The 120,950-nt window shown below is 41.5% G+C and overlaps 4 protein-coding genes across 4 annotated transcripts; 2 read left to right on the plus strand and 2 right to left on the minus strand.

Annotated features, from left to right (window-relative positions):
• Positions 1–28,807: 28,807 nt before the first annotated feature.
• Positions 28,808–36,276, minus strand: CRIPT (CXXC repeat containing interactor of PDZ3 domain). The gene is made up of 5 exons (XM_065891546.1): positions 36,189–36,276; positions 33,900–33,965; positions 33,088–33,142; positions 29,825–29,928; positions 28,808–29,505 (listed from the first exon to the last, which is right to left on the minus strand). Exons 1-5 carry the CDS (start codon positions 36,202–36,204, stop codon positions 29,441–29,443), a joined length of 306 nt encoding a protein of 101 aa, XP_065747618.1. The 5' UTR covers positions 36,205–36,276; the 3' UTR covers positions 28,808–29,440.
• Positions 36,277–38,399: 2,123 nt separating this feature from the next.
• On the plus strand, positions 38,400–60,452 carry PIGF (phosphatidylinositol glycan anchor biosynthesis class F). The gene is made up of 5 exons (XM_065891692.1): positions 38,400–38,642; positions 39,818–39,909; positions 41,151–41,267; positions 44,043–44,151; positions 60,142–60,452. Exons 1-5 carry the CDS (start codon positions 38,415–38,417, stop codon positions 60,253–60,255), a joined length of 660 nt encoding a protein of 219 aa, XP_065747764.1. The 5' UTR covers positions 38,400–38,414; the 3' UTR covers positions 60,256–60,452.
• Positions 57,519–96,764, minus strand: RHOQ (ras homolog family member Q). The gene is made up of 5 exons (XM_065891693.1): positions 96,285–96,764; positions 95,676–95,734; positions 64,425–64,589; positions 64,023–64,118; positions 57,519–60,817 (listed from the first exon to the last, which is right to left on the minus strand). The coding sequence occupies exons 1-5, from the start codon at positions 96,424–96,426 to the stop codon at positions 60,662–60,664; spliced, it is 618 nt and encodes a 205-aa protein (XP_065747765.1). The 5' UTR covers positions 96,427–96,764; the 3' UTR covers positions 57,519–60,661.
• Positions 96,765–105,031: 8,267 nt separating this feature from the next.
• On the plus strand, positions 105,032–117,534 carry ATP6V1E2 (ATPase H+ transporting V1 subunit E2). The gene is given in 5 exon segments (XM_065890825.1): positions 105,032–105,092; positions 106,111–106,180; positions 108,531–108,833; positions 116,749–117,202; positions 117,205–117,534. Coding segments are annotated over 5 exon segments (1,218 nt in total).
• Positions 117,535–120,950: the final 3,416 nt, after the last annotated feature.

Consider the following 120,950-nt stretch of genomic DNA (forward strand, 5'->3'; position numbering starts at 1 on the left):
TGAGAGGATAGGACAAAAACTGGTTAGAACGCATTAGATCCAAGATGGCAGAAGATTCGACTTCCAGTAGACCTTGAAGCTCATTATACGCTCATTGTAATGCATTAGCACATGCTAAATGACACACCCATAGGCGCCATGACAGTTCTGAGGCCGATCATAAAAGGCCAAAAAAGTGGGCAGTGCTCCAATTCCTGGAAATCCCCACCCCTTCTCCAAGATAGTTAAAATATTCCTCCCACTTGTTAGCCTATGAAATTACCCGGCCCATAAAAACTAACTACCCCACATCTCGGGGCTGCTCGCAATTTCCCAGATGACCTCATGCCCTGGGGCTGTTTTCCGCCTTCTGAGACAGTCCACACTCTGTCTATGGATCTCCCTGAATAAATCTGTTTTCACTTTACTATGGCTCACTATTGAAGTCTTTCCTGCGCAAAGCCAAGGACCCTCACTTGGCAGCCCATCCCAGGGACTCACCCGAGACCTGGGACATAACCATCCTCTCATGCTCCTTTTTTCTGCAACACTTGGAGCTGAAATGCAGACCTGAATGCACAATGTGGGTGGACCACCCTTCAAGCCCAACTGAAGCTCGATTTCAGTCTCTTCTTGGAAGCTTTCCTAGAGGGACCCTACAGGCACATGATAACTTTAGCTGTGTCTCCCCAGGCAACATCAATCCGTAGGCAACAACTCAATTGCCTTCCACTACCTGGGTTCCCAGGTGCTCCTTTCCTCCCACAAAAATCATTGTGGGAGAATATCCTCATTGCTGTGCCCCACTCTGCCATGTGGTGGCTCCACTCTGCAGCTTCCTACCCACAATCCAAGATCGCAGAAACCAAGGTTGAAATGCCAGGCACCAAGGTTGCAGCAGCCAACGTCCAAATCTTCCACACAGACCAGGTGTCCTGAGGGACTGACTCTGGGCAGGGAGTAGCACTCACACAAGGGGGAGAAATGGAATCTGCCAATCCTGGGTGCCAATGATTTGAAGAGGGCAACATCCAGGGGAGAAATGTAAATGTAAATCCGGTCCCATCCAATCCAGTCATCTATCCAAAAGGGCTTAGGAGAGATGGAGAATCCATTTGGAGGCAAAGCAGTGCAGCCAGGAAGAATTCCCTGAGCCCAAGACCATAGCTCCAGCCACTTTTTAAGAGGCAGGAGAAGAAAGGGACCACAGCTTGACTGGACAAGCTATGTCCATTCAATGCTTACTGCCCTGGTCACTCAACCCAGAGGAGGATTCTTGTTCTCTCTGTGCTGCTAATTACAGCTCTTACTAGGTTTCTGAAATGAAGTTTAACGCCTGCTCTGATGAAGAACTTGGGCGAGTTCCTAGGACTCTGCCAGGAGTCTAGAGCTATTTGTGAGTAATGCTGCCACGTCTCTTATCAAAGGTATTCCTCTTACCTCACCCATCCCTGCTAAATCCCCTCTGCCTTCAAGTTCCCCCTGCTTGGGGCAGATGGGCATGTGTCTTCCCTGGAATCAGGGGAGCAAATCAAAAGTAGAACAGGTGAAGAGGAGAGGGCTGAGTTCTGTGAGCCAAAGATGGGAGTCTAAATGGATGAAGCCAGGGAGATAATGCCAAGACAACAGTGGCTTCACACTGGCAAGCAGGTCATGGTAGAAATCTGGAATGTGGGCTGGAGCCCTGCCCCTGCCCAGGCTTTCCACAGCCAGAGGCCAGAAAAAGCTGCGTGTACAGGCCTCCCTGGCTAGCCCAGCCCAGGCCCAGGTGTGGACTTCTCCAGATACCTCAGCTCTCCTACCTGGGGATTTCAAGAACTTCTTCCCAGAACTGAGGACTTGTTTATTGTCCCTCTTTCAGGAAAGTAAAGCCTGGAGCTTTGGGACCAATTGTCAATCCTTACAGTCCTCTTTGCCATTTCTCCCCAAAAGAAATGGGAGAATTGTGTCTCATGCAAATAAGACCTTTAGGCCTGCCCTCCTTTTCCTAAGCTCAGGGTATTTTATGTATCCTGCCTCACCCCAGACTTTTACTACTTTACTCATTTAGGCATTTTCTTTAACTGCCAGTTATGTTTTCGATAATTATAGCATATAATATGTGTTTTGTCACACCAATTAAGTAGTACATACTTTGTGTTTAAGTATGGCGAGCCTCCTATGTCCTAGACCCTTTGCTAAGTGCTTTACATAGATTTTCTCACCTAATCTGCAAAACAACCCAGTGAAGTAGGTATCATAATTTATTATCCCACTTTTCTGGGGGAACTAGGGGAACAGAGATGTCAACAAACCAGCCCAAGGTTCTGGCTCTGTATGAGTTGAGCAAGTTAAATAACTTCTCTGTGCCTCACCTCAGTCTCATCTGTAAAATGGGAAGAATAACAGTACCTACCTGATAAGACTGCTATGAGAATTAAGAGAATTAAGTGAGCTGATATGTGTAAGGTGCTCGCACAGTGCCTGGCCCATAAGTGTTTGTGAAATAACAAATGAACATCTAAATGGCAGAGCTGGATGTGACACAGGTGGTTTGATTCCAGAGCACACACTCCTAACCACTATCCATTTCCTTGTTGATCATGGCCTGTTCTGTTTCTTATGAAAGTTTTGGCAGGGCTTTTGATTTCCACTGTACAAAGATGGGCAAACTGAGCTATAGAAGTGATCAGTACAGGGTGACGTGTGAGTTGCTCTTCCTGAGAATGCCATGGTGACCGTTTATGTATTCTTATGGGCCAGGCACTGCTCTGCTGGCTTGGTTAGTTATGGTCCATCATTGTGTTTTAGAAAAGTAAACTGGAGAGATCTCCTCCATCAGGAAGCAAAGTCTCCCAGGATTTCCCTAGCGTTCCAGCAGGTAAGACTCTGTGCTCCCAGTGCAGGGGGCCAGGGTTCAATCCCTGGTCGGGGAACTAGATCCTGCATGCATGCTGCAACTAAAGAGTTTGCATGCTGCAACTAAGAAGCCTGCATGCTGTAACTAAGAGCTAGCACAGCCTAAGTAAATAAATAAATATTAAAAATAAAAAAAGTAAAGAAAGTCTCCCCAATAATGTTCTTTACCCTCTTGTGATTTAAAACCAGGAGCAAAACTTCAGTGGATCAGAAAATGGCTGCAGGTTTGTTTGGTGTATAGGGTGACCAACCCATTCTGGTTTGCCCAAGACTAAGAGGTTTCCTATAACACAGGACTTGCAGCTTTAAAACTGGGATATTTTTGGCAAACCATGTTGATTGGTCATCTTAGAAATGGGCCAGACTGGGAGGGTCTGAAGGTTAGGCCATGAAAGTTATACCCATGAAAGTCAGGCTGGGGCAGTTATCAAAACCTGAGGTCCAAAGAAAGGCTTAGTCATAGACCAAGGCAGAAAAGGTGGGACAAAGGGTGATTCAGATCCCTCAGTAAGATGTCCTTCACACATGACCCACCAAGCTATTATTTTGTTTTCCCTTCGTGTTTTCATTCTTCCTAAGAGACACTTCCCCTAATGATTTCCTTTTAGTGGAAGGCAAGCAGCAGAATAAAGAGATCTGGGCTTGGCATTAGGAAGACAGCATGAGTAGAAGAAAGGACATGGACGTTGGAGGCAGAAAGATCAGCATGTGAATCCTGTCTCTGACATGTCAATTTATATCTTTGTGCGAATGACAGCTTCTCTGAATATTGTCTGTAAAAGAATAATATGAGAAGATTAGTGATGATGTATGTAAACTGATTTGCATAGGGTGGGCTGATAGATGCTAAATGACTGATGAAAGAGGCCATAGCTCAAGGTTGGAGCTCCCAATGGACTGGCAGGATGCTGAGCCTAAATGGGAGTTGAGGTCTCCAGAGGGATGCTGGTGGGTGTCTGATACCTGCCTGATGTTGTTTCTTGGCCAACTTCTTCTCTTCAGTGTCACTTCTCTAGGGAAGCCTTATTACAAACTCACAGGATCCTGTACTTCATACTGCTTTTCACAATTTGAATTCAAAATTTACTTGGAATCTAAAAAATACAACATACTAGTGAATATAACAAAAAAGAAGTAGACTCACAGATATGAAGAACAAACTAGTGGTTACCAGCATGGAGAGGGAAGGAGGGAGGGGATTAAGAGGTACAAACTGTCATGTATAAAATAAGCTATAAGGATGTATTACACAACACAGGGAATATAGCCATTATTTTATAATAACTCTAAATGGAGTATAACCTTTAAAAATTATGAATCACTATAGTGTACACTTATGACATATAATATTGTACATCAACTATACTTCAATTAAAAATAATAAAAATTTAAAAAACAAAAGTAAAAACAAAAATTTACTTGACAGATTATTTAATTTCTGTCTTTTCCATCTGACCATGAACTCCCTTAAGGCAGGGACCATGTCTATCTTGTTCACTGTTTTGTAGACTTAGCAGACAAATCAATGCTCGGCACACAGTAAGCATTCAATATATGCTGTTGCATGAATGAATCAAACGACCATCAAATGTACTAGGGGAAGGGGGCTTCCCTGGTGGCTCAGTGGTTAAGAATCTGCCTGCCAATGCAGGGGACACGGGTTCGAGCCCTGGGCTGGGAAGATCCCACATGTCGCGGAGCAACTGAGCCCGTGCGCCACAACTACTGATCCTGCGCTCTAGAGCCCATGAGCCACAACTACTGAAGCCCGTGTGCCTAGAGCCCGTGCTCAGCTACAAGAGAAGCCACTGCAATGAGAAGCCCGCGCACCGCAACACTGCAACTAGAGAAAGCCAGCGAGCAGCCCTAAATATAAATAAATAAATAAATAAATAAATAAATAAATAAATAAATAAATGTACTAGGGAAAGAGTTTTGTGAGGAAGCTTAGGCAGCAGTAAGCCACTAGATGGAGCTAATACCCTGCATGAAAACTATCCAGCACACCTTGCAGGTGACATAATGAGGCTCTGAACCCAGGACTGTTGGCCTCCAACAGCATGTGTAGCATTCTGAGGAAGGAGTAAATGATATTCAGTGTATCAATCAGTCATCAGTAGTTCTTCACTGAGCATCTGTGTTGCACACAGAGGGCTGAGCAAACACAGATGAGTTTATAATCTAGTAGGGGATACAAGACATGCATATACAGGACATAATACACTGAAGTACCTAAGTGCCTCGTGGATGATTTATATAATAAGAGCACTAGGAATTCAGAGGCCAGAAAGAGTCCTATGACTGGGGCGGACATAGATCTGAAAGTCAGGGTTGACCTCCACAGAAAACACATTTAAAGAGATGGGCAGCAAGTAAACTTGTCCCTTTCTTCTAAAGATGTAAACCAAGGACCAGTTGCTTTGATACCACCGAGACCTTGTTAGAAGTGCAAAACTGTGGGTCTCATCTCAGGCCTGCTGAACCAGAATCTGTATTATTTTTTTTTTTTTTCAAAATCTGTATTTTAACAAGATCTCCAGATGATTAAAGACTTTGGGGAACTAAGTATTTGTATTTACATGTCCCTTTAAAATGAAATAATACTCTAACTAAAACACTCCTTAATTTCACTGTTTAGTTTAACTTTGGAGTTTGATTTGCTTTTAAAAGAAAGGTATGAGGTACTCCAAACTTCTGCCATTTCTCTCAACAAGAACCTATGAAGATTCCTAATAGCCAAATTTTCTGTGGCCTGGTGATTCATTAACTGGAAGGAAAGCTCTTATCCAAAGCACCTTTGCATGTATTTATGCAATGGAAATTGTCGTTCAAGAAACTAGGCCTTGAAAATTCCTAAAGGATGTTTTCTGAATCACTAAAAGAAGTTTACCTACTATTCAATATAATTTTGGTACATTCTAATTCTTTGCTAACCTATGTATGATAGAACCATAATACTGAATCAAGTCTCTTCGGGTCACTACCTACATCCCCACACTGCTACGTCTTCTCCTAGTACCTTTGGTGGTCCAGCATATGCCATGAAAGTACAGCCAACAACTGGGGGAAACGTTCTCTCCTAATGGTAAGGTTTCCAAATTCTCTGACCCAATAATCAAGTCAAATGATCTAACAAGTGTGAAAACTACATTTCAACAATGAAAAAAATGATTTTGCTTAAACACAAGCATGATATTAACTCTACTTTTAGTATCAGCTGGCTAAATGAAAATTGTTGGAATATGGAATCTGTCATAACTCTGGAGAAAGTTATATACTTAGATACCAGCATATCCATAATACTTGATTTGACATCTCAGTAAGAAGTGATGGTGGCCCTATGTCTAACTGTGGTCCCATTTCTCTTATCCACTCACGGAAGTTGGGTGAGTCCATTCAGAAAGGCAGCATGGTGAAAGGAAAAGAGCACTAGAAAACTAAGTGAGGAAACATGGGCTCAGGTCTGAGACATGTTAGCTGTGTAGCGTCACTTCTCTGAGTATCAGTTCCCCGTCTATAAATCTGGGATGTGAACTAGATACTTGCAAAGGTCCCGTCCTGGTTTAGCATTATATGAGCCTAGTACTAGGAGTCAGAGCATGGTAGCTATTCATTAAACCCAGATTATATACTCCCAAATAGAAATGGCCCATATTGTCTTCACTTACAGATACAAAAGTTGAGAAGGCTGGTTGCCATAGCAATTTACCTTCATGGAGTCAGTTATAAATTTCATTCTGTGAAGTGACAGTATTATGTACTGGCACCTGCACAACTCCCTAATGTTTCCTTTGCTTCCATTCTTGCCCCAGGCAACGGTGCCAAGAGTTGTCCTTATCTGGAGAAGCAATCAGAGTTCTCAAGCTGCCTTTCGGTCTGCTAGAACAGAAGGTGCTGACAGGGGTGGGAGTGAAGGCAGGCTTCCTTTCAGTTTACTAATTCTGTAGCCGCCCTTCCCAAACTCCAGCAAATATTTTGCGATGTTGCAAGGTGTTACGAGAAGTGAAAAGCAAGCTGTGATTCAGCTGGTATGAAGACTTTGCAAACAAAAAAGAGTGATCAGGACTTCCCTGGTGGCGCAGTGGTTAAGAATCCGCCTGCCAATGCAGGGGACACGGGTTCAAGCCCTGGTCCGGGAAGATCCCACATGCTGCGGAGCAACTAAGCCTGTGGGCTACGACCACTGAGCCTGCGCTCTAGAGCCCACGAGCCACAACTACTGAGCCCGCATGCCACAACTACTGAAGCCCATGTGCCTAGAGCCTGTGCTCCGCAACAAGAGAAGCCACTGCAATGAGAAGCCAGTGCACCGCAACAAAGAGTAGCCCCCGCTCGCCACAGCTACAGAAAGCCCCCTTGCAGCAACGAAGACTCAACGCAGCCAAAAAAAAGAGTGATCTGTTTTGCAAAAATCTATTATTTCTGCCAGAGTCCACAGACTGTAATACTAAAAGAGGTATTTCTGTAAGGCATCACCATCATACATTTTGGATTTTCCAAATAAGACTGATTTCAAATTAATTGACCCAGCAGGTCCCAACTTGTGGACCTCAGACCTCTGGGAGTGGTAGAGTTACCTCACAGGATCTGCAAACCCACGTACATGTTCTGTCTGTAGACTGAATGAAAAATGTGCTCATCCATATGGAATACTTCTCAAATATGCATAAATGTTTTTATGATGAATAAAAGAAATTATCTTACAATGTTGCTGAATATAGCTTAGCCTTTTGTTATGTATTTTCTTAATCAGCTGAAACTAAAAGTAGTTTTAGTTAATATTAAGCCTGTTTTAGTTAATATTAAGCCTGAGTTTAAGCAAAATCAGTTTTTTCAATGTTGAAATGCAGTCTTTACACTTGTCAGATCATTTGACTTTATTGATTGGGTCAGAGAATTTGGACACTTTACCATTAGAAGAGAAACTTTCCCCCTGTTGTTGGCTCTACTTTCATGGAATATGTTGGATAGTACACTCACCATTTGGTTTCTAGAACCTTGAAACCTGTTAAGAAGACATTTTAGTGGCTAGTTGAGCACTGCTCCTCTGTGGGAAATGTCATCCCTAAATATAAGATACGAGCAGTGGATACATGTCTTTATCCACAAATTTATATAAGAAATATAACCCAATTTTTATTTCAATCTTCCATTTCTTTGCACTGTCAGTAACATAATCTCAGTGAATCTGTAGATGTCAACCTCCCCTTTCCCCTGGATTGTGTCTAGTTCCTGGGAGGGGTTTATGAGGTGTCAAGGTATGCAGTGGGGAAGGGGGAGTGGAGGGAGTGAGGAGTCTGGTCCTCAAGGTCATTCTACTAAATACACTGGTAGTTATTGAGACATCCTTTATCCTGGTTGCATGACCCCTTCAGGTTCAGAGGCACCCTCCATTTCTCTGGCATCGTCTTGGGCACAAGGAGACATGCTTTATGTCTCACTGGGGCATGGAAAAATCTGCTGCCTAAAGCCCATTCAGCAGCAACCCACCATGCACCCACTTCTTCTCTGAGGTCTTGCAACCTTCCTGGGGCTCTACTGAGTTTGTAAGGAACACATCTTCTCTATTCCCAGGCCCCATACAAACATCTGGGATTGTGCCACCTTTCCATGGTGAGCCTGTAGAGTAGCACACAGGACCTAGCAATGTCTCTTGCCCTTGGTATTTTCCCATGAATTCATCCCCCTAGGACTCAGGAGCTCTTTTCTACTCTTATTATCTTTTCCTTCAAGTATTTTGTCTATGGTGTAATTTTTCTTCTTTCTCCTAAGGGCAGCTTTTGAGACCAAAAGCCAGGAAGACACTCATTTCTCTGCTTCTAGCTATCACATCCCTCCTCTGGGTAAGAAGCACAAACTAGGCTAGCTTCCTGAGTGAGGGGAAGAAAGAAGGAGGTTAAACACAGGGAAAGGGATTGGCTGATACTATTCTGCCACATATACAAATTAATACAGATTTCATGGGTCCAGGGCCTGCAAGAGAAGAAACCAGCCCCAAATGAAATCAGACACTAAGCAAAGAGTGAAATTTTATAGAATAATTAAAATAAGACCCCCAGCAGTGGTGCAGTTTTTCTAAGGCTCTTCATGTTTTCTGCAGTGCTTGCATCCGGAGCTAAATGACTTTTAGACACAATGCTGAATAATAAAGGGATCTTTTCTAGGGATGGGGTGAAGGATGAAAGCTCTCTCTGTGGTACATGAAGGCTCTCCAGCCTTCAGACTGGGTGTTGGGAGAGGAAGGGTGGTGATGGGAAGAAAGGGAAGGCGCTATGCACTGCCAGGCGGGGTACGGCTCTCTCTGGAACTTCCCTGCCCCTGGGGCTGTTGGAAAGGTACCTCTAATTCTGATGTTCCTGCCCTAGGTAGATCTGAAGTTTGTTCGGTTCGTTCGTTCATTCATAATCATTGAATTCCTATGCTGGGCTATGCACTGGGGAACAAGCAACCCGGTTTTGGTCTTGGTGAATTTATCTGAGTCTTGCTGAACAGAAAAGACATGGTCGCTGGATTTCAAGATCTCATAATTTAGTTGGGGATGGGGGTGGAGCCCATGGAAAGACAGGAGAAGGAGCAATGCCAATATTATGATGGGGAAAATGCAGGTTGTAGTGAAACACTGAGGCAGGACACCTAGCCAAGCCTTGAGGTGTCAGAGAAGGCTTTCTGGGTAGAAGAAGAAAGAACAGGTAGAACTTGAGAGAAGTAGCACCAGGGCTCTGGGGGCAGGGCAGACACTGAGAGGCCAGCCACAGGCTGTGGGAGAGGGCTCAGGGAGCATCTGATCTGGCTCTGAAACAGCCCGAATTTCTGGTAGCCATACATTTCAAATTTGGTGATTATGAACACAAATTTTTCTCCTTCAAAAGAGCTAAGTGCTGCAAGCCTAGGCAAGAATGTTCCATTTCCCTGTTTCTCAATTTGTGCTGAATCAGGAGCCTAGGGAAGGAACGCGTGGGGGTGGGGTGGGTCCTTCACAATGCGACAGCCGCAAACTCGCTCCCCCTCACCTCTTGGAGAGGGATAGCAGTTGACTTGAAAGATCCTGTATCTCAGGCGAAGAAGAATTTGTTGGCAAAACTATGCAGGAGACACCAGAGACCGAAATTAGAACTTTTGCCGGACCGGGGCACGAAACTGTGTCCCCTGCATCAGCAGGTGGACTCTCAACCACGGTGCCACCAGGGAAGCCCAAGCAATGTATTTTTATCATTAAACTCTTGGCCAAAGCTCATTTGTTCCAAATGGGCCACCTTAGCTGAGTATGCTCACCTGAGTATGGGGTGAGTTCCTTGAAAATACAGGTGTGTTGCCAACGATCCACAAAGAAACCAAATTAACATTTATCTTATAAATGAAGGCTAGTGAGAGAAGGTAGAAGGATCTTTGGCCCACTAAATCATGAAATAGGATTATGTTTCTCCAGCTGTGTGAAAATTAATATCCTGTTTGGGGAAACTCAACCACATCAACTAAAGGCCAGCTCCATGTTGTGGAAACAAATCAAAGGACTGCATTTGGCAAGAGGCCCCGACATTCCAGATCACACAGGAAATAATTACATACTATTATTCTTGAGTGAATGTAGCAAGAAAATAAAATCTGAGGGTAAATAATCAGAACAGACTAAAGACATTTGCTTTAGTCATCTAGATCAAATTAATTAATAGTTTAATCTATGAATGTAGAATAATGAGTTTAGGCCAATAAGACAATCTTGAGAGATGTCTGAGTGACTTCTGGCCCTAAATGTGGTCCATAAAGTGATTAAGGAGCTAAGAAACAATAAAAGCAGCAGTGTGGGAAAACATTGTACCACTACTGTGCAGCCGCTAGTCTTTTATATCTACCCAAGATTTTTCCCAAAATGCTGATCATTTCTAGAACTATCTAGAACAGGGGTCAGCAAACTTTTTCTTAAAGGGCCAGGTAGTAAATATTTTAGGTTTGCAACTCTGCCACTGTACACAAAAGAAACCATAGACAATCTATTACTGAATGGCCATAGCTGTGTTCCAATAAAACTTTATATACAAAAATAGGCAACTAGCCTGTGAATCATAGTTTGCTGACCCTTGATCTTGAACAACTGCACAGATGTAGAAAAATTATAAGCTCATTTGAAAAAGTTATGAGTTTCTTGGAGCACCACAGCAGACCAATTTCTGTGGGGCCATGATGACGGTGTATTGGTCTACTGGTCAGCAAACTGTGCCCTTTTTCTACAAACATTACATAAGGAAGCCTGGGTGAGGATTGTCTGGTGTTGTCAAAGAGGCCAGTTGGCTCGCAGGCAGCAGACCTGGTGCTGGATTCACAGAGTTTTCAGTCTGAAGTGCAAACTACTTACATAGAAGGAATAAGCACACTAGGCCAATCCTATAACCTTTTCTCACTTCCACCACTCACGGTGGCTTTGTAAGGTAACTTGGGATTCTGTAGCTGACACCAACTCTAAAAGGTAAGGTTATACACCAAAAAGTTTCCGTTTCCTTTCTAATTCAGATTCATTAAAACAATTCTTTTGCCTGGGTGGGTCAATGTGCCTGCTGTGTTTGTGGTTGTGTTGACTGGACATCACTGTGTAACCACCCCTTCCCCAACCTATCCTCTGTCACTGCTGGCTGCTCAGGTATGTGAAACTTGTGCCCTGAAATGAAAGGTGGAGCTGGGTCCAAATTCTCTTTCAGTAATTTAACTGAAAGACTAGAGGGAAGAAGCAGTTGGTGGTAGAGATGTAGCCAGAAAGGTCACATGGCCTCAGGGATTAGAATAGCCATCTGTGGGCCTTGTACAAGATGTGTTCATGGAAAAAGCCAAAGTAAAACAGAGAAAGTGTTTCTGTTTCATTCCAGTCCCAGAAGGCTGGTTGTTCTTCAGGAATGTTTATATTCCAATGAGACCCCTCTGTGAATTCTCAACAGCCTCCCTTTCCTTTTTCTTGAGCTGTCTTAATTGGGCCTTTTCTCAATGACTGAATCATGTAGTGCTCTACCAGGCACATTTCCTGCCACACCAACATTTTATTTAATGTGTTTAGATTTACCACCCATGAATATGAGATTCTGTACATTCAACTGTGATCTATTTAACTTCTATACCTGTTGGAGGTAACAAATACAATCAAACTTTCCTTGTCAATGACTTTTAAATCTATCCTTTCCATTCCCATCCCTCCCATTATGGCCTAGTTTATCAATTCTATCTGGATATCAGCCACGGTCTCCTGGAAAGCTCCTCTGCCTCTACTCATTCCCTATTCTTGTCCATCTGTTATCTGAGCTCTTAAGATTAATATTTATAAAACCTACTTTCATCAAATCACTTCTCAGATGAAAAGTCCATAATGCTTTTCTACTGCCTCCTGGATCCAATATGATATATTCAAACCAGTATTGTAGGCTTCATAATCTGGTCCCACCTTATCTATTTATTGTATTCATATCTCCCATAACCCTTCAACATGAACTTCAGTTTCAACCAGTTAATCTCTCATATCCTCTGTTAACATCTTTCTCTTCATTCCCACCTCCCAATTATAATATTATCTATAAGAAATAGAAAGAGGGGAAGGAAATAAAGGCTGTATCTGTTCCCTTCCACTTGACGGCCCACATTCCAAAGGGTAAATGTCTGGTGACAATTAGAAACATGACAACTATCAAAAGTATATGGAATTGAAGCTTCTGGATAAAGACAGTGGAATGAAACATATCTAATTTTTATCCTGCTCAATCTCCTCACATAAAAATACAGTAAAGGCGCTTAAGGGGGTGGCATAAATCCTAAGGATAAAGAGAGTGAAAGAGGATACCAAAGGAACCAAATTTTGGAGGGTAGAAAGCAAATAGTAATGGACTTGGCAAACTTGAAAGACCAAATTGTAGCAAACTTGAAAGACCAAATTGTAAACTGACATTAAGTAAAGATAAAAATAAATTCCATATGCACTCCAGAATCCTCAAAAGACTCAAGGATTGATGGTGCCTCTGGAAGTGGGGTGAAACAGGGTGTTGAAATAAGGAAGACTGGTTGAATGAAGGCTGTTTGAGGATCACGTAGCTTCCTGGATTTCTCCCCTCCCCATACTCCACATCACTGGTGATTGCCCGTCCCACACTCTGGCCAAAGTCTAGAGATTTAGGCTCCAGAGATGGGTAAACAGATGGTTTCTGGATGGAGGAAAACCAGGCACAGTTGAGGGTCGGTATGAAGTACTTAAAACAGGAAAAATAAGTGAATGCCTGTATATCGAATACTAAGGCTTCCTGCTTTCTTCCACTTTATCCTTAGGCAAGAGAAATTGGAGGACTATTCTGTGGAGAATATGACCACCTCAAAAAGAAGTATCTAAATATACTGACTTCAACAGTCCCTTTGCAAACAGCTTAGATAGAATCACCCTAAATCAGTGATTCTCAACTTAAGACGCATATGGCAATGTCTGGAGACATTTTTTATTTTCACAAAACTTGGTAGGGTTGGGGGTTCTGGCATCTAGTGGGTAGAGGCTAGGGATACTGCTAAATATCCTACAATGCACAAGAAAAGCGTCCCACAACAAAGGATTATCCGATCCAAAACATCAGTAGTGTTACTGTTGATAACCTCTGCCTTACATGAAACTCATGGTCAACTTGTCTACCAACACAAGCAGAGTTTCCAATAGTCTCCCCACACTATTAAGAGTAAGCAGAAAGAAAAAAAGGCCAGACGTTTGAAGAAAACTAACAAGGAAGACAGAGACCTAAACAAACATAAAAGCAACGTGGAGGAAACAGACTGTGTGGGAAGAGGAAAACTCTACAAAACTACACTTGACTTCCACTTATGACCATGATGGACTGCCAGGAACCAAACTTACCTTACTGCTCTAAACAGTTAAGAAACCAGACAAAATCTAGAAAACTGTTTTCTGATATTGGACAGCAGGACTACCTTTCACGTCTAAGTTCTGGATTTGACTTTTGTGTACAGGGATCCAGTTAGAATTTACTGAAGAATTTCCCCACTGATTTACAATGCCACTTGTGGCATATACCACCTTCCCATATATGTATTCATCGACGCCTGGTCTCTCTGTCTTTGTGTTGGCACAAGAGTCCTATTACTTCAGTTTTATGAAAAACTTTGATGCTTGGTATATCAAGACCCTCCAATTTATTATTCTTTAAAAGTGTCTTTTGGCCCTTTGCTCTTCCATATAAATTTTATGATCAGCTTGTTGAGTTCTATCTTGTTCAATAAATTTTATAATTTTCTCCAAAGCACTTGGACACCTTCTGTTATATTTATTCTTATATTTTTGGTTTCTATTATATAGGGTATATTTTAAAATTACATTTTGTTTTTGCTGGTATGCTTAAATGCATTCTACTTTTGTGTACTGATCTCCTTTGTGGTAAATTGGATAAACTGTTTATTCAGCCTAATAGTTTGCTGTGGATTCTTTTGGGATCCACAAAATACTGGAATACTGCAAACAATTAGTTTTGCTTTTTCCTTCTGATCTCTATACCTTTTTTCTTCTTTGTCTTGTTTTACTGCAATTGCTAGAATCTCTGGTACAATGTTGAATAGAAGTGGTAAGAGTAGGCATTCTTGTCTTGTTACTAATTTTAAAGTCAATGTATTTAATAATTGATAGGATATTTGCTGTGGGCTTTTGATGTTACCTTTCACTAGGTTAAGGAATTTCTATTCTAGTTTTCATTGTTTGTTGGATTTTATAAAAAATAATCACATAGTTTTTTCATTAATTTGTTAATGTGGGTAATGAATTAATAGATTTTAAAAAGTGTTGGCCAGTCTTGCATTCCTGGGATAAACTCGTATTGGTCACAAAATAATATGATCAACTGTTATGCATTGCTGAATTAGTTTTCTAATATTTTCCATCTATGCTCATGACTGATAATGTTCTGTAATTTTCTTTTCTTTACAGTACTTGCCTGATTTGGGTAACAAGGTTATACTAGCCTTATAAGTGAGTTGAGGAGTATTCCCACTTTTTCTCTTGTTTGAAAAAGTCTGTGTAAGTTTGGAATCACTTGTTATTTGAATTTTTGTATAATTCACCTGTAAAACCATCTCATTCTAATGTTTGACTTGTGATAAAATTTCTTTAGTGATTATAGGACCTTTCAGGTTTTTTAGTTTATTCTTGAGTCAATCATTATTATTTTTATAAGATAATATCCATTTCATCTAATATTCTTCAACTCATACTGGCAAAAAAGCATCCATAATATTCTTTTTTTTTGCTTTGCTTTATCTATAATTATGTTCCATTGTTTATTCTTAAAATTGACTATTCCTGATTTTTTTCTTTATCAGTCTTGCTATAGGTTTTAGAATTTTACTAGTTTTTACAAAGAATGAACTTTTTGCTTTTTGAGCTCCATTTTTTCTACTGTATCTTTGTTTTACATGTGATTCATTTATGATCTTATTTTTATTAATTCCTTCTCCCTACCTTCTTTGGATTTGTCTTCTAACTTCAGTCCAATTCTTAGCTCATTGTCAGACTTTCTTTTCCCATATAAGCATTTAAAGCCTCTGAATTCCACTTTAGCTGTATCCCACAAGTTTTGATAAAATATTTTCATTATTATTTGATCTTAAGTATATTCTAATTCCACTATGATTTTTCAAGCTCATTAATTATTTAGAAGTATGTCTTACATTTCTGAATACAGTCATCCTTTGATATCTGCAGGGAACTGTTTCCAGGACACCCCTCCCCTCCCCACACACCACAATTCACAGATGTTCAAGTCCCTTACATAAAATGGTGTAGTATTCCCATATAACCTATGTACATCTTCTCTCCTGTAAACTTTAAATCATCTCTAGATTATTTATAATGCCTATAATGTAATGCTACATAAATAGTTGTAAAATACAATGTAAATGCTATCGAAATAGTTGCCAGCACATGGCAAACGCAAGGTTTGCTTTTTAGACATTTCTGGAAAATTTGGGGGGGAATATTTTCAACCTGTGGTTGGTTGAATTCATGGATGTAGCACCCAAGGATACAGAGGGCCGACTGTATAGTTTTAAAAAATTATCTTTCTGCTGTTGATTTCTAACCTAATTGTGTTGTGATTAAAGGTTGGTTTTTCTGATATCAAATTTCTGAAAATTGTTGAGACCTGTCTTATGGCTTAGTACATGATTAATTTTTTTTTATAAATGTTCCTGGCATGCTTAAGAATGCAAATTATTCAGTTATTGGGATGATCTTTTGTGTGTCCATTAGATCAAGCTAGTTAATTGTACTGTTCAAATCTTACTGAAGTTTTATATATTGGCTGCTTGTTTTTTCAAAAAATTTTTTAAATTTTATTTTTTTTATACAGCAGGTTCTTATTAGTCATCAATTTTATACACATCAGTGTATACATGTCAATCCCAATTGCCCAATTCATCACACCACCACCCCCACACTCCCACGGCTTTCCCCCCTTGGTGTCCATACGTTTGTTCTCTACATCTGTGTCTCAATTTTTGCCCTGCAAACCGGTTCATCTGTACCATTTTTCTAGGTTCCACATATATGCGTTAATATATGATATTTGTTTTTCTCTTTCTGACTTACTTCACTCTGTATGACAGTCTCCAGATCCATCCACGTCTCAACAAATGACCCAATTTTGTTCCTTTTTATGGCTGAGTAATTTTCCATTGTATACATGTACCACATCTTCTTTATCCATTCTTCTGACGATGGGCATTTAGGTTGCTTCCAAGACCTGGCTATTGTAAATAGTGCTGCAATGAACATTGGGGTGCATGTGTCTTTTTGAATTATGGTTTTCTCTGGGTATATACCTAATAGTGGGATTGCTGGATCATATGGTAATTCTATTTTTAGTTTTTTAAGGGACCTCCATACTGTTCTCCATAGTGGCTGTATCAGTTTACATTCCTACCAACAGTGCAAGAGGGTTCCCTTTTCTCCACACCCTCTCCAGCATTTGTTTGTAGATTCTCTGATGAAGCCCATTCTAACTGGTGTGAGGTGATACCTCATTGTAGTTTTGATTTGCATTTCTCTAATAATTAGTGATGCTGAGCAGCTTTTCATGTGCTTCTTGGCCATCTGTATGTCTTCTTTGGAGAAATGTCTATTTAGGTCTTCTGCCCATTTTTGGATAGGGTTGTTTGTTTTTTTAATATCGAGCTGCATGAGCTGTTTATATATTTTGCAGATTAATCCTTTGACCGTTGATTCGTTTGCAAATATTTTCTCCCATTCTGAGAGTTGTCTTTTTGTCTTGTTTATGGTCTCCTTTGCTGTGCAAAACCTTTTAAGTTTCATTAGGTCCCATTTGTTTATTTTTGTTTTTATTTCCATTACTCTAGGAGGTGGATCAAAAAAGATCTTGCTGTGATTTATGTCAAAGAGTGTTCTTCCTACGTTTTCCTCTAAGAGTTTTATAGTGTCCAGTCTTACATTTAGGTCGCGAATCCATTTTGAGTTTATTTTTGTGTATGGTGTTAGGGAGTGCTCTAATTTCATTCTTTTACATGTAGCTGTCGAGTTTTCCCAGCATCACTTATTGAAGAGACTGTCTTTTCTCCATTGTATATCCTTGCCTCCTTTTTCATAGATAAGTTGACCATAGGTGTATGGGTTTACCTCTGGGCTATCTTGTTCCATTGATCTATGTTTCTGCTTTTGTGCCAGTACCATATTGGCTTGATTACTGTAGCTTTGTAGTATAGTCTGAAGTCAGGGAGTCTGATTCCTCCAGCTCCGTTTTTTCCCCTTGAGACTGCTTTGGCTATTCGTGGTCTTTTGTGTCTCCATAGAAATTTTAAGATTTTTTGTTCTAGTTTTGTAAAAAATGCCATTGGTAATTTGATAGGGATTGCATTGAATCTGTAGATTGCTTTGGGTAGTATAGTCATTTTCACAATATTGATTCCTCCAATCCAAGAACATGGTATATCTCTCCATCTGTTGGTATCATCTTTAATTTCTTTCATCAGTGTCTTACAGTTTTCTGCATACAGGTCTTTTGTCTCCCTAGGTAGGTTTATTCCTAGGTATTTTATTCTTTTTGTTGCAGTGGTAAATGGGAGTGTTTCCTTAATTTCTCTTTCAGATTTTTCATCGTTAGTGTATAGGAATGCAAGAGATTTCTGTGCAATAATTTTGTATCCTGTAACTTTACCAAATTCATTGATTACCTCTAGGAGTTTTCTGATGGCATCTTTAGGATTCTCTATGTATAGTATTATGTCATCTGCAAACAGTGACAGTTTTACTTCTTCTTTTCCAATTTGTATTCCTTTTATTTCTTTTCCTTCTCTGATTGCTGAGGCTAGGACTTCCAAAACTATGTTGAATAATAGCGGTGAGAGTGGGCATCCTTGTCTTGTTCCTGATCCTAGTGGAAATGGTTTCAGTTTTTCACCATTGAGAACGATGTTGGCTGTGGGTTTGTCATATGGTCTTTATTATGTTGAGTTAGGTTCCCTCTATGCCCACTTTCTGGAGAGTTTTTATCATAAATGGGTGTTGGATTTTGTCAAAAGCTTTTTCTGCATCTATTGAGATGATCATATTGTTTTTCTCCTTCAATTTGTTAATATGGTGTATCACATTGACTGATTTGCGTACACTGAAGAATCCTTGCATTCTTGGATAAATCCCACTTGATCATGGTGTGTAATCCTTTAATGTATTGTTGGATTCTGCTTGCTAGTATTTTGTTGAGGATTTTTGCATCTATATACATCAGTGATATTGGTCTGTAATTTTCTTTTCTTTAGTATCTTTGTCTGGTTTTGGTATCAGGGTGATGGTGGCCTCATAGACTGAGTTTGGGAGTGTTCCTTCTTCCACAATTTTTTGGAAGAGTTTGAGAAGGATGGGTGTTAGCTCTTCTCTAAATGTTTGATAGAATTCACCTGTGAAGCCACCTGGTCCTGGACTTTTGTTTGTTGGAAGCTTTATTTTTTTTGGGGGGGGGGGTACGCGGGCCTCTCACTGCTGTGGCCTCTACCGTTGCGGAACACAGGCTCCGGACGTGCAGGCTCAGCGGCCATGGCTCACAGGCCTAGCCTCTCTGCAGCATGTGGCATCTGCCCAGCCCAGGGCACAAACCCGTGTCCCCTGCATTGGCAGGCAGACTCTCAACCACTGTACCACCAGGGAAGCCCTGTTGGAAGATTTTTAATCACAGTTTCAATTTCATGACTTGTGATTGGTCTGTTCATATTTTCTATTTCTTCCTGCTTCAGTCTTGGAAGGTTATACCTTTCTAAGAATTTGTCCATTTCTTCCAAGTTGTCCACTTTATTGGCATAGAGTTGCTTGTAGTAGTCTCTTAGGATGCTTTGTATTTCTGTGGTGTCTGTTGTAATTTCTCCTTTTTCATTTCGAATTTTGATTTGAGTCCTCTCCCTCTTTTTCTTGATGTGTCTAGCTAATGGTTTATCAATCTTGTTTACCTTCTCAAAGAACCAGCTTTTAGTTTTATTGATCTTTGCTATTGTTTCCTTTGTTTCTATTTCATGTATTTCTGCTCTGATCTTTATGATTTCTTTCCTTCTGCTAACTTTGGGCTTTGTTTGTTCTTCTTTCTCTAGTTCCATTAGGTGTAAGGTTAGATTATTTGAGATATTTGTTTCTTGAGGTAGGCTTGTATAGCTATAAACTTCCCTCTTAGAACTGCTTTTGCTGCATCCCATAGGTTTTGGATTGTGGTGTTTTCATTTTCAGTTGTCTCTAGGTATTTTTTGATTTCCTCTTTAATTTCTTCAGTGATCTCTTGGTTATTTAGTAATGTAGTGTTTAGCCTCCATGTGTTTGTGTTTTTTATGTTTTTTTCCCCTGTAATTCATTTCTAATCTCACAGCATTGTGATCAGAAAAGATGCTTGATATGATTTACATTTTCTTAAATTTTCTGAGGCTTGATTTGTGACCCAAGATGTGATCTATCCTGGAGAATGTTCCGTGCGCACTTGAGAAGAAAGTGTAATCTGCTGTTTTTGGATGGAATGTCCTATAAATATCAATTAAATCTGGTCTATTGTCATTTAAAGCTTCTGTTTCCTTACTTATTTTCCTTTTGCATGATCTGTTCATTGGTGTAAGTGAGGTGTTAAAGCCCCCCACTATTATTGTGTTACTGTCGATTCCTATTTTACAGCTGTTAGCAGTTGCCTTATGTAGTGAGGTGCTCCTATGTTGGGTGCATATATATTTATAATTGTTATATCTTCTTCTTGGATTGATCCCTTGATCATTATGTAGTGTCCTTCCTTGTCTCTTGTAACATTCTTTAAAGTCTAGTCTATCTGATATGAGTATTGCTACTCCAGCTTTCGTTTGATTTCCATTTGCATGGAATATCTTTTTCCACCCCCTCACTTTCAGTCTGTATGTGTCTCTAGGTCTGAAGTGGGTCTCTTGTACACAGCATATATATGGGTCTTGTTTTTGTATTCATTCAGCAAGCCTGGGTCTTTTGGTTGAAGCATTTAATCCATTCACGTTTAAGGTAATTATCAATATGTATACTCCTATGACCACTTCCTTAATTGTTTTGGGTTTGTTTTTGTAGGTCCTTTTCTTCTCATGTTTCCCACTTAGAGAAGTTCCTTTAGCATTTGTTGTATAGCTGGTTTGGTGGTGCTGAATTTGCTTAGCTTTTGCTTGTCTGTAAAGCTTTTGATTTCTCCATTGAATCTGAATGAGATCCTTGCCGGCTAGAGTAATCTTGGTTGTAGGTTCTTCCCTTTCATCACTTTAAGTATATCATGCCACTTCCTTCTGGCTTGTAGGGTTTCTGCTGAGAAATCAGCTGTTAACCTTATGGGAGTTCCTTTGTATGTTATTTGTCATGGTTCCCTTGCTGCTTTCAATAATTTTTCTTTGTCTTTAATTTTTGCCAATTTGTTTACTATGTGTCTTGGCGTGTTTCTCCTTGGTTTATCCTGTATGGGACTCTCTGCACTTCCTGGACTTGGGTGGCTATTTCCTTTCCCATGTTAGGGAAGTTTTTGACTATAATCTCTTCAAATATCTTCTCAGGTCCTTTCTCTCTCTCTTCTTCTTCTGGGACCCCTATAATGCGAATGCTGTTGCATTTAATGTTGTCCCAGAGGTCTCTTAGGCTGTCTTCATTTCTTTTTTTTTTCTTTATTCTGTTCTGCAGCAGTGAATTTCACCATTCTGTCTTCCAGGTCACTTACCTGTTCTTCTGCCTCAGTTATTCTGCTATTGATTCCTTCTAGTGTAGTTTTCATTTCAGTTATTGTATTGTTCATCTCTGTTTGTTCTTTAATTCTTCTAGGTTTTGTTAAACATTTCTTGCATCTTCTCGATCTTTGCCTCCATTCTTTTTCCAAGGTCCTGGATCATCTTCACTATCGTTATTCTCAATTCTTTTTCTGGAAGGTTTCCTATCTCCACTTCATTTAGTTGTTCTTCTGGGCTTTTATCTTGTTCCTTCATCTGGTACATAGCCCTCTGCCTTTACATCTTTGTCTTTCTGTGAATGTGGTTTTTGTTCCACACGCTGCAGGATTGTAGTTCTTCCTGCTTCTGCTGTCTGCCCTCTGGTGGATGAGGCTATCTAAGAGGCTTGTCTGCTTGTTTCATGAATTAGTGCAAAAAGTGCGTAAAATCTTTCACTAGAACACTTCTGTCAATTTTTGTTTTATATATTTTGAAGCTATATCGTTAGCAGTATATAACTTAGAATTGCTTTATCTTCTTGGAAACTTGAACTTTTTATCAGTATGTAATGGTCTTTCTTCCCTCTAGTAATGCTTTTTGCCTTAAGACTTACTTTTTCTACATTAATATAGCCACACCAGTTTTATTTTAGTTAGTGTCTGCCTGATATACTTTCCCATCCTTTTACTATAAACACACTTTAGTATTCAGCTGGAACTTTAAAAAAAAAGTGACAATATTTGTTTAACTGGAAAAGTTAGTATATTCACATCAGTTGTGAATAGAGATATTTGAATTTATTGCCTTCATCTTACTTTGTCCCTTCTAAATGCCTCCCCCCCCACCCCCTCCTTTTTTGACTTCTTTTGGATTAATATATTTTCTCTCATTCCATATAATACCTCTGGTTTGCAAAATATGCTCCTTATTTTATTCTTTGTTATTTGAGAAAGTTTAACATGTATTTTTTAACTTGACCAAGTTGAAAGTTTGTCAATATCTTTTTCTTCTTAAGTACTTAACCCGATCAACTATATTTTAATATTTCCTAGTATTTTAGTTCTTATGAACTCCACAAATTAGATATTATCTTGTTATATAATCAATGTTTGTCTACAGTTACCTGCATATTTACCATTTTCTGGGACTGATCATTCTTTCTTACATTTCATTAATTTTTGAGCTCATTTTCTTCTTCCTGAAGTATGCCTTTGGAATGTCCTCTACTGAGGATCTGCTGGTTTAAACTCGTTTGCCTAAAAAAAGTCTCTTTCATTCCTGTTCTTAAAAAACTATTTATTATGAAAAAAGTTTAAACATGTCTCTTTTGGATGTAGGTCAGACCTTTTGCCTCTACCTCTCATGTCTCAATTTCTACTTCATATTTTCTATCTCTGGATCTTTGTGCTAAAGTCTCTGAAGAGATTTAAATTTTCTTCCCCTGGTCCTCCCAGGGCTAAGGCCATAAGAACGTATTCCCACTGCCTTTTTGTGTATAAGTGGGGTTTTAAAGTAAATCCACTGAAATCATTGCCTTGTAGGGCTCCATGCTTAATGCACATGTCTCTTATCTAACCTTCCCACCTTGCTCAAGTCCAAGGCTTTGTCTTCCATGCACATGATGCTTTAAGATGTAGGCTTTAGGCACTGCGAGATTGGAAGATATTCTTGAAGGCAAGTACTGGCTTTGGTGCTAGTTTACACTTTGGACTTGCACTTTCCCTTTGTTTCTGGCCTCTGAGGATCATCATCACTTTTTCGCCAGTTTAATCAACTCTATATTTTAAAATCATACATATGTACAAATTTTATATACTTATATGCATATGTATATATGTAAATATTTTCCAGGATTTTTATTGCATGGTTAAGTTTCTCTGGATATCTTGTTCACGATGTTGTTGGAGATTTACGTCCATCTATTTGATCTTTAAGTTGCTAAAACTGCAAATCTTTTAGCATGATGGAAAATTAAAAACCAAGAAAAAACACCATTGCCCTCTGGTGGAGAACCAATACTATTACAACATCTAAATGAGACCCACTGTGACTCAACTTCTGACTTCCTCATTTAGTCAACAAGGCTGTCAAATCTTATATCAGGTCTTTCAAATCTGTCCCTTCATTTCGATTCTCCTAGTATCATCTTAATCTAGTTCCTATTCTTTTTTTTTATTTCTGCTAGAATTGTTGTTTTTGAACCAGTCTCTCTCTTTATATTCTTTCAATATATTTTCTTTGTGTCTATCATCACCCCTTACTTTTACAATTTTACATTAATTTGATGGGTTGTTTATCAAGTTCTTGCTTATGAGCAAAAAAGTTGGAACCAATAACAGTAGTCTGATTAGGGATGTGAATGTATTATAGATCCAATAAATGTTAGCTGATTCGAAACAAGTATTTACTACCATTTATTCACTTACCAAATTTATCTGGGAGGCAGCACATGCACAAAAGTTCCCAAACTTTTTTTCTGTAGTAACAGACTAATGAATGACATTCACATGTATAATTCTCCTACTTGCTTACTTAGATTTTTTAAAAACTTAAAACTATTTTTAATTACAAAACACATGACTAGTATTAAAAAATTCAGAGTTCTGGGGACCTCCCTAGCAGTCCAGTGGTTAAAGACTCCACGCTTCCACTGCAGGGGGCTCAGGTTTGATCCCTGGTCCAGGAACTAAGAGCCTGCATGCCACTTGGTGCAACCAAAAGTTAAAAAAAAAAAAAAAAATCAGAGTTCTGCAAATAATGATGCTGGAGGCCTGGGTTCTCACTGTGGAAGAAGGTACAAATATGGAATGGGTAAAGACAAGGAAGAACCCTGTGGGGTTGGATTGGAAATGGAGATATCAGAAAAACTGGTGATTTTTAATATATGTTTCCTAGTTCTTTCTGTTGAAGGGGCCTAGAAACAATGACACCCAGCAGGCCCAGATCTTAGTTTCTAAACACCATTCTCTACTAAAAGAAACTAAGGATCGTTGAAGAAATAGCTGATTCCAGGGATAGGGTGGAGGGAAAAAAACAAGATAAACTTGGAACATTTTGTGCTGAAAAGTAAGAAATTTCTCAAAGAATGATAAAAACATGTCAAAAAGACCCAGAAGCCAGCCTAAAAGGTCTCCCACTGGCCAAATATGGGGCAATTTGACATTAAAACAAATGAGAGTAACAGACTGAATAAGATAGGAATTTATGAGTTCATACTAATATAAGTGAGAAAGAGAAGTCTTTTCCTTACAGTAGAATGCCAACTAGTAAATGTAGAAGGAGTGACAGAATTGGAAAACCACAATTTGGCAGCCATCAGAGTAGCAATTAATTCAGCCAAGAAACATCACTGGATGCTAAACTTAGTGTATGAAAATTTGCTGAGAAACAGAATATTTACAGTCTCTAAGTATCTCCCCACAAAATGCTTGTTAATTTAAAAGAAAAAATTAAGAATCTTTACAGCAGAAAGATCTAACAGATACCACCTAAAACAAGTGATCAAAATTAACAGCTTGTGATGAGACAACTGGTATCAGGATATGATGCACTGAAAAGGACACAGCATCACTCCTATGATATTCCTGTCAAAAATGCATAAGCTCAATCTAATCATAAACAAACATCAGAAAACGTCAAATTAAGGGACACTATAAAATAACTGGTATATGTTTTTCATGACCTTGACATTTTTGAAAGACAGGTTGAAGAACTGTTCCAGACAGGAGACTAGAGACTTGACAACTAAATGTAATGTGTTATCCTGGACTGGATCCTGGACTATTTTTTCCCCCCAACAAAGGCCATTACTGGAACAACTAGTGAAATATGGAAAATATTAGATAATGTATTATATTAATGCTAATTTTCTGATTTTGATAATTGTGCTGTGGTTACGGAAGAAAATATCCCTGTTCTTAGAAAATACACACTTAAATATTTGGGGTAAAGAGGAATTATCTGTAACTAACACTCAAATGGTCAGAAAAAAAGCACTTATTCTATACTCATGATAAATAGATAAAGGGAAACCTTTTCCTTAGAGCAGAATGACAATTAATTAATACAGAAAGAATAATGTGTTAGAAAAATCAATTTTGTAAACAGCACAGTAAAAATTTATCCAGACAAGAATTATCAAAAGATGCTAAATCTAGGAGGGGAAAGTTTGATGAGGAACAGAATATCAATCAACCTGGTCTCAAACTTTCTCCTCACAAATTATCTAATCACAAAAGAAAAAAATGGGAACTATACAGTGGAGAAACTGGACAACTTCTTACCCAAGTGATCAAATTAACATCACCAATAATAGGCAATGGGACATTCTGGGAGTCTGGATGTGACCCTGGGAGGACATATCACTCATAGCATTTCAGCCCATATTGCATAACCCGAATCTTAACATAAGGAAGAATCAGAAAAACCCAAAAAGAAGGATCATCTATACTTTAACTGTCCTGTATTCTTCAAATAAATCAATACTATAAAAGATAAAAAAAGGCTGAAGAACTGGTCCAGATTAGAGTCATGATAATCTAACATATGATCCTGGACTACACCCTGTAGCTGAAAACAAAAATTACCAATGGAACAGCAAATTAAATTGGAATAGGGACTATAGATTAGATGAAAGTATTATATCAATGTTAAATTCCTGAATTTGATAACCAAACTTAGTATGTTTGTTCTTATGGAGTATATACGTAGTATTAAAGGGTATGACGTCTGCAGTGTATTCATCATGTGATCAAGACAAAAAACATGTAACAAGAGATAGAGAGAAAATGGTAAACAGGAGAAACATTAAGAAGTTGAAATGCAGAACAATGTATATATTTCTTCTGCTTGAAATTCTCAAAAAATATATATACATATCTATGTATGTAAATATGTATTTCTAAGATACTAAAATTATTAGTACTCTCCTGTTCCCCCCAGGTAAGGGAACTAGAAGCTAAAAAGTATTAGGTAGTTGGCATGAGGCTGTAAAGGGTTGTCTTTCTTTTCTCAACCCTTAGTTCCACCCCAAAGAGAAAAACAGTACTAGTAGCTTTCAGATGTCTTCTACCTGTTTATATAAACTTCTGGACATATATGTAATTCCTGTACCATTTTGATGGCTGCATATTTTAATGAATGAATGAACTTAAGAAGTGTTCTTGTTGGAATTTAAGTTGTTTCTGACATATACACATATTAAATACAATCTGAGATTTTTTAAGAAACATGTTATTTACTCTAATAAAAGCTATGTTTGATCTTAATCCTGTCATCTTAATGTTATCTATTCTGTTTTTGTGTCTTCTTTTTAAAAACTACTTTATGTTCATGTTTTATTTTGGGAATTTCTTCCTCATTTAATAACTTCTTCTATTCAATTTATGGGAGTCATATTGTTATTTCAGCAATATGAAGGTTTATAATACTTAAACTATTCTGAGGTATAATACTGACAAATATCTTCATAGGAGAACCTCAGTCTGGCTGTTGGATCATTTACAGAAGAAGGCTAGTCAAGGCATGAATATGAAATATGAGTTGGGGAAGTCCAGATCCCAGCTGATACATGAGAAATGTAGTTTCCCAAAGTTGACCAACCCAGCTGTTGATGGATCTGGGTCACTCTCTTAACCAGGTCCTATTATGGGTCCCTTGTATTGATTTTAGTTTAAAATCCCCAATTAAAGCATGAGAAGATACTTCCTGCCCTCAGAGCTGTTGTCATTTATTATATTTTGCATTACCCTTATGATTTTTCTGGGTAAGAATAAGAATGTATCCTAGGGAAAAAAACCTTATAGATAAATTAAACAGTTAAAACTTTAAATACTTTCCATAGTATTTTAAAACAAATAAAAATGTGATATCTATACCATATATATCATCATGTTACCTTATTCTTCCATTTTATAGTGTTATGTATTTATATTGCACTTGGCAACAAGGAATACTTCTTTGGTGTTCCACAGTAAGCTGCAGGTTTCAAAAGCAGAAGTCCTGTACCTCTGAAGGCAGCATAAGAAAAATCTTTGTCTGAAACCTCAAAGTGAATACAGAGCCCAGAAATAAACCCACACACCTATGGTCAATTAATCTTCAACAAAGGAGGCAAGAATATACAATGGAAAAAAGATGGTCTCTTCAGCAAGTGGTGTTGGGAAAGTTGGATAGCCACAGGTAAATCAATGAAGTTAGAACACACCCTCTCATCATACACAAAAATAAACTCAAAATGGCTTAAACACTTAAATATAAAATATGATACTATAAAACTCCTAGAAGAGAACATAGGCAAAACATTCCGTTACATAAATCGTACCAATGTTTTCTAAGGTCAGTCTCCCAAAACAATAGAAATAAAAGCAAAAATAAACAAATCGTACCTAATCAAACTTACAAGCTTTTGTACAACAAAGGAAACCATAAACAAAATTAAAAGGACAACCTACAGACTGGGAGAGAATACAAATGACATGACCAACAAGGGCTTAATTTCCAAAACGTACAAACAGCTTATATAACTCCATAACCAAAAAACAAACAACCCAATCAAAAAATGGGCAGAAACCCTAAAAAGACATTTCTCCAAAGAAGACATACAGATAGCCAACAGTCACAAGAAAAGGTGCTCAACATCACTAATTATTAGAGAAATGCAAATCAAAACTATGATGAAGTACCACCTCACACCGGTCAGAATGGCCATCATTAAAAAGTCTACAAATAACAAATGCTGGAGAGAATGTGGAGAAAAGGGAACCCTCCTACACTGTTGGTGGGAATGGAAGTTGGTGCAGCCACTGTGGAAAACAATATAAAGGTTCCTCAAAAAACTAAAAATTGAACTATTATATGATCTAGCAATTCCACTCCTGGGCATATATCCAAACAAAACTACAATTCAAAAAGATACATGCACCCCTATGCTCATAGCAGCACTATTCACAATAGCCAAGACATGGAAACAACTTAAGTGTTCATTGACAGATGAATGGATAAAAAAGATGTGGTACATATATACAATGGAATATTACTCAGCCACAAAAAAGAATGAAATAATGCCATTTGCAGCAACATGGATGGACTTAGAGATTATCATACTAAGAGAAATAAATCAGAAAGAGAAAGACAAATACCATATATCACTCATGTAGAATCTAAAATATGACACAAACGAGCCTATCTAAGAAACAGAAACAATGTGGGTGGGGTGGGGAGGGCAATGGATTGGGATTTTGGGGTTAGCAGATGCAAACCATTATATATAGAATGGATAAACAACAAGGTCCTACTGCATAGCACAGGGAACTGCATTCAATATCTTGTGATAAACCATAAAGGAAAAGAATTTTTAAATAAAGGTATATATATGTATAACTGAATCACTTTGTTGTACAGCAGAAATTAACACAACATTGTATATCAACTTTACTTCAATTAAAAAGAAAAAGAAACCTCAAAGTAGTCTTTCAGCAGTCTATGTTATATATATATATTAAAAAAAAAGAGTCAAAATGTTTGCTTAGTCTATTTATTTTTGGTGGGGGAAGGAGAAGAGGAGGAGGTTAAAAAGAAGTTTGGTTTCTGCTTCAAAGCGCTTTCCCAAGGAATGGTGATTCATTCGTTACACATCATCATGGATGCACACTGTTCTCCTGGCTTTCATAATGGTCTGAATTCAAGGTAATATGTGTAATGTGTGTTTTTCTGAAATCCAGTGTATTCATTTGGATTTGTGTGGAGTGTTCCTTGCATTCCCATTCTCATATGAAAGGTATTGGCACTTTGGCTTCAAGAACAAATAAAAAATAACATAAATACAACTTTTGTTTGATTTGGGCCTGGGCTAATTACTTAAGGAACTATTTAGCAATAATGATCTCAGATATTTAAATGCCTTATGAAGCTGCAATTAATTAAGGGACTGCTGATCCTAAGAACTATGCAACCAAAAGGGAATGAGGGAAAAATTCCAAATCTGGATGCCAAGTTCAAAGCCAAATATCAATAACCTCCTTCTCACACTTTTGCAATATCTATAAAGTAGAGGGAAAGGATAATAAAAATTACATGAGTAATGATAAATAAAAAGTGCATACAGAACTGGGAAAATATTTTTTGTTAAATTTGTCACTTATCCCAGTTCAGATGTTTGTAAGGAAAATAAAAACTTAAGGCAAAAACTAGTTACACTGCTGCTGTTCAGAACTTCTTGAGAGCACAAAAATGAATACCAATCTACTTCCCTGGTTTAAACTTGTCTTAAGACATGTTATTTTGTAACTTTAACATCTATATTATGCCTTGAAAATTCAAGCAAAAAGTAAAATCATACGGAAAGCCAGAAACTTCAATACATCTAGACAGACGTTTGCTTGTAGTTTTTGGTATCCAAAACCTTTTTTCCACACATAGAGCAGATGCCTAAAACAAACAAACAAAAAACTCATGTAAGTAATCAAATCTTAATAACAACTAATAATACTAATCTACTAGCTAACCAATACAAATGATTTGGTTTATTTAAGTCACTCCTGAAGCTTAAAACATAATTTAACAGCATCAGAAAAGAAAAAAAGAAAATATATACTTTTAACTATGACAAGTTCTAAGTTTATTTTGCCTTAGAAAAAAGAGCATTTGACTAATTTATGAAGGACTACTCCTTCACTATGTTATCCAAATCAGTATCAAAAGAAGTAGGTTTGACATGAATTCAAAAATGGTATTAAAGGAAACTTACCCTTTTTGTAGGCACAGCCCTGGCAGTAATGAGAACCTGGCTGGTGCACAGAACTTTTACAAATTCTGCAAGTGGAGAACTTATTCTTTCCATATGGATCAAATCTAGAGATTTTTTTTTAAAGAAAGAAAAATGTACAATACAATAGAAATACTCTTAAATAACCTCACTTAAGTAACAAATGTGATTAATTCATGCTCTCTGTTCCCTCTATCAAGTTCTACAATTGATAGGCATAGCACTCTTCTAACTGGCTACTCTCTTAATATGTCTCCACACTTCTGCCCCTTCCATGTAAGCTGTATGCTTGTAAAGAGTCAGCTGTATGTAATCCCAAACCTGTTTATAACAGTTGTATTTGTCAATCTATTCATGTGATATAATATTAAGGAAACTCATGTAATGAGAGTACACAAAGAGTGACTGATTATATTAAAAACTAAATGAATACTTTAGGATGACCAGGTAAGTGTGAATCATTAAAACTGCTATGGAATTAGGCATGGGTAAGAAAACTTAAAAATTGAGGAAAAATCCTAAGTGGAAGGACTTGGCACCTTACAAGTGTCAGTTCTTGCTCTACCTTAAAGATACTGGAAATATATATTCTGGTTATGATTAATGTAAGGAAAATTATAAAGTAGACTCATATTCAAAAAGCCTTGTCTCAGTGCCAAATGACTGATGAATGCATGTACAGTTATGTGCTTTGACTTAAAATAAGGTATGTGTATCTTTTAATGATTGCCCACTTTAACTGACATTTTCAATTAACTGATGCAATCCCTTTGGATAAAAAAGTTTCTACTAAAAAAAATGTGACCTTACAGTGACTGGAGGGCAAAATAACTTTAGAGGAAATACTTCCCATTAAATTGGCAATAACTTTTTGTAACCGTACTCATATACTGAATACCAACACTGTCCTAGACCTGGTTTCTTCTCTTGGGTATGATACAACAGCTCATTTTTAAAGGTTAATTTTTCCAAATCCAAAAGAATATCACTTTACTTCCCACAAGAGAAGTTAAGAGCGGACACTATTCTTCCTTTTAATTATAAGCTCAATTTGTTTGGACCTACATGTCTAGAGATTGCTTTTTCTTAAAACCATATTTTATTCTAAAATGTACATTTTAATGTCTCAGAAATCTTACGTACATTTTCCAAAGTGAGATACTTAAAATACCCAAAAGTAATAGCTACTAATTAATGACACTGAAGTAAGTTTGGGAGCATAAAGGAACTGGAAGTACCTACAACTATACACTCTGTAAAACATAACAACTTGGTCAATAATAACTGCGTGGTCTTAGAAGACATCAATAAGTCAGTGAACAATACATAATGTGACAATGCATTGAAGTTTAAGTCTATCATGCTATTTTATACCCATTATTTAATAAGCACCTTTATGTGTTGGGCACTTTACGTATTAAAAGCCTTATTATTATTATTAAATACCAAAGATGAACTTGACAAAGCCTCTGCCCTCATCAAGCTGACATTCTAGTGAGAGGAGACAGATAATAAGTAAGAACACAACCACACTTTTAAGATAGTAATACCTGCTGTAGAGAAAATTCAGAGAGGATACTGTGGTGGACATGAGGGGAAGGAAGGAAGACATTAGTTTAGGTGCTGGTTAGGGACCCTCTCTGAGGAGATGACATTTCAGCTAAGACCCAAGTAACAAGAAAGAGCCAGCTATGTTAAGCTCTTAGCGATGCATTCTAGGAAGAGGGAGTAGTAAGCACAAACCTCTTCCAATGGGAGTGGGCTTGGCATATCTGATGCAGGAGTTGGCACAATAGGAAGTCAGAGAGGCAGGAGGGGCCAGATCACAGAGGACCCTGTAAGAACATGGTATGGGACCTAGCTTTTATTCAATGTAAAAAGAAAACCAATGCAAGGTTTTGAGCAAAGGAGTTACATGCCCTTTAAAGGACCACCCTGGTTATTATGAGAACGAACTATAGGGAACCAGAGAGGAAGCAGGGAGACAGAAAGTTATTACAATACCCAAGTAAGAAACTGTGATGGTTTAGAAGAGGGTAATAGCAGTGAGATGAACAGAAGCAGGTGTATTCAGGCTATATTTTGGTAGTAGAGCCAAAGAACTCGCTGGTGGATATGGGAAGTGAGGGAAATTAAGAAATCAGTTAGGGATTCCAGTTTTGCACAGCTAGATTGGACCATAGAGCAATGATGAGAAGACTATGATTTCACTGAAGGAAAAAGAGGTTGCCTGTCAGACATCAAATTGGAAAAGTCAAGGAGGCAACTGGATATATGTTTGGAGCTCAGAAAAGTCAGGACTGAGATATACATGTGGAATTCATTAACATACAGTTTGAATTTAAAGCCATTGGACTAAAGTCACTTGAGGGGAGATCATAAATTTATAAATAGAAAAAAAAAAAAGTCTAGGATTGAAACCAGAAGCACTCAATTGAGAAGGGACAGTTAGTGAGTTAAGAGGAAAGGAGAGTGTGGTATCTCAAAGCCAAGAGAATAAAGTGTTGCAAAAAAGACAGTTTTCGAAAGGTTAAATAAGGTAAGAACAGAGAAGTAGCCATCAGTTTTAAAGGTCACGTGTGATCTTAACAAGAGTAGGTTTAGGAGTATGGTGGAGATGGAGGCCTGATTACAGCGGCTGAAGGAGTAAATAGAACTTAAGGACACTGAGAAAGTACTATCTAGATAAGGGTTTTGAAAACTTTTTCTGTAAAAGGAAGCAAGGAAATGGGACGACAGCTGAAAGGATTCAAGGAATTTTTAAGACTGGATATAATAGAGTATGGTGTCAAAAATTGTTTTTATGGTGGGAGACATTTTTATCCCTATTCCTAGGTAAAAAAGTAGTGTTCAGAAAAGTTTAGAACTGGTTTAACTTGCTTAAGGTTACAGAGTTAGACAGTAACAAAATCTAGATTCAAATTTAGGTTTGACTCCAGTGCTCATGACCTGTCCACATTTCTCTGCGGCCTCTGATTTGCAGGAAAATTAAGAACTAGAAAAAATAAGTCATGCTTTCTGGTGAAATTATAAAAATAATGTATAATATCTTTATATATTGATACAGTGAAAATGAACAGGGTGAAATCAGCAGGTTATAACAGACAGCTTGGTTATGCATGCTTGGAACTATCTAACTATGTTTTATCACAACAGAATGAGGTAAAACAAATTCATTCCAATACACTTAATATTAAAAAGAGTGGAAATTAATATGACTGCTTTATAGATGCTCTTATACCTACCTTGCTTTTTTTGAGGTCAAAGCTTTATTTTCATTCAGCTTTCTTCCACCACTTTCTGCATTGAAATATACATGTATTTCAGTGTGTTATGTCTACACATTTCACACATTAACACACATGAAACATTTAACAATTAGTTAGAGAGTTCATTTTGTGACCTCCTACCAACAGACTAGCCTATATCAAAATTTTAAAAAATTTCATTTAGTAGCCAGGTTTCAAAGACACTACTTAAAAAAAACACACACACAATTATTTACTAGGAAAATAAAAATTTGGATAAAAGGCAATCATTTTATTTCTCAAACTCAAAGTAGGACTTTAGGAATGGGTCTATATTTACATATATCTAATGTAAAATCTAGATGCCGCTACTTTGGTGCCATTGATCTTGAATACAGTAAAAATGTTTCTTTTTCTTCCCTTTGAAAACATCTTCACTGTATTTAATGATTATGAAAGTGAAAACATTTAAATAATTTGTTCAAGAATATAAAAATCAGGTGAGGCTAGGGGGCTTTCAATACTAACTCTAATTAAGCTGAATCAAATCATTTACTGTGATATACTCATTGCTTAAAAATCATTTAAATATTTTGCTATCTCCTGCCTATCAAATTAGGAACCCTGACATGTCACTGAGAGAACTAAATAGAAAAGATATTAAATTGTTGGGGTATCTAGTATTCCTTAATGTTTAACAGATAAAATACATTGTACACATAACATATCATTTTACAAATAATGTAAAAGTGAAAACATTATTCACAGAAGTATCTGATTCAGTTTCCATGTTCTAAAAGGAAAAATACCTGTGGTATTCCTTGCACCATCTTTCCATGTATCTGGAGTGATAACAGTACCAAGTTTCTTTTCACCTGTTATAACAAGACAGTAAAAGTAAGGGAGATTAGTGTTTACTATTTAATAAATACACTACATTGTGCCTAAAGTTCACAATGGCATCACCAGTCATATTATGTACAAGCCTGTTAATGCTGGGGTCGGGGCCAGTGAACTGAGACTTAAGATATTAACTGTGGGCAATGGATAGCTGACTCTTCAGTAAAATTTGTGGATAATAGTATGGCTTATAATAGGCTTCCTCTGTACATGGATCCTTTAAACAAATCTGATAAATCTATTCATTCCATAAATATTTACTAAGCATCTCTGATGTATAAGCCATTGTACAAAGTACAGATAAAAATAAAACAAATGAGATAAAGCTCTAGATTTCAAGGAATTTATAGCACACTGATTTCTCTGATAGTAGTCCTGAACCTGAGTTTCACAGGTAGACCTTAGGAAATATATGAAGAAGATTAAATTGTACACAAACCTTTTGTATATCCATTTTTTAATAAACTATGTTAAGTCTACAGCTTTCATCACATTCTCAAAGGGCTCAGAGAACCAAAAAAAAAAAAGTTAAGAATTATTCAACTAAAATATAAGCTGGAAAGTAAATAGTATGACAATTGAGAGCTCAAGTACTAGGAGAAATTCCATGGAGGAAGAAATAATCTTGGCTAGGGAAATCCAGTGAAGCTTTGTGGGGAAGGCAATAGAGAGGATTAGTGGCAATGAGACTGTGAAGAAAGAGGAGAAGAGAAGATGAAGGTAAACTGAATAAGGGACACATCCTGGGGAAAGGCATTGAAAACTCAGGGTACATACGGGCAAAATATTGTTTGGTTTGGCTGAAGTGAAAAGGGTAAGGCTTAGTGAAAATGCAGTTAAAAAGGTAAGCTGAGGGCTTCCCTGGTGGCGCAGTGGTTGAGAGTCCGCCTGCCGATGCAGGGGACACGGGTTCATGCCCCGGTCTGGGAAGATCCCACATGCCGCGGAGCGGCTGGGCCCGTGAGCCACGGCCGCTGAGCCTGCGCGTCCGGAGCCTGTGCTCCGCAACGGGAGAGGCCACAACAGTGAGAAGGCCCGCGTACCGCAAAAAAAAAAAAAAAAAGGTAAGCTGACGCCTCACTGAGGAGGGTCCTCCTGAATGCTAGGCTCCAAATATAGAAATCCCAAATTATTCTCTGCACCCTGAGAATTTATTAAAGTAACCATCCATGGTCATTCTTTCACTTAATATAAAAACTGTGATTCAAACTCAAGGGCATCTATGTTCAAAGTTTTATATACTATAGGGATATAAACAAAGTGGATCACATTAATTAGACAATTATCAGGATAAGAGGACTTGAAATTGTCACAGAAGAGTCAGACATATCTAGCTGTAGGAAAAAGGGATTTGGGGATATGACAGCTCTTTTAAAACACATAACCAGTTTGTGAGATCAAAATATCATAAGATATTTTCTAAATCTCAAGGGTTGGCACTAGAATCACTGGATGGCAACTATAGGGAGGAAAGACTTTTCTAAAAGCCAGTGAAATCTACACAGACTGCTTTGAAGGTGGTGAGATTCTCCTACCCCTGTGCCTCAATCCTCTATGCATTCATGCAAAGAGCATTTAAGCCATTGGATGGGATATTGACTTAGGTTTGTTAGATAAAATACAGGACACCCAGTTAGATTTAAATTTCATATAAACAATGAATACTTTTTTTTTTTTTTTTAGTAAAGAATGTCCTAAAAGTGCGTGCTTTGGGACAAAGCACTTACTGTAGTAAGGAGCAGCAAACAGAGCCAAGTCTCAAACATTGCATAGGACATACTTACACTAAAAATTATTTGTTGTTTTCCTGAAATTCAAATTTAACCGGGCGTCCGGTACTTTTATTTACTAAATCCATCAACTCCAGATGCTGTGGAAGTGACTTTTAAGATCCATTCCAACCCGGCGGGTCTGTGAAGGGAGGAAGCCCGTCAAGAAGCAGTTCAGGATGATACCCGGGGTTGATGGGAAGCAACGGAAATAAACAGAGGTGCAAAACTGAGACCACTCTGAATGCAAATACAGGACGATACGGTCGTTGGGGAGGGCAGGAATGGTCAAAGGGCAGTATAGGAGGACAGAGGCTAGAATCAAGGACCTGTGGCCGAAAGAAAAACAAAGAAAGAGCAAAGTTCCCGGGGAACTCCAGTTAGGTTCTCCCAGCCTCCTTCTCCCGCAGAAGAGTCTCCTTAACTCACATTTTTCGCACACCATCCTTCCGCGACGACTCCCTCAGCCGCAGGACGAGCTGCAGCTGGAAGAAGTTAACAATACAGCCAGGGAAGCACTCCCCTTCCGGGTTACGAAAATACACTTCCGGCCCTTCCGCCCTCCGCCCCGCCTATCCAACACCTGGAAAGCCGCGGGAGGAATAAACGCGAGTGGGGAGGCGGGGCTGCCTTCTTGGCCCGCCTCTCCACTTCTGCGATTGGCTGTGAGGCCTTAGGCCTCCTCCCCACAGGCCTGCGCCTGCGCGAGGTACAGGGTCTGAGTTACACCTGATGGTGGGAGGTAGAAACCCTCCGTTCTCTTCCGCGGGCGGGAGAGTTAGGTAAGCCCAGCCGGAGGCTCGGGGTGCGCGAGCCTCCCGGCGCTGCAAGCCACTTCCGCCAGCTGCCTAGCTGGCCGGGAATATCTGCCCCCGGCCGGTCCGTGCTTGCCGGCCCGCGCCTGCCGGCCCCTCCAGCGCCGCCCTTCCTGCGTGACCCAGGGGCTGCGCTGATGGACTGGCCTCTTTCGGATCCGACATTCTGCGTCTGTCCCTTCTTTTCTCTCGGTCTCCACGCTTGTGCTCTTTGATTATGCTTCTCAATTCGTCCCTCGTTGCCTACACTCCCGTCGGCTGAGGCTTGGGCAGAGTTCGGAGCGACCCAGTTTGGGATGGAGCTGCAGGTTAAGGTCCCTCGATTCCCGCGAAGGCTCCTCTAGGAGCCGCTCAGAAGAGCCTTCTCTCCCGCTGCAAGGCTTGAGGACTCGGGCCAGGTCAGACCGTGGAGGCCGGGGCCCTGGCCACCCGAGGAAGCACCTGACGAGAATCCTCCTGGGCTCGCCAGGGCCCAACACAGGGCTGGTTTCTCAGGAGGGGCAACACTGGACCAACTTTTCATTCGTTCGTTCATTCATTCAGTCATTCAGCAAGCATCCGACTTTGGGTACCATTCACTGTCTTAGGTCCAGATCTCCTTCAGTCAGTTGCGATTCTGAGGGTGGCCCAGAAAAATATCTGAAGGTGTGTCTATTGAGAGACTATATTCTGGATTCCCTTCCCAGCCCCTCAGCTGAGGCTAGGACCTGTGAGAAACACTTCCTTTCTTTCTTGCCATGCATTCTTTTCTCGACCCCCTAGTGCGTATCTTTGTATCAAAGAGGCTAGGTTTTGAAATGGCTTTAGCACTTGGGAGCTTGGGACCTTGGAGTGTTTCCTAATCTGTTTTAGCCTGTTTCCTTATCAGTAAAGTGTTTGCCTTGTAAAAATACAGTGTGAATTAAACGAGAGTGTTATTATAAGGCGTGGATTCGCCCCTTTGCCCCAGTGGGCGCTCTGTGTGTGTCTATAAAATATACACACATATATATTTTTTTCCTGGAATATTAACCACAGTGTAACATGTGGACTACTACTTTAATAAAGTCCTTACTTAACATTAGTCAATACTATGTATAAGCTATCTGTTAGGTAATTTGTAAATACATACATATATAAAATAACGTATTTTATATAGAGAGAGAGAGAGCGAGAGAGTGAGAGAGTGAGAGAGAACGTAAATATTTTTCCACCTTCCATTCATGCTCTGCTTTTGGTTGGAATCTGGCATGTGTAACTGACATTGTCATTTTGGTATTTTTGCAGTACTGGGACTCCTTAGTTTAGCATAATGTTCTTTGAAGCTTCTTGGTAACACTGGCCACCATTCCAGTGTGTACCTGGTGTTACTTGGCATTTGTTGGAAAATGTGAACTACTGTGATGTTAGACAAAGGTCCATAATGATAAAAATGCCAACAGTTCAGCCATATTGTATTATGGGGTTTCTAGAAAGCATAGCTTATATTTCCAACAGGGCAAATCATTAACACATGCTGTTTGTTTTCACCTCTGATTTTGGCAAAAAGAAAAAAAACAAATTGCTTAATTAGTCCTTGCACATGACAGTTTTACAGAAACTAGACACAAATATTTAAGAAATTAGTAAATTTGTCCTTTTTCAGGCTCTGTGAGCTGTTTATACTATATTAGTCTATTAGTTTTTACATATATGCATCTTCCTATATTCTGACACTGTGACATTATTGCCCATAGAAAATTGACTTTGGCTCATGGCTTGTTTTTAGACGTTGGAGCATTTAGGACAATGGAAAAAGTCATTATTGCCTATGCTCTTTTCTTAATTTGTTTTTCATTAGATAGCCACTCAAGAAAACACCATGAAAGATACTGACATCAAGAGACTACTATATGTCCATCTATTATGCATATTTTCAATTATCCTAAGCATCTTCATTCCATCCTTCTTCTTGGAGAACTTCTCAGTACTGGAAACACACTTGACATGGTTGTGCATCTGTTCTGTTTCTGTAACTGCCGTCAATTTAGTATTGTATTTAGTAGTGAAACCAAATGCATCTTCTAAAAGAAGTTCATTATCATACAAGGTAAGACTTATTTCTTGACAACTGATTTTTAGATGTAGGTAATGTTTTTATTACTGGATGAATAAAGTATTAGTCAAGTACTTATTGGGTTATTTACAGTGAATAAAGAAGCTGATTTTTTTTTTTTTCCAGTCAGTAGCCTATTGCTTGCTGGAAGACTGTCTACAATGTTTGATAGATTCTTGCCATGTATTAATTGGATATCATAGCATTGTGAACCTATATAGTCATGTTTCATGTCATCATTGAAGATAAATATATCTTCAGTGTAGCAATATATATAAATATAGCAATCACACCTTTAAATCTTATTTTATAAGACATTTCAGTTTATTTTCATTCATCTTTTGCATTTCTGAAAGACAATGGGTTTTTCATAAATTACAAAATAAGCTCTTGTTTCAAGCTTGGCCTTCCTTGACTAAATAGCAGTTGAAGTTTTCAGACATTGGAATCTATTTTCTGGAATATTCACTACAGTGTAACACTTGACTATTATTTAAATTAATAAAGTCCTCACTTAACATTATTCAATACTATGTGTATGTTCTTTATTAGGTAATTTAAAACACATTTACTGCCCTATGATTTAAAACACTCATTGTGTGTTTTATTATTAGATCTTCTTGAGCTCAAACTCAAGTAGGTCCCACACACTGATTTGCAGACATGCAGGTCTTTTTTTATGTGGATCATATAGTAACATGAATATGATTTGGGGAATTATTTAATATTGTGCTTTTTTTGGGTCCAGTTTTCCTAGGAATTTTGTTTTAAAATGAAAAAATATTATTATAATCATTATTTTCTATAAATATTTTGTGTATCATCACACAAGAAGGACTGTGTTTGTGTTTTTTTGTATCCTAGCACACTTATTGGTAAATATTTCATAAATACTGATTAACAACATAGTTCAATACTTAGCATAGAAACAAAAACATTTTCTGATTCTGCTGTTGGTTAGGTGAGTGGAACATGGGGATCGATTTTTGTCTTGTGGCTTTTTTACAGTGCTGTGCAAAGAACATGTGATCTGACTTCAGGAGCAGATCCAAAGAATATTCAGCTGTATCACATGTTACAGGGCTAAGTTGTATTTGTAGATAAAATCAAATCATTTGCTGTCCTTTAGTCATTCTCTTGATTCTTTAAGTTATTCATTTCTTTTTTAGGTAACCAGATTTTTGAAATGCTGTATCTACTTTCTTATGTCTTGTTTCTCCTTTCATGTAATTTTTGTTCTATATGGAGCACCACTAATAGAGTAAGTCTGAAATTTTTTACCTTAAGCCAACTATATTTTAAAACAGTCGTTTATTAAACCAAGTGCTAATTCTATTGGTGATTAGAGAAAAAACATGATGTGTTTAATCAGTGGATCACAGAAGGATACTGACATCATTGCCCTTGGTAGTGTTATTTTTTTAAAAGACAATGGAATAACTTAATTCATTAAATGCTCCTATTACGTAGCCTTTTGTCATGCAATTGATTAAAGGGGGAGGTAGATGAGAAACTGTCATATACCAATAGGTGTGTGGCCCTTAGAACCTCTAAGGAAACTGACTATAATGATACATATAAATTAGTTATAAATAGTAAATGTGATTCTGAAGTGCTTGAAAAGAGTTTGTTTTCTTAAGAAAAGTTAATAGATTCTTGTATTTAATTACGTAGAAGCTAATGTTTATAGTTTAAAGGTAAAATTTAACTCAACACCTTTTCAAAACTGAACAGTTTTGAATTAATGAAAGCCAAATTCATTAATATGTCTTATATAATGTTCCATTATAGTTTGGGAAAGTTCAGTTTAGCAGTGATAAATGATCATGTTGAAATGAGTGATGCAATACATACACACGCACACACACACACACACACACACAGCTATATGTATAGTTTTACATATATATACATACCTGGTTATATATACACATACTAGATTAACAGGTAATTATATTCTAGAGTGGGGAGGACAAGACCTTTGTAATGGGAAATGATAATTTCTCTGTAATCCATTTTAGAGTAGAATGAATGTCTGGAGCAGTGGTTCTCCAATTGTGGTTCTAAAACCAACAACATCAGCATTTTATCGAAATGCAAATTCTCAGGCCTTAGTCAGAAACAAATTTACCTAGTTCTCCAAGTGGTTCCGATATAAGCTAAATTTGAACCACGAATTGCAGAGAAAGTTCCAGAGACTATTGAGGAAAAAGTTAATGATCTAGAAATGGGTTTTCTTGCAATGGACAGTCTCATTACCGTATGGCATTTAACACTTCTGAACTCTATCATCAAAGACAAATATTTGCTAGATTGTTTTTTATAGCTTGCATTTTGGTAGTAACATTTTTTATAGTCACGGTTTTGGTAAGACTCATGTTACCTTTCTAAGTGTAAGAAAATAGTTTTATACTAAATCTATTTAAGTAAAAAAGATTATGCGTGTGTGTATATGCACCTTTAACACTTAAGAAAAAATTAATACAGTGTTTTTTTTCCTAGGTTGGCGTTGGAAACATTTTTACTTGCAGTTACTTTGTCCACTTTTACTACTGTACCTTGTTTATGTTTGTTAGGACCAAACTTCAAAGCATGGCTAAGAGTTTTCAGTAGAAATGGGTAAGTTTGAATTTTATATTCTAGTGATGTTTGAAATTTTTAAAAAAATTAATGAGGTACTTTTCTATTCATGGCAGCTTGCTGATTGTTCCTTGCGTGTTTCTCAGCACTGTATGGTTCTCAGTGATGCTGTAAGGGCCCACTGCAGCTGGGGACTGGGGCCAGGGAAGGGTGGCATGCACTTGAGGGAGACCCAAGCAGGCAGAATTATAGGCCTCTCCCTCCACGTTAGCAAGATCAGTTCTGCTTTTTTTTTTTTTGTATGGTAGAATTCCACTTAGCATTTTGCTTGATAAAAGGTTTCTGTTACCAAAAGAAAACTTTGAAAACCCCTCCTTGGGGATAATTTATCACTGTGATAAAATTGCTACAGATCAAATTGCTTCCATACATCTTATAATGTAGAATTGGGGTTCACCATATAAAAATGTTTATTGGAACAGCTATAGCTTCTTGTTCAGCCTCTTTTGTGGTGAGACATCTGAGTGCAGGTTTCACAGGATTTTTTTTTTTCTTTTTCTGCGGTACGCGGGCCTCTCACTGCTGTGGCCTCTCCTGTTGCGGAGCACAGGCTCCGGACACGCAGGCTCAGCGGCCATGGCTCACGGGCCTAGCCGCTCCGCGGCAAGTGGGATCCTCCCGGACCGGGGCACGAACTTGTGTCCCCTGTATTGGCAGGCGGACTCTCAACCACTGCGCCACCAGGGAAGCCCTTTACAGGATTTTATTCCCTTAGCAGCTGTATGTATTTTCAGCATCGTTAAGTTAAAATTTTCGCTTCTTGAAAGGCAGTGAAATCATTTGTATCAGAAATGGTTGAGTTATAACTCAGAAAACTAGAAAGTTATTTGGTGCCCATGGTTTTGTCTTGTTTATCACCCAGCAGCAAAAACTTCTTGAGCCCTTAAATCTGTGCTCTATGTTATGCAAACTCTGTGTGGAGTCTGTGGTATTAGCTGTGCTTCTCTCCATGAGGATCTTGGACATTCAAGGGGCAAGGATGAGATGAACAAAAACATAAGACGAAGTTTGTGTAACTCAAACAATGAAGTTTTAGGAACTCAGTAGGGTAGGAGACCACTGAAGAATGAGCTGGATGGGGGGATGATCTATGAAGGACTTGGATCAGGAGTAAGAGATTTGCTAAGACTAAGTGGGAAGGGGAGATACCCCACACTATGGGATGAATGAAACTATAGAAACTGAAATGAACATGGTATTTTTGTGTGATTTGGAAGAGAACAGCCCAAGTGGAGCAGAGGATGCTTGCTGAGTAGCTAGGCTCCATAAATTACTGACTTTTTCCTTTTGAAATGTTTGTTTGTTCCCCTTCAGAACCATCTTCTAGTGTTCATAAAGTCTCAAGAAAACAAAAGTGTCACATTGAACACTTTTTCCCACATTGTTACCATAGTATCCCAAATGGCATTAATTTCTTTTAGTGTTTTAGTTTGACATTTTTAAACAGTGAAAATCAGTTGAAACCTTATTGGTTTGGATTGGTGATTTATCCAGCTTTGAATTCTGTTTCTGATAATAGCATTAATGGTGTACTTGGGGGAGATACCGTCGTTTGATTCTATAGTCAGTTCTGCTATAAGATGGCATATGCATTCCTAAAAATCCTTGCATTATGCAAAACTGGGCAGTAAGAAACAGAACTTATGGGAAAAATGGGATGGGGCATAACACTCAAAAACTTCATCAGTAACACATTAAAAAATGTAGGAACTTAATAAAAATGGCAGGACAATTTAATACATGTTAAATGGTTAAGAATTGCATAAATATTTTAATAAATATGGCACTTTTCCTTGGACAAAACCTGAAACTTGCTTTTGGAAGTAGATGTGGGAAGGGTTGCCTCTTGTAAGTTATTATGAAGGAGGGTTGTTGGAAAGCTAAGACAGATGTGGAAGGTGTGGCTCATATACGTGAGGGGAACTGAGATAGCTGGGAGATGGGTTTTTAAACGGTATTGAGATATAATTCAAGCACCATGTATGCCACCTATATAAAGTGTGCAATTCAATAGTTTTTATTATATTCACAGATATGTACAACAATCATTACAGTTTTAGAATATTTTCATCACCTCAAAAAGAAACTCCATGTCCTTTACCTGCCACTTCCTTGTTCCCCCTCCCCTAGCCCTAAGCAACCACTAATCTATTTACTGTCTGTAGATTTGCATATTTTGGACATTTCATAAAAATGGAATCATATATGTGATCTTTTGTGATTGCTTCCTTTGGACAATAGAATACTAGTAAAACTGTTAACAAGGGAAAACACACAGCAAAACTGGATTTATAAAGTGGTGCATTTGAGTTTTGTTTTGAAGGATATATACATATATGTGTATATATATGCAGATGTGCATATATCATTCTAAACAAAATTGTGTGTTTATTTGTATATGTATAAAATATTTCTGGAAGGATATGTAATAAGCTGGTGATAGCAGTTGTTTCCGGGAAAAGGAATCAGAGTTGATGATAAGGGTGAGAGGAGGACTTAGCTTTCATTGCAGACACTCTTTTGTATTGTTTGATTTTCACTATGTGCATATATTACCTTTCCAGCTGAAAAACACTTATATCTTCTTACCAATTGATTGTTAATGATTCATGGCAAATATTTGTGTCAATTTGCGATGCTTATTTTAAATGAACAACATATATATATATGTATAGTGTTAATTTATGCTGTTTGTTTGATTCCCCAGCAGCTAAGATATATACCACCAATAATTTATATATTTGTGTTTTATAGGGTTACATCCATTTGGGAGAATAGTCTCCAGATCACTACAGTTTCTAGTTTTCTAGGAACATGGCTTGGAGCCTTTCCTATTCCACTCGATTGGGGAAGACCATGGCAGGTTGGTTTCAACTCTTTAAAGCAACAAAGTAGATGATTGTACAGTGGTGGTAAAACTGATGAAGCTAACGAGTATGTATATTTAAATTGTTTTATCGTTCAGTTAAGTAGGGATGCCAATTCCCTCTGTTACTGTAATCTGGGTGATTTATTAGGGCCTGTCTCAGTGCCACAGGCATGCAGATCAGCCTGTTTCTATCTTCTAACACTATTTTTTTCTACATGTATAGGTGAATAAACAAGCTTGGTTTGAGAATATGTATAGGAGTTTAATAGCCTAGAAGTTTCAGGAATTCCCTATTTTTAACTTTGATATACATTGCCTTTGTAGTCTTAGATTCATATTTTCTTAGCTTGATTGATAGCCAAATTGAACGTTGATTTTGAGATTTTTTTTTCTTAAAGCATATAGCAAAGTAGGTTTTGAAATAGGGGCTTGTGATATTAGAGGAAGCTCATAAACATCAGGTTTTTTGTTTTCTATGACAATAGGATATAGCTAATAAGCTAGGGGAAACACTGTAAGTGTTCTTTTTATCACCATTTTACAGATGAGGAAACTAATACCTAGAGGACATGTAATATTCCAAGGTCACTGAGCTAGTGATGGATACATCTTTGTTGTAAGTTTTAATGGCTTCATAGTAAACCTTTATATAGTTATTCCAAAATTTATTTAAAAAATTCACTATTGATCATTTAGTACTATTTTTACTATTATAAACAGTGCTATGATAAACATCTTTGAATCTATATCTTAATGGATTTTTCCAAATATTAAGATGATTTCTCCCAAATCAATTGTGGTATTAAAAAATAAATATACTTTCTTTTTCCAACATGAAGAGAATTTTTCTCTGATCACAAAGACAGTATATATTTATTTAGAAAATTTAAGCTATACTAATAATTATAAAAAGTAAGTAAAAATTATCAAATAGCCAGCCACCCAGAGACAACTCCCATTTGTGTTTCGGTGGTAATCTTTGCAGCTCTCTCTTCATGTGTGTAACTATTCATAATACACATTTTATTTATTTATTTTTTATTTTTATTTTTTTTTGCGGTACGCGGGCCTCTCCCTGTTGTGGCCTCTCCCGTTGCGGAGCACAGGCTCCGGACGCGCAGGCTCAGAGGCCATGGCTCACGGGCCTAGCCACTCCGCGGCATGTGGGATCTTCCCAGACCGGGGCATGAACCCGTGTCCCCTGCATCGGCAGGCGGACTCTCAACCACTGCGCCACCAGGGAAGCCCACACATATTATTTTTAATCTTTTTTTTCCCTTCAACAGCATATTATGGAGCTCATCCCATGTCAGTGAAAATTTGCATTATAATACTCCATTATTTGGGTAAAATCATATACCAATTTCTTATGAATGGACATTTAGATTATTTATAGTTTTCACTATTACTAATTTATTACGAATTATTGTGATTATCATAAAACATATATCTTTGCAGATTTGTCTAGGTTTTAAAAAAAAATAATTAATTAATTAGGTTGCACCAGGTCTTAGTTGCGGCTCACCAGCTCCTTAGTTGTGGCATGCAAATTCTTAGTTGCGGCATGCATGTGAGACCTAGTTCCCTGACCAGGGATGGAACCCAGGCCCCCTGCATTGGGAGTGCGGAGTCTTATCTGCTGCGCCACCAGGGAAGTCCCTCCAGTTTTCTCTTTAGTGTAAATTCCTAGGTAATAAGTGGCTGGGTTAAATCTCTGCTATGTATGTCACTTTCCAAAGGCCCTTGAGGGATCTGAATTATATGCCTTGCACTTAACTGCCTACTTTTTAAGTCCATTCTTTGTGCTTTCTATTAGATGTTGTGTTTCCTAGACAAATGTGTTGTTCTTTTACATTCAGTAAGTTTGGTAGGTTTGCCCTTCTCTACTATATGTTATGGAAATCCCTGGAGGTTTGGGGTGTGTGGTGTCACTGATACCCTTCCCAAGGTTATAATATTAATAAAGGTTTCCTTTATATTTTCTTGGTCATCTCAGTGACTACTGGGAAATGGGGATTCATTTGTACTCAAGTTACAATCTTATGGAACTTAATTTCATTCAATAGTGTCAGTGATTTCTAAATTGGAGGACAATCAAAATCATTTAAAAGTATACACAGGAAATTGTATTTTAATTCCTTACTTTCAGATGTATGCAATTATATCTAAATACAAAGTATCGATATATAAAGCACCGTCAGCCCTCAGCTTATGAGTTGGTAAGGTACTATGTAATTAACATGTTAGTTTGTGTATAGGTGGAATATTTTGGAGTGTAAAAGTTTGATATGTTACACTTGTATAAATCTTCTCTTTATAAGACTATGCAGAAATAGATGTTGAATTATGGGGAGTAGATGCCCTCTGTACAATCTGGGTTTAGGTTTCCGTAGAAAATATATTTTTTGATTATTTACAATTCAGTTATCTATTTTCGATTGTTTGGGCTTTTACCTACTGACTCTCATTTTTCTACCTCAGTTCTTGTTTACAATAAGAGGTGAGCCGGATCCAAATTAATGGTATCAGACTTTTAAAATTAATATAAAGTTTCTATTTGAATTATTGACTTTAAAAAAGGTTTTCTAACTAGCTAATTTAATATGTAACAAATGTTGGTCTTCATTAAGAATGTTTCATTTGACTGGAATATTACTGGTTGTTTAATCATCTTTACTGTTGAGTTGTTTTTAAAGTATTCCAAGTTAATGACCCACTTATTCACTATCATCTTTTAAAATTCTGATAGATACTGTTGGTGAAATAATAGAATTGATGTATAATTAATCATCTTTTATTCATATAATAATCACCTGCCCCTTTCCCTTTTAGCAATGATTTACTGATAAACTAGAGAAATGCTGAGGCATCTTTTTTGTTCACTTTTTATTTTCAGTGAACAAGTTTTTTGTTCTGTTTTGGTTTTTTTCTTCATAAACCTCACTACAGAATAAGTACTCCGTGTGGCTCATGGTGCTGACAGAATCTGCCAGAGAAACAATAAACCAAATGAAAGATCATGGCGTCACCTCAGAATGGAGATTTTTCTAGAGTAAAATTTCACGTGAAGATATCTACTATATATACTTCATTATCTAAACTGTAATATTATAGTATTAGGAAGAGAGGTTAGTTCTCTATTCCTTATAGCCCAGTAAAGATTTGATATGTTTGTGGTAAAGCAAGCTTTTCTGGATTGGGATCTGGTTTTACTGATGTTTCAGTCAGAGAAACAAGGGTATCTGGTTAAGCAATTACACTTTCTTTAAAAACACATACCATCCACCTCACAAAAACTTTTGCATGTTTAGTTCCATTTTTTCTACTTTGAATTCAAATCTGACTTCGTATAAAATTTCCGGAGGCCAAACATAAGATTATAATGATGTGAGTTCTGTACTGAGCAATTTCAAGAATATTTATATTTTTAAAATTGTTTCATCATTAAATGACTAGAAAGGCCCATTGCAAATATATAACCTCAATGAAAAATGTTTTTCACTTACTAATAGGAATTTTAAATAATTTTAAGTAATGACAAATGACAAAAGATACCAGGCATCTCTATAGCTGGAGGAAGCCTTCCCTTTCTAGGAGGCAGCAAGAGAATTTGGTGAAAGAGAATGTGGTCGGTGGCTGCCCACTATGTTGTTGGTCATCTTTATTGTTTTCTTTAAAAATAATTGAAAGTCATCTTGCTTCTCTTCCTTGCCTTAATTATTACATTATAAACATTTGAATTGCCCATAACCCAGACAGCCTTCTTCAGCCCCAGAGAAAGCTTCTAGCTATAGTTACTGACAAAATGAATATTTTGACCATGGAAGATCTTTGTACATTATAATTTGATGCATTATCTGCTGTAAAAATAGCTAATCAGTAAATATTTGTTGAGTTCTTACTGTGTACAAAATACATATTCTGTGTAAGTTACAACAGATACTTAAATATTACCAGGACTGGAATTTAATTGTTTGGTAATGATAATTTAGATTCATATTGTGATTTAGATTCAGATTTAATATGCTCTAAATATTTTGCAGAATAGATGGTTATGAGCTTTTCATCTGGAAAATGTCTTAATTATCAAAAGTCGGCTAGTATTTCATGTTATTAAAAAAATTAACGGGAGGTTGGGAATTGTTGTTGGTTATTCTGAGCAAAGGAAATTTACTCTGGAAAATGTCTTAATTATCAAAAGTCGGCTAGTATTTCATGTTATTAAAAAAATTAACGGGAGGTTGGGAATTGTTGTTGGTTATTCTGAGCAAAGGAAATTTACCATGAAGTTTTTAAAACCACATGTTTTATTAATAGGTAGACAGATAACAGGATGATTAAGAGCTCTGGCATCAGATTATTGAGTTCAAATCCTGGCTCTGCCACTTGCTAGTGAGGATTAAATAATATAATCCTTCTAAAGTACTTAGTTCAGAACCTGACACATAGTTACTGCTTAATTACTGTTATAGGCATTTATGACCTGTAAAAGGAGTAGGTTAATGACTATTTTTTTTAGCATTACCAAAAAACCCTGCAAATTCCATTATTTGAGTTCTCCAAGTGTTAGAGCATGTTAACTGTCTCAGTTTATTGTATTCATGCTGCCTGATAATCCTTAAATTGGTAGGGTGGATTGTTAAATCATCTTTTTTCCCTGGTATTTAGGGTATTTGGATTTCATGTAACTTTCAACTCTGTCTGACATTTCGGATGGCAATAGAAAGAAAACGTCGTATCTGTCTGTGTATGTACCAGGCATGGGCTTGGCACTGTCACACAGGCAACTTAATCCTGGTAACCCTAGTGCAAGGTAGGGTTCAGTCCCACTTCTACACAAAAGAAAGCAAAGTGTGAGGAGAGGGGTACACATCTTGTTCAACATTTCTTGGCTGATTAGAGGAAGACTCAGGATCCAGTGCCCCAAGACACCATGATTCTCTTTATCCCTGGAGACTCTGAAACATAGCTTTTCTTTTTAAAAAATAGCCATAGCTTAGATTTTTGGGGGAAAGGTTGGGTAGTTATTATATTGTGTTTCTTTCTTCACTTGAGAATTTCATTTAAGTGCCATGACCACTCTGGTAGTGTTTGTATTTTAGACCATAAAATTTAATGTATTTGTAGGAGAGTATTTGAAGCTAAGATGTGAAGCTTTTGTACCTAGAAAACCAACAAATATCTTTAAACTCTGGACTTCCATGCTACTGTCTCCAAAATGGAATTGGCCCAGAGAATCAAATCTCTTCTGAGCATATTTATTTCTTATAAAGTTAAAAAGCAAAATGGATTGAGATTGTCTTTAAAACAATTTTAAGTTTAAAAATATTTGTACTTGTTCCCGTCAGATACCAGATAAATGAGGCATTGTTATATTTAAAAACTTTTTTGTTTTCTCTGGTTTTATCAGGTTAAAAAATTAATATCTGTGAAACATATATATTCATTTTTAAAAGTCACAGATGCCACAGATAATACTTTCATAAATTGAAGCTGGAGGTCATAAGGATAATTAAATGAATCACTGCAAATAATGACAGAGTGAGGGATAAAGCTAAGGTTATGGATTTAATTATTGAAGGGTGCATATTTTTAGGTTAATTGGTGTTTCTGTTGCTAAAGGTGTTATACAGTATTTTAGACAGACCAAAATAAAATATTAATGTATATGAAATATGAGTTACATATTTCGAGCATGGAAAAAAAACTATAATGTGTAACTGATAGAAAATGGTTTTGGATTTAAAAGGTGGGTTCACTGTTGGGCAGTGAGGTTGAAAATGATCTGCTAGCAGAACTTTCATGTGAGGGAGAAGAGTGCTGGCTAAGGTAATTCATTTGCATGGTCCTGCCAAGGACCATTTATCGTCACTTTGACAAGAAGTTCCAGCCTGGAGACTGTGGACCTCTCCACAAATAGCTCTTCCTAAATCTGTGTTCTTAGTCACAGGAGAGTGGTATGGTGTACATGGCACACGGAAGAGTGACAACTAGAGAGATGTATCCAGATGAGTAGATTCATCTGTACATGTATTCCTACATCAGACAATAGCATTTGCTTTAAGGACATCTGGAAAAACACATGACTTAAAACCAAATTCAGAGGAAAATATAAATAATCATTTAAAACCAGTAGAATTTTTGAAAGTAGGTTTTTAAAAATGAATTCTATCAGTCATGCAAATGTAAATTTGTGGTAAGCATGATAAACAAAACATATTAAAAAGTAGTTTGAAATTTAGAACTGCCTGGGTTTTATCTCCCTTTTTTATCTGAAAGAGCCAGTAATCCTAATGGTTGTGAGTTGTCCTAAGTGTTTCTAGGTTTTTTGATCTGCAGATAGGTCAGTTTTCCCATGATATCTATCATAGTACATACCTCTCCAAAAATTATATTGAAACATATCTTTTAAAGTTTGTGTTATTAAAATTTATCTAAAAAATTAAATAATCTTAGTTTGCCCCTTAACTGCTTGGTTTATAGTAGGGGCTCTCAATAAATAGTTATGAATATACAGAGCCATTCAAATGGAGACTCTTAAAAATGATAGAAATGCCTACCAGTGGTTGGTTTAAAATCAGTTTCTGTACTTATACTTCTTAAAAGTTATGAAAAACGACAGCTAGGAGCAAGAATCACCCGTCTATTTCAGTGGTAAGGCTACAAATGGTTAATATAATGCCATATGCTATATAGCTCTTGAGAGTTTTCTCTTGTAAGCTTTATGCTCCCCAGACATTTCATGGGAAGAAAAGCAAGTACTAAAGATGCTTATATTACAAGGGCAAGGGAATAGTTCCTACAGCACAACATAACATTGCTCATAAACTATTAATATTTTATTTGTTCTAAACTGCAGGCTCTAATTATAACCTATTAGAATACCTAAGAAGTACTTCCATTAGTGATCATGTAAGTTTAATTTTTTCAAGTTAAAATATGTAATATACAGAATGATACTGATGCATGGTACTTTACAGCTTTCATGACAGATTTTCAAGTATTACTTCATTTAATACAAGAGCCCCATGTTTTAAGTACAAGAGGTATTATTATCCCTGTTTTGCAGTTGGGAAACTGAGGCTCAGGTGTTAAGTGACCTGGCAAAGGTCATATGGCCAGTAAGTGGCTGACCTGGCCCTGCATCTCAGATCATTCTCACTCCAATGTCGCATGCCATTTCCTAGAAAAGCAAAGTAAAGCTCCCAAGTAAAATATAAAGTATTTTTAAAAGCAGCCTAATGTTTTTATATAATTAGCTTTTTAAACTTTTTGTTGAATATTTTAAACTAATTTCAAAAAGTCACCATTATCCAATCCCAAATACCTGATGAAACCTGCAGCAGCTTGTAAACTGCCATAGTCAGTGATATACCAAACTAGCTGTTTTATGGAGTAAAAATGTAATCTATTTGCACTTGTTATATTGTGCATATTATAATTAAAATGTATTTAAACTGTTTACTCTCAATTCACACAAATGCCATCTATGTCATTGAAATTGATCCTTAAAATTCTGAAACCAAAAAGTGAAAGGTCATTGTATTTCTTTGGCCAACTAGAACAGTTAATAAAAATACTTATTAGGGTGGAGTGATGAAGAGTACAGGGATTCTTTTTTTTATTATTGTAGTATAGTTGATTCACAATGTTGTGTTAGTTTCTGGTGTACAGCAAAGTGATTCAGTTATATATATGTATCATATTCTTTTCCATTATGGTTTATTACAGGATATTGAATATAGTTCCAAGTGTAGGGATTCTTAACCAGGAGTCCATATATGGGCTTCAAGTTTGTGAACCCTTGAAATTATATGGATGTGTGTATATACACATCCAACTACCATCTAATGGAATTCATGCTTCCTTCTCGTCAAACATGATCCATATATATGTAGATGTAATTTAAAAAAAATACTTTTAAAGTACTTAAAATTTGGGCAGGATTTTAAAAATAGCTTTAGAGATGGTATATTTGAGGAATGATGGTATTCTAGATTGTAATGACAGCTTATTTCATATGTGCCTATTAAAAATATGAACTAAAAGATTATTATCAATTATAACTCACATTGTCACTTGTACTATGTGCCAGATACTGTTATAGGTATAGTTGTAAGTATCACACATCACCTTGTCTCATTTGATCGTTACAATAACCCTATGAGGTGAGTTTTACAGTGATCCTTATTTTGTAGATGAGAAACCAAGGCACAGAAAGGTTAGGTGACTTGCCCAGGGTCACATTTTGGTAAACTTTTTTTTTTTTTAACATTTTTATTGGAGTATAATTGCTTTATAATGGTGTGTTAATTTCTGCTGTATAACAAAGTGAATCAGCTATATGTATACATATATCCCCATATCCCCTCCCTCTTGCGTCTCCTTCCCACCTTCCCTATCCCACCCTTCTAGGTGGTCACAAAGCACCGAGCTGATCTCCCTGTGCTATGCGGCTGCTTCCCACTAGCTATTTTACATTTGGTAGTGTATATATGTCAATGTTCTCACTTCATCCCAGCTTTTACCCTTCCCCCTCCGTGTCCTTAAGTCCATTCTCTACGTCTGTATCTTTATTCCTGTCCTGTCCCTAGGTTCATCAGAACCTTTTCTTTTCAGATTCCATATATATGTGTTAGCATACGGTATTTGTTTTTCTCTTTCTGACTTACTTCACTCTGTATGACAGACTCTAGGTCCATCTACCTCACTACAAATAACTCAATTTCGTTTCTTTTTTTATGGCTGAGTAATATTCCATTGTATAAATGTGCCACATCTTCTTTATCCATTCATCTGTCAGTGGACACTTAGGTTGCTTCTATATCCTGGCTATTGTAAATAGTGCTGCAATGAACATTGTGGTACATGACTCTTTTTGGGTTTGTTTTTTTTTTTAAACAATTCTAACCATTTACTGCTTAAACAGGAAAAGTTTTTTTTTTGTTGTTTTTTTTTTTTTTTTTTTTTTTTTGCAGTACGTGGGCCTCTCACTGCTGTGGCCTCTCCCGTTGTGGAGCACAGGCTCCGGACGCACCAGGCTCAGTGGCCATGGCTCACGGGCCTAGCCACTCTGCGGCATTTGGGATCTTCCTGGACCGGGGCACGAACCCCGTGGCCCCTGCATCGGCAAGCGGACTCTCAACCACTGCGCCACCATGGAAGCCCCAGGAAAAGTTTTTTAAAAAGAACACCAAAAATGTATCTGTTAAAAGAGTGTCATTGTCTCATACAGTCCCACCCTCTTGAAATTGCAACACAACCTCTAGATTTCACAAAAAGAGAAATCCAAAATGTGGTATCTTCATAAAGAAATGGCACACAGATCTGTATGTTTAACCCAGTGCCTTCAGTAATTTCTTTGTCTGGGTCAGTATTGGTTTCTGCAGAATTGGAATGCTGTCTGGAATAATGACTGTGGGTCATCTCTCCATTTATAAGTTCAATCATATGATACACTTGCTTTTCGAATAACTAGCAAAGAAGAAATTAACAATGAAATCCAGTATTTGCTGGATCTGAGGGCATGACTCTTTTTGAATTATGGTTTTCTCAGGGTATATGCCCAGTAGTGGGATTGCTGTGTCATATGGTAGTTCTATTTTCAACCCATAGTGGCTGTATCAATTTACATTCCCACCAATACTGCAAGAGGGTTCTCTTTTCTCCACACCCTCTCCAGCATTTATTGTTTGTACATTTTTTGATGATGGCCATTCTGACTGGTGTGAGGTGATACCTCATTGTAGTTTTGATTTGCATTTCTCTAATGATTAGTGATGTTGAGCATCCTTTCATATGTTTGTTTGCAATCTGTGTATCTTCTTGGGAGAAATGTCTGTTTAGGTCTTCTGCCCATTTTTGGATTGGGTAGTTTGTTTTATTGATACTGAGCTGCATGAGCTGCATGTATATTTTGGAGATTAATCCTTTGTCCGTTGCTTCGTTTGTAAATATTTTCTCCCATTCTGAGGGTTGGCTTTTCATCTTGTTTATGGTTTCCTTTGCTGTGCAAAAGCTTTTAAGTTTCATTAGGTCTCATTTATTTTTGTTTTTATTTCCATTTTTCTAGGAGGTGGGTCAAAAAGGATCTTGCCATGATTTATGTCATAGAGCGTTCTGCCTATGTTTCCCTCTAAGAGTTTTATAGTGTCTGGCCTTACATTTAGGTCTTTAATCCATTTTGAGTTTATTCTTGTATACGGTGTTAGGGAGTGTTCTAATTTCATTCTTTTACATGTAGCTGTCCAGTTTTCCCAGCACCACTTATTGCAGAGACTGTCTTTTCTCCACTGTATATTCTTGCCTCCTTTATCAAAGATAAGGTGACCATATGTGTGTGGGTTTATCTGGGCTTTCTTCCTGTTCCATTGATCTAAACTTTTTTTTTTAATTGAAGTAAAGTTGATTTACAATGTTGTGTTAGTTTCAGGTGTTCAGCAAAGTGATTCAGAATATATATATATTCTGAATATATATTTATAATATATATTTATATATATTATATATATATAATATATATATATTCTGAATATATATTTATAATATATATTTATATATATTATATATATATAATATATATATATTCTGAATATATATTTATAATATATATTTATATATATTATATATATATAATATATATATATTCTGAATATATATTTATAATATATATTTATATATATTATATATATATAATATATATATATTCTGAATATATATTTATAATATATATTTATATATATTATATATATATAATATATATATATTCTGAATATATATTTATAATATATATTTATATATATTATATATATAATATATATATATTCTGAATATATATTTATAATATATATTTATATATATTATATATATATAATATATATATATTCTGAATATATATTTATAATATATATTTATATATATTATATATATATAATATATATATATTCTGAATATATATTTATAATATATATTTATATATATTATATATATATAATATATATATATTCTGAAAATATATTTGGTGGTATATATATATACATATATATATATTGTTTTAGATTCTTTTCCATTATAGGTTATTGTAAGATACTAAATATAGTTCCCTGTGCTATACAGTAGATCCCTGTTGTCTGTTTTATATATGGTAGTGTGTATGTGTTAATCCCAAACGCCTAATTTATCCCTTTCCCCCTTTCCCCTTTGGTAACCGTAAGTTTGTTTTCTGTCTGTGAGACCATTTCTGTTTTGTAAATAAGTTCCTTTGCGTCATGTCATATCCTAGGTTCCATCCAGATTAATTTCCCAGGGTCAGATATTTAACAAATGGCAGAGCTGAGACTCAAATCCAGTCTAATACAAAAATGAGAGTCTTTTCTTTTTTTTAAATTTATTTATTTTTGGCTGCATTGGGCCTTCGTTGCCACTCCGGGGCTTTCTCTAGTTGAGGTGAGTGGGGGCTACTCTTCGTTGTGGTGCGCAGGCTTCTCATTGTGGTGGCTTCTCTTGTTGCACAGCACAGGCTCTGGGGCATGCGGGCTTCAGTAGTTGTGGCACATAGGCTCAGCAGTTGTGGCTCATGGGCTCTAGAGCACAGGCTCAGTAGCTGGGGCACATGGGCTTAGTTGCTCTGCGGCATGTGGGATCTTCCCAGACCAGGGCTCGAACCCTTGTCTCCTGCATTGGCAGGCGGATTCTTAACCCCTGAGCCACCAGGGAAGTCCCAAAAATCAGTGTTCTTAATCACTATTCTGTACTACTTACAACATGCTCTGAAATATATCAAACTCTTTATATTGGTACATTTTCCTTTCCTAAAAAGTAAGCAGTTTTATAGTAATGCCTGATCAGAAGAAACCAGTGTGGTCTTCAGGTAGAAATAAGCTTATATAATTTTGAAATGTCTTTCAACCAGCAATAATATTGATTTTTTAACAGAAAAAAAGTTATATCTGTATTATTTAAGATGTTTTTTAAAGCTCATTAGGGTGAAATTGTTTTATTTCTAAGAGAAAAATAACTTATTGGTAGTACGTGTACCAAGACCCTATGTATCAGGCCTTTGTTGATGCTGATTATTTTAAGAGAACACTGACCTTTTTTTAAGTGCTGACACATATAAGGAATCATTCGATTTAGAAAAAGGATAATAGTAGTACTCTAAGCAAGATGCTTTCTTCACATGATGCAGCTACTCATTTTTTTAGTTTTTCTTTTTGACAGTAACGTAATGATTTTACCCAGTTGCATTATCTTTTGTTATGCAAGAGGGATCTTTTCTTTTGTTTAGTGATTTAAAAAAATTTAAATTTATAAAGAACTGGATAAAAAGAAGATGGTCGTTTGGTGGTAATCGCTTGTGACTTCCTTTACATGAATGTCTTTGAGTTTTCTATTTTCCTTACACAAAACAAGATATACATAGAGAGCCATATATATATGGCTCTCTATATAGAGCCATCTCAGATTATCATAATTTGGAGAAATGTTTATAGCAACGCAGTTGAATTGTCTCTTCAATAGATGATACGGTGTGTTTTAATGAGGAATGTTAAATAGAAACATCTCCGTATGTGAGACAGTAGTTTTAAATGGAAAACTTCAAGATCTAATTATGAAAATATGTGATTAAGCTACGATTGTTTGACAAGTCAAAATGAATTGTTGCCATAGGATAGTTTTAATTTTTTTAAAGCAATATTAAGGTTAGCAGGAAATTGCTTGAGGAAAGGTTGTTCGTTGGCAACCTTCCCCAACTCCCTTCAACAGCTCCTTTTGCCATTCCCTATTAAGGAAAGTTGCCCTTATATAAAGAGAAATTCTCTTTTAAAAAATGACTATGTTACAATTAAGGACTACTTATTTCAGAAAAAATCAAGCAGGAAAGCCTGGTCCATCACTAGCAAACAGTCTCCAAAGCCAGTCCAACATTTTAATTTGCTGATGGCATGGATTCCTTGACATGTTGAATAGCAGGTGTTCCAGGCCTTAACCCCTCTTAAGGCAAAACTTTCTAACTAATATTTACTTCATTTTTGGCATTCCACTGGAGGTGAAGTATAGCACTGTTTAAAGAATGTGTGTGTAAATGTGTATATATGTGTTTGGAAACAAAGAGCCACACTGAAATTACAAAGTGATTAAAATAGAATTTAGAAACCCAAATTGGAATTTGGCTGAATTCATGAGGGATTACGATTCTCCCTGCACTTTGACAGTGCACTCTTTACCAAGGTGCAGATGCTCACAGTTGGCCGATGATGCATAGATCCACCACGTGAGAGACAGAGGAAAGAGTATTATCCCAAATGTTTACATAGAGTGTTAAATAAAAACTACTAAGGTAAGAAGGTCAGTGCTTTACGTAGATAGTAAACTATGCATATTATTTTATTTGTAACCCCATGTGTTAAGATGGGACACTATTAAAGCAACAATCACTTAAAAAGCAACAACCGACAAACCAGTATTTAATTTGGTACTTAAAATTAATAATTAAAACCAAATGGAAGCAATGCCTAAAGTAACTAAGATAATTCACAGTAAAAACCATTAGTGCAGGCTCTACTTATTGTAAATGTGATAATTCAACATAGGCTAACCTAAAATGTACCTTTAGAGATTGAATAAGGATATAAGCAAAATATTAAGTAAGATTTCAGGAAGCCCCTAAAATTATTTTTAAGAACTTCAGAACTGATTATGTGCAAAAAAATATTAACTATAAGTTTAAGTTCATTCATACATGACCTTATTTGAAGCAGTGTATTTTCATTCACTAGCAAAATTCATGTCAGTAAGATATTTTTGAAGTATTTTATTTTCCAGAGAATTCACTACTTTGAACTAGTTGTTCCAGTGATTAGCCTGAATTTCAATGGAAACCTAACTCTTAACTGAAAACATGCTTCTGAAAATAAGGCAACTTTTCTACAATCTGTTTATGAACAGAAAAAAAAAAATCTTTGGTTTTAGTTAAACTAGCAGGAAGGATTTTGCAAAAAAGAAATACTAAAGAACCAAAGCAACGAAAAGGCTCTTAATAAGCAATGGGAAACTCCAAACCCCATCAAGGTCAATAGAGTACCTAAGGCACCTCAGGTTCAGATGATACAATCATCTTTGCTTAGAGTTCTAATCATCTATATACAGGATTTTTACCATCTTAAGACCATGAAGCCGAAAAGGTAATGTCCAACAATGATTACTGTAAGAAAGAGGAAAATACTAAGAGTTGATAAATGGGAGAGATTAGAGATCATCTCCTCTACGTCCCAGATGAGGAAAATGAGGCCCAGTCAAGAAACAGAGGTGACACCAGAGTCCTAGTCCATTTCTCTTAGGGCAGGACAAATTCTAGATTTTAACTTTATTGGCTAGGAAACCAAGTGTGAAGAGTTTCAGAGATGTGAATTTGAGGAAGAAAAAAAAAAAAATTCCCATCAAATCCCCAAAGGCAAGTTGGAAATAAATGTATAATACTTTACTGTCTTAATTCCTTTATACCATGTGTTGGACAACTTAGCTGGTATACTAATTGAGTTATACAGTTCTTTTCAATTCTATCTAAAAATAGCAGACCAAAATTAAATGAGAAAGTTACATCAGATTCCATTTGAGCATACATAAGGCCATGGTACTTAATGCGAACCACCACTTCTTGGGAGAAAGAAGACATCCACTGTCCAGTTCAGGAGAGAAACCTCCTGACCAGTTATCCAGTAGACTCTCCGCACGTCAATGGGGAAGATGATGCTTATATTTTTAAAAAAATCTCTACAAAGCTCACACAAAAGACAGTACATCCTAGATTTGTGACTGCTATGAGCATTAAGGCTGTCATTTTCAAGTATCAAAGTTTAGTGTTCCATTACCCAATCTGTGCAATAGACATAGCTATAAGCTCACGTCATGGAAATTAACAGAAGCTCACCAAAGACATAAAGAAATCATAATTTAGGCAACAGCATTTTTAAATGTAGGAAAGGCTGGGAAAAATTTTATGGATTAGGTTATGCTTCTCTGAACTGCATTAGTTTGTTCACACTGACTGAAACTTTGTCTAACACTATTGTCTGTTGCATGGCATCTGGAATAAGGTAGATCAACAGCAGACTAAACGAGAAAGCTTAATTAGGTAACAGAACTAGGCATTAAGATGGTTCACCTCTACCACAGTTATACAGTCTGTTTCCCTAGAGAAAGATTAGAAATGGCTCCAGTATACCAAATAAGCTTCATAGATAAACATGAGAACATTTTTTTAAAGCAGGACCTTTCAAAACCTAGGGACTACCATGCACTGCTCGAGGATGAAATAAGTCAACATTATTTACTTCTGGCTTGACGTAATATTGTGAAATGTAATATGGCTGGAGAAAATGGGTATTTGGAAGCCAGTATGTCATTTAACTTAATACTCTAGGTGTGTATATAAGCTGTGGTTCTGTAACTTCTACTGTGCTTCCAATATCTATATCTGAAAGGTGAAATCAGTTTTATTATGAAAGCAGTTGCTTTGTTATAAATTCCATGTAACATGCTTGAATTCTAGGTCTTTTCAACACAATTTAAAGTTTCTTGTGGTTTGGTCAGCATACACCCTTTTCGTTTCATTTGATATACAAGCCAATGTGGAAATCAGAAAAACAAAACTATCAACTAGTTCAGAGAGCTAAATTGAGTCCAGGATTATGGCAAAGTCTGACCCAAAGTTTTAATTTGTAATTTCAGCATGTAACTCATGCAGTTTGGGGAGCATCAAACTAAATCTACAATCGCCAGAAACCTTTGTTACAGTTGAATGCACATTAACTAAAATGTGTACATTTTTAGTGTTCATGATAAGTGCAGATATGACCTTATTACACTTTTGGCATTCTTTGAGAAAGCACATTAAGCTTTAATATAGAAATATTTAGGTTACACTTGTGCTCAAGTAATAATAAAACATTTTGTTCTTTTCGACCTCATACATTCTCTCCTCAGGAATGGCCCATCTCCTGCACGCTTGGAGCGACCTTTGGCTACGTGGCTGGCCTTGTTACTTCACCACTCTGGATATACTGGAATAGAAAGAAACTTACATACAAGAACAATTAATTGGAGCAAAGGGAGAAGATATTTCTTTGTGCAGATTCCATAAAGACTGTGCAGACATGTATATGGTCTAAGCCAGGCAGTTCCACTTAACAGCACTGTTTTTTATGTAGTTACAACATGATGTGATTGTAGCTTTTTAAACTATGAAACCCCTGAGAGATTGTACCTTCTAGTTGAAATAAAGTATTTATAATAGATTGTGGCTTCAGATGCTGTTTGTTGCTTCTTGGACCTTTAAGAAACATTCTTAATCAACTTTATAGAATTCTGAGGACAGGGTTTTTTTTTTTTTTCCTTTCAAGTTTTAAACTGCTTCATTACTTTTAAGAGGTCTGGGTAATAGCTTTAGCATTTCATACGCTTTCTGAGAGAAATGGACAGTTTACTTGGCCACTGAAGACGTTTCTCACGTAATTAAACAACAGTTTATACATCTTGATCCTATTCTTTTTTTTACTGTGTGTTTCTTTGGAGTTAAAATGGCTATGATAGCCTCATCAAAAACAGTCTTCAATCCCTTCTGGGTTAAAGCTGAACATTCTACATAGCAGCACGCACCTATCTGGGAGGGAGAAAAAAAAATCACAAATATATACAGTCTTTTTTACAACAACTGATACCACACAAATACACCATTATAAGGAAAATCATAAAATGCAAAAAGAATGAAATCATCCATATTTATGATACCCAGAGATAGCTAACTGTTAAAATACTAGTGTATATTCTTCCAGACTTTCTCTATGGAAAATTCTTTGATTCATCAAATATTTACTGGGTACCTACTATATGCCAGGCTCTGTTTTTAGGTGCTGGGGATCATGTCAATGAACTGAGCAAAACAGCAAAGTCTCTGCTGTGTGATGCTTACGTTTGCTTAAGTTCTACTGAGGGAGGAACACACAGAGGAATATAGAGCAGATGGTGGCACATGCTACAGGTTAAAAAAAAAAAGCAGAGTGAGGGAGGGAAAGGGTGCAGAGGACAGTGGTGGTGGTCAGAGAAAGCTGCTCACCAAGGTAAAGTCTGAGCACTGAGGGATACCTAGGGAAAGAGTTTCCAGGCAGACAGAGCCACAGATGTAAAGACCCTGATGCAGGAGCATTCAGAGGGTGGGAAAGAAGCCAGAGTGGCAGGAGAGGGCGAGCAGGGGTAAGGGCCATCCATCCATCCGTTCGTTCGTTCATTGAAAACTTACAGAGCACTCTCATTTGCCTAATGTGAGAATAGAGCAAGGAAAAAATTAAGTCCCTAAGCTATTCTCATGAAGCTTATATTTTAGAGGGAGAAGACCGTGGACTAATAAATATAGAGGTAGAATATGTGGTCTGGAGAAAAATGGGGGAGGAGATAGGAAGTGGGGAGAGGTCAGGCAAGGCCTCACTGACAGAGTGATATCTGAGTGAAAGAATGAACAATGTCTACATCAGGAAGACTATCCCAGGCAGAGGGGGCAGTGAAAGGACAAAGGCTCTGAGGCAGAAGATTGGGGAAACCGCACAGAGGCCGAGTGCCTGGAGCACAGTGAGTGAGGCAGAGAGGTAGCGGGGCCTGTACGCCAGGGTGAGGGCTTGGGCCTTTCTTTATTCGGAAGATAATAAAGCCACTGGAAGATTCTGAACAGAGCAGGGAGCTGATGGAGCTTCTATTTTTAAAGTCTCACTCTGGCTGCTGTGTTGAGAACAGGTTAACAGACACAGACAGAAGCAGAAAGGTGAGTGAGAGGCTGTTCCGGTAATCCAGGCCAGAGAGGGAGGGGGCCTGAACCAGGTTGTCAGAGGAGGGGACACAGAGGAGCGTTTGGATTCTGGGTATATTCTGAACGCAGAAAAATATATTTTGCTGGGGGGTTCACTGAATGGTATGAGAGAAAGAGCAAGGTCAAGTGTGACTTCAAGGTTTTTGACCCGAGTAACTGAGAAGACTACGCCTAGAGGATAAAATTGGGAATTCTGTTTTGGACATGTTAGTTCTGAGACGCTTACCACCCGGATGGACTTGGTGCATGACCAGTTAGATAACCAAGTCTAGAGTTTAGGGAAGAGGTCCAGGCTGCAGATAGAAATTTGGGAATCTCAGTAGCAGACTGTTAAAACCACAAGACGGATAGAAGCTTACCAAGCTTAAAGGCTGAGTGTGGATATAGAAGGAAAGACATCCAAGAAGCTGAGTGTGGATCCCTGGACCCTCAACATTCAGAGACGGGGAGATGGAAGAGAGGCCCACGAGCGGGAGAAAGCCCAAGAGAGGGCGTTCAAGGAAGCCAAGTGAATGTGTTTCAAGAAGGGACCAACTGTGCCAAATGCTGCTGACAGGTCTAGAAATGGTGTTTTGCAACCATTTTTCCCCCCTTAAACTACATAATAAACATGAACATCTCAGTAAGTAAATTAGTATAAATTTTTAACAGATGCAGGGTTTTTTTTTTGCCATTATAAACAATGCAGGAACTTTATGGCTATCTCTTTAAGCACATCCCGTATAATATTCTTAGGATAAACTCCTCCCTATGAAATTGCTTGATCAAAAGTGTACATGACTTTAAGGCTTTTGCATGTTGTCGAGGCTTTTACTCGAAGACCAACAGAACAACAGAGTACCCATTTGCTTACACCTGGAACAGTGGGTATTCTAATTAATGTCTCTTCTTTTGTGTGCCAATTTTACAGATGGAAATTGAACTTACATTTGATTACTAAGGAATATGAACATATTTTTTCTCTTCAATGGCAATCTGCATTTTTTGGAGAATCTCCCATTGATGTTCTGAGTCCCTTTTCCTATTGGGGTATGCATATGTCTTTTTCTGATTTATCCATACGCAAGGGGTTCATGTCCACTAAGGATATTAACCCATTTTTCTGCCATAAATGTCAAGTTTGTTATATGACTTTTAAGTTTGTTTCTGGCATTTGATGTCATATTAAATTTTTACGTAGTTAAATCATCAATGTTTTCATTTATGACTTTTACCTTTATGAAATTTAGAAATTCCTTCTCTCCTAAGATGACAGAATTTAATATGTGAAATTCCTTGCTAGTAACTTGTTAGTGAAGCTATTTATCTTTTGCTTTAGGAAAAACTGTTCTCCAAAAAGTTTTCTTGCTTTCTTCTGCCTCCTGATAGTATTTTTAAAAACACCTTATTATATTCCGTTTCCACGAAAGTCCTTTTAAAGTCATAACATCTAAAAAATAGAATCCAATCATGTTAGGGGCAAATGGAGAAAAAAGTAAGCCTCACTTTGGGGAGAGGAAGAATATAAGTTAAAAGGTATTTTGTGCATCACAGTTATATTTTTTAAATGATAATACATTCCACCTTGCATAAAAATTCTCTTGTGGAAGAGAATTCAACCACACGTTTCTTCTCCACCATGAGTCTTCACTGACGACAGGGCCCGATTCAGCAGCCCCTATTTGTGACGCCTCTTTGTACACATGACTTACTAGGAAAATATTGTTGGCAGTGTAGCACAGGTTTAGTAAAGGCCAGAGTGAGGCCTTTACTGAAGCCCAGCTCTGCCATTTACTACCTGCGGGACCTTACAAGTTACCTGACACGGCTGTGCCTCTGTTTTCTCCTCCATAAAACAGAGGTACTAGTAGACCAACCTCACTGAGTCGAGGCAAGGATTAAATGATCTAATGCATGTAAAACACTCAGCACAGTGCCTGGCATACAGTAAAGCACAATAAATATTAGCTTCTATTATCACCTTAGCTTCATTTACATTTACTTTTAAATTCTGTAAAGGTTGCATTACCTCTTTTGCTAGTTTCTGTCCTTGTTCCACACATATAGGTTTTTCCTTCATATCATTCAGTCTTGCTAAAGTTTTGGGGTCATCTCGCAGATCAATCTAGTTAAGAAAGGTTAATAATGTCCCATAATATTATCAGTCTTTAGAGATAAAGCATGTAATCCCATTTAACCCCACGTATCAAAAAAGGATTACAAAAGAACCTAATCTTTAAAACCAACTAATCAAGTAATTGCTTTCTTTGACACTACTTTTTCCAAAAATGTGACAGAATTTATTATAACAACTGAGATTCAACATATTATTATCTCAGTTGCTATACCTTAGGGCCATTTGTCTGAGAGCAACACCACAAGGCAGGCCACAGAGGTTATTCTTGAATGGGTAAAATCAAAGCAGACATACCTGAGTTCCTATTAATAAAAAGGGTACATTTGGTGCGTATTCCTTAAGTTCTGGTACCCACTCCTCTTTCACATTTTGAAATGAGGCTGGATTTACCACAGAGAAGCATATAAGGAAGACATCAGTCATTGGATAAGATAAAGGCCTCAGACGATCATAGTCTTCCTAAGGGAGAAAGAAAAACCTCATTATTTCCATTTCTAGAGTTTACTAACAAATATGTACATTAGATTAGATGGTCAAAGAAGCAAAGTCAGGACTAGTCCACAAATGGAATGTATGACATACTACAAAAAAACAACATAATTCCATTTGTCTTTGCTATTCTATTCTAATTGGAAGCTCTGAACACCACTGGGGTAAAATATAACAGTATCATTAACGTCTACAATGAAACTCTGAGAAAATACATTGTGATGACGAGAGTTGTCACTGGAAGCATTTTTTTTTTTTTTTTTTTTTTGTGGTACGCGGGCCTCTCCTGTTGCAGAGCACAGGCTCCAGATGCGCAGGCTCAGCGGCCATGGTTCACGGGCCCAGCCGCTCTGCGGCATGTGGGATCTTCCCGGACCGGGGCACGAACCCGTGTCCCCTGCATCGGCAGGCAGACTCTCAACCACTGCGCCACCAGGGAAGCCCTGGAAGCATTTTTAACTGAAAAGTTTGCACACAGAATTGATTGTAGCTAGATGTTTAAGTATAGTCATTTATAATAATATTATCTGAATGTTCACTATGTTATTAAACATATGAGCCATATGCTCTCTCATGTATTACTTATTTCTTTTTTTTTTTTTTAATTTATTTATTCATTTATTTATTTTTGGCTGTGTTGGGTCTTCGTTTCTGTGTGAGGGCTTTCTCTAGTTGTGGCAAGCGGGGGCCACTCTTCATCGCGGTGCGCGGGCCTCTCACTGTCGCGGCCTCTCTTGCTGCGGAGCACAGGCTCCAGACGCGCTGAGCTCAGTATTTGTAGCTCACGGGCCCAGCTGCTCCGTGGCACGTGGGATCTTCCCAGACCAGGGCTTGAACCCGTGTCCCCTGCATTGGCAGGCAGACTCTCAACCACTGCGCCACCAGGGAAGCCCTACTTATTTAATTCTTGTAACAACTATATGACATAAGAACCATTATCTCTGTGTTGCATTTGTCTAAACTAAGGCAACAGAAATTAACTAACTTGTGTAAGGAAGTTTATAGCAAGTAAAGGAGATGGGATTCAAACTCCGGCAGTTTTACTTCAGAACCTATGCCTTAACCACTATACATCTTCACTGAGACCTTAAATCTTTGCTTTCCCTGTTTATATAGTTTTCTTAGTTTTGTGTGTGTGTGTGTGTGTGTGTGTGTGTGTGTGTGTGCACATATGCATGTTTGTGTAAAAATTTAAAGATAGAAACATACTGAGTAAATTCACAAAATCCCCCTTCCTCTCCAATTTCCATTCCTTTCCTGAAATGTAGATTTTTCGTATGTATCTTTCCAGTTATCTTCTGTGCATGTATATGCCTACAACTGTACATATTTAAACATCTGTACACAGATGAAAACCGTGCAACCCATGTTGTTCTGCACCTTTCAGTATGTCTTGGACATGGTTCCAGACCGGAATACGTTAGACTGCTATATTATTTTTTTTTTAATTGAAGTATAGTTGATTTACAATGTTGTGTTAGTTTCAGGTGTACAGCAAAGTGATTCAATTATATATATATGTATGTGTGTACATATATATATGTACACACATATGATATCCTTTTTCAGATTCTTTTCCCTTACAGGTTATTATAAAATATGCCTTCCATATTTAAACTGCTGCTTCACATTTTATAGAAGGGCTGTTTTAGCATCTCTCCATCACAAAAGACAGTGAAGATCCTGTTTCATTTAGATTATTTCCTATGACACAAAATTCTACTTGCTTACATTTTTGTGAGTGAACAGTCAGGATTCCATTTTCGTCAGGGCTAGCCTCTCATCTGGTTTCAAGGAAACTTTATTTTTGGCCTAAGCCACCACCCCTCTTAAATGACCTGCTTCACTACTAGAACTGCATGAATGTGGAATTAAAGGCATATTAAAAACATCTTCCACTCAGAGTTTCAGGTAGTATTTCTCTCATGGGACAATTTTCCTTTCATGTCATTTTCTGACATTTTTCTTACTACAATGTTACACTCAAACTCATATTATCTCAAACTCCTGACTTTGGAGCTAACCCTCCTGTTTTTCTGTGATGCTTTTGAAGGGCACACCCGCAGTTTGGAGCCAAGGGCACTGAAAGATTTCTCAAGTGTTGGCTCAGGACAAGACGGGAAATGCCATCCCCAATCTCTTTAGCATTTATTTTTAAAAGTGGAGGCCTCTAATTGGATTCGAATAAAGCAGTGCTCTGGTGTTAAGAAATGATTAATGAAGAGATCACGCAAAACGGGTATGAAACATGCTGGCACCCCAGTCAGTTACAAAAGGACTATTATCAAAAGTATAACATGTTTTAAAAATCAGTTTGAGTGTTAAACAGTACAATTTGGTGAATTAAGTATACTTCTTGTACTCTACTGCCTATTTCAAACTGCATGTCGAGAAGAAGAATTAAAGGGACAGTATTTGATCTTAGCATTCCACCTGGCAACTACCCAGCAGTTTTTTCCTGAGCAGACTTGCACACGGCACGCTCAGGGAATGGGGGGCTCTTGCTACAAATCTCTCCTCATCCATACTTCGAGATCCAGTTTTCACAGAATTAGAAATGAGGATACTATCTCATAGGATTATGAGGAATAAATGAGATATTGCAACTAAAGCACTCAGCAGAGTGCCAAGCACATAAAAGAACTCTTTCAACTCTTTAACGTCAATTCTTCATCCCACGGGAAACTGGTTCTCCTATTCTCTGCCAATCCACGCAGGGTCCCATCAGTGGCACATCAGCCCTGGCTCTGCATCGTTCTCTCTCCAACCACAGGGAAGAAACTCCTTTAGTGAGAAATAAAATTTTCTACTCTGGCATCAAAACACACAAATCAAACTGAGGTCTCTTGAGGACAGTATAATTTTCAGATTAATAAAAGAGAATGATATATTATTACTGTACTAATTAGTCATCTGGGGGATTCAAGAGCCTTAAGACTATTTAAAATGTAATAAAAAAAAGAATTGCACATTTTTTAAGAAAATCAAATTAGATTTTTTTAATGAAAATTTTACCTCATCAGGGAAATAGAAAGTGCACTCTTTCTCTGGGAGGGTATTACAAGAAATAAAAAGCAAGTGAATGCAAAGTTCTCTAGAAATGCTTAATATTCAAATATTCATCCAAACATTTTATAGAACATAAGTCTATCGTACAGATTCCTTTCATAACCACAGTGCATACTGATTTTCCTCGAGAGACATGTGGGCACAAAGGAATGGAACTAGACTAATCATTTCTAGATTTGTTAAACTGTAGATTTTTGTTGGAATAGTTAAAATGTGAAGAATTGGGGTTAAAAAAAAAAGACAAGTGTGTTTAGAACTCCTTGGCAAGAAATGTTACTTCTTAAATCTGAACCATCTAAAATGAACTCCTTCTGCCTGTAATCTCCAGCTAAATAATTGGCAGTGATTATCAGAATGAGACCTTTCTGCTTCCATCCAGCCTGAGTAATTAGAAGTCTAATAATAGATAGCAAATTAAAAAAATAAATGATTCCCTGTGCATACTGTACCCTGCATCATATACAATTGTTTATATCTACTGTGTAATATCCTGAGTGAACTTAATGTGAAATTTTAGATTTGGGGATAAATAAATTGAGGCATGCATTTCTTTCTTCCCCAGCTATATATTTAAAATTTGACAACACAAAGAAAGTTAAATGCGGAACTGCCCTTTCTTTTAAAAGAATTCCTCAAAGCCAATTCTCTAGTGTCCTCCTAATTAAGAAATCAATTACATTTTAGTCCAAAAAAATTTTTTTAAAGGTAGATATCTAAACATTTCAGCCTGGTAACCGAAATGTTCTCAAGTGTATTAAAGACAACTGTCTTACATCAAAAACAATGGTGAATTTGGTCAACAGGATTGTTGAACGGCTTAGTAAAATCTTTAGCTTCTTATCAATTGGCTAAGTACCAGCGGGATCCATTTTTTTACAATGTATTCTGGTAGCTTAGTGATTAGGCTCTCCATTCTCATCAAGAGTGCCTGATCTGTGAGGATGACAAGCTTCACCCTTCAACAATATCACACACTGACAATCTGACAAAAGTCCACAGACAATAAGAGACCAACGAAATGTGCTCTGAGAGGAAACAAAACACCTTCAGGTGCAACAGAGAACTGTGGCAAATGGCCATCAGTCAGGAGACCCCTTTTTATGCCCAGCTCAGTCAGCAGCCCAGAAGCGTGCCCATTTCTGTACCACCTTTGTTCCCTTGGCGTGGACCTGGGTGCTCCCTCCCACTTTAGTGACCTGTTTAAAATACATGTTTTTGTACCACAATGTTCATTGCAGCTCTATTTACAATAGCCAAGACATGGAAGCAACCTAAGTGTCCATCGACAGATGAATGGGTAAAGAAGATGTGGCACGTATATACAATGGAATATTACTCAGCCGTAAAAAGAAACAAAATTGAGCTATTTGTATTGAGGTGGATGGACCTAGAGTCTGTCATACAGAGTGAAGTAAGTCAGAAAGAGAAAGACAAATACCGTATGCTAACACATATATATGGAATCTAAAAAAAAAAAAAAATGGTCGTGAAGAACCTAAGGGCAAGACGGGAATAAAGACGCAGAGACGCAGACCTACTAGAGAATGGACTTGAGGAAACGGGGAGGGGGAAGGGTAAGCTGGGACAAAGTGAGAGAGTGGTAGTGTATATATGGACATATATACACTACCAAATGTAAAATAGATAGCTAGTGGGAAGCAGTCGCATAGCACAGGGAGATCAGCTCGGTGCTTTGTAACCAGCTAGAAGGGTGGGAATAGGGAGGGTGGGAGGGAGGGAGACGCAAGAGGGAAGAGATATGGGGATTATATGTATATGTATAACTGATTCACTCTGTTGTAAAGCAGAAACTAACACACCATTGTAAAGCAATTATACTCCAATAAAAATTTTTAAAAAACCATGTTTTTAGACTGTGTACACCTATTTAAAATACTTATCCAAAATATGTACTTTAAGCAAAATCACTCAAGTTGGGTGGTATAGGCCTTGCCATGCTTTCTGTGGTATTCTATCACACAACTGGTCACTGATAATCAATTAGCAAAGATGTTTTGAGGTCATACTGCATGGAAAATGTTCTAAGGACACGTACACACAAATAAAAAATATAATCGTCCCCTCGTCCCCTTTGGAGCTTATAGTTTAGTCGGGAATTCAAGACATGTACATAGAAAAAGGCAGTCAGATACAACAATGGGAGAGTGTAAATTGGAGCAGGTGAATATATAAATGCTTAATCAAAGAAACATTAATAAGCGCCTACTGAGACAGGTTGGGACCTGGGAAGCTTTGCTACAGTGCTGCAATGCTTGTGCCTGAATAAACCTCTCCTGGAGCAACAAGATACAAAGAAACTACATGAGACTAAAAATAACTGTGTGCATCGCAGTTGGGGCAAATTCTGGACCCAAAAGAGATCAATACAAAGAGACCAGAAAACCCAACTGCCCCTTCTGAAGAGCCTGGAGCAAAAACAGAGTGTCAGGAGGAAAAGCAGGGTACTGTGTATGCCCCCTGCACACACCACCACCTAAGCCGCCCCTCCAGCCCAACCCCTGGACACACCCCTACCCTCACCCCATGTAAGGAACAAGCTCGCCCCTGCTCAGCAAGTAAGCAAGCAAGGAAACCTGTTGTTTGTTCTCCCTCCCTCCCCCCTGCTGCAGCAGGGGCCCCAAAAAAGCCTTGCCTGAATCTCTTGTCTGGCCTCTAGTCAATTTCTATTGACTGGGGAAGGCCAAGAACCCTGGTTGGTATCACTACTATGTGCCCAGAATGTGCACCCATCAGGGAAATGAAGGAAGGCCAAGGTTTAGATCCTTTCTGACCCGTCAAACAATTTCAACATTTGCAAAGCTCTCATAAGATACCTGTATGTTGAAAATATGGCAACGAACACGAATGAGCAATAATACCCGTGCACCTCACTAGAACTTTGTAGACCTCAAAGTCACAGCCTAGAACAGAAGAAGAAACTGCGGTGCTGACGAGAGAACATGCTTAAAGTTGGCACTGAGGAGGGAGAATTGGTAAGTTGGAAGAGACAAAAACATTTATAACGGTTTCTGCTCATAGGGAGTTCACAGCAAGGGAGACAAATGTATGCAGACATTGTATTACAAGTCAGAATGTGGTGAAAACCAAGGGTAGTAATTAGGGGACTCTAAAAAACGACTTTTACAAGAGGTGCCATTTGGGTTGAGCCTTACAGAACGGAGAGGATTGGAACATATATGACCTACTAGCATGTGGCCTTGGTCAAGTCACTTATTTCTTAGAGCCTTCGTTTATCCGTCTGTAAAATGGGAGATTATCAACGACAAGTGCTTTGAAGACTATATGTGCTATAAGAATATATTACGCCTCCGAATAATCCAGGGCGTTACTTTGATTCAGAAAACAGTCATTATCAAAACTTGTAAGAATTTTTCCTCTGTAACAACCTAGAAAAAGTGGGACCACAACTGAATAATTCTTTAACAGACAAGCCCCAGACTTCTAAAGTCTAAAACAGCTTCTGACTACTTGGAGATATATAAAATGTAAGGCAACTAAGTAAGAATGTCCCTGACAACTGGTGGCTTGCGGTAAATGAAGGAGTAGTAATCTCCATCTGAAACATCTGTTTCTGGTGAGAAGCCTAAAATAGGTATCAGGCATGGCTCTTGAATCACTCTACCCCCTAAAAGGTGCTATACTAAAGCCAAGAGGGCACATGGACTGAAGCTAGCTTCTGAAGATGAAGTGTTTTGTCAGAAATCTTATAAATTATCAACATTTCTTCAATAATTCTTGGTAACAGTAGTCTATGAAACCTCATTTTTTTGTGTCCTTTTGTCACTTTCAAGTTCATTTTGTATTTAACTTTGTGAAATATCACCTTTCACCCCCTTAAAAATAACTTTTTCAAGGAAGCTGTGTTGAGTTCTTTTGTGGAATATTTTGGTAAGTTTGGTTCAAAATGCATCGATGATGAGTTTATTGAATTTACCTACCACTCTCCTGCTACAGGTGGACTAAAGAAAATTTGGGGAGGAGAATTCTCTTTAAGTGCTGGAAATTCCTAAGAGATCATTGTTTTTCAAAAACTTTAAAAATATTTGACTTTTTTTCCGTCCTTTTTTCTTTCCTTCCTTCCTTCCTTTCCTTTTTTAAAATCTCTGTTCAGTTGTGAGATGGTATTTACTTATCATGAGCCTGATTAGCTCTCGGTAAAAGAATTCTTGAAACTGAAGGTTCAGCTTCTAACTTTAAGCAACTGTCATCTTCATATATTTTGATTAGAATAAGTCAGTCTCCCAGTTAATTTATTAATTATTTAGCAGCTAGTGGACCAGATCTTTGGCTTCTTTTCCATTATTATCTTCCTTTTGGCTGCCTGACTTATTATAACTCCTGTTTAGGTTAGCTGGAGAAAAAAAAAGAGAGAGAGAGAAAGGTTGAAATGTGCGGTAGCAGAAAGACGACCAGCTGGAGAACTGGTTCTGCCATTATCTAACCGTGTCTCGTGAACCTGCACTTCCTCATCTCTAAAAGGAGAGGACTGAACTAGATCGCCACGTCACATGGTTAAAAACGCTCAAACTAACACTTTTTACCCTTGTGAGCAGCCCTAGTAACAGATTTAATGTGGGTGGAGGTTTAAACTACTGCATAAAAATTGAGTTTTAGGATACTGTTTTATCTAAGCTGACCCCCCAAGGCAGAGGATCAACACTCAACTAAATATGGCCCTTCGGCAAGCTTCATTTCCCCATCTGTGAGAGGAGAATAAATATAGCATACACATGTTAAGATAAATGAGAGAGCTGGTCAAGTGTTTTGAGCTCTTCAACAGACAAGCCTGACTTTCCAAAAAAAGACAAACCACAGCTTCAGAGACAGTGCAATTTCTTTTGTGCATGGTGAGATGACTTCCTTCATTGTAAAGGATTTAAGAGCTGCAATTCTACATTGTCTGGAGCTATAATTGCAAGTCTCTTTCACTAAAACAGAGGTCAGCTGGCCTAAGGCATGCAGAAGGAAGGTCAATGTCAGGTCACACTTCTGTGCAGTGTACTCCTTTCCTAACTTTTTTTGGTACAAATTTCATGTTGATGGAATAGTCATGCATTCTTTCATTTCAACAAATATAAACCCACTAGGTGCTGAACACTGTGTACTCCAGCGAGAAACAGACGTGGACCCTGCCCTCGTGGAATTCACAGTACAACAGAGGAGAGGCAAGTGCCTCCCCACTAGGGCAGGACTACTCTGGGTCCAGGGGACACTGTGGAAGCGCGGGAGGTATTTTTGATCGTCAACACGAACGGGGGAACTCTACCAGCATTTAGGGGTGTGAGCCAGGGTGCTACCTGACCTGTGTAGTGAAAAACAGTCCTGGGTCCTGCATGATTGATGAGTGTGCCTCTAGGCACTGAATGACTATGAAAAAACTTTTAATAATAACCTGAATCTAGGATCTATCTCTGTTGCATATTAGTAGAAAGGTAGATTTACTTGATGTTGTGCAAACATTACAGGAGTTGCTTACCAATGCAGAAAATCGCACACCACTGGCAATATTGCTCTTAGTACCCTAATTGTCACTAAAACACAAACCCGTTAGTCAACTTTTAGAGCTATTGCATTCATGGTTGTTCACCTGACTACTTCATTATGATTTCTGAGTACTCAGCCCTGGGAACTTAGGAATTTAATACTGAAATAAATTTTTTTTTTTTTTTTTTGCGGTACGCGGGCCTCTCACTGTTGTGGCCTCTCCCATTGCGGAGCACAGGCTCCGGACGCGCAGGCTCAGCGGCCATGGCTCACGGGCCCAGCCGCTCTGCGGCATGTGGGATCTTCCCGGACCGGGGCACGAACCCATGTCCCCTGCTTCGGCAGGCGGACTCTCAACCACTGCGCCACCAGGGAAGCCCTGAAATAAATATGTTGATTATGAATTACTTTCCTTTTATTTTGCCTTCCTATTACTGCCAGGATGTTATACTGATTTAAAATTATATATACAGAAAGGTTGTATTAGCTATAGACTTCATTTGAAGATAAGTATAGGAGAAACATGTTATAAAAATTGTTATCAAAGGGGGGATGGATCTAACATACTAGAGGCACTGAGTCAGGTATTTAACAAATTGGGACAAAAATGATTACAAATGCGAACTGGGATAGGTGCTGTGAAGGAAAACAGCCAGGAGACAGAGAATAACCAGGACGAGCAGTTTCAGTCTTGGTGGTCTGGAAAGACCTCTCGGAGGGAGCGACGTCTACCTGAGATGTGAGGGATGCTTTGAGAAGCCAGATATAGGACACTAGGGGCAAAAGGCCCAAGGCAGAAAAGCCCTGACAGATGCCTCCAGGGAGCCTTCTGGAATAATCCAGGGTTCAGCTTGTGCAGCTGGATGGATAATGTCTTTCACAGGGATGAGGAAGACTGAAGGTGGAGAAACACATTAGGGAGAAAACTCAAGAGGCCAATTTTGGGCATTTTAAGCTCAAGATGTTGACAGTGGGAAACGAGTATCTGGAAGAGCTCTCTGCCTCTGAGTTCCAGACCCAGCTCTAGATGCCTCCTTTTGGCTGAATCAGAATTATCTCAGATTCAACATTTCTAAACTAAAGTCATTTCTTCCCCCTCAAATCTGCAAGTCCTATTGAGTTCACCATCTCACGAAAAGACATCACCACTCCATCAGGATCAAACCATAACTCTGGGAGTCCTCAGTATCAACCCCAAACACAAAGTCAGTCAACCACTTGCCCAGCCAGTCTGTTCTTCCCTCTCCACACTCCTCACCTGGGCAGCTCCTACTCATCTTTCAAGCTCTGGTCTAAAAATCTCTTGGTCCAACAAACCTTCTCCAAACCCCCAATTCAGATCAAGGTCCCTCTCTCTGTAACACCTTCTCCTGTCGTCCCATTTCTTACATTGTAATACAACTACCTCTTTTCTTATCTGTATCCTCCACAGGACTCCGCGAGGGCAGAGGACTACTCTTCAAAGTCTGGTTTATAATAGCTGCTTATTAAATTCTTGCTGAATGAATGAGGGTAGCGTGTGGGAGATGAAGTCAGAAGGACAAACTGCAGCCAGATCACGGTGGCCTGCACCTCCTTTATCGGCTGCAGAGCTGGAGATGATGGATAAAGCCTCTGAATCCTCCAATAACAGGTGAATTTCTCAGGTTGCAGTTACCGCTTTCAGCCAAGATTCCAACTGCCTCCTAAGATCAGGGCCCTTTCTCTGTCCAACCCACCTTCCTGAATAATAAGGTGAGCTCTAAGGCGCAGAGCCTCAGACGGAGCAATTCTTCCAGCATTTTAGTTCCTGCTACTGTTTTTCACCACCACGTTTTTTCCATTGTCTTGACATTTGTTTTATCTAGGATGGAGGATATCATTGACTGTCTACCCAGCATCCTTCTCCTACTTGTTCTTTCTTTGCAAAACTGATTTAGGTCAAGACCCACCACTCCTCTATTCAGACACATGCCCCTGGGAACCCTGACCCCATATCTAGCTTAAAGAATTCCTGGTTGGATTTAAGCCAATCATGGAGTTTCATTCCCTACCCCCCGGCCAGAGTCACTGGCTCCTAGGTGGGCACATGATCCAAGTAGTCCAATCAGAATGAAGTGGTCCCTGGATTATCCAAGGGGCTCATTCTCTGCCCCCGGCCAAAGCACAGGCATACCTCTTTTATTGCGCTTCAGTTCATTGCACTTTGCAGACTGCATGTTTTACAAATTGAAGACATGTCGCAACCCTGCAGCGAGCAAGTCTATCAGTGCCATTTTTCCAACAGCATTTGCTCACCTCATGTCTATGTGTCACACTTTGGTAGTTCTCGCAATATTTCAGGTCTTTAAAAAAAAGCATTATTGTATTTGTTATGGTGATCTATGATCAGTGATCTTTTTTTTTAAAGATTTTCTTTTTTTGATGTGGACCATTTTTAAAGTCTTTACTGAATTTGTTACAATATTGTTTCTGTTTCGGTTTTTTGGCTGTGAGGCATGTGGGATCCTAGCTCCCCCACCAGGGATTGAACCCACACCCGCTGCATTGGAAGGTGAAGTCTTAACCACTGGACTGCCAGGGAAGTCCCTGATCAGTGATCTTTGACGTTACTACTATGAACTCACTGAAGGCTCAGGTGATGGTTAGCATTTTTAAGCAATAGTTTTTAATTAAGGTATGCACTTTTTCTTTAGACATAATGCTTTTGCACACGTAATAGACTACTGTATAAACATAACTTTCACATGCACTAGGAAAGCAAAAAATTCATACGCTCACTTTTTATTGCATGGTCTGAACTTGCAGTACCTCTGAGGTGTGCCTGATATTGGTTCCTGGGTGAGCACAAGATCTAAGCAGTGGAATCAGCATCAAGTAGTCCCTAGATGACTGAAGGCAGCTCTTTCCTCACCGCTTCTTCTCCTTCTGCTGCTCCTCCTCTCTGTCTCCCTCTCTCTCCCTCCACCCCTCACTCAGTATGGAAGGATTTGCTACTCACTGGCCCCACCTCTGCAGCTCATGGAGACTATTCAGGGATCCCCACTACATTGGCTGGTGCTGTGGTCCCTGTATCACAGGGGAGTGGATGCTGCCCAGGGCCAGCTATTTGGAGGCAGGCATATATAAGTACCAGGCCTGACACTTCCAGGGGAACAGCCTTCTTACCCTTTTTTTTTCTTTTTTTCTTTTGCGGTACGCGGGCCTCTCACTGTTGTGGCCTCTCCCGTTGCGGAGCACAGGCTCCGGACGCGCAGGCTCAGCGGCCATGGCTCACGGGCCCAGCTGCTCCGTGGCATGTGGGATCTTCCCAGACCGGGGCACGAACCCGTGTCCCCTGCATCGGCAGGCGGACTCTCAACCACTGTGCCACCAGGGAAGCCCCCTCTTACCCTTTTAATGCTTGAGCTACAGAGGACTGTTGGGCATTGTGGATTCAGGTCACCTGGGCTTCCCATGTGGCGAGGGCACCAGCATAGAACTAGGAGTTACAGATGGGCCAAATGCAGAGGAAACACCATTTTCCTCCACCTACCTTCTTCGCCTCTGAGGCTGAGGAAGAGGCTTACGATGACTGAAGTCTCTCACTGGCAGACACCCTTAAACACAGACTTCTAATACACTAAGGACAGGCAGTCAAGCGGCGAGAGAAGCCGCAGGAACTACCCTCTGATTAAGCCTGAAATGCTGGTCTTCTCCATGCCCACCGGAGACAGCCACACTGCATGAAGGAGTTTACCATGACTAGCAAACCCATTCGGAATCTGAGGTCTTGGACCACACTCCTTGGCCAAAGACATGGGACAGGCAGACGAGGGAGGGAGGCTTCTGGGCAGGTAGGCAAAACCAGGATGACCTAATGTGGTTCACAAATACATTTTCACAGAACAGGCCCTTTAGAAAGTACACACAATTTCTGTTGGGGTGATGAAAATGTTCTGCAACTCGACAGAGGTGGAAGTTATGCAACATTGTGAAGGTATTAAATGCCACTGAATTGTACACTTAAGAATGATTAATTTTATGTTGGGTGAATTTCACCTTAATTTAAGGAAAATACACACAGGTCCACAAGTATGCAAAGTTGGGTCCTCATGGGCCTACACACGTGTGTGCGTACACACACACACAGAGATTTCTTTGAAATTCAGAGAGGTGCCTGCACGTGGCAGAAATACCCTTTCCCTGCAGGGAGTCCCTGGCAGAAATACCCAAGCCATCCACTCCTCAGGACCTGCATTCATCATAGTGACACGCTTCCACTTTGTGGAGCACAGCTTACCCTCCTTCGGGCATGTCTCATAACCCCTACTCTGCCTCTTCTGCATCACCCACTTCATCTTCTCCCCTCCAGCTCTGGCCTTCTCGTGCTACAGGAGGCTCCCAGCAGAGCTCTTTTCCGGGCTTATTAACGAGTCACCGCATTATGTTACTCTAGCCTTATTTTGCTTCACAGCACAGAGCGCCTTGCTCCTGCTTTCACGCTAGCCCTACTATCCCACCAAACCCTCACCATCAGCCTATGAGATAGGGCAGCTCCCACTTTACTGATGAGGAAACTGAGGCTCAGAGAAACTCGTCCAACTTGTCCAAAGTTACAGGACAGTTGGGCAGAAATGAGGCAGGAAGGCAGTTCTCCAATCAACTAGTTTAGGACCCTCCTGGCCCCTTTGTTCTAAGCAAGCAGCAGGTCACAGGTTTTAGACACAGACCTTTTAAATCTTTGAATCATAGTTTTACTGGCTATGTGGCTCCAGGCAAGTTACTTACCGTTTCCTTTCCTTCATCTATAAAATGGACTAAACTGTTGGAAGATTAAATGAGCTAGCATGGAGCCTGTGTGGCGGCTGCGAGTTTATCACCACGGCCAGTAGTGTTCCTTAGCTCTTCAGTTTCGGCAGATTTGGCAGAGAGGAATAAATCGGTGGAAAAGGAGGATTGAGGGTAAAAGTGACTTTGTGAAGAACACACTGAGAAATGTGGCTGCTTACAAAGTGCATATGTTTACATGGCAGGCGAGAACTGAAGTCAGGAATTTTATTAAAACAACTGAAGATAGCTAAACTAATATACCCCACATGTATTTTTTTAAAACAATGGTAAACGAGACCTGAGAACTGAAAAAGAATCACGATGCACGTGGACTCTGATGTGGCCATCCAGCCCTTGCCGCCAGGCCCTCTCTGCCCTGTGCTGCAAACAGCACAACAGCACGGGCAGTTTTCAGCTGCTGCCTGTAAAAGGCTCACTGGACCCACGTTTGTACGAGCATCCTCGTGCTCCCAGAAGCTCAGCCAATCCAGGAGCTGGACTTCCCACCACAGAGAACCTGGCTAGGAAGATGTGACATTGACCAAAACAAACTGAGAGCCCGTGAAACAAAATCAAAAAGAAGCAACACTATGGGCAGACAAGGAAACAACAAAGCTCTGCAAGAAAAACCCCGGTCATTCCAGGGGTTTCAAATGTCCATTCTCTTCTGCGTATCCTCATAAAACCCTTGGAGGCAGTGTTGGGACAGCAGCTGTCATCCCCCCATCTGGGGTGGAGGGCAGCAGTTGAGGCCAGGATGAAGTCGGTGAAGTGCCGGCGAAACTGTGGCTGGAGCAGTTGGGCAGGTCAGGGTGGAGGTGGAGGCAGTTTTCAACCATAGCAGGTGTGGAACGTAGAGCCTGGTCAAGCTGCACGGGAACCTGCAAGGTTCCAGCTCTCAGCCCAGCCTGGTGTAACCCACTAAGCTGAGTCCTTTCCAAGCCCACACATCAACCCCTTTAGGGAGTCTGCTGCTTCCTGGAAAATCAAACAGCACACATCTCCCTTCAGAGAGCCACTAGCTTAGTTAAGCAACCTAGTAAGACCCTGGCAGCAGGGGAAGTCACTAATTGAACGACTTACAGATCAGGAGCCTGCGGGCCTGGCCTGAGTTCCAGTGCTGCTCTCAGGGGCTGCGCGTGTAACTCATACTAGTGACTTTAGTGTGCCTGTTTTCTCATCCATTAAAACAAAGGCAGGGGGAGGGGTGGATAATATCACCTACCTCAGAGGTGGTTGTTAAGATTAAATGGGACAAACAGGTCCAGAGAAGGCCTCTGATGTAGGCACGAGATTAATGACAAGAGACACATACGCTAAGTGCCACAGGAATTCACAGGAGTGAGTATGTCTACCACCTGAGGACTAGAAAAGGCTGCATGGAATACCTGTTCTACCCATGTCCTGTCCCCACCCCAAACCCACACACTCATGCCACCTCCTCACCTAGGAACACAGTCCCGACCCTCCCCCACCCCCATCCCCAGAGCTGGAAGTGCCCCTTCCTGCCTCCCAATGTCAGTTAATAAATATAGGGGAACTATAGTAGGACACCCTAATAATTTGACATATGGCTACATGTTGAGAATTAAATTCATGAAAATGAAACCATAATCGTCATTAGTCATCTGCGATATGGGTCATTACTAAGACATGACCGAGATTCTTGAAAACACCCGAATCTAATCAAGGTGATTAAAATGTAACTAAAGGAAGCTGTAACCTAATAGAGTATGTTTTGGCCTGTCCGAAAAATGTTGACTTAAAAGTTATTGTCTATAGAGACTCTAAATAGAGTCTAGCAAAGGAGAAACTGCCTAATTAGAATATTTGTGTCCATTTAGCTTTGCCCAACGGTAAGACGCTAAACGTGGTGGACAAACATGCTGAACACTAGAAAGCCGAGCTCCCGTGTGGGAGGGGCAGTTGACCATGTGGTTCCAGGAGCCAGATGAAATTCACATCTCCTCTAAGACCTTTTGCTCCAAAGCCTGAATCCCAAGAAAGCTTCTAATGAATTCATTTTCCTGGGAACGTTATGCTAAGGAAAGGTACACTGGATAACAGGCACTGAAAAGGTATCTATCACTATAGCTTTGATCTTCATATTTATGTTTTCTAACTATTAAAACAAATTGGAGAAGAATTCAGTTAAATGCTAGCCAGTTGAACACGTGAATCTATCTTTGATCTTTCCAAAATCCTCTGACATGTACAGTAATTTAAAAAAAAAGGCATAAAGCCACAGGAAAAGCAAACAGGGAAGGAGACAACAGCCACACAATTTTAGAAGCTAGAAAACCAAAGAACAAGTAGGAACTGATTTAGCAGACCCTGGGAGCCAGATCCTGGGCCAGCAATGAGGAGAAGTTAAGAAGCACCCGGTTCCGTACAACAGAACCCCCTAAAGGTGTGGGAGCTGGAGCAGTGCGTTCTGAAAGTGGGTTGAAGGTGGAGCCACAAACAAGAGGGCAGACTGACAGTCTGCTTATGAAGCAGTTAAACCCCAGATCTGTCCTCTATCATGATAAATACTCTCCCCAGCCCTGATGAAAGGAGGAGGATATTTATTCCCCGGAAAGGGAAGAACAGAGGGTTCCCTGGGTGGGAGGACACAGGGCCCAGTTGAACATACTGAACACACAAGGCCAGGGTACACTGAAAATTGAGACCCTTACCCTGCTTCCTCCCCTCACCTCCCAGAACAGTGGCAGCCCAGCAGGAACCACTCAGGCAGTAGAGTACAAGATTCTTTTCTGGGGAATATGAACAGTGCAAGAGGAAGGACCAGGTTCCCCAATGAAAAGACCCAGATGAATCACCCTACAGTAGTGGTTCTCAAATGGGGGTAGAAGGAGCAAAGGCTGACGTTGCCCCAAGGGAACACCTGGCAATGTCTGGGACATTCCTGATCATCATGATTGGGGTAGGGAAGACAGTACGGATGCTGCTAAACATCCTACAGTTCACAGGACAGCATTCACAACAAACTGTCCAGCCCGAAATATCAACAGTGCTGAGGCTGAGAAACCCAGACGTTCAGTAAGGGCCAGAGTCATCCAGCCCCATGTATACGCAGAGTTTCCCATTCTCCAACGCCACTCTCGTAAATGTGAGTAGACACCTGAGGAACTGCCACAAAAGGCAGAGATCAAAACGAGAGACTATGCAGGGAGACAAAAATTTCAAAAAGCTATCATTAATACCCTCAGAGAAATTAGAGAAGATATTCAAACCAAAAGCAAGCCAATCCAAACTTAGAAGATGATAAAGAAAAAAAAAAGGAACATCCAAAGAACAGGAAAAGGTTCTTGAAAATTAAAAATAGAATCACATTAAAAAAAAATAGAAGGGGCAGATGATAAAATTGAGGAACTCTCCCAAAAATAGAGCAAAAAGACACAGAGAAGGCACAATTAGAGGACCACCCCCAAAACCTCTAATATCTAAATACTGGAAGTTCTAGTGAAACAGAAGAGATTAATTGGAAGTGAAGAAATCAAAGAAATAAACCAAGAAAATTTCTCAGAACTGAAGGACACGAGGCCCTAGGATGAAATAGCCCACAACAGCCAGCTACACCCTACCCTGAAGACCATGAGTGTGAGATTCCAGACAGGAAAAACAGGTTCCTAAAAACGAATCCAGAGTAAGATTGGCATCAGACTTTTTAACAGCATAAATTGAAGCTGGAAGATGATGGAACAATGCCTTCAAAGCTCTGAAGAAAAAAATGATTTCCAATCGATTTTCAAAATGTCAAGCAGGTATGAAGGAAATAAAAACATTTTCAAACATACCAGGTATCAAAAAATTTGCCTACAATGCATCTTTTCTCAGGAAACTAATAAAATATATACTCTACCAAAACGAGGAAATAAACTATGAAGACATGAAAAATAAAAATTGGCATCTAATACAAGACATAGAGCCAAAGGGAATCCCAGTAATGATGAAGGAAAATCCTAGGATGACAGCTGTGCAGTAGGCTCGAAGCAACTAGCCCAAACTGAAGCAGGTCAGTAGGCTCATGACGAATGCCTCCAAGAAGAAACTGACAGAATACTTGATATGCTGGAATGTATGGAAAGGTGAGTTTAGAATGAAATAGACAGGTGGTGAAAACTAAGCAAGGGAAGAAGATAATTAGTAACTCCAGGGAAACAAAAAGCCGCACACAGAGGGAAAAGTAATTATAGTACACTACATGGCTCAGCTGTGCTAACACAGTGATAAAAATATAACCACTGATCAATAATCAAATGGAAATTACAATATAGCTACTGGGGATAGGTGGATGGGAAGTGGAAGACATATTCAAAAGATAGCTAAAGCCTCATCATTCATGGTGTGAAGGCAACAGAGGATTTCTTTTACCAACATAAACAGCTAAGAACTGAAAGCGGTTGCCTTGGGGGAGTGGGAAAGGACTTCTCTGTAGCAAAGTGGAGAGGGATCTTTTGTTTCTCCATAACAGGATCTTGTTGACTCTTTAAACCATCTGCATATATAAGTTCAATAAAAATAAAGTGACGTTTTTTTAAATTGGAGAAAAACAGAATAAAGTATAAAGAAGTAAATGTCTACAAGTATTCAACATCACTACCTAGAGCCAACTGCTTCAACATTATGACAATTTTATACCAATTTTTTTCTTACACGTTATACATATGCAGATTTTTCAAAGTTGTGATAATGCCATATAGTTTTGATTCCTGCGTTTTCACACTTAACACACCACTAGCCTTTTCATATATCTTTAAATATTTGCTGAAAACGGTTCTTAATGGCTGTGATCATTCTAATACATATCATGCTATCATTTAACAAATCCTTTTTTACTATGCATTGTGTTTATAATTTATCACTATTATAAATATGGCTGTGAAGAATATCATTTTATGTAAATCTTTGTGTACACTGAATGTTTCCTTGGCATAAATTCATAGAAATGGATCACTGAAAATTTAAGTGTCTTTGCCAAATTAACCTCCAAATGGATTGTGTCAGTTTTTACTGAACGGTACATACAGCATCCACTTCCTTGACTCCTGAATATCAATTTTTCCCATGTTGTTCAATTTGGTAAGTGAAAAAAAAAAAGTTTTTATTTGCATATCTTTGCATATTGTGTGTTCAATTGGCTGTTTGCTTTTCTTCCTTGTGAGCTACTGGTTTATGGCTTGAGCCCATTTTTCCACCAAGACCACATGATAAATAATCCTTCCACAACCTTATTTATATCCAGATCTCTATGAGTTAACACAGATCAGACCGGTGGACCTGATGATATGTGAGTGCCTCAATGAAATCAAGTCTCTGAGTCTTGATGGCCCCACTGAGGCCCTGGCTCTCTGGGAGACTCCAGGCAAGCAGCCTAGCAGTCAGGCACCCTTATGACACTCCTCACACTTTACCTTTTCTTGGTACGTCCCATATTCTGTTTGCATTTTGGTCATCTGTATACATCTTCTCTTCCCAATGGACTCTAAGCTCCTACAGAGAAAGAACCCTATCTGATGGATCTTCGTGTTCCTCACCTCACCTGTATTTAACAGATACTCACATATCTGATGAATAAAGACATAAGGGTGTAGATGGGGGTGGGGAGGATTATGAACAGAGGCAACAGGAGAACTGGAACACTGAAAGCGTAGAGGGACTAGCCCTAGCCCTACCAGAGCTGGGGTGAAGACAGCACCAGAAGTACATGACCAGTGATTTCCAGGGTTCGGGCAGAATGTCCATGTAATGAAGACTGACGAAAAGGAATAAAAAGGACACACGAGGATTATTCAGCCACAAAAAAGAAATGAAGTACTGGTATATTCTACAACATGGATGAACCTTGAAAACATGATGCTAAGTGAAAGAAACCAGACACGAAGGTCACATATTGTATGATTCCATTTATATGAAATGTCCAGAATGGGCAAATCCACAGGGTCAAAAAGTAGATTAGTGGGCTTCCCTGGTGGTGCAGTGGTTGAGAGTCCACCTGCCAATGCATGGGACACGGGTTCGTGCCCCGGTCCGGGAGGATCCCACGTGCCGCGGAGCGGCTGGGCCCGTGAGCCATGGCCGCTGAGCCTGTGCTCCGCAATGGGAGAGGCCACAGCAGTGAGAGGCCCGCGTACCGGGAAAAAAAAAAAAAAAAAGTAGATTAGTGGTTGCTAAGAGCTGGGGGAAGGGGAGAATGGAGAGTCACTGATTATAGGTACAGGGTTTCTTTGGGGGTGATGAGAATGTTCTGGAATTAAATAGTGGTGATGGTCGCACAACTTTGTGAACATATAAAACCCACTGAATATGAGTAATATCTCAATTTTTAAAAAGGAAAGAGGAGTAAACAAGCAGTCTGGCTCACAAGGAATTTCTGAGGAATTGCTTTGTTTATAACACCAGCTTGCCTAGACTTTGATGCTTCCACACTGCCTGGCCCAGCAGCAGGATGTCAGGGCTCCCCCTGCTTGTAACAGAGGGACACATGACACAAAACACACTGAAGGAATCCTACAGATCCAGACTCGCTGGAGAACAGCACACATCCTGGCCAGTATTTTATCCAAAGAGACCTAGCAGCCTTTCTGCTGATGGACTCCCTGAGTTAAGAAATGAGTTCTACTGTGCCTCGGCAGGCAACGCATTACACCGGCCACCTATAACCCGATTTTAAAAACCTTCAATAATGCCAAGACAGAACAGAATTCCCTTTAAAATGAGCTGATGAGAAAACCAATACGGAGGTGATGTAAAGTCATGGGAGATGTTCTTTTCATGATCATCTTTCTAATAGATTCTCCTATATCCAGCACACACCTGGCTGTGAGTTGTGCTAAGCGCTACGTGCCACATGCAGACCCCCTCTGAGGGCTTACAATCTGGGTGCTGAATAAAGATTTACACAAGAATGAAACAGAATGCTAGACTGTAGCCTATAGATGATTTTCTCAGCTGAAATTCAAAGACGGGGTTCAACCCTAAGAGGGCTGGAGTCTCAGGGGAGGAGTTCACGGGGTGCCTCCTCCTCCTCAGAAGGACTTCTCACTTTCTGCAGGCTGGATGAAGACCAGAAGCTCCCTGCTGCTAGACAAGGCCCCTGTCTGAAGAAAGCAGGGATCCTCTCATCTCTATCCCATCCCCCAAACCTGCAGAGCCAGGGAGGCCACAAGGAACACCTTAATTGTGAACCCTGAACCAGCTCGCTTGGCGGGACAGCCCTTTGAAAATTACGCTGGGATAAGTGGAATTTTTAAAATTCTTTTTGGTTGTTTATTATTATTATTTTTTAACATCTTTAATGGAGTATAATTGCTTTACAATGGTATGTTAGTTTCTGCTTTATAACAAAGTGAATCAGCTATACATATACACATGTTCCCATATCTCCTCCCTCTTGAGCCTCCCTCCCACTCTCCCTATTCCACCCCTCTAGGTGGTCACAAAGCACCAGGCTGATCTCCCTGTGCTATGCGGCTGCTTCCCACTAGCTATCTATTTTACATTTGGTAGTGTGTATATGTCCCTGCCACTCTCTCACTTTGTCACAGCTTACCCTGACCCCTCCCCATATCCTCAAGTCCATTCTCTAGAAGGTCTGTGTCTTTATTCCCGTCTTGCCCCCTAGGTACTTCATGACTTTTTTTTTTTTTCTTAGATTCCATATATATGTGTTAGCATACGGTATTTGTCTTTCTCTTTCTGACTTACTTCACTCTGTAAGACACACTCTAGGTCCATCCACCTCACTACAAATAACTCAGCCATAAAAAGAAACGAAATTGGTAAGTGGAATTTTAATTGAGCTGGACAATCAGAATTAAATTCTTTCTCTCAGTGGCAGCTCTTAAAGGGGGGCATACTCTGAGCCAACTCATTTATAATCCCAACCCTTAGGCCATTTGAAAGAAGATGGCTTTTCTACACTGGAACAAGTTTTGAAAAAAGGAAAAAAAAAGAGAGAGCAGTAAAAAAAGAAGAAAGGAAGGAAGGGAGAGGGGAAGGGAGGGAGGGAGGGAGGGAGGGAGGAAGGAAGGAAGGAAGGAAGGAGGAAAGGGGGAATTTATAAGTGGAGGGAAGGCAGGGGAATGGAGGAGGAGGACACTTGCGCAGAAAGCCATGGTCAGCCAGAAAAGTAATTACTGCTGAGAAGGGTGTCAGTAACAGCCCTTCCTCCAACCGTCCCAGTGGGGAGTTTTAATACAAAAGGACATCATTGCCCATCTGTTGCTTTGGAACTAATTTAGCACAAACCAAACCAGCATTGTCCTCAGGGGCAGGCCTGTCACCTCCCAGAATGCTAACCTCAGCTACGGTGAACAGAGCAGGTCTTGCGTCTCAAGTCTGTCTGGATGCTTAATGTATGGGGAAGGACATGGCTTGGCACTTGGGCCTCATCAAGGAATACCCCTGGAACCTACTGTGTGCATGGCCTTGGGCCAGACAGTGCACTAGTGGAGCCAAGGGCAGCTTAAGAAGTTCTGCTTCCGTTTTCTCCTGATCGTGCCTTGGCCCCATCTCCACCAGGCAGGCGAGGAAGGCGGCACCAGTGGCTGAATGATTCAGTTCATTCCAACAAATATGGAGCATCCCAACCACGCATAAAGAACTAGAGATGAGGGTGTGTGGAGGCGTGTTTGGATAGGCAGGGGTTAAAAGATGAATAAGGATTACAAGATGGATAAGGTATGTACCTGCACTCTGGAGACAGTGTATAAGTAGAGCATGGAGGGAGGGAGGGAGGGAGTGAGGGAGGGAGGGGGAGAGAGGGAGAGAGAGAGAGAGAGAGAGAGAGAGAGAGAGAGAGAGAGAGAGAGAGAGAGAGAGAGAGAGAGTGTGTGTGTGTGTGTGTATTGGGGGAGGGGAGATGGGGAGGTGGCTTGCTAAGACAAGGTATATTAAGTTCACATTTACTAACTTGGTGGCTCTGACATTTCGGCCAGTATCAGAATCACCTGGAGGGCTTGTCATACCAGAGTTGTCCCAGATTTTCTGATTCCAGAGGCCTGGGGTGAAGCCTAAGAGTCTGAATTTCTAACACATTCCCAGAAGATGCATGTTGGTTTGAGGACCACATCTGAGAACGAGTGCAGTAATTCAAACCCTCACTGAGCATCTAGTACATGTAAGAATCCAGTCTGAGCACTTTCTCCACCTAAAATCGACCTGGAGAACTCCAGGCTGCTGTGCCCATTCTCATCTCCTGGGAAGGACAGAACCCAGCCTCCTCTGTGCCCCCGATGAACAGGCACCCTCTCCCTTCCCCCCTCTGCTGAACCGTGAGCTCCTGGGGGCAGGGCCTGGGCCCGATCTGTCTCGTAAGCCCCACCCCTTGCAGAGGTGCTGGCCCAGATTTGGTGCTTAAGGAATGTTTGCTGACTGACTGAATGAGTGTTTTCATCTAGTCCTGGCAGTCACGGCGGTGGGACGCAGCCCAGGCTGTGGGACGTGGGATGTGGAAGCCCATGCGGAGGTGGTGTCAACAGGATGCTCAGGAAGGCAGGCAAAATGAGGAGTGGGTGGCAGAGGAAGTCTTTGGGTGCATATTCAGGGCATATCCCGATGGAAGAGGGACAAACAGGTTGAAAATGGCAGTTTTTACCTAAATAAGGAAACTCCTACAGGGAGAAAAGAAAAGCCTGGGGCAGCCCCTATGGGATGGAAAAGACATCTGCCTGGCAGCCCCCGCACAGCAAGTTCATGTCAAGTCAGGGCTGCCAGGCGGAGCAGGGGTGACGATGCAAAGCAGGGCAGAGCTCCTTCCCGGGAACAGGTGACACCTGCACCAGCATGAAGTTTCTTCCACAGCCTCACTGGCAATGCAGCTACCTGCACCACGCAGGGGAAGTCCTCTTTTTCAGCAACAATGGAGGTTAATGAACAAATAGACAAAACACCCTTCATCTCCCAGGGTGGAGGTGGGGTGGAGGTTATCTTTAAGGAGCCATTTCAGCAGCAGCCCCTAGTGTCCCATCTATAGACACCACTCCACCAACTCTCCTGTCCAGAAAAGCAATGTGCCCAGAATGTACTTTTTAATGAAATTGTCAGCAACAGAATATACGTGATGTAAAGGAGACATATAACACCATCAAGCTGATTCTTGTGAGTGGTTTAACATAGAGAACCCAGGTCTTGGAGTTGGGCAGTCTGGCCTGTAATCTTGGTGTTGCCTTTTTACCAGCTGTGTGGTCCGAACAAGTCACTTAACCTCTCTGAACCTGCAAAGGAGGCAACCACGACCTGCTTCCTTTACTCAGGGCAGGTGAGAAGCCTCACGGAGCACCATGTGCAACGTGCTTCACACCCTGTAAAAGTGCCACTCAATGACAAGAGTGTCATTATTAACCCCCGGGGTCTTCCCTGAGTCTGGGAAGGGTTGGCGAGTGTGGGCATCAGGAGAGAGGCGGCTGGGCCTCTACTCCCACCAATCACTTGAAAAGAAACAGCAACAATAACAGAGGCCCCTTTCCCCATGTTCTGTTCTCTCTATTAAAATCAACAAGCAGCACAGCACCAGGTTAATATCTCTCTAATTACTAAGTCGTCAGTTACTGGGTGAAAAACTCCATAATTTAGTTCTCATCCCTATTCCACACGTTGACACTGATAGCAGGGATCCGAGGTACCATAAAAAGACACATTTGGGACGCCCTGTGCCTGTGCTCCCCATGCTGTTCCTCTCCACCCAGAATATCTGTTCTCCGTGCCCCTCTGCCTGCGTGACCTCATTTAGCCCAATGGTTCCCAAGCTTTCACTTCCTGGGACAGAGAAGACAGAGATGCGTTCAGCACACAGTGGGTGGGGTAGAGGGGCCATGGGCTAAGTGACTGAGGCTAGACGGCTCAAGCTGGAAGGGACAACCTGAGCCCAGGGCTGTCCATCCCAGGCCCTACCCAGCCACCTTGAGGCTAAGAAAAATCCCTTACCTGGGAGCTGGGAAGCTCTGATTTGATTTTATAATCCCCATTTTACAGATGAGGAAACTGAGGTTTTGAGAAGTCAAGTCCTTTGCTGGAAAGTAGACCCTGGCAGTCCAATGTGGGGGCCCACAGTGGTAACCAGTCTACTGTACTGCCTCCCATCTCTTCCTGCGAGCCTACAGCTTTGCAGAGCTTATTCCTGCTACCTCTTCTCAACTGGGATGGTGTACCACTCAATTTCACATGAAGAGTGTTCCCCACTGCTTTCTGCCATCTGACTCCCCCTTTCTTCTCCCACAGGAGGTTGGGACAGAGAGGAGGCACTGAACCAACACCAGCTGAACTGAACTGGGGTAGAGCCCCCAAAGCCGGCCGGGACCATCACCCCTGACTGAGCGTGAGGCCATCTGGGACAACTACACATCATCTCTAACTAGCCCTGACGGCAACCCTGCGAGGTGGCCATCATCTCCCCCGTCCACAGGGAGGGAAGAAGTTGGCTGCCTGACGGTCTCACAGCTACAGAGAGGAGGAGTAGGATTCAAAAATGTTCCAGAGAATCCAGAACCCACACTGTCACTGCCGAGCTGCCTCCCCCTCGGGGCATCTGAGAGTGACAGGTCTCAGGAAAGACGTGGAGGCCGGCACCTGAGAGACAGCACTGGGGGACGGGCCCACTGGGGCCCACGGAAAGCCCCCAGGTTTTGGGTCAGGGGATAGCGCCTGGCCTGCTGCTTACCTCCATGCCTGTCACTCCTTTGAAACTTAGAGACTTCTACTAAATGAACAAAGCTTTTTTCCAAGAAAGGGGTTGTGCCAGAAGCTCTTATTTAACAGCAATAACCCTAGTCTTTGGTTAACCTTTTAGCAGAAATGAGTTGACAGCCAAATGCCAATCAACTCAATTTAACAAACAGTCATTGTAGACCTACCACGCACCAGGCACTGGGCTGCGTGCTGGAAACCCGGTGGAGAAAAAGAGACACGGTCACCTGTCCTCATGGAGCTTAGAGAGAATCGAGCCAGTCCAGCAGGCAGTGGATCTGGGAGAACTGTGCTCGGAGAGCTGGGCGGCCAGGAAGGGCGCCGATGACCCGCCATGGCCATCCTGCCGCCCCGCGCAGCCTCCCTGGCTGGGTCTCCCCGCCCTTCCTCATGCAAAGCAGCTGCCTGCCAGAAACTAAAAGAGGAACAGCAAAGTGCTGAGGGCAAGGAAAGCCGCTCCTTGACCCAAACACACCAAATTAGGGCAAAACCAAGCCCTCTGAGTGAAAGGAAATTCAGCTGAGGTGCCCGAATTTTAAAAACATGTGTGGTTTTGGGCTTAGTTTCTTTGTAACAGCCTCTCTTTCCTCCTCCTTGCATATTGCTATTCTGTACCTGAGGCCTCTTGGTAGTACCAGCTGCTGCCAACACGTGTCATTGCTAGAAGCCGATAGCCCCATGGAGAACGGCTTTGTTTTGTTTTGTTTTAATACCACTAGGGCTTATCTCCTGAAACCCCAAACTCCACAACAAAACCACAAACACCCAGTTCTCCATAAGAACTCTAACCCATGAGCTTTAAGGCAATGCTTCCCACCTTTTTCACATCCTGGCACACATAAACATGACCATATACGTTCAGCCCCCTGGAAGCTACACACTGGGCCCGCCCCCCCCCCCCACTTCCGAGCTGAGCGGATGGCATCTGGGCGCACCTATAACACCATTCCTGACACACCTGCTGGTAAGCTTTGGTTCCCAGAGCATAAATGTCACCAAACCTCAAGAGAATCATGAGAGAAGTGAAGCCGGATGGATCAGAGGATCACATCCCAAACTCACATCAGAGTGCCAAGAGGGGGGACACAGGGCATTCGGCCACTGCAAAGGCTTTGAAGCCAAGAAAGGCCATCCACCTTCCCCACGCGGAGGAGGAAACCAGCATTCCCTATGATGCAGTGCAGACTGGAAATATAAATAGCTTCTAAAAAGGTTAGCAAAATGCACAGATGACAAATCTACAGTAGGTTACTAAGGGAAACCAGGATGCTCAGTGCCAGCATCTCACCTGTTGCAGCTGATGTCTGGAAGGAACCCTGCGGCTCCTCCCAAACTCTGCTCCTGGGGCCCCTCAGGGATGCAGTGTCGGGCTGCAGGAACCTGGAGCCTGGGTGATGTGAGTTGGTACTTCCTGAGCCCTAATGATGCTCCATGCAGGCCCCTCCAAAGTAAGGAAAACCTTTTTCCTAATCCCATCTTGGTCTGGTTCTCATAAGCCCACTCACTCTCAATTTCCTCACCTGGGAAGAGTCTACCTCGGAAGGTTCTGTGAGGATGCCTGCCTGAAGGTGGGAGGCGTTCTATGAGTGGCAATACCCTGGGCTTACCCCTCCCCCTTCCTGTTAAACTAGGCTCTTGGGTGCTGCAGGGCATTCCAGAAGGCAGGGCATTCCCAGGCTGCCTCCCTGGAGATCCCCTTCTGGAGGGGAAGTGCTTCTCGGGGCACCCAGAGGGCCTGCAAGGCAGCCACAGCTGCTGGGCTATGTCAAGTAAGAAACAGACCTCACTTGTCCCTGAACCAACCCCAGGGGACACCTGAGTGAAGGTATTTATAGCTCTCTTATATGCATCCTTGAACTTGTGTGTGTTTAAGTTAACAGATATAGCAACAGCACACCCAAAAGCACACATATGGACTTGTACACACTGAGGCAGTGGCTAAATCTGGAACTCTAGGGAACCCAAACTCACCCCCAACACACCCTCCTGAGTGTGGGTATTCCGGGACCTGGGATAAACTGGGCGTCCGTCCTTCCCTCTTCAGGGTATCAAGTTCTGCCTTCCTGCCAAGGATTAAGAGATCAGCCTGGAGCCCGCACCTCGAGAGCAGCTTGCCAGGCAGCTCCCACTGGCTCGTCTGCCAGAGCCAGAGCTCTTCTCACTTCCCCTGAGCTCCACACAGCGCAGAGTCAGGAGGGAAAATCTCACCCCTCCAGCACCTCCCTGAGCAGACACTGGGGCTGCTGCAGAGCCGACCCTGAAGCCCTGAACGCCAGGCAAGAAAAGAGAAGAACTGCAGAGGCCCAGACCGGAAGCCGGACCTCTCCGGCAGGCCACAGGGAGGAGGAAGGAGCGCCTTCAACTTCCACTCTGAAATGCTTGGCACTAAAATGTCGGGCTGCTCCCGGGCCACTAGGGGCTTGGCCAAGAGAGGGGGGCTTCCCTTTGGCCTAATGCTAGTGTGTCGGGGGTGTGGAGGGATGTGCCCAGGCAGAGAACGTGATGGGACTCAGAACGTGATGCCCGACACATTCACATTCACTCTATATTCTCTCTCTCTCTGCCAATAGCAGTGGAGGTTAAGGGGGAAGCAGCCTACTCCGGAAGGCAAGAGGTTATCTACTACAGTCATCTCTTGAAGTTCCATAATATGTTCTTTAATATATAAATTGGGCCATTGGATACTTATGGCTTTGAACTCAACTGGGGTCAAAGGGGGGACCCAAGAGTAAGCACACAGACTAGAAGTTCCAACCCAAGGGAGATGTGCTGTTGTTCAAATACAGTGAGCGCCCAAGTGCATGAGTGAACTTTTTAAAGTGCTGTGAGCTTCTCCCTCATCCCATCTTATCTCCCAAAGTAGAATCGACTGAAACCTACATACCCCACTTGGTTCTCAAATTTTATGCTGAACTCTTCATTTTTCTAAGAGTTTCTCTTACATCACTGGGGATGCAGGTTCTGATCAAGAAAGGAAACCATCTTGACACAACAGGGCATTTAGAGCAGGGAGCACTCGACCGTGTCCATGGGTCCAGTGATGGGGACCGTGGCAATTACAAAGTACAAAGCTAGCATCAGACCTCCGCTAAAAAGCCTCTAGGATCTGGCATCCTAGTAGAATTTCTATCAACTCCAAGTATAATACACGGTCCTCTTCCACGTGTGACCTCTTCCCCTTATAAAACTGCCCACGGTGGAGCACAGTAATTTCTCATATTTTTTACACATCTACTATTATGAACGAAGAACAGTGTCAGCTGCTTTTATATACATTAAACAATTTAAGCCGACCTATAACACTGCAGTACAGATTCTAATTAACCACATTTTTACTAGATCACAGAGAAGGTTAATAATACAGCTAGAATCACAGGACCAGTACAGCAAGGTGGAGATCTGGGCCCAAGCTTATTTGGTTCCAAAGCCCATGGGCTTTCCTCTGCTGCCCATCAGACTTGAAAATTTCTCTCTATATGTATATGCATGTGAATGTGTTTCTTTATCATTATTATTATTGTAAGATTAATCGGTTACCAATTCATAGAGGCACGAGGTCTTAATGACCAAGTACAACACAGGAATCTCCTACATATCACACGTTGCATCTAATTCAGACGTTTCCACCTGTGCTGTCCTCAGACATGGCAGATCCCCATCTTAAATTTATTCTTTTGTACCCCTCTGGTGCTTGTACCTAACACAGTGTTAGGTACAAAGTGGGCACTCATTTAATCTCATTGATGATTACGTTGCTAAGATTGCTTATTAGTAATAAACCCTTGGATGCTGCAAGGTGAATTATTGCTAACTCAGGAAAAGTCTTAGACGCTGGGAGAAACACCAAGGGGGCCTAACATACCTCTTGGCCAATAGAGTAAGTGATCCACCATTGGATAAAAACAGTAATATCTGACTCTCACTAATAGGTTGATCCCACTTAGAAGATAGCTTACAATCTCCACGGAAAACAGCACTTGACTCTTTGGACCTGGGTTTTTTCCTCTGCAGGGGTGGCATACAACCCCCACTCAGAGAATGACTGTGAAGATTCCAGGGACCATGTCTACAGAGACACAAGCAACCCAATCAACCCAGGTGGCACCTCAGCACCTCCCATGACTTCCTCTGTACATAACCGCCTCAAACTATGGCAGATTCAGACCCATGTCCTAATCCTAGCAACATCCCTCCGTAGCTGTGACTTTAGAACAGCAACCTAGCTTCTCTGAGCCCTAGTTTCCTCGTCTTCAAAGATGGAGGATCACCTATCTCATGGGGTTGTTTAGTGCAGAAAACAAAATAATATTTGCATGTGGCTGCCCCAGGCCTGATATGTAGAAGGAAGTCAGTAGATATTAGCCAGATTTGAATGTGCACAGAACAGCTCTGACATACACACGTCCTGTTGAATAGGGCTCGTGGTCAAAAGATGGCCATGGTGACAAGTAACAAAGAAAAGGGAAGAGGCAGTACTGAGAGAAGTTAAAATTAGAGACGATTCTTAACCTCTCTCCTTTCAAACAACAATTTCAACCTGCTGTTTACCAGCTGTACTTCTTAAAAGTCGGTCTTATTTGATTGAATGGGTTCTGCCTCTTGCCCTCTATACCGTCTGGTAATGATAGAAGGAGTAACTACAAAGCAGGTAATGAAAAGGGCCCCTGGAAAGCTAAGAACTCGTTGTACTAACCTGGTTCAGTTTGGTGAAAGTGGGCGGCCTCAGGCACCTGGTACCTAGTGCTCTGCCAGTGGTTTCTCTATTCTCAGGGGCTCCTCTAACTTCACAGTATAGAAACCAGAGGCCACATCGAGATGCCCCCCAACAAGACATTCTTTGGAATCTAACCCGGTACTACAATTCTGAAATCCAAATCTACAAGGGCTACAAAGAAAAGTTCCTCTTTATTGACCTAATGTGTGCCTAGTGTGTGCCAGACCCAGTGCTAAGCATCCAGCATATAATATATGCCCAGGGGAATGGTCTGAATTTTTTGAACCCCATCTTACAGATAAGGAAACTGTACTACTGGACATCCCCTAAAGACACTCTCCAAGGCCCTCAGCCGCTCACATGTTCTCAAGGACTCAAGTCTGGATGACACGTGGAAACTTCCGCCCAAATTTTCAGGTCTAAATCACAGGGATGGATTTTGCAAAACTTCATCAAACAAATCATCTTAGGCCCACAGCAAAAGTGGGTTTGGGAAGAGGGTGGAGCTGGGACAGAGACAGAGAGGAGAACTTAATGCTTCAGAAGCCACCTCTAATATGCAAATAATGGTCGGAGGGTGCATTTTCTTTCTGCACAATAATCTCTACCAAAGAAAACCCAGACAAAGTCACCTGGCCTTCCTAGGGAACAACAAAAAAAAGCTCTTCCTCCAAGATTCACACTGAACTCCTAACCCCTCCTTCCCCTCCCTGCCCCTGGGAGTGGCTGGATGGTTGTTGTTTCTTTTCTTTTTTCCCTGTGGTCCTCTGGTAATACCACAAATTACGTTTTCAGGGACTGGAGTCCCAGAGTGCAATGATGTTGTAATAAACATAACCAGGACCAAATGCCTTCCCATCATATTAGATGATGCCATTTCCCACCAATCAGGCTCCTCGGGCAGGCAGACCACTCACCAATGAGGGACCAGACAAAGGCTGTGAGGGGAGACCTGGTCATCGGCAACTAAAAATAATAGTGCCTCAGGATTGGCCGCTGCCACTTTGCAACAGGAGTTGGGACCCACACACCAGGCACCAGACAGAAGGCACACACAGGCAGAAACTTTCAGCCCAGGGGTTCACATGGGGTAGGCTGGTCTGGGTTTGTTGCTGAGATTTTTTTTTTTCCTTTCCCTAATGTGGTGACTTGAAGAAAGAAATACTTGATCCAGAAGGACCCTTGCAGACACACCCTCCATCCTAGACACGTCAGTTTCCAAAGGCCCTTCATAAACACCCTGAATTGGGGAAAGGGCGGGGGGTGCGGCCAGGGGCCAAGACACTCACCTGTCCGGCTGTGTCATAGAGTCCCAGGAGGTACTGCTTGCCCCCTACGGTGACGCTGACTGCAAGGGCAGAGAAGTGGGGGCGGGGAGAGAAGCTCACAATCATCTAGGCTCTGGGGCAGTTTCGTTCCCCATCAGGACCCTTCCCTCCTAACCCAGCTGGAGGCAAGTGGGAGCTCCCAGGGAGATGCCACCCGTTTTCCCTTGTGCCCGGCTCACTGTGAAGTGGCGTGAGGCTGGGGCGATGTGGCGCCCAGCTGCCCACTCCTTTCTCCCAAGTCCCGTAGCCACGTTTCCCCCTCGGGGATTGGGGCAATAGGGAAGGCGGCTGTAGGAAGGTCAAGGAGGTCGGCCCCGGGCGCCGAGGGGGATGGGAAATGCGGGGCGCCAGGACGGGGCACCGGAGTCGGGGGTGGGAAGAGGGCTGGGTCCGGCAGGCTAGGGGCTGCCAGAGGGAAAGCCTGGGGGTGGGGCCGGGCGCCCGGCGGAGGGCGCGACGGGGGAGGGGTGGGGAGCGCGCGCAGGGGAGGCGGTGAGGGGGCTCAGCCAAAGTTGCTCCAAAGTTCCCAGCCCGGGGAGCGGCCCCTTAGTCAGCACTTCCGAGGCTTACCTGCGTAGTGGTCGAAGACGGTGGGCACGTACTCCTCCGGGAAGGCGTCGTTGGCATAGCTCATGAGTAGGCACGTCTTGCCCACCGCCCCGTCGCCGACCACCACGCACTTGAGCATCAGCGCGCCGGGCCCGTGAGCCATGCTGCGGCCGGCCGGCCTCCGGGCATGGTCCCCCCGGAGCCCCCGCCCCGGCCCCGGGATCAGCCCCAGCCCGCCTGGGGGGTCCGCCGCCGCCGCCGCTCAGCGCAGCACGGCCGACCCCCCGGCCCCATGCAGCGACTCCCCCCACCCGAGGGGAGGGGCGGCGGGCCCGGGGCGCTGCCGCCGCCTCGGTCGCTGCCCGGATCCCCGCCCGGGCCCCGGTCGCCGCGCCCGCCCGCTGCCCCCGCCGCTCGGCGCCCGCGCCCTCTCCCCGGCCAGGCCTCCCCAGGAGGATCCGCTGGATCATAAGACTGGCCGGCCCCGGGGGAGACGGCAACTTTGGGGAGGGCGGCGGAGGGGAGGGGCCAGGCGGCTCTCCCCGCCCAGCGCCGGCCCGGGCCCCCTCCCCGCTCGGCCCCGGAGGAGGGCGGGCCCAGGCGCCTCCCCGGATTGCGGGCTGCCGGCTCCGCGCCCCCGCCCGCCCGCCCGCCTGCCGGCTCCCGCGCCTCGCGCCCCGCGCCCCGCCCGCGGACGCAGCTCGGCCCTGCCGGCTCACCCTAGCTTGACTCCCCGCGAGGGCTGTGGGGAGGGGGCGAGGAGGAGGAGCCGAGGAGGAGCGACGGGGAGGAAGGTGAGACTGGGGGAGGGGGCCGAGCGACCAGCGCTCGCGAGGAGGCGAGGGCTCCTCGCGAAAGTGTGCGCAACGCCCAGAAGCGTCCACAGGCTCCGATGCTGGGAGAAGACGTGGAGGCCTCTTGGGGAACCGCGACGACTCTTATGATGACGCAATAGTCATGAAAAATTATTCACGTATATTTAAACTCCACCCGGAAGGCAGGATCCATTCTGTCGGCCTCTAAGTGCACAACAGAACTAGAAATCGGGAAGGAAGAAAGGGCAAGAGAGTTAAAAAAATTTTTTTTAATTAAAAAAAAATTTTCACTCTCACGCACGGGGTGATGGGGGAGGGGTGGCGGTGGCCCCTGAGCTGGAAAGTAGGGACTCCTGGCTTACTGCTCCGTCCCGCCTCCCACCATCCCCACCACCCCATGCTGTTCACGGCAGAGCTTGAGTCATTTACTACGAAACTGGTGTCTAAGGGAGTTACAGCATCTTGAACCACTGACGCAACCCCGCACCAGCCAGAAAAGGGAGACTCTGCGACTCTGGATGCCGCGGGTGTACCTTTGCTCCCCCTATAGGCGACATTCTCTGAGGCCCCTTTACAGTCCCAGTTTCCCTCGAAGGTGTTAGGTTGTGATCCCTGAGGAGTGATACACTCTAGAGGTCTAAGACGCGGCCTGTGATCCAGGCAACGACCCCTGTCCTCCTGCCTGGGCGATGCTTGCTTGGAAGCACCCGTCAGGCCAGGTCGCGTTCTCTTGCCAACAGTGCTGCTTCTAACTTTAGGCCCTGGGGCCGGGGGGTGGGGGTGGGGGAGAATACTCTGCACGTAGACACCACACCCTCCCTCCCCTTGTTGACAGGAGATAAATCGCTTCCTTTCATCAATTCACAGGATCAGAAAATGCTGTGTTGAGAGGCACCGCAGAGGTCAACTGGACCACCTCCCTTAGATCTCCCTGAGGTTGCAGGTAAGCAAATTGAGACGCAGAGAGGTGAAGTGGTTATGTCAAAGGCTTCCAGCTAATTCCAGCATTCAAGGACTTGGAACACACTTTGGGAAATGCTTAGTTATGTCCTCACGCCACACTTCCCAGGCCTCAACTCTCAAACCCCAAATCTGATTTCCATTGTCCTGCAAGACTTCCTGGTTTCTTGGAAGTTCCTTGTGGAGTCCCACTGGACGTCTCACCAGACCCCTCCATTTGTGTCTGAGTGTGGGTATTTACATTGCCAGCTGCTTTAGGTTATGCAGTGAATCTGGAAGATATTTTTTATGTGCTGAATGACAGGTTAAGGAAGGCAGTTCAGTGCCTTGAAGTCAGATCTTGGTTCAAGACTAGTCTCTGCCACTTCCTTCTAGAGGGGAGGAAAGGAGCACTTGCCCCCTTTGCCTACAGGCCTGCTTCTTCAGACAGCATTTGCTGGGACTGGGATTGTGAAAGGAGGGTCTATCAGGAGAGGTTAAGGAGCTTCCGCGTGCACTCAGCCTAGAGAGGGCATTTGGGTCTGGCTCTGACAGTACTTAGCAGTGTGACCTTGAGCATATGCCACTTCTGTTCTTGGGGCCTCTGCTTTCTCATCCATAAATGTGAGCTCATCCATAAGGGTGAGATCAGGGCTCACCTTTGAGAATGCTAGGGCTCTTCACAATGTGTCCTGAGAGATCCTGGCAAAAGCTTTGGGCCAGGGGAGAAGCAGTTGCTAGAGACATGGGGACGGCCTTTTTGAGGGATAATGAGGTCTGTCCCAGGACTGGAGGATGGAGGCTTCCCCCACTGAGGACTCCAGCTTCTCAGTTCTCATGCTGCTTTTCAGTGTGGCAGATATTTACCGGGGATCCAGAGAGCTGGAGGATTAGCTCTAGAACCTTGAAAAATGGAAGGGACTCCAGGTTCTGGATGCTTTGAGAGAAGCTCTGGGAATATCACAACACTCCAAGTGGGGAACTGCTGTCAGATGAATCATGCAGTGATGACTTCATTGATGACGGTGACCTCATCCCTTTGGCCCATAGAAAAGCCAAGACTGACTGCCAGGAGTACTTTGAGCTCTGGACTGATTCCACCAGTTGAATGTAGAGTAGGAGGGAGACGGGAGAATTATCCTGGATGCCCAGGTCAGCCCAATGATGGGTTAGCTGGAAGGACCAAACAGATCTCAACAAATAATCACTATGTAATGTGATCAGTGCTGTGATCGAGGATAAAGAACAGTCTTCGGCAAGTGCAGGGACGCTGTTAGTACCTAGCTCTAGATGTGCTGAGGAAGGATTTGCAGAAGGGTGTCATTGGCCTGGGGGTTAAGAGGCCAATAGGAGTAAGATAAGAATGCCTAGGAAAGACAGCCCTGCCCCCCAGCAAGAAGGAACAGCACACAACTTCTTGGGAATGGTGAGCCATGTAGGTGGACAGAATGCAGGATTAGTGGTGCAGGGGAGCTGGTTTGTATGTAATTGAGAACTGTGTGATGTTGCCAGGCCATGGGCCTCTGGAAGCCACGTTCAGGGCATGCAGGGCCCCAGCCGGGCATGCAGGGCTCCACCAGAACCTTGAAGAATGGAAGAGACTCACAGGATATTCGTGAGTTCCTATTTCTGGTTATCCCTGGGACCCTGTCGTACCTACTGGTCTTCAGTTAGTCACTTGATTTAACACGTCCCCCTTCCCTTTTTGCCTAGTGGGTGTGGGTTGGTTTTCTGTCACTGGTAACCAAGGGAATCTTTACTGTGTTAGTATTATCACTACAGTTGAGATAAGTGATGTGCAGTGAAATCAGAAATTTGCCCAAAGTCACGTAGCTGGTAAGTGGCAGAGCTAGCTTTCAAAATGATCAATCTTCTGAGCTCATGCTACTTCCCATGTTCCACATGAAGGAGGCATTAAAAGTTTTTCAGTGGGAGATGACAAGTTTAGAGCTGTCTTTTGAGAAGATCACTCTGGGAGTGGTGTTAGAACATGGATTTAGAGGGGACGAGAGTGAAGGCAGAGGAAGTGAGGAGAGAGGTCACAAAGGTCTGAACCAGGCATGGCTGTGTAGATGAAGAGGAGGCCATGGGTAGCAGGATATTTTAATTAATTAATTTTGGGCTGCATTGGGTCTTTGTTGCTGTGCGCGGGCTTTCTCTAGTTGCGGTGAGCGGGGGCTCCTCTTCGTTGTGGTGTGCGGGCTTCTCATTGCAGTGGCTTCTTTTGTTGCAGAGCATGGGCTCTAGGCACGTGGGCTTCAGTAGTTGTGGCACGTGGGCTCAGTAGTTGTGGCTCACAGGCTTAGTTGCTCCGTGGCATGTGAGATCTTCCAGGACCAGGGCTCGAACCCGTGTCCCCTGCATTGGCAGGTGGATTCTTAATTGCTGTGCCACCAGGGAAGTCCCTAGCAGGATATTTAGATGACCAAGTCCACAGGGCTTGGTAACACAGCATGGGGAAGGGCTAGGATACCTCTGAGGCGTTATCCATTGACGAATGATTCCATTGACGTATTCCTTTTCTCCATTCCTTTTTAATCTCCTCTGTTTTTATCCTCCTTATTTTAGTTTTCTTCCTTACTTTTAAAAACTTTCCCATCTCCTCTTGGTGCCTAACCATGAGACCAACTGCCTAAATCAAGCTGAGAGTAGATCTCTAGAAGGACATTAAGTTTCTGTCATTTTGTTTGTGTTCCCTCACATTCACCCCCAAAATGGAAAACTGGATTCCAGTGGATCATTTGGTGTCATGATGCTTTGGGTTGCAAGTAGTAGGAAAGTCAACCCAAACTGGCTTCAACGGCAAAGGGAGTATATGGACTTCTTTGACTGAAACATACAGAAGTAGCTCAAGCTTCGGGCATGGCTTGATCAAAACTCTGGATCTGTTTTTTTCTTCACTTCTCTCAGTTTTTCTCTTCTCTTTGGGCCAACTTCCTACTTAGGTTGCTTTCTCTCTTGAAAACAAAATGGTTGTACCAGGTCCAGGCATTAGCACCCATACACCACACTGCCCAGGAGGAGAAAGAGCTTCTCTTGACTCACTGATTGCACAAAGGTCTTGGACTTTCTCTGATCAGATTAGCTGAGTTCATCATGGTGGCCAGCAGAATGTCAGATGCTCGTTGCCTTAGGCCTGGGCTATTGGCCATCCCTGAAACCATCACTGTGACAAGGGATTGGGACTATCCTGATTAGGCCTATCAGGGCCCACCCCAAGGCCAGGATTTTAATCCCACTTAGATTCTATGGTTCCTGCACAGCGGGCGGCAGGCATCGCAGGCATCAGGGGGAATGTATGCTGGGGAGGCGACCAGCGATATCTAGTACATCTGGATTGTTGCCCACCAGTCAAAGTTTCTAGGCCTCCCCAAGCTATACTAGAAATAAAGAACTTTAGGAAAATCAGATTTCAAGGGAAGAAGGAAGTGAGAAGGATCTAAGTCAAATCTATGATTTGTTTCAAATTTCAGTCACTTGGTTTGTCAGGACATGAATCCATGCTTGGTGTGAATCCCTAATTCTTGGGTGATAGTAGGTACACTCTGCCCCCTTCAGATTTCCTTCTTAGAGTTACTGGTAAGGAGGTAAAGTGGTTATCATCCGTTTACCCCGTCCCCTCTGCTCTTCAGTTATGCTTCTTGTCTCCATCCATGCTTCTTTTCTCTCTGCAGACTGCAGACTCTTCATTCCCCAGGGCTCTCTTGCTTCCCAGACTCCACCTGTCCCACGATCATAGCATCATGCTATGTGCCATACCTATTCCTCTTATCCTTCCCACCACTAAAACCTCCCATCTGCATCCTTTTCTCTTAGGGCTCAGATGTAATATACATTGCACCTTTTTTTAGCTAAGGTACTAATGGCTTAAACACTGCAGCAATTTCTTAAAGGTCAATGGTTCCTAATGATCAGAATGACTAAAAAAATCCGATAAATCCGGCTCACTTGTTTTTCATTTCTAGTTATGTTTCTAGAATGCATCTAGATCTCTTTTTTCCAGTTCATTACATACCAGGAACTCAGAAGTACACCCCAGCCTCTGAGGATTTGGGCTCAAGCATCTTTAGTAATGTTTTCCGATCTTCATTTCTAGCTACCTTTTACTGCAGCCTAGGTCAGGAGACCAGTCGTTATACCTGATGGCATTGCCACCATTGCTGAATCGTGAAAAGGACACTTCTTTAGAGGTTGCTGGTGCAGAATACTCATATGATCTGGGAGTGACCGCCTCTTATAAGGTCCAAAGGAGGCTGGATCATAGATCCCTCTTCCAGAAATGAAATTAATGATTTTATGCCAGGCTTCAGTACTAAGAGTGCCAGAAAACCATCCGAGACTCATTTATGATTGTTCTTGCACAGTGGATGTTGTGGTCACTGAGTATTATAAGCACGTTTTGAATTTGGGAAATCTCCCACTTTGTAAGTCAGGGTGGGAAGAAAAGATCGCCCCTTATGGAAGCCGAAAGTTACAGACTCTTGCTTTCATTGTCAGACTCAGGAGCTAAAGTGACTAGAGTTAAATACAGGGCACGCTTTCTGGAGGTTGCAGCTGTAGTGTTGGGTACACAACTCAGTACTAAACACAGGAAGTGGCACACAGGGTGGGTGGTGGTGTTGGTTGTGGTGTGACTGAGTTCCTGGTGCAGAAGTGACTGCCGTACACGCTGACTGTCTAGAATCTGGTGGCAGCGATGATACCAGAAGTGATTTTCTCATCAGAGCAGGTCCTGAGGCGTGTGTTGGGCGTGGTTCCTGGAAAGACAGTCTTGAGCAGCTGTACTAGCCTGCCCGTGGTCTTGTGTGCTGTGCATGATCCTTGGAGGTGCCTTTTCTGTTCAGTTGGCCCCTGACAGCTTCTGGTCCTTGCACCACAGCCTCTTGAGAAGAGGTTGGAGGAGTGGATCGTTATACTGAATGTGCTTCATGCAGTGGGAGCAGAGATTCCCACTTCTACCAGACCAACCGCTGTCTTAGTCCATTCGGGCTGCTATAACAAAATGCCACACACTGGGTAGCTAATAAACAACAGAAATTTATTTTTCATAGTTCTGGGGGATGGAAATCCAGGATCAGGGTACCAACATGGCTGGGGAGGGCCCTCTTCTGGGTTGCAGACATGGCAGAGGGGCAAAGGGACTCTGTTGGGCCTCTTTTATAAGGGCGCTAATCCCACTCATGAGGGCTCTACCCTCATGACCTCCTCACCTCTCGAAGGCCCCTACTAAGACCGTTACTTGGGGCATTAGGTTCCAACATACGAATTTTGCGGGGACACGTTCAACCTATATGCCTTCCTAATGTAAGCAATTCGAAACTTGCACAAAATATACGAAATCACTGTTTTCAGATATTGAACACAGCACAGGACTGTGATTTCTGAAAGAAAGGAACAAATGAGGCAAGCTCTACTACTAATTACCCTTTCTGCTGGAAGTACTTTCTGAACTGCAGCATGGTAAGGGGGAACCAAAGTTGACCATAGTGATCTTGCTGAGTCCAAGAGACAGCTGAGGAGACTTTTCAAGGCTGAGTACCAGATAGGGGGGAGTATCCTCTTGAGTCTGTTGCTGATACTGAGTTGCTCCTGCATAGAGTGAAACTCCACCATGGTAGGCAAAGAACTGCCAGGGAACATGAGCTGATTGGTTCCCAGGGCTCACACAGGGCTGGGGGATGTTTGAGTTTCAACCAGCCAATGTGAAGAGACCTATTGAATGTCCAAAGAAATCAGTAGAAACTCCAGAAGGGTTATGCGTTAGTAGAAGGGCTAAATTAGCCCTGAAGTAAAAGCAATTCTAGACCCCCAAGCCTCATATAGAACGAGTTTATCCACTATTATGATAACTGCTGAGCAAAACAAATTTCATCATTTTTTTAAGGACAACAACAAAATAAAGACATTAAACAACATAAATTTCAGAAGGTCAAGAGTCACTAGATATGTAAAGAATAGAGAACTGTAACCAGAAAAATCAATCAATAGAAACAAACCCAGAAATGACAGAGGTAATGGAATTGGCAGGCAAAGACTTAAGAAAGAATTAGAAATAAACCCAAAGACTTAAAGGAAAATGGGAACATGGGGAGGAAGGAAATGGAAGATATAAGAAGGAACCAAGGGCTTCCCTGGTGGCGCAGTGGTTAAGAATCTGCCTGCCAATGCAGGGGACACAAGAGAAGCCACCGCAGTGAGAAGCCCGCACAACCCAATGAAGTGTGGCCCTCGCTCACCGCAACTAGAGAAAGCCTGTGCACAGCAACGGAGACCCAATGCAGCCAAAAATAAATAAATAAATAAATAGTTTTAAAAAAGGAACCAAATCAAACTTCTAGAGTTTAAGAATACAATACCTGAAGTGAAAAATTCACTGACTGAGCTTAACAGCTGATTGGACACTGTAGAAGAAAGTACCTGTGACATTGAAGACATAGCAGTATCCAAACTAAAGAGAAAAAGGCTAATGGAATAAAACAAAACAAAAAACACCATAGCTGTATCCTAAACTCTGCATTCCTGAGACCTTCAGTTAAAGATAGGAATTTCCAGCAGATGTCATTGGGGCAGGACTAACAACGATAGTGAAATAATTTTTTTAAATTAATTTTTATTTTTGGCTGTGTTGGGTCTTCATTGCTGTGCGTGGGCTTATTAGGGTGGTTTCTCTTGTTGCGGAGCACAGGCTCTAGGTGCGTGGGCTTCGGTAGTTGTGGCATGCGGGCTCAGTAGTTGTGGCTTGTGGGCTCTAGAGTACAGGCTCAGTACTTGTGGCGCATGGGCTTAGTTGCTCCGTGGCATGTGGGATCTTTCCGGGCCAGAGCTCAAACCCATGTCCCCTGCATTGGCAGGTGGATTCTTAATCACTACACCACCAGGGAAGTCCCTGAAATAATTTTATGTTGGTTGGTAAATGCTTCCTACCCTGAACCCACCTCTACCCCCACCATGCTCCAGTCAACCTAGGCCTTTCCCTGGCTGCCTCTGACTTTCTCATTCAACATCTAAAGGGTAATGCCCCCAGCAGAGAAGGAGGCCTTCAAGACCCTGTTCCAGCAGAGGCAGGACTATTCTGGTTGGTTAGTCGTTAATTATGTCGAGTGTCATCCCTCAGTGGGGTGTAGGTTAGGATTGTGAGAGCCTTGCCTGGGACTTCAAATCACCTCTCTGAGTAGAATAGTCTCAACCAGAGGACACTGGGCAAATTCATTTAAATAATTTAGATTTAAAAAATTCTTATTGAGCTCTGTGTTGCAGGAATGTGGGTGGGACAGGAGGAGGTGTCCCCCTTGTGGCAAGCCACTGCAGCACCTCTTCCATCTTCATATTCCTCTCTCCTCATCTGAAAGAGAGTTACAAATCCCTAGGGTTGTGACAGTCTGTACGGGAGACTCTTTCCTCACTACCCATCCATTCATCTGTGGGTCCAACAAATAATGCTTAATGCTACTGCTATGTACTAGACTCTGGGTGAAGTGTTAAGATGAGTGCAGAGTGGGTCAGAAATAGCACTTTTCCCAACCAGGTCATTGTGGAAGTCACTATGCATGGTGAGGGACAGAGTTGGGTGGATACACTCTCCTCCTTGCAAACCAGTACCTTCCCTGTGTCTGGGGTTGAGCTGTGTCTCTCGGCACAGGTGAAGCCAGTCAGGACTATCACAGTGAGAGTTAAGTCAATACTGAAGGAGTGCTTGGCATCTGAATGCATCCCCCGATCCGGGGACGGGTACCAAACATTGCTCCTGATGTCCCTGAACTAGCAGAGCATCTGCTCTCGGGCCTGTCCCTGGCTCTGGCTCAGAGGCTGGAGGCTTGGCCGGCCAGCTCCCTCTGAAGGGCTTGTGTCCTGGGGCTCCTCGCCGACTTCAAACCCACCCTCTGGCCCCTGGAGGCTTTCTGGGCTGACTGCTGGCCCGCATCTACCACCCCACAGGCAGCTTGGGAGTGCAGTTCTGGGAAGGACAGGATGACTGGGGTAGTGTTTTGTGAATGATGACCTCTGATGTTCACCTAGCACTTTACAAAGCTTCTTCACTCCTCACATCGTCTGGCTTTCACAAAATTCCTCATTAACACCCTTTCTGTAAACAGATGAGGCTTTGTGTCTTTATCCAGATGGAATTCAGGCAGATTGTGAACCTTTATCCAGATCACCCGGCCTGTGAGTGACATCAGGACCGAAACTTTTACCTTTGATGCTCTGTCCAGCGCACTTCTCATGACACCAGCTATGGCCCGTGGGGGCATCCGAGCCAGAGAGAGGCCTCCTACTTCAGGGGAAGCCCGGTTCCCACCCTTGGTTACCATCCCCGTCCTGTGACCAACCAGCCCGTGGGACACACTCAATAGATATTAGCCATATAAGCTGCTTATACATCTTGTAGCCAGAATCTCAGACCACTCCCACCCACCCCCATCCCCACCTTAAAAGGGGCCTGTTTTGGGGGACGAATACTTTGATAAATCGATTGTGGGAGAACTTACAAGGGTCTGCTTGAGTAACGATGGTTGTTTTCTAAGGAGGGTGGATTCAATTAACATGAAGTCAGTGTTTTCCAAATATTTTGTATGGCAAATCACAGTAACCCATACATTTTCATTGTGAACCAGAATACGTATGTACGTATATATCATATATTTAACAAAGGTTTGACAGAACAACACTTAAACTTACTACCTGTAATGAACTCTGGGTTTTCTATTCCATTTGGCTTCACGGCCCACACTTTGCAAAACCCTGCTCTAGGGGCTCTGCTGAGTGGCTACCTGGCTGGCAGCTGGAGTTGAGTGCTCAGGACCACAAAGTTGTAAGAACTCCTACAACTAAACAACAAAGACAACCTGATTTTTTAAATGGGCAAAAGGCCTGAATAGACATTTCTCCAAAGAAAATGTGTAAATGCCCAATAAGCATGTGAAAAGATATTCAACATCACTAATCATTAGGAAAAGGCAAATCCAAACTGTAATGAGTACCACCTCACACCCATTAGGAAAGCTGTTATCAAAAAACCAGAGAGTAACAAACATTGGTGAGGATGTGAAGAAACTGGAACCCTTGCTGCATTGCTGGTGAGATTATAAGATGGTGCAGCCACTGGGGAAAATGGTGTGGCACCACTTCTAGGTAAGCATCCCAAAGAATTGAAAGCAGAGACTTGAACAGACATTTGTACACCCACATTCAGAGGAATGTTATTCACAATAGCCAAAAGGTGGAAGCAACCCGGATGTCCATTGATGACGGAACAAAATGTGATATGTACATACAATGGAATGTTTTTCAGCCTTATAAAGGAAGGAGATTCTGACAAGTGCTATGACATGGGTGAATCTTGAAGACATTGTGCTAAGTGAAATAAGTCAGTCACAAAGGACAAATATTAAATGATTCCACCTCTATGAGGTTCCTAGAATAATCAAATTCATAGACACAAAGTAGCATGGTGGTTGCCAGGGACTAGGGAGAGGAGGGAATGGGGGTTAGTGTTTGATGGGTACGAAGTTCTGGAGATGATTGGTGGTGTCTGTTGCACAACCGTGTGAATATATTTCATGCCACTGAACATTACTTAGTGGTTAAAATGATAAAAAGTTATGTATATTGTACCACAATAAGACAAAGAAAAAAGATAAATGGATTTTACTTTTTAAATGGGATTTCCGGCCTCTCTAAAAGATCTTGTGCCCAAGTGCCCATTTCCAAAAGGCAGCAGAAGCCTGGGCCCTTTAGGCAGGGATGAAACAGAAGGGCCTTTTTTTTGCAGGTGGGGGGAACCACCACTGAAAACCTTTAGCTATGCAACTTTGTGGCAAATTGCTCTTGGGGGGAACTTGATTCCTTTGAAGTAACCTTCCTGCAGATGTTTGAAAAGGAGAAATCAAGTTGTGAATTCTTTTTTTTTATATATAAATTTGTTTATTTTATTTATTTTTGGCTGCGTTGGGTGTTTGTCGCTGCGCGCGGCCTTTCTCTAGTTGTGGCGAGCGGGGGCTACTCTTCATTGCAGTGCGCCAGCTTCTCACTGCAGTGGCCTCTTGTTGCGGAGCACGGGCTCTGGGCGCGCGGGCTTCAGTAGTTGCGGCACACGGGCTCAGTAATTGTGGCTCGCGGGCTCTAGAGCGCAAGCTCAGTAGTTGTGATGCACGGGCTTAGTTGCTCCGCGGCATGTGGGATCTTCCTGGACCAGGGATCAAACCCATGTCCCCTGCATTGGCAGGTGGATTCTTAACCACTGCGCCACCAGGGAAGCCCTAAATTGTGAATTCTTAATGTAAATTATTTGGGGAGAAATGTTTCTGACCCTGCCTGGTTCTCTCCTTTATATTACCTGCCTGGCTGTAGTGGGCATTAGCTTTCTCCAGCCCCAACCAAAGCCTGCTTTGCCACTGGGATGGAGTTCTTAGATTAAAACTGTATGTGGCCCCTTAGTTATCAGCAGTTGAAGCAGAGAGAAAGCTTTGTGGACACTTCTCTGATTTCCGCTCTGGGTGTCTCCTTTTACTTTCAGACCAAATGAACTCTCTGGCTGCTGCTTTGTCTCCCCACAGCTGGCTCCGGAGGGAGCAGGGTGCATCACACCCGCTTTCCCACATCTTCACGCTGAGCTGAGCTGCTCAGCCCTGTGGGTGGAGCTGCAGCAGGTGCTGCCAGGGCCAGTCCCTGAGTCATCAAACTTGCCGGCTCTTGTACCACATCTCCTTCCATCTCGCGTTCACGTCCAAGCCCTCATCCATGCAGTCTCGACCCGGCATTTACTTACAGCCAGGCTCTCCTGCCTCCACCATCACCAGGCTAATCTTTCTAAACCCAGGTATGGCCAAGTTACATCCCTACTGAGAAGCCTTTGATAGGGCTCCTTAGCCTAATGTCCCAGCTCTCAGTCTGACATTTCACACCTTCCCCAGTTGAACTCCGTCTTTCTAGACATCACTCACTCCCACTGCCACTGCAGGCCTGTCTGCTGCCACACCAATCTGTTCTCTGCACTCAGACCTCCTACACATTCCCAGCACGGTGTCTCTGCCCACAGTGTTCTCCCTGTCTAGACAATCTCACTCTCTCTTCCTGCTTCTCAGAATTGTTTGTTCTTCAGTGCCCATCTGTACTTCTCCCTCCCAGCTTGACCCCTTGCTCAGAGGACGACTCCTTCAGCTGAAGCCTGTGGCCACACAGCCTGTGTGCTCTCCTGGCTTTTATCCCATCCATGTTGGGTGCAGGTACCTTTCCATATTTCTGAACCAAAGTCCTCTCTGGAAACCCCAAGGCATTGCTTCGAGTCAGGTGTCCATCACAGCTTGATCGATTCTTGCCTATTTGGATAAATCCTCCTTCACGAATACTGTCTACTGGCTAACCTTTTCCAGGTGACCTGCCTCCAGTTAAAACGTGTGGTCACTAATGGTGTGTCCCAAACCACCCACTACATGGTCTACCTGGTTGCAGAGCAGTTCATTATAAAACAGCCCATGGTGAGCTGGGGAGGGGCTTTTAGGGATTGGACCCCTTCATTTGCTTAGCTTTCTTGGAACTGCTGATTCCTTACAGATCACACTGTAGTGTGATTTCCTGTTTACCTGTACATCTCCCTCATGACGTCGTAGGCTTGGGAGGTGGGCTGGTGTCTGCTTGTTCTCTATCTCCAGTGCCTACACAGTGCCTGGCACATGGTAGATGTTCAACAAATATTTCTTGAAAGACAGAAAAGGGAATGCCCCCTTCCCACATATTTATTTATTTATTTATAAATTATTTATTTATTTGGTTGCGGCAGGTGCGCTCCTTAGTTGTGATTCTCAGGCTCCTTATTTGTGGCATGTGTGCTCCTTAGTTGTGGCATGTGTGTTCCTTAGTTGAGGCCGGTGGGCTCCTTAGTTGTGGCTCATGGGCTCGTTAGTTGCAGCTTGCTGGCTCCTTAGTTGTGGCACGTGGGCTCCTTAGTTGCAGTAGGTGGGCTACTTAGTTGCGGCTCGCCAGCTCCTTAGTCGTGGCATGAGAACTCTTAGTTGCGGCATGCATGTGGGATCTAGTTCCCTGACCAGGGATCAAACCCCGGCCTCCTGCATTGGGAGCATGGAGTCTTAACCACTGCTCCATCAGGGAAGTTCCCCTTCCCACATGTTTAGAATTTAAATTTAGTATTCTAAATTTCCTCGCCCACTTCCTGGGCCCTGCAAGTTGCCCCATGCTCCAAGCTCTGGAAAGCCCCTTCCCTTCCTCACGCTGTAATCTCTAAGTGTCTAGAGGCCCTGGTTTGGTGCTGCTTCTCTTTCAGCCAGGGTTACGGAGCCCACACCCAGACACATCCACCCTCAGACTTGCTTACAAATCCCAGCTAGAATGAGGAACAGTTGCTTCAGGGTCTGGGCGGGGCTTCAGGGTGACAGACACATTTTGCCCACCAAGCACGCCTGCCACCCCTTCCTCCCTCTAATGGTGATGAGGATTCCTCAAGGTGCACACCGGATCACACAGGTGAGGCCGGGGAAGAGAGATTTCCAAGCCCACACTTTCTCTAAGAATGCCTTTTATGCCTACAAATACAAAATCATCAGTTTTGAAATGTCTTCTTCCCTAAGGTCATAAGAAGGGGTTTCTGGGGATGCTGGCAATGTCCTGCTGCTTGACCCGGGTGCTGGTTACAGGATATTTGCCTCATAATAATTCATTAAGCCATACACTTTTCTGATGTGTGTTACATTTCACAGTAAAAAAGAAAGTACCCCCCCCACACCCGCCCCAGCCTCAGGGCCTTAATCCAATCAATTCTTGTTTACCCAGTGCCTGTCGGCATCCAGCCCCTGCTAGAGAAAGGGATTCTTGTCCTCAAGGAATTTCCTGGAGGAAGGAAGGTAACTAGAGCATCAGAAGACTCCGAATCCAGCTCTGAATTATATCTGGAAAATAGGCCATGCTGTCATTTTGAGGAGGAGTCCAGAGGTCAAGGAGGTAGTGGGGCTCAAACTGGGCTGAAGATGTAGGTGGGATTTAGGTAAGTGGAGAGAAGCAGAGGAAGGCATTGTAGCTGAGAGAACTGTATGATCAAGAGCTGTTAGGTAAGACTGAGCCTGATGTGTCTGGGGGGCAGTGAAGAAACCCTAGTACTGAATAGTTGTTTTTGTTTTTGTTTTGTTTGCAGTACGCGGGCCTCTCCCTCTCACGCAGGCTCAGCGGCCGTGGCTCATGGGCCCAGCCACTCAGCGGCATGTGGGGTCTTCCCGGACCGGGGCACGAACCCGTGTCCCCTGCATCGGCAGGCGGACTCTCAACCACTGCGCTACCAGGGAAGCCCAGTACTGAATAGTTTATGGGAGTAAGGCTGTCTTGGAGAGCTCTAGATCTGCCCCCAGCCCCAAACATGGGCAGGGTGGACGCCACTTACAGTGCAAGCCTGCTTATCTGAATGGAGAATCCTGTGCCCTTGTGCAAGAGCCGACATGTGTGTTTCACATTTCTTAGTTCGTTTTGTTGTTTTGTTCAAGCCACAGGCTCAAGTGGGCTCATAATCCCCATCCCAGACAGACTGGAAGTTACATCTGCCAGACACATTACTCGGGCACCCGAGTTCATGCAGAGACACTTACTTGTTTAATTCCTGACTTTTAGCCCTGCCCCACCCTGCAGCTGCCTTCAAGTCCCAGCACTGGTAGACTGAGTAGAAGTGGGAGTCAGAGGAAGTATGAGAACTCAGGACTGCAGATTCAGAGACTGTGACAGGCTGTGGGATGACTCTACCCCAGCCTCAGCCCAAGAGCCCTGGAATTCCAGGACTTTACCTACCATCACCAAGGATATGGCTGGCCACCTGAGACCATGGGGGAATGTGCCGTGAAGTGCCGGGAGGTTCCCAAACTCCATGCAGGGCTACTAATTTTAATATAAGGAAGCAAGACTAGGACGTGTTTCTACTTATTTTAGGGAGGGGAAATCAAATCAGTCATAAGTACTCTGTACACACAAAGGGTGACTGTGATGAGGCTTAAAGCGGAGGAGAAGAGCTAGTAATAATATAATGCTGATAATGACCGTAACTACCAAGCGTGAAGGTTAACTGTGCTTAGCAGTATATGCTGAACATTCACTTCTTTCATTTAAGCCTCTCAATAATCCTATGATGTGCACGCTATTATTATTTCCATTTTACGGATGGAGAAACTGAGGCTTCAAGGCATGAGCTGCTTTCCCAAAGTCATACAAATGTTAAGTGCAGAAGTAGGATCTGAATTCCAGCAGTCTTACTCCAGCAACCCGTACTGTGGAAGCCGGCGATGCCTCCTTAAGCCCTGTCTGGGCTTGGAGAGGATGTCCTCCCCGTGGGACCAGAGTGTGCCAGTCCCTGTGGCTGGCGTGGCATTCTGAAAGACTGTCTGGCAAGTCTTGCTTGCTCTGGTTTCTCACTAAAACAACCTTTGGATTTGGCTTCCCAGGCAACTCACATACAGGAAAAGAGGGCCATGACCTGCCAACATGACAGCTGTATTTTTCACTAGTAACTTAATAAACTGGCTGCCTGGGTTCACATACGTACCTGTTTCTGACAGCTTGGTTAAGGTGAGCCCACCCCAGAGCTGAGGCCCACCATGTGCCAACTTAATTGAGATTCTGGGCATGCAAGCGTAGCCCCCAGCTGAGGCCTCTGTGCCAAGGAAATTCCTCTTGGCCTCCTTTTGGCTGGTTTGGCCCGCCTTCCCCAGTGACAGTCTGGCTCTTTGGATTCAAGCTGCCTGGTCAAACTGTGAGGGTCTGCAGAAAGAAGGAAGCAACAGTGCCAGGTTCCAGTGCGTGTTCCAAGTTCCACATTCTGCCTACAGACGCCCGGTGCCAGAGCAAAGGCTGGCCCTTGGCAGTGGACTGGTAAGGATTTGTCTGGTACATTTTTTCCTTTACACACTTAACCTGGGACTTCCTGCATCTCTTACTCTCTCTGCTTTCATTCATGGTGGCTTCCAAAGCTGGTGATTAGCAGGGTTACCCAGAGAGCCCTTTTTAAAAAATATTTAATGGACTTGTCTTATTTAGGAGCAGAGAATGTTTTGCTCTGTTTACAAAAGTGCAGTTTAAGAAAAATTACATCCTAAAATAGTGGGGAATGGGTGGGCTAAATCATTTTCTTTTTAACTTCCAATGACAGTTTGTAAGGTTGAACCCGAAGTCTTGGTCTTTGTCAGAAACACGGGGTTGTTTTTCCACCAAGCTTGGTGAATGGTGCATCTTTCTGGGACAGCATTCTTTTTTTTTCTTTTTTTTTGCGGTACGCGGGCCTCTCACTGTTGTGGCCTCTCCCGTTGCGGAGCACAGGCTCCGGATGCGCAGGCTCAGCGGCCATGGCTCACATGGCTCATATCTGAACTACTATGTTCAGATTTTCTATTTCTGCATGGTTCAGCCTTGGTAGGTAGTATGTTTCTAGGAATTTATCCATTTCTTTTAGGTTTTCCAATTTGTTGGTATATGGTTGTTCAGAGTAGTCTCTTACAATGCTTTTTATTTCTGTGGCATCAGTATAATGATTTTATATATTTGAGTCTTCTTTTTTTCTTAGTCTAGCTAAAGGTTGTCAGTTTTATCTTTTCAAAAGCTAACTCTTAGTTTCATTGATTCTTTTCCATTTTTCTATTTCATTTATTTCTTCCCTAATTTTTATTATTTCCTTCCTTCTGCTAATTTTGGGGTTAGTTTTTCTTTTCCTAGTTCCTTAATGTATAAAGTTAAGTTGTATATTTGAAATCTTTCTTTTTAGACGTAGGCTTTTACAGCTATAAACTTTTCTTACTACCACTTTTGCTGCGTCCCAAGTTTTGGTATGTGTATTTCATTTTTGTTTGTCTCAAGATATTTTCTAATTTCCCTTTAGATATCTTCTTTGGTCCATTGGTTGTTCAATAGAGTGTTGTTTAATTTCTACATATTTGTGTTTTCCATTTTTCCTTCTGCTACTGATTTCTAGCTTAATTCCATTGTGGTTAGAAAAGATACTTGGTATGATTTCAGTCTTCTGAACAAGTAACAAAGTTTGTTAAGGCTTTGTTTGTGACCTAACATGTAATCCATGCTGGAGAGTGTTAAAACTGTGCTTGAAAAAAATGTGTGTTTTGCTGCTGGTGGTGGAATATTTTGCTGTGTCGTCTGTTAGGTCTATTTGATCTATATCATTGTTAAAGTCCTGTGCTTCCTTATTGATCTTCTCTCTGGATAGTTTATTCATTATTGGAGGTGAGATATTGACATCTCTTAATATTACTGTGTTCCTGACTATTACTCCCTTCAGTTCTGTTAATGTTTACTTTATATATTTGGGTACTCTGATGTTGGGTGCATATATATCTATAGTTACTATATCTTCTTAGTGAATTGACCTTTTTATCATTATAAAATGTCCTTCTTTTACTCTTATGACAGTTTTTGACTTAAAATATATTTTATATAAGTATGGCCACTCCTGCTCTCTTTTGGTTACCATTAGCACAGAATATCTTTCTCCATCCTTTCACTTTCAGCCTATGTGTGTTCTTAAACCTAAAGTGAGTCTCCTGGAGACAGCATATAATTGGATCTTGTTTTGTTTTTAATTTATTCAGCCACTCTATAGCTTTTGATTAGGGAGTTTAATTTACATTTAAAATAGTTACTTATAAAGAAGGATGTGCTATTGTCATTTTGTTCATTGTTTTCTGTCTGCTTTGTAGCTTTTTTTGCCCCTCTCTTGATGTCTTTGTGTTTCACTGATTTGTTTTAGTGACATGATTTGATTCCTTTCTCATTTTTGTTTGTGAATCTGGGTGTCTGTTTCCTTCCTCAGACTTGGGGAGTTTGGAGCCATTATTTCGTCAAATAAGATTTCTGCTCCTTTCTTTCTGTCTCTTCACCTTCTGGGGCTCCTATATTACATATGTTAATCCACTTGATGGTGTTCTATATGTCTCTTAGGCTTTCTTCACTTTAAAAAAATTTGCTTCTCCAACAATAATAGATAATTTCAAATGGCCTGTCCTCAAGTTTGCTGTTTATTTCTTCTCCATAATCAAGTCTGTTGTTGAACACCTCTAGTGAATTTTTCAATTCAGTTATTGTATTCTTTAGCTCCAAATTTTCTGTTCGGTTCTTTTTAATATTTTCTATCTCTTTATTGCTAGTCTTATTTTTTTCATATATCATTTTCCTGGGCTCATTAAGCATCCCAGTGAGTCTTTTTTTTTTCTTTTCTATTATGGTTTATTACAGGATATTGAATATAGTTTCCTGCGCTATACAATAGGACTGTATTGTTTATCCATTCTATATATAATAGTTTGCATCTGCTAGTCCCAAACTCCCAATCCAACCCTCCCCCGCACTCCCTACCCCTTGGCAACACAAGACTGTTCTCTATGTCTGAGTCTGTTTCTTTTTTGTAGATAAGTTCATTTGTGTCATATTTTATATTCCACATATAAGTGATATCGTATGGCATTTGTCTTTCTCTTTCTGACTTACTTCGTTTAGTGCAGTAATCTCTAAGTCCATCCATGTAGCTGCAAATGGCATTATTTCATTCTTTTTATGACCAAGTAATATTCCGTTGTATATATATACCACATCTTCTTTATCCATTCATCTGTCAATGGACATTTAGGTTGTTTCCATGTCTTGGCTATTGTAAATAGTGCTGCTATGAACATAGGGGTGCATGTATCTTTTCAAATTATAGTTTTGTTTGGATATATGCCCAGGAGTGGGGTTGCTGAATCATATGGCAACTCTATTTTTAATTTTTTTTTTTTTTTTTTTTTTTTTGCGGTACCTGGGCCTGTCACTGTTGTGGCCTCTCCCATTGCGGAGCACAGGCTCGGGACGCGCAGGCTCAGTGGCCATGGCTCATGGGCCCAGCCGTTCCGCGGCATGTGGGATCTTCCCGGACCAGGGCACGAACCCGTGTCCCCTGCATCGGCAGGCGGACTCTCAACCACTGCGCCACCAGGGAAGCCCTATTTTTAATTTGTTGAGGAACCTCCATACTGTTCTCCATAGTGAGTACACCAATTTACATTCCCACCAACAGTATAAGAGGGTCCAGGGAGTCTTTTTAAGATATGGATTCCCAGACCCTACTGGCAGAAATACTCATTCAGTAGTCTGGAGTGGGGCCTGGAAAGCTGTATTTCTGAAAGGTCCCCTGGTGATTCATATGTACATCTAGGTTTGGAAACCACTTCCAGTTAAAAGACTACCTTCAACCCCTCCCACCTTGCAGTTCTCTCCAGGATGTCACCATCTGCCTATGAGTTTTCTGTCTCTTTGAATCAGTTGAGGCTCTAAAAATCTTTTTGCTTCAAGGCAACCTTCCTGGATTTTGCTTCAAGGCAACCTTCCTGTTTAACCACAAGTTTCTTTTGACTCTCCCCAGCCCTCTCCAACCCAAAATGTGCCTACATTTTCCATTTTTGTATTAATTTGGCATTTCCATTCTCTCCACTTGCTATCTGTGATTGAGCCATTGCTGACTAGAAGTCTTCCTGAGGTCTGCCCTAATCATCTCATTATTATTTGATGACAAAAAGGTGGTGAGTGTAGTAGAAATGGAACTCTGAGAACCCAGGTTTGGGTCTCTGTTCTACTAGGGTATGACCTTGGACAGGTTGCTTTCCCTCTCTGGGCTTCAGTTTCCTCCAAGTGATTTATGAATAGATGGTCTCCATGATCCTTCCCTTTGGACTCTGACTATATCCTTCCTCCCCTCATGCATTCCACAGCTCAGAACGTGGAACTCTGGAGACACTCCTGAAACTCTGCCCTAAGTCAAAGGAACCAGAGAGTCCACCAGTTCTCCCTCCACCTCCCTTTCCAGGAGCAGCCACGGCCCTGAGTGATGTCAATGTGCAGAAGCAGATTAAGTAGGTGATGGCTTTCATTGAGCAGGAAGCCAGTGAGAAGGCCGAAGAAATAGACGCCAAGGCTGAGGAAGAGTTCAACCTTGAGAGAGGATGCCTTGTGCAAACCCAACGACTGAAGATTATGGCGTATTATGAGAAGAAAGAGAAGCAGATAGAGCAGCAGAAGAAAAGCCAGATGTCTACCATGAGGAATCAGGCAAGGCTGAAAGTCCCGAGAGCCCGAAACGACCTCATCTCAGAATTGCTGAATGATGCAAAGCCGAGACTCAGCAGGATCGGGGCAGACCCAGTATTTTACCAGGGGCTGCTGGATATAAACTAGTGCTCCAGGGTCTGCTCCGACTGCTGGAGCCTGTGGTGATTGTACGCCGCAGGCCACAGGACCTCCTCCTGGTGGAGGCTGCAGTGCAAAAAGCCATCCCTCAATACACGACAGTCTCCCACAAACGTGTGGAAGTCCAAGTTGACAGAGGCGTGCAACTGGCTACAGATGCGGCTGGAGGTGTGGAGGTCTACAGTGGTGATCAGAGAATAATGGTCTCCAATACTCTGGAGAGTCGACTGGATCTCTTATCCTGGCAAAAGATGCCAGAAATACGAAAGGCCTTGTTTGGAGCCAGTGCCAGCAGGAAGTTCTTTATATGAGCCTCTGGGAAGTGAAGCTCGTGTTGAATTTCTAAGCTATAAAAGCATGAGTTATTAGGACAAAGGAAGCCAGTAATACCTCCTCCTCTTTTTTGCTCTGGTATTAGCCTGTCTTCATGAAATACCCTTTGACTAGCTAAAGGCATTACGCTTTGGAATAAAGCCTGACTTAGTGCTTAGCAACCTATTTCCAATTTATCTACACATATTACAGCCTCTTGTCAGTTCTACAGTCTGTGTTGAAGGGAGTAGAGACATCTGCTCTTTAGCTCGTCCTCAAACTGAGATGTGAATGGTATTCTTGACCTATGGGTCTGGGTGTTCTAAAGCTCTTTAATATGTATGTGAAGTTTGTTTTTCTTCTTCTGTCTCAGCTTCTTGTTCTTACGTTATTTAATAAGGTCTAGAACTCTTTTTCATGTGTAGAGGGTCAACTTCATGGGTGTATGGTGAGTGCAGTCACACAGAGCTCCATGTCAGAAGAGCCCGGCACTTGGGGTCTAATGCTTTACAGCCACTGTCTGGAAATTCTTAATTTTATATTTGCATGTGCCCTTTATAAGTGAAGTCCAGTGGGACTTCGGAGCATGTGTCAGGGACTTGGACCTTGGCTCACACGTAGTACTGATTCCCAAAGCCTACCCATCTCCCTGGGTTGGGTTCTTGACCACCCACTTCCCAGCGCCCTGGTGCTCCAAGACCCTGCCTTCCCTTCCCTCAACTAGTGCTCATTGCTGCCCTCTGCCCAGTGTGCATGCAGGGAGGGTCTGTATGCTCCGTAGAATCTTAGGGCTGGGCATAATGGTGGCCATCTCTGCTCAGCTTGGCAGCTCCATGGCACATTCAGCAGGTGACTTGGTGAGCTTGGGTCTCTCACCCACCAGATACTGGGCACATCTCAGTGTGGAGGTTTAAAGACCCTGGGGTTCACCTGTCTCCTGTGGATTGGATCAGCCAGCCTGTTGGAATGGGAGATGCCTGGCTCGGCTTTCCTGACCCCAGCCTCGGTACAACGCATAGATCTGGGGACTGGTGGGAAGGAGGACCCAGCAGTTGTCAAGGTTGCTGGGCCTGAGTCTCGGGGAGGGATCTTCAGGAGCTTATAAGGATCTGCACTTGCCCTGTGAAGTATCCTGTACCTGATGGAGTTCTCCATTAGACAGCTCGGTGTCTGGAGGCGACTTGGGCTCATCTCTTGTGACCAGCTGGGTGCATCTTCTGGGAGAAGCCAAGAAATACAGTCATTGTGGTGATTCTCTATATGGGCATTGCACAATATAAAGATAAATGATAAAATTCATGCTAAGGATTTTATATTGTAATTTTTATTTACTTAGACATTAAATAGCAAATAAACACCATGACAAGCCAAAAGAGAGACTGCAGAAGAAAAGAAAAAGCTTTATAAGTATTTTAGTACCTTTAACTGTACTTTTTGAACAAAGGGTTCCACAGTTTCATTTTACACTGGGCCCCATAAATTATGTAGCTGGTTCTGCATGTGTATGGTGATTTAAAGTCTAATTTATGCCTGAGTGTGATTTATGTATTAAAATAGAAGTTTTTTGAAGAAAATAACCCCCAGGCAACTCTGCCAAGGGCAAAGGTTGGCTTGTGTGGTCAGGAATTTATAAGGAACAGAAATCCCATGAAGCTCAAATACAGAGTAGGAGGCAGGTTATTAGTAAACAGGGGTGTCTCACAGGAGCTCGGGACAGGAATCTGTCATGGTCTCAGGGGAGGGCTGGAACTGGGCATCAGAAAGCTTTCTGAAGTCCTCTAGATGGCTAGTTCATTTTCTTTTTTAAGCAGTGACTTTTTCTACTGTCCATTTTATTTTTTTATTATAATTATTTTTTAAACGTAAGGACTGATACTCTTATTTTTTTATCATTTTTTTTGGCTGCATTGGGTCTTTGTTGCTGCGTGTGGGCTTTCTCTAGTTGCAGCGAGTGGGGGCTCCTCTTCTTTGTGGTGTGCAGGCTTCTCACTGCAGTGGCTTCTCTTAGTGTGGAGCATGGGTTCTAGGTGCACGGGCTTCAGAAGTTGCAGCACGTGGGCTCAGTAGTTGTGGCACACAGGCCCTATAGCACGTGGGCTTCAGTAGTTGTGGCATGTGGGCTCCGGAGTTGCGGCACATGGACTTAGTTGCTCCGCAGCATGTGGGATCTTCACGGACCAGGGATTGAACCCGTGTCCCCTGCATTGGCAGGTGGATTCTTGCACCACCAGTGAAGTCCTCTACTGTCCATTTTAAATGGTGGAGTTTGCATGGTCCCCAGAGTTTACATGTTGTAGTTCCAGAAACAAATTTGCTTTTCTTGGAGTTATTTCCTCTTTTCTTAGAAGGAATCCATTTGGCTCAATTCAGATTAGATGTCCACCTACAGTCCAGTTGGTGTCTGGGGCAGTTCTTAGAGAAAAGGGGGTCTTTGTCAGCTGGACAGACTCCTTAAAGGGTGTCTTCTTTGTGGGCCCTTTTGAGTTGTGAATTGACTCATTCATTGAAAAATTTCTGAATGCCAGCAATGAGCTAGGTGCTGTGCTAGCTCCTGGGCTGCAAAGAATACCATCTGGTCCTGTCCTCTGACTAATTATAGACGCATACACAGATGATAACATGGTGATGTTACAACGTGGAAGTGCTGTATTCAGCGTACTGTGGAAATACAGTAGCAGGTAGAGAGGTTCACAGAATGCTCCGGGATGTTGGCAGTTGAGCTGGGGAAAGAACTTCAGGCAGAGGTAGGGGATGGGGTGGGGAGAGCATATGCAAAGGCCCTGAGGTGTGAAAAAGCAAGTTGTGTTTGAGGACCTGTGTGTAGTTCAGCGTGATGGAGTGTGAAGGGCGAAGGGAAGTGACATGGATGAGGCTGGAAAGATGGACAAAGCCTGATTATGTGTGCTTCCTGCCCTGCTCAGGAATTAGATGAAATCTGGTGTGTGTGTGGGGGTGGGGTGTAGGTGATGCAGGGTCATTGAAGGACTTTATTTATTTTTAAGTTTTTTGGCCGCACCTCACAGCATGCGGGATCTTAGTTCCCCAGCCAGGGATCGAACCCACACCCCCTGCACTGGAAGCACGGAGTCTTAACCACTGGACCGCCGGGGAAGTCCCTGAGAACTGGACTTTTAAAAGATTATTCCAGTGGCACTGTATGTGGACACATTGGAGGGAGGGAGAGACTGCAGGCCAGAGCCCAGTTGGGGAACTTTTTATCAGCCCAGGTGGGAGATGACAGTCTCCCCAGCTTTTTGGTGAGGTAGGTCAAATTCTCTGATACACAGGCCGGAGGAGATCAGAATCAGTGACCCGTGTCCTATCCGCTGCCACCTCCCTGCCTTCCACCTCAATAAATCCTTTCACTTGTCCAGGGCTTGAGGCTTTCCATCACAGTTTCACACCATCTTACAAG

This window comes from Phocoena phocoena, chromosome 14, assembly GCF_963924675.1.
Source record: "Phocoena phocoena chromosome 14, mPhoPho1.1, whole genome shotgun sequence".
Lineage (NCBI taxonomy): Eukaryota > Metazoa > Chordata > Mammalia > Artiodactyla > Phocoenidae > Phocoena > Phocoena phocoena.

Coding starts and splice junctions, on each gene's coding strand:
- CRIPT (XM_065891546.1), bottom strand. Junction 33,143..33,899: donor TGGTGCAAGGAATACCACAG/GTATTTTTCCTT, acceptor ATTTCAATGCAG/AAAGTGGTGGAAGAAAGCTG. Junction 29,929..33,087: donor TTGACCTCAAAAAAAGCAAG/GTAGGTATAAGA, acceptor AAAAATCTCTAG/ATTTGATCCATATGGAAAGA.
- PIGF (XM_065891692.1), top strand. CDS start 38,415: ATGAAAGATACTGACATCAAGAGACTACTATATGTCCATCTATTATGC. Junction 39,910..41,150: donor TATGGAGCACCACTAATAGA/GTAAGTCTGAAA, acceptor TTTTTTTCCTAG/GTTGGCGTTGGAAACATTTT. Junction 41,268..44,042: donor AGAGTTTTCAGTAGAAATGG/GTAAGTTTGAAT, acceptor TGTGTTTTATAG/GGTTACATCCATTTGGGAGA.
- RHOQ (XM_065891693.1), bottom strand. CDS start 96,426: ATGGCTCACGGGCCCGGCGCGCTGATGCTCAAGTGCGTGGTGGTCGGC. Junction 95,735..96,284: donor CGTCTTCGACCACTACGCAG/GTAAGCCTCGGA, acceptor CTGCCCTTGCAG/TCAGCGTCACCGTAGGGGGC. Junction 60,818..64,022: donor GACAGAAACTAGCAAAAGAG/GTAATGCAACCT, acceptor TCTCCCTCCCAG/ATAGGTGCGTGCTGCTATGT.